Source organism: Chelon labrosus (assembly GCF_963514085.1).
Source record: "Chelon labrosus genome assembly, chromosome: 5".
NCBI classification, from domain to species: Eukaryota; Metazoa; Chordata; class Actinopteri; order Mugiliformes; family Mugilidae; genus Chelon; species Chelon labrosus.
This window is the reverse complement of record NC_140341.1, coordinates 14,153,331-14,297,509: the sequence shown is the minus strand read 5'-3', so window position 1 is coordinate 14,297,509 and position 144,179 is coordinate 14,153,331. Positions and strand designations below refer to the sequence as shown.

The 144,179-nt window shown below is 42.0% G+C and overlaps 4 protein-coding genes across 4 annotated transcripts in view; 2 read left to right on the top strand and 2 right to left on the bottom strand.

Annotated features, from left to right (window-relative positions):
* The window catches only part of LOC311487969 (Golgi pH regulator), a 5,867-nt gene extending 5,331 nt beyond the window's left edge, over window positions 1-536 (top strand). Inside the window, exon 14 of the mRNA XM_084544458.1 lies at window positions 1-536. This exon is cut by the window's left edge and continues 508 nt beyond it. The gene's annotated coding sequence lies outside the window, so the exon portion shown is untranslated.
* Window positions 537-614: 78 nt separating this feature from the next.
* On the bottom strand, window positions 615-4,911 carry pdzk1 (PDZ domain containing 1). The gene is made up of 7 exons (XM_084544459.1): window positions 4,666-4,911; window positions 4,353-4,566; window positions 2,710-3,042; window positions 2,413-2,609; window positions 2,091-2,333; window positions 1,701-2,012; window positions 615-676 (listed from the first exon to the last, which is right to left on the bottom strand). The coding sequence occupies exons 1-7, from the start codon at window positions 4,870-4,872 to the stop codon at window positions 623-625; spliced, it is 1,560 nt and encodes a 519-aa protein (XP_084400585.1). The 5' UTR covers window positions 4,873-4,911; the 3' UTR covers window positions 615-622.
* A 7,923-nt stretch (window positions 4,912-12,834) lies between these two features.
* cckbrb (cholecystokinin B receptor b) lies at window positions 12,835-32,791 on the top strand (the record flags this gene model as incomplete). Its single annotated transcript, XM_084544116.1, has 5 exons — window positions 12,835-13,014; window positions 22,791-23,045; window positions 25,614-25,875; window positions 27,948-28,075; window positions 32,250-32,791. The coding sequence occupies exons 1-5, from the start codon at window positions 12,852-12,854 to the stop codon at window positions 32,789-32,791; spliced, it is 1,350 nt and encodes a 449-aa protein (XP_084400242.1). The 5' UTR covers window positions 12,835-12,851.
* Window positions 32,792-70,851: 38,060 nt separating this feature from the next.
* On the bottom strand, window positions 70,852-143,313 carry nalf1b (NALCN channel auxiliary factor 1b; the record flags this gene model as incomplete). Its single annotated transcript, XM_084544802.1, has 3 exons — window positions 70,852-72,036; window positions 75,445-75,616; window positions 142,582-143,313. The coding sequence occupies 3 exons, from the start codon at window positions 143,311-143,313 to the stop codon at window positions 71,735-71,737; spliced, it is 1,206 nt and encodes a 401-aa protein (XP_084400928.1). The 3' UTR covers window positions 70,852-71,734.
* Between the last annotated feature and the right edge of the window lie 866 nt (window positions 143,314-144,179).

Genomic DNA, 144,179 nt, shown 5'->3' with positions numbered 1-144,179 from the left:
AAATTTTCATTGTTTTTGCCGATACGTTAATTTCAAGCGTCTGTCTGAACACACTGGAACTGTTTATTCCTGCTTCACTTCCCCTGAGGTGCAAAAAAAATGAAGGAAAGATCAATAGGAGCAGTTGTAATTTTCAACAAAAATATGTCATTAAATGGTAAACAAAAAAGTCCATATCCGTTCATTTGAGTTCATGGAATTCATCATTCATTAACTTTTATTTTAGAAATGGGAACGGGAAAGTTTAATTCCACAGAACATTAAATAAAGAAGGAAAATAAAGGCCACAGTAATGAATGATAGTGTTTTGATCTTGGCATGATCTGGAATCTGTACAGGCTCTCATCAACGGGTAGATCAAAGTATCTACGAGCACATGAATACTCTTCACGGTAATGATTATGGTTTTTGTTCTATCTCTCACAAAGTCGATGCTATGAATCGGATTTTTGACAGAGCATTTCAAGAGTCTTTACTGTCCTTTTTTTCTTTCATCTTTCTTTCTCTTGCGATATTAGCTGGGTGTGTTAAGAGTCCATGGAGCTGATTGTTGGAGAAAAAAAAAAAAAAGGAAAACAAATCAACATCAGATCAGGACAGCTCAATCAAATCTGGTGGCTTCTCAGAACCTCATGTCGAGGCTTCCCTCAGATGACGATGATGACACTGATGGGGTCTTCAGGAGAGACAGGAAAAAAGAAAAAGAATATTAAATGCACAGCACTTAGGACGCGTTTAATTTAAGACTTGAATGAATATGCAGCAAATACATGATTACATGTTAACAAGGCCAAAAGTCTACAGCTTAGCAAGCAGATCTTTGAGGTTATCAGTTTGTTCAGATGTGCTTTATGATAAATGCTAATGTTAGCATGATAACATGTTGCTGTTTTGACAGATACTTAACTTATCGTGTTCACAGTCTTAGTTTAGTATGTTAGCATGCGAAGACTAGCTACAGTATAGCTCAGGCTGATGGGAATGTCTTTAGTACTGACAGAATATTGGACTTTAAATTTAAAATTTGATCTGAAAGTTAATGACAAATTATTACAATTTTATATATATATATATATATATATATATATATATATTATTACAATATTACAGTTCATGGGTGAGGCAAACATGAATGCTGCAATTTTTCTAAGTTAATTATTCTCGTTAAATCTATCTCATTATCTTGACAAAACCAAATCTGTCAAGATAGCGAGATATTTCATCACAAGGAAATGACTTGTTTTACCCATGATCACTTGATCACTAATTATGGTGAACATCAAAATGACTGCCAGGTTCCTTTCCCTCCTGATTTCAGCCTTCAGGATCTCATTCTCAAGACTATTGGGAAGGATCCATAAAATGCGAGGCAGATCGACCCAGATCTCTTAAAACAACGTTTTGTTCTCACCTGATAACAAACTGACTCATTATCGCAATTAAATGGTAATAAAAAGTAATGGCTTTACATCATGGCCATTCTTGGCTTCCATACAAAAGATATCAAGACGTTTTCTAAAAACCAAGTGCGACTCACTGTGGCACTAGAAGAGAGGCCAGGAGATCACCAAAGTGATTAGGGTTCATTCTCTTGAGTGGTGGATTTTCCCCAAAAAACTAAGTAAACCATTGTCACCCTCTAATCAAGCTTTGAGCACAGTGGAAAATTATTCCTTACAACCTCTGAAAACACAACTCACCCTCTGTCTTTCTGGTTGAGCCGGGGATTCAGGTCTGGCCTCCTTCTGTATCTCTCTCCTGCTGGTGTATGGAGTGCGCACTTGAACATAGGATGCTTCGTCAAGGAGCTGGCGTGTGATGGCCACGTCCTTGGCTTTGAGCTTTTCATACACGCTCTTTTTGGCCACCAGCATCTCCAGAGAGCTGCCACTTCTGCGGATTAATCCCACCACATCTTCATGGTCGCTCTGCTCCACGTTCACGCCGTTCACCTCCACCACAATGTCGCCGTCCTCCAGGCCGGCCCTGTCGGCTGCTCCACCCTTCACCACCTGAAACGAGGTATGTCTTACAGCATGGATTTGGCCTGTTAATGATGGAGTAACAGCGCACATGCCCTTAAGCCTTACCTCTTGGATGTACTGACCACACACTCCCTCGATGCCGTTTAGGTGAAAGCCGAAACCAGCTGGGGGCTTCTCCATCCTGCACAGCTTAGGCTTGAGCTCCTCTTCCTTCTGTTGGACAGGTGTGCGTGGTCGAACAGATGTCTGTGGTTTGACAGGAGTGCTTGACGTGACAGCTTCTATGTAACTGGGAGGTAAGCTGGACTCCTTCATCTCCTCCCAGAAAAGCATGGGAGACACTTTGCCCTGTGAGGAACACAACATGAGATCATCTGGACCATTTGGAAGACACGCTGAAGACCGAGAGTAGCGCACTCTGGCTCACCTTCTTATACATTTGGTCAGTTATCTCGTCCACCACTAGGAGGCAGCAATCCCTGCCACTCTTCCTGAACCTGTCTACCACCTGCTCATGACTGCAGCTCTCCACTTCCTTGCCGTCCAAAGCCACCAGTATGTCCATGTCCCGCAGACCTGCTCTATCTGCCGGGCTGCCTCTGTCTATATCCCTGAGGAAGTGTCCTGCACGGAGTCAAGGAACAGATTATCCAAACACTGTCTTCTCTCCACAGTATAAGGTGTATATATATATATATATATATATAAATGATTGTGGCCTTGCCTGATTTTTTTGGATCCTCTTTCAGCAGGAAGCCGTATCCGTCAGATCCCTTGGTCATCTCAATGATGCGTGGGGTGTGGGGGAGGTACTTGGTCGTCGCTAGCCATGATCCTATCTTTGCATGCTTTTTCTGATAGAACTTGTCGGTTTCCGGATCAGCCAGTAGGAACATGACGCTGTTGCCCCCCGATTTGATCTTGTCCACCGCTTGGTCGTGTGTGTAGTCCTCTACGTTCTCCCCGTTGATCTCGATCAGGCGGTCGTCGGCTTTCACTCCTGCTCTGTATGCCACGCTCCCAGGGAACACCTCTATCATGTACATACCTTTCTCGCCTAGAGTGGATATTCATAAAGATGAAATAATCAGATTTTAAGACCAGTATTTAAAACACACAGACAGTTAATAAGGCCTTTAGGAAGCTGTCATTGACAAAAATCCTTAACATTAATAAGTCATTTATAGATCTTGTAAACTGTAAAGAATGAGGTTTTTGATTGCCAGGCTGTTAAAAATATCTTTGGCTGCTGTAAAAGCAACTAAACTAAAACATATTTATTAATATCTACAGACTTGAGGGGCTGTTCTTGCAGTTCTCTGTATGCCGTCATAAAATGTTAATATGTCATTGATGAAAAGTTTTTTATCGATCTGGGCCCGTATTCTTAAAAATTCTTAGCGCAAAGAGTTGCTCCTAGTGGCCAAATTCTCAAGAAAACTCTTAGAATCATGATGTTTTCTAAGAATTTCCTCTCAAAGTTAAGAGTAGATCCTAGTAAAGATAAAAGGTATTCCTAAAGAATCTTAGCTCTTAAGAGAGCTCCTAAGGTGAGAACTGTTAAGAGCAGGGAGGAGGACTTTTAGGAGCCTTAGGAATTTCTTAAGCAGAGGAGAAAATGGCTGAAAGAAGAGGCAGGAGAGATATTCTCCAAACACTGAATGACAATCAAGCTTGTTACAATCGCAATATCACCGGAAATGAAAGTCATCACAACACTGAGGTATTTAGCAACAGGAAAAATGCAAAAATGCAACAATGCAGCAGTGATGACTTGGAGCCAAATCTACGTCTCAAAACACTTTTATTCTCATTGACCAGTTGAGCCAGAAGCAAACACTGTTCCTCTGTCCAGTTGGGTTTCCTACTTCTTTTCTTCTCCACTGCTGTTCGGTTTGTGGAAGATTTGAACCAACCAACACTGCTTCTTCTAGGCCGGTCAGCAATCACAGAAATTGATGAAAGCTGAGCCATTTTGCCTTCGTTAATACCAAATGGATGAAGTCAAAAATGACCAGCATGGTAAATGAATGGAAGCAGTCAGGTTTTTTGTTGCTTCTGGTTTTCTGCAGATTTTTTTTTTTCCATGAGGAGAGTGGTCAAATATGATGCCAAAGGCCTCTTCCTTATAAATTAAGAAGATCAATAAGAAGATTTCATTCTGAGGTGTTATCTAAATACTCAAGAAATTTTCTTATTTCTTATTTATGACTTTTAACTATTAGTCAGTTAATTCCAATGTATAAACTTTCACATTAGGCTATGCAAGTATGTACACAATTTCCAGTCCTAATTTTTCTCTTATTGTCGTATTTGTGTTCCTATGGGTTATTTTAGCAGTTCCTTAGCCCTGCATCTTCAACTCACCATTGACTGAGCGCAGAGAAAACCCATAGCCAGAGCTGGACTTAACCAAATAGCAGAGTTTGGGTTTGGGAGTCTGCTGGGACACTCCGTTGGTGACGGATCTGTTGGTGAGGTTGGTGAGGTGCACACCATGAGCTTTGGCCTGCTTGTAGGATGCTGCATCGAGAGTGTAGAACGTGACGGATGGTCCGCTGTTTTTCACGAGCTCCACCACCTGCACCAGGGAAGTAAAAGATGCTCGTCACAAGATCACCCCGTCAGCCTCGGTTATCGTTTTGATCGACGCACTGCATTCATTCTACATCCTGCTCACCTCTGAATGGGGGAGTGCGTCAACGAATGTTCCGTTGACCCGGATGATGCGGTCTCCGTCTTTCATGCCCGCGAGCTGAGCTGGACCTCCCGTTTCCAGTGAGCGGATCAGGTGACCCTCCTCTCCATTCTCCACCCTCAGGTAGAAGCCAAATGTTTGACCAGGCCTCTTGGTCAGAGAAATCACCTTTGGCTTGTACCCGGCCATGTCCTAACACGGAGGAGAAGGTGAACAGCACAGACAAACGACAGTCACAAACGGTAATGTCTGTCATAGGATCTGTTAAATCCCAAGTGCTTTATTTAGTGAAGATTTTCTTGCGCATCGTCAGACAATGTTAAAAAAAGTCTTGTTTATTAAAAATATATGATGTTCATTCCTGGTGTTTTGAGATTGGGATATAAAGGAAGAACAAAGCGACAAACCTACATGACATGTTTCGCTGTGTCTCCCTTTCCTTTAAAGGTAGAAGGGAACAGATAATCCTGGGCTTTAAATATCCATAGAAATGCTGATGGATTGAGATGAAAGTTAATCTTCAGCGTCCCCTCTCTAGTGGCAGTTAATGGTTAATGGTGAGCACAGCTGACAGTGGTGATGACACTCCATAAAAACAACAACAAAAAAAAAAAAAAATGGACTTTGAATGGGCAGGAAGGAAAGACATTGTAAATCTCTTGATGGACTCTTATTTCCATACAAGAAGGTCATAAAAGATGTGTGCGTTGCTACATGGACATTTGCTGATGGTTACTCAGTGACGTACAAGAGCGCTGATGACTTATCCATTAAAAATGTCTAACTCCAAGTAACTTCAATAAGAGAATAAATGCACGTGATGTGTTTTTAACAACATGACTACACTCATTTTCTTTTACAGGAGGACAGCTGGTGCAAAACTTTCAAATCCTGAAATCTTAAAATCTTTAAATTGAAATCCCCTTTTGACTGAAGCCAGTTTGAGTTTAGAGAAGGACTGTTAGCAAATGCCAGGTACGAAACGCAGCCAATTCTGCATTAGATTCACTTTGACTGTAAGGTTTATATTATTTGTCATTTGTGTCTAACTTTTGGGTTTGGGCTACTCCTTAAAACAGCAGAAATTACGTAATTTTCACTTGCAACTCCCTGCTACCCATTTGTAATCCATTCATCTAAAAATTTTAAATTTGTGTCTTCAAATTGTTCTTGTTATCTACAAAATGAAGCTAATATAAAAACCGTTCTACTCATCACGAGATTAATCTCAGAATTTCCCAAAGGAACATTTTTTTCCAGTCTAAAATTGGTATTTAAATAGTTTTTTAAATAATTAAATGTCACATTTTCACATATATATATATATATATATATATATATATAAATACACACAGTCTGGAAGAGCATTTTCAAAGTAAACTCACCAGCTCGTCTCTGCTCAGTGTCCTAGTCCAAAGAGGGAGTTCACCTGCCACTGCTTAGCTGTTGTCCGTTGTGTCTTCAACCTGTCTCCCTCCTTCTTCCCTCCCCCTTCTCCTTCCCTCTGCAGGGACTTTGACAGGCCAAAGGTGCACCTAAAGGTTGAGTTATTCAACAGCGTCTTGTGTCACGGCCTCCTGAGGCGAAGGCCCTGTGGGATCTGTTCCAAGATGGTAAGCAGACATCTCCCTGGCCAAAGGTACATGATGCAAGTGGCAATTATCAATGTAATGTGTCTTTAGAGTCATCACAGCTAATAAAAAATTTTTCTCATCTTGCGCAATCATTAAACACAGGCCGTATGTACCGTAGAAGGATTATTTTTTTGCCAGGAAGCCTGCTGATGCTTGACCTGATGCAATTAAAAAAAAATACATCATTTTGCATCTAAATTTACATCTTTATTTTTTTATTATGGATTTATGGAGAACACATGTGATCTTGATGTGCACACGAAATACATATGAACAGACACGACAATGTACCGTAAGTTAAAAAACAATACGTCCCCATAAAGTCATCTGTTTAGATTTTTACTTGTTTACACCCAGGTGAGAGGTCCATGTGTTTTGTAATTTAACAGGTGTACACTCTAGTCCACTTTAAATCACCCACCCTGCAATAAATTCTTCCTAGACTAGGGTTCTAGGTGGAGTTTTATTAGTCACTGAAATGGTTTTACTGAGGCGATAATTCATTTTTATGATAACAATACCTTCCTTTACTGTTGCTTTGTTTTGTTGTATCGTATGTTTCAGTTAACACAATTTCATCATTGCTCTCCCACCGTACTGGGGTATTTAAATTCAAGTGAGCAATATGGTTGAGATTTTTAATTTGCTCTGCATGTATGGACATTTGACACTGGTTATCCAGAATTTATTCAACATATTTCCTGCTTTCAACTTGCTGATTTAAAAAAGCCATCGCGGGAATTCTTTTATCAAGAATTACAGAGTCACTGGAGTCTTGTTCAAAAGTTTTACTTGCGCTATAAGAAGAACAGAATCGACTGACAATAGTAAGGTTACATTCACTCATATACAGTAGGTCCTGCCTTAGATATACGATAACAGAGAGACGGTTTTGTGTGAAATCAATTAATATAACAAAGGAGCCGTAGACTGGGTGCAGCTGTGCCTGCGCCTTATCTGTGGGAGGTTTCCTTCCTCACACATCTGTGATTTCGAAGTGTGAGGCGTCTAATATTTAATTAAAAAGTAGAGAAAGCATCCTGTGAAGCAGTTCAACCCTCTGTTTTTCCGACAACAGCGTTCAGTGAGATTGTTCAATTAGTATCTGGCTTTAGTTTCCAAGAAGCAGCTCCGCAGTTTGCACCTTAATGCCACCACGGGTTAAAGTTTTACCTCTCCGCATTCTTGCATCTCTTGCAAAATGCATGTTTAGCGGTAAGAATAAACGTGTGCTTACATAACTTTTGGCGACAGCGGACCAAATGAGCGTTTATATTTGGATCCGCAGCGGTTCTCAAAGTTCAGGGTAAGCTTGGGTGTAGCTTAGTCTTTCAGGTTTATGGTTACTGTGGTCCGTAACCCCTGCGGGAGTCCTTCAGCTATAAAAGGCCCATTATGAAACTGCTGTCCTCGGGACGGGACAAAGGTGACAAAAAGTTAAGCAAAACCAAGCAAAACAGCCAACGTTAATTGATTACTGTGCTGATGTCTACAGCAAGATGCTATTATTAAAATGCCTCGGTTTAATATTAACGCACTGAATTCTGCGTCATACTGGAGTTAGCAGCTTTGAGAAAGATGTGAACAAGAATGACAAGACATCACACTCCTACAAGAAGGCAGTGTGTTGGAGCAAGGAGGTTTAAACTTCCTCAAGCTCTTTCTGCTCTGTGTGAAAATATCTTACTTCATCGAGACATCTTTTTTTTTTTTTTATATCCTTAAATTGTCATATTTTACTCCAATACCCAGCACTGATAAATAAATGTACTGTATAGTAATATATATATAGATTTTTTTTTTTCTGAAATGTGAAATCAAGTAAAAGCTTTTCCAAAACAGAGGTAAAACAATAAAACCAGTATGAAAGCACATGTATATTCAAACACTGCATATGTGCAGTTTTAAAGTAGTAAAAAACTTTATTTCCATATTTTCCACTTTGTATTCACACTACACCCACACATACTTTTTGAGACGCTCTTCCTGTCTGCAACGGGCCTAATCTGCAAGACCTTATTTAAAACCAGATATTTTACACATCCTTAAACGCAGTTAGTTAAATATTAATTTTCTTAATGGGAATGTTTTTAATTTTAAATGCATGCTTCTTGAGTTGCAGCACTTTATTGATTTTCTCTTGCTGTGTTCACTGTTATGTCTCATTTAAGGTACTGCGGGACAGGGGCGCCGTAACCTACGCACGTAACCTACGCACCTAGCCTAAGCTGGTGGGAGCCATTTATACTGCTGGGCTCGTCAGTCTGGCTCACTCTGTAAAAACGCCACCCTGCGCTGTGTCTTTTTCACCGTTTGGGTTCATTTTTGTTTCTACTTCCTGCTTCACTTTCAACAATGGCGACTTGAAACCTTCGCCGAAGATGAGTCGCGCAAATCTTTATCTCCAAACCTCCTCAGTTCACCTTTCCTCGATGTGTTCCATCTTTATTTGAAAATTGTGGCGATGGAGAAGCAGCAGGACATAATAAAGCGGAAACACGCTGACCAATCACAGCTCTTCTGCGGTCTGCGCATCCAGGGTCTCGTATGCTCTGCGCAGTCGCTGCAGCTTGTGCGTCAAGTCTAAACCTCCTCCTATCACTGTTGCCCCGGGCACAAAACTCCTTGTATGTGTCTCATACTTGGCAGTTAAGTCAGTTCTAATTTGATCATTTATGTATTTGCTATTGTCTAGCTACTTCATAGATACATATTTCTTTTAAAAACAAGGTCTTAAGTTAATGAAAAGCCAGCTGTTGATGATGTTGACGAAAATACCTCATAAAAAGTTAGACATGGCGCCATCTGGACCAGCTGCAAATGATGTTTGCATGTGAATACATTAATATTTTCAAACTCACTTTTCTCTTACTTAGTAGATATGTGAATCCCTTTTTTCAGTCTAGTGTTGCTACTTCTAGAGCCAAACACATCTCCAGGTACCTCTTGTCCTCAAAATTCTCCTTAAAGGCACCTGTCGGGCTCATTTCACACATTCACTAAAACACATCCTGCGAGACCGAAAGAACATTTCCACTTGTAAATGCTTTTAGTCGATGCCTTGAACCTGCATTAGTTGCCCTCCTTTTTTGGGGGCACACTGTCTTTACAGCACATTAGCACTGCCAGCAGTAATGTATATCGACAGATCTGCATAACTGTCGGTGGAAAGATCTACGGAAGTCCATTAGCATCCTTCAGCGGGAGTCTGCAGAAATGTGCACCGCTTCACCCCAGGCTCTCGCTGTATGCACGGTATTGAATAGGTGACACGAAACAAAACCACCTCATTAATTATTACTGCGGCACTTACCTTTAAGGGAAGAGTTCACAGCGTTACCTGTCAGCTCCTGTGCAGTGCATTGTAAGATTTTCATTTGTAAAGTAACTGTCACATGCCTATGATTTTCCCAACTTTCCCAAACATTAGGTACACATTCCTGCACTAAGTTTACCTCTCACTACCGTAATGATTTAAATTTTCTGTTGAAATGGTGTAAGAAAGGTGGTGACTCAGCTGTATGAACATTTTGGAGGATTGTAGTTTGTGGCGATGTTTAACAAAAGTATTCCTGTTTAAAATAGGGAAACAACACAATACAACTCAACAGCACTACAAACCGCAGCCTCCAAAGTGAAAACACAGTTGGCGAATGTTGAATACCCTAACCTTCATGAAGTGCAGGACTGTTACATTAGAATGCATTTGTTTTCACTAGCGTACCCAATGAACTAGGAAGTGAGTGTATACTCAGCTAAAAAAATCACAAGGATGCCGGTTTGTTTACCACAAAACTAAATAAAAAGCAGGAAATGGCAGAGACTGTGCAGGCCTGACCAGATACAGGTGTACCTTTAGACCAGGCGCTGGTGATGGGTCAGCCCTCTGAGCCTCCGCTTTAAAACCAACACACACACACGTGCGCGCGACGCAAACCCTGCAGCCACACGCCCGTAGCCATGTTTGAACAATCGATCCCCGGGGGTTAAGGAGCCGCTACCAGAGGGGAGATGAGTGGAAGGAGACTGAAATCCTCTTCAGCTCGGCTTAGCACTGATGCATTCACTATCCATTACCTTCGGTCATCACTGTGTGTTTGCCAAAAAAAAGAGGAAAAAAGACTTATGGGAAGACATTAGTCTTTCCATGATGCTGACTGTGAATCCTCCGCAGCTACAGCTGTTTATTTGATCTGGAACATAATCTCAGTGGTGTTTACATATATAGCAGGGAAGTGTGCCTATACTGTAGCACCAGAAGACACAGGCGTGAGCTGTAAAGAGCCGCCCGCAGTAGTGATTATCTCCAACCTGCCTTCATCAGCAGTGATCAACACGTCATGCCAGTTTGCGATTACGACACTCAACGGGGCGCACTAGTGTCTCTCTTCACCTTGATTGGCATCCTCGCATGGCTTGTTTATCTGGGTTAAGTGGCTCTGCACACGGCCTGCCCACGCCAGCTAATTAGACCAAGAGAAAGATTAGTGATGGGCTCCTTGAAATAATGGCCTCAGTTTTCTTTTCTTTTTTTTTTTCTCTGGGAGTCATTTGAGGGTCCGGGAGGCCGAGCAGACGCTCCCCGCTCTCCACAGCAATAACATGCCTCAGAAAGCAGTGACATTTTAACCTCCCAAATGTACAGCTGGCACCGAGGAGACAGCCTCTCTGTCGCTTTCCAGGAAAAACAACCATGCAACCTGCCCAAGCCCAAAGCACACACTAGTTTGTCGCCAGTTTGATAGAGCACGGGTCTGGCTAACAAATACCACCCTGATATGTGCACCCTTTTACAGTCAGAACAATATTAAAAATAATTTGAAACATTTAAATGTGTGCAGCCACAGATAACACAGAGCATAGATCAGCTAACTTTGCTTTCGCTAAACAGTTATAGTTTACAACAATATGTTACAACTGACATGTCCTTAGATGATACAAGAGTCTAATCTTTGATTTATAACACTATGATGAAGGATTTCATCCTCAGTTATTAGCCGCTCTACCAGTGCAGAGCGTAGCCTGCTAAACGTCTTGACGGCTGCAGTGGAACCAGAAGTACCAGTCTCATAAAAGAGTACTTAACCCCAAGAGTCCTCTAAATGTCAAAAGAGGTCGTTGCCGTCTAAAATGAACTGCGTGAGTGTTTTCTGATCCTGAAATCAGGGCGGCATTTTGATTAGCTTGCAAGTGAATGTTTACAGGTGTTTTCCTAACATGCCCCTCTACTGTGAGGTTAGATTTAGAATATGAAAATCACTTGGCTTCTTGGGGAATTACTAAGGTTATTGTGGTTACAACGAGTCAGATTTTGCCGCTGCTCGGAAATAGATGCTCTGTCTCGCACAGAGGGGGCTGTTTCATTCATAGACAATTGCTGTGTGAGCGACTAAGTGAGTAATCAAATGACTGCAGATGATGATTTTTACCATCACAGCCAGAAGGCAGGCAGCATGGCGGATCTAATGAGTTTCTTCTAAGAGGGTGAAAGAGGGGATGGAAATTATGTTGATAATGACAAGCGAGGCCAAACGAGGAGGATCGCAATGAGTCGCACTGTATGTTTGCTCTTTGAAATGCATTTCTATATTCTGCAGATCTTTTTTTTCTTTTTCTTTTTTTTTCATCAGGTGTGCGACGACACGAAGGGAGTTGGGCTCACGGACCACACGGGGGCGGTGGTGCGCATGTAGAGGCCAACGCAGCAGGTCTGTACCGGTACTTCAGGGGCAGTAGATTATCAGAGCTTAAATAAGGAGGCAAAGTCCCTGATCTTAATTAAATTTGAAAAAAATAAATAAAATAACAGGTTGTTTGGATCAGACGTAATGAAATAATTAAAACCAAGTAACTGACTTCTTATTTCAGGCTAGTCTAAAGAATATGCAGTTTATTATGATGAAAAAATACTAAAATGACTTCTTTGTTTAATGGGTTATCAAGATTTTTTTCAAATCTAGAAAAGCATTATCTTGTTAGACTCCGTGATTGCACAGGCAATGTTACAATCCGTGCGTTTTGATAGCTGTGGTGAGCAGTGTATTGTTTTTTTTCCTCTTCTTTTTCGTTATTAATGATTTAAACCCTAGCACATACAGGTCAGTGGTCGTTTTTTTTTTTTATGTCCTCCCCTCACACACATCGAGACACTCGCATAACACCCACCCTAGGACATCAGTCCTCCACTCTTCTCCGCGCTCACTCGCTCTCTCCACGCTGTTCATTTGGCAAAGGCGCAGCAGCGCGTCGCGCTCCTTCTCTCCTCTGGTGCGCACCAATCCTTGATTAACGCGTATTGCCAACTAGGACATATCTACAGTAACCTAAAGTCGGGGAAATAAATGAAATAAAGTGCTTTTTCTTCGTTTTGTAACCCAGGAAGCGATAACATGTTCACCAACTGTGATGGACTATGGATGCAGAGCGCAGTTATTTTTCCACTTTAGAGAAGAAAATTGACAGGAGATTGACTTGAACTTTTTTTTTTTTTTTTTTCCCCTCCAACATTACACGATATTACCTTACAGGAAAAGCATGGATGCCTATTTGCAAAATGAGACAGCTATGAACCCCGAGTGCGTCGAAGCGCACGCTGATGCGCTTCAGAATGGAACCGGTAACTGGAGCTTGGAGACATCAAACGTCAACTGTGGAAACGCGTCCACATTCCTCATACCTCAGCGCATGAGGCGGAGAGGTGAGCCGACACAGAGATAACTCAACACATCCTTGTCATTAAAGCTGCAACCGTGGCGTGGTTTCAGCTGGTGTATTTTGTAAATAATTGTTTGAGAAAGCAATCATTGACGGTGATCCCGTGCTTTTTATGGTGAAGCACTGCAAATGAGCTGTATAGTGTGTCTCACCTCCTTTAAAATGCCCAGATTTGATTTCAAATTGTGGATTTATTGAGATATTTGGATGAGATGACTGCAAAATTAGGAGAGAATCAAAAGCTGAGCTGAAAGCCAACATTTTAGCTATTAATCTAATGGCTTGGCATCAGGGAAAGAGACTGACTAAACATTAAATCTACAATCTATTCAGTTTCTGTGACAGTGGCTTTAGTAAACTAGGACTATGTTATGATATGCTGAGGTACCAGACAAAGCTGAGTTTGTTTGGCCCTATTTCTTGATTTATTTCAAGAGAAAACCAATGAAGCTGCAGTGAAATACAGACACATCAGAGCAAATGTGTATAATCCTGGCCAGACAGGGGATTTATTCATAAAAAAAAAAAAAAAAAAAAGGTTGTATCTGGGCTGGTCCCCACGGCCACGCTGCTCCATTCTGCTGTCTGTGCATTTTCAAAGCATTTCCAAGCACTTTAACCAGATTGGCGCTCTGAGGACGGACCCTGCTGCAAGTGCAGATTTGGAAAGGCCAAATTCATGATTTCCGGTGATATTTATAGAACTGACTTGACTCAACTTGAACTCATGAAAGAGGGAGAACTTCACGTGCGTCATCGCCCGCGCTCCCCTTTTAATTCCCTCCATCTCCACCTGCTACGTTATCAATCAACACTTGCTGTTTTCTCCCACCTTCATCTCTTAGCAGCCGTTAATCAGTTTCTCCACGTGTTGATGAGATGTGTGCTCTGCATGTGCCTCAGCGTTCGTAAAAAAAAAAAGACCCGGCACGAGGCCCTTATTTTGCTATTACCTGTTGACTTGTAAATATTATAAATGAGGGATATGAGCCTTTGTAATGCTTACACTTTGTTCTAAGTGACTTCACTCCTCCTTAGTCATTCCCCGTCATTACCTTGTACACCTGCCGCTGATAAGTAATTTCAAGCACTCAAGCATGAGTACGATGATTACACTGAGTTAAGTCAGTACGCTGCAATTAACAAAGGAGCCATCTGACATGTGCGGATCGCAAACAAGGTGCCTCACGTCTGGTGATGAGAGCTGCAGCAGCAGTTGACTTGAGCGCTCCATCCATTTTTAATGCAGCAAGAAAAGTAACACACTTCCCAGTCAGGCCTTTTCTTTTTTTATTATTATCATTTCTCTCATCCTCCAACTGGACTCCATCTAAGATTGTCATCTAAAATGAAATAATTAGGATGTCTGACCTTGTACAGCTGCTGTCACCATCATTATTCACTCCCATCACTTCCGAAATTGATTACTTCTTCTCCCACCACCTTCGCTCTCTCCCCCCCCTGTCTCCTCCCTCTGTCCATCATCACACCGTTTCTGTGTTCATGGTGCGGCTTGAGCTGTGTCGCAGTCCGCATATTGGAATTTAACAAACTGTATGAGACGTCACTCCATCCTTTAACATACAAGAATTCTGCCTTTGTGTGAGAGCAGTGGAGAATGCGAGATAAAGCATTGGCAGATAAAGAATATAGAACAATAAGTTGAAAAACTGTACACTAAACTATACTGCATGATTTTATGGAAGCGCCAGACAGTGTCACCGCAGTACCTTGTTAATGGTTCAAAACGCACAGTGTGTTTCTGATACCTCTGTGAAACATCTCAGTAATTTCACCATGGATACTGGCATCCACCCCTGACACAGCTACCAAGTGGGAGCGGACACATCCCAATGCAGATGAGGAGGCAGAGCCGTGCTCCCAGCTCCGGAAAGGGAACGTATCGCTCAACCACAAACACCTCTCCAAATGTCTTCACGCTGGATGCAGCTCAGGTGTTTGGTGCCTCACGTTTGGAGCGCAGCCCTGCACGGTCTCTAAGGGCTTCGTGGCACGTGGTTTGACACTATACTGTAGATAGACTTCAGTTATGGTTGGCTTTAAAGGAAGAAAGCTTGTTGAGTTCTCTAATAAAATCTCATCCAGGACACCGGCTGAATGTGATGTCGTTTGTCATAGGTGGTTATTACTTTCGGAGAGGATGATGACGAGCAACGGAAGAAGGTTATCTGTCACTGCCAGGATCTGTTTTCACAACACATTTTGCTCACGGCAAAACGCATCTATTAGACCCTCCACGTCTTGCAATTGTGCATTATTTCACCATCTCCACCCCTTCCGTTCTTCTCGCCCCACCTTTTTGAGAGGCGAGGCGTTTGTGCCTGCGCCGCGGACCAAACAACAAACATGTTTTGTATTCCGGCCGCCGTGACCGAGGCCCCTGCGGATCGCGCGTTGTAGTCTGTCAGTCAACAGAAAGTGGTTTCGCTCATTGCCTCCATCAGTCGTTCCGGGGTGCAGTTGGCTCAGCGAGAAGGCTTAGATGACATTTACCGTGCGGGATTAGCAACTAGGTGTGACATTTACCAATACCTAGGTTTTAGGGGAGCAGAGCCGGCTTTCCTCTGATGGGTGCAGTGAAACGACGGCGAAACGGGATGGAAAGCGAAACACTGCATATGTATTAGAGTGTGGAGAGAGTGGTGGCTGGGTGGGGTGGGGGGTGGGGGGGTTAATTCATAGTCAATATAATGTCTTGGAATATCTACTGAAACAGATGAAATCTTAAATATTCATGGATGGAATAGGAACGTCATTACTAATTCATTATTCAGAATTTAACTGCATAGCCTTCACCACTGCAGGTCGCGTTTCACTTGTCATGCCATTGTTTGTTTGGGTTCCGTTCAATCCGCCTTTCACCAACACTTAAAGGACGCAAGTTCATCCCAAAAACAATGCATAGGCTCATACAAAAGCAATCTTTACTCCAAGTGCGTGGAAGTGTGTTCATCTGCAGAGACTCTGCCTGTTGCTTTTATTATTCTTGTGATTGTTCTTATTAATATTATCATTCATATCATATTTTTTTGCTGCGTTCTCAATGTTTCTAGGCTGTAATCTTTGGGCTGTGGGTGTGCAGCGTGCAGGCTGTAAGGGCGGGACTCCATTGAAGTGCAGTGTGCAGGATACATCGTTGTCTCTCTGCCTATGTAGTGGATGTACAAAGACCTCTGGGTTATTATGGGGGGAAAAAGTCCCGCATGTGTATATGTACATGCTCTTTGTGTGTGTGTGTGCATACAACTGCTCACTCAGCAACTTTGCACATGCATGAGCCCTCTGTTAACAGCCATAATAACAACTAATATATAATTCACCGCTTTGGTGCCTTGCATTTGTTCTAAATTGTAACATTTGTCATAATTACGCACACAAGGGTGTCTAACTCGTCAGGCACTGGATGTAATTTAACCAAACTGAGACACATTACCGAGACATGACTCTAATAAATGGACTCATATAAAGTAAAGCAGCTCACTCCAGCCTATTTTAGATACGTGCAAGCAGAAAACAAAACCAGAAGTTGCAGCAGAGCGGAGTTTTTCCCTCAGACATAGAGCATGTGTATGTGACTCTTTAAACTGAAAACAGTACTTCAGATAACTGGTGTATTACTCTAATACCTCTTCAGAGACTTAGAAAATATCCAGTAAGGATCAGCGACTTCAGGATGAGTTAATAATTTGAATATTTAAAACGAATAGTCCCACAGAAGCTTATAAAAGGCTTATGTTTCTTCCATCATCATCTAGTTAAATTACTCTTCCATGTCATGTGGTGAAATAGTTCCTGATTTAGCTTCACAACACTGAGTTTTAAACCTTCTTATCTTGTGTGAAATATCGCTTGGTGTGCCTGCAACTCTTGTCTCGTAGCTCTCTAGACAAGAGATTAGTCTGGCACATGTGGCGATGCATTAGTAAAAGCAAGTGATCAATAATACATTTCACAGACATTTATGGACAGTTCATTACCTAATGATTCGTAAATATAATATATCTCTGTCTGGTTGTCAGGTGAAGATTCTCACAGTTTTTGAGTACCAAATTGTGAAGTGTTTACGTCTGTCTGTATAATATTTGGTGCGTTCAGAGGTAGCGTGTGGGGGATTCATCACAGCTGAATCTATAACTTGCTTCCTGATGCGTCCAGGATAGATAGAGCTGTGAGAATTAATCAAGACAGTGCGCGGTAAGACACTGAAGTGCCTCTTTGAGAGCCGATGCTTAGAGAAACTGCAGAGTATAGTGATAATTATCTGTGTTCATTACTACAAGTGACCGCTTTCACATTGCATCTAATTATTATGTTTTTTTTCCCATTAGTAATCTAAAATACTTAATAACAGCAGCCCTTAACTTTGTCTGAATATGACATTTGTAAATTTTATTCATTATCTTTCCCTTTGCTTTAATGTGTATTTCATTCAGACATTTTTTTTTTCTTTTTCTAGTTTTCCAATTAGTTTGTGCCATTTCTTTTTTTCTGAAGCCGCCGCTGATTATTATTCAGTGGCTATTAAAATTTCGTGGCGTTTGGAAATGGGTTTGTTGCAGCAATGAAACATACGCTTTGACTCTGCAGCTCCTTTCCATTCAACGGCTTCATTTACAGTATATTTTTGAATTCATTATGATCAGAGATTCTAAGCTAAGTGTTTGCATGGACGCTATAACAATAAAATCAGATATGCATTCACATACCGTATTTGACATGTGCAAAGTGGTGCTTCAGCACTGAATCTGACAGAAATATAATAGAAGAAGATTTTTTTCCCTGATTTACTGTCAGCTTATAATTGAAACACTCACTGTTTTGCTGCTGCCGTGTTTCTGTACCTCACAGAGACTCATCACATCGCCTGATGGTTATCACACATGGCACAAACATGCCTCAGAAAGAAATTATATATTTCAAGCAGAAAGAAACGAGTGGTTTGCGCGGTTATTTGGTGCTAATATTTTCCTACTGAACAGGTTATGAAATGATTTCACCACCCATTTCAGTTCAGTTGAAAATTGCTTCTGATTGGGCGTATCAGTTCAGCCTGAAGTGGTTAGGTTAAACGCTTTTATTCTGATTACTAGTGCAATACTTGTGTCCGTGTGAACTGTTTGCAGTTTGACTCTTTTTTTTCTTCATAGCTTGCCTGCAGGAAAGTGATAAGTGGAAAAGTTCAACAGCGACTAGCAGATAAGCTGGTGAACATGGAGCATTTAGTGGCTAGATATTTCTCAAGTAGAGTAAAAAACGAATGAGGCCATGAATGAAAATCCTGATCCATGATAACGATGCTCTATAATTGTTTTTGAAATCTAGATCGCTCTGTAAATCCATGAAAGTGTAACTGCAGACCTGCCACGACTCTGTCCAGATGAAAAGGTTCGGGTGAACCCTGGGCAATAAGCCAATAATATTTATTCCAGGACTTAAACTGTCCTTCCGAACACCGTACTTTCATCCGAGGCTGTGAAACTGACGGCCACAGCGCTAGAGAGCTCTCGCTCTATATAGCCGAGTTATTAGTCCCACCTGCACATTGGTCAATGAGTGCAGCATTGGTGAGCAAGGTGAACAATACGAATGCCTCCACTCTACACTGATGAGAAGCCGCTATTGGAAATGCTGGCCTGAAGGAACTGGCCAATGTGCTGAGGGAGTTATCAGCAAGCACACAGGCAAGCTAATTGGCTTCGATTGGGCAGAAGCCAGTGTAACATATTTCATTAGGCGAGAGAGAGGGAGAGACGGTAATGAAGGAGTGTTGCTTCCTCTCTCTGTCGCTCTCTCGCCTTGGTGCCAATCATTACGCCCGTAAACGGGCACGTGTGCTCACAAAACCCCAACTGAAATATAGCGGAGAAACCTGATGTTCTGTCAGCAGCTCACCCACCATGCTGAAGCTTGCTGCCTTTATTTGCATAGATGTTTGTGAGACAGATGGTGAAGCCACATGTCGTCAGATGTGTGTGCATGTGTGATGTTGAGAGAGACAGACAGCAAAAGACTTACTGACTTGTACTGACCCAGCCGAGCCTGAATCCATCGCTGAGACCACAAGCGATACAAACACCTTTCAGAGGGAAGGTGACTGCATGCAGGCAAGCACACTGAATCAATTTGGTGACATATCCTCTTACTTTTATTTCCAAGCTACACAAATGCACTCTGAGAAACCGAACAAGTTGTTTAATGCGCCTCTTTAACTACTAACACTTGTGCTGCAGTGTTCAGATTGCAGGGCTTGATCTGAGCATTAATGCTGCCTTCTGATAAGCAGGCACATAAGTGGAGCTCGGATTATGTAGCCCAGCCAGCTGTGCACAATACACTGTACAGTAAATCGATATGTGTTAGGTTGAGGATTACTTTAAGAAGATGTGGCGCCTGAACCAAGGGGAGGAATTTTTAATTCCATTTGTGATGTCGGTTTTTAATGATCCTTGAGGATTGATAAGCTAGAAAACATAAATCAGTGACGGCGTATTCATCCTGATTCAAGCAACAAATATAACCTTTCAACAGCCTGTGCTTTTTTGTCCATGCATTTTTTTTTTCCCCCATTGAGAAACTCATTTTTTTCTTTTATTGAGATTGGAAAGAAGGGAATTGGACGGAGAAGAAAAGAAAAGAGGGCAATCTGCAAAGAGATTCTTGAAATGGAAAAAGGATAAAGATCATGAGATTTCTGCATGCTGAAAATAGCCCCACTGAAAAGGGACTGCAGTGATCGAAAAGAAAAGAGACGAAATAAGTTCGAGATAACAATGAATGCAGTTGCTAGTTTCTCAACACGTATTTGCGGATTTTAATTAATGTAGTTTAGAGCCATTGAGGAACTGTTGGTTTAATCGTATATTTCCAGGGATTATGGCTTGACCGTGTTGAGTCGCACACGCCTGGGGCTTATGTGTGTGATGTGGTTTGTGTCCTGCAGATGTGGCACACATGGGCACCTTTAATCCTTACGGCACAGACACAGCAGGTAACCTGTTAAATGAGTGTTGTGTCTAAGCAGGTGGGTGAGCCGAAGATAAGAGAAAGAGCAGATAGCGTGGTCTTTACAGGATATGATCCAGTGGAGCTGCTAATGGCTGAGAGCACGGCAAGGCTTTGGGTTGCAGTATTTTGCAGTATCTTTGTATTAAGGCCTACATTTTGGAAAATATTGACATCTTAATTTGTGGAACTGAAAAGGGCTTGCATGAATGAATGTATTTAACTGCCCTTTTCTCCTGCTTTGAAAGCATTTATTTTGAGTCTGTGCATCCTGTCCAGATGTTCTCCAGATAAAGAGGAAGAGATTTGTTGCCATTTGTTGTGCAGCTGCCACAGTCGATAGTGAATTAGCGAAGGCTTTTAAACAGTTCCACATTAGGAATGCTAAAACCCTGGTGGTGATGGTGTAATGTATGTAGTTGAGGAAATCCTAATGGCAACATCTGTAGCTGTGGTTCCATCAGGTGGTCATGACAACCAACATGAAAACCCCTTCCTTTGTATTTTATTTTGGCGACGGGACAAAGATAACCAGTTAAGACGATCTAAAATCATAAAATCATTTTTATTTGTCCAAAATTTATACTTAAAGAATGAATTTCAAGCAAACTGACAAATGGACTAATTCTTGCGTTAATGCATGTGTGAAGTTCATCTAGATACTTCCTGTTGAAGTACTGTTAATAAGAACCATTTAGCGTTCAGTTATGAACATTATGTGTCTGTCAGTAATGTTATCTAATGTTTTGTAAGAGGAAGATTCATGGGCTGAATGAAACAATAATCCACTGGGAATTAGACGAGAAGAGACAGCAGTACTTTATGTCTATCTTTATGAGGACCTGTTTGAGCTTTGGAGTGAGGACGTTCAGACTGGCCGTCATTACCGGACACAAAATATTGGCTTCCGGATCAAGGTTATTTAAGTACTTAGTTGCGATGGTTAATGGCAAGGGGAGGGATTATGTGGACGGATATTATGTTATTTAGATTGTGGGCACATGGGTATGCTTGAACTGTCCCATTGTAGGGATACTCTTCTATTATGGGGACAAACAGCTACTCTCAATAATGTACTCTCAATCAGAAAATTCTATGTTGACAACAGGATAAGGGTTAGTTAGTACTGATTATGGTTGGTGTAAGGATAACTCTACCAGATATGAATGCAAGTCAATGTTATGTCACCTGGAATAAAGGAAGCCTGACTGCGTGTGTGTATCGGGAACAATTTTTCATGGAAAACTTATGTTGTTGGGTCATTTTGACATTGTGGGGTCCTCTTTGAGGGTTAAAACTTGTTAAGACTTGGTTTAAGGGTAAAGATTACAACTCATGGTTAGAGTTAGGGTTGGAGTCACTTAGTTGAGATGGTTGGGGTATGGTAAAGGTCTAGGGTATGCATTGTGTTAGTGGAAGGTTTTCACACTTGTAACTGCAGTTACAAGGGCTAAAATTAAGTTCCTCAGTTGGGCGGTTGGGCTCGGCCTTAGAGATGCAGTGAGGGGCTCGGGTATCCGGAGGGAGCACAGAGTAGAGCTGCTACACCTTTGCCTTGAAAGAGGCCAGTTGAGGTGGTTCGGGCATCTGGTGAGGATACCTCTTGGGCGCCTCCACTTGGAGGTTCATAGGTGGGAGGAGACCCAGAATTCGCAGGAGAGTTATATATCCTGTCTGGCCTGGGAATACCTCAGGAAGAGCTGGAATGTGTGGTCAGGGAGAAGGACGTCTGGAGTTCCTTGCTTAGACTGTTGCCACCTCAAACCGACCACGGATGGACGAATGGATGAATGGATGGAATATTTGTTTTAAGGCTTAGTATTCCTTTTATGGTATTACCATTGATCTGGATGGAAATTGCGGGGCGGCACAGTGGCGAGGTGGTTAGCACTGATGCCTCACAGCGAGAAGGTCACCAGTTTGAATCCATGGGCCAGCTGGGCCTTTCTGTTTGCATGTTCTCCCTGTGTCTGCGTGGGTTCTCTCCAGGTACTCGGGCTTCCTCCCACCGTCCAAAGACATGCTCATTAGGTTAATTGGTGATTCTAAATTGGCCATAGGTGTGAGTGTGAGTGTGAATGGTTGTCTGTCTCTGTGTTAGCCCTGCGATGGACTGGCGACCTGTCCAGGGTGTACCCCCGCCTCTCGCCCGATGACAGCTGGGATAGGCTCCAGCAGACCCCCGCGACTCTTAACAGGACTAAGCGGGTACAGAAGATGAATGAATGAATGAATGGAAATTGCCACCTCTCAAGCTCTGTCCACATTTAAGGAACCAAAGTCAAGGACGGTGTTTCCTTGTGGTAAATGTGTAGGGAACTCATATGTCAGTCAACTGCATTAATTGGTTGTTGCCTTTAGCTAAGATTGGATCAATTTGCTTCCCGCCCACTTGTTGTTACCACAGCCATTTTCACTCATCGCTACAACAATTTCACTAACATGCCACAGTATCTTTTTGCCAAATCAGTGCTAGTTTCATCGTGTGTATGCCCCTAGGACACTGTCACTTTTGGAGAACATCACAGTTGATGGTGACCATATTTAATCAAGGTGCAACAGTGCAATCACAAGCCTTGACCAGGTTTAGACCGATCACCAGTTCAAGGGCATATACTGTACAGCTTGTTCACACACTAACATACTATGAGGCTGCTATGATGGCTGCAGATAATAAAGTTCGATAAAATAGCAGGGTCATTCTGATCGAATAACTGCTGTCTCTTTCTGCTCCAGAAGATGGCCACACACTGCTGCTGATCCTGCTCTATTCGCTCATCTTCTTCTTGAGTGTGTTCGGCAACCTGCTGATCATTGTGGTGCTCACGGTCAACAAGCGCATGCGCACCGTGACCAACAGCTTCCTGCTGTCGCTCGCCTTCAGTGACCTGATGATGGCCATCTTCTGCATGCCCTTCAACCTCATCCCCAGCATCCTCAAGGACTTCATCTTTGGAGCTGCCATGTGCAAGATAGTGTCCTACCTCATGGGTGAGAGAAGGCCGGATGAGGGAAAGGGGGGTATTAATGCTTTCTTTACATATGAACCATCAAACCTGTGTCCAAAATCACTTACTTGTTAACCTTTCACTGAAGTTTCACTCAAAAGTTTGCACAGTTGCAAGCACCAAAGTGACATTTTGAATACATATGCATTAATGTTTTCACTTTCCATTCAATTTCAACAGGAGATTACTCTCTTATAGATATGACTGATATTCATCTACAGCCTTGAAGTGTCGTTGGGTCAAACCAAACTGATTTCTGAGGTTGATCTCCTAAATATTGTTGGTCAGCTAAGCTCACTGAGGAGAACAAATGCAACAGTTTCCAAATAACCTCGTAATATTAAGGTGTATCTGTGGTAAAATCTGATATGAAATGCTTTGATATAGCACAGCCAAATATCTTCTATACAATGTGAGCAATAATCTTTTTCCTGTAACCTTTACTTCATAGCAGGAGGATTTTTAGTATTTCCTACAAAATGCCTTGAATCTGATCTGACTGAATTTTATACAGCCGTGGCTCAAAGCTTTTGTGATGAGCACTTGCAGATGGGAGGTCAGTCGCTTTTTGATGGAGGTTAGAAGCACATGGGCCGAGGGGAATTTCAGTCATGATAATGTGTGGAAAGACATGTTTGGAATAATTTTCAGAGAAAGAGGTTAAAGTTCAAGATTGTGGTGATTATGCAAGAAGAAAAAACCTCACTAAAGCTCCTTCAAACTTTAAAGAATGTGGCCTTTTCATGTCATTTATGTTTTCCATGACTGAGGACAACAGAAGACTATAAATATCCTAGATATCTTATGGCTTGTCATCTCATGGTTGCAAGAATGCGTCATATTTAGTAAAAAGAAAAAAACAAAACATTATCATTAAAATATTTAATCCAGTAATGAGACTATTCTTCTGCTGAGATACTTGCAAGCAGGCAAAATGCCATTTTCTGTGCTAATGAATTTTATCTCTGTTTTTGTGAACGCTTCCGTATAAACCATAGAAACTGCAACACTGAACTTTTCTTCTACATAAATTTGCCAACAGCTGGGAAAGAGAAAGTGTTCCAAAAATGATTGTAACCTTCTCTTTTTGTTATCTTTTCAGTCTGATGTGGCATAAATTGAAACAGTCACATTTCAGGCTGACAATTGGGCTAATCACATATTGCCTTGAGAAATAATTCACTTGCATTCAGTCGAAAACAAATAGAGGACAACTCAATGGGACTTTCTTGCCCTTTATTTTACTACGACAAAAAAAACAAAAAAAAAAAACAGATGCAGCGCCTGTATTGTTTTATTGTATTTCCTTATATCTTTATTTTACTTAACCTCAATATGAACTGTAAGGGCCACTGAAACAAATAGCAATCAGGAAGTTCACAAGTTCTCTGACCTTCCATCCATCATGTTACAAAAGGGATAGATTACAGCTGAACAGCCTAAAATCCAAAGACCATTTTAATTATCTATCCCAATTGTGGGGGGTTTAATGGTGCAGAATGTGTTTGTGCCTCTAGTGTACAAGTGACATGGTGGTAATTTCCGTTCAAGCAGTTCACATCAAGGTTCATCAGTCTGCGTAATGAGTTTTATTCCTTTCGCATATGGAAGAAATGACTCATCGTCAACCCAGGTAGTTCTGTTCTTTTTGACAAAATGCTCCGATGACCTAAAACTCAAACTGGTCCTCATAAAGATAGTTGTACAAGTACACAGACAGAAGATTAAACTATCCTTTATAGAAGAATAGGATAATTTATTAAAAATAAACTCAGATCCTTGGAAACAAAAAGTCACTTAAGTTAGCAATCCTGAAATAAATCAAAAAGATAAACATTACATATATAAAATGGAAAATAAAATAAACCAGAACACGAAGACTGCCCTCACTGTGAAAGGAAAGCCATCCGAGAATTGAGGAGAAAAGGTGGATTAAGTAAAGCACAGCACAGAGCCTTTGAATAGAGGAAAGCCATCATCAGGATGCACTGAGGAAAAGTGGACAAACCCCAGGGAGAGACCTCTGGCTGATTATTCTTTGCTTCATTGGGGCCTGTGCTAAACCTTCCTTCAGAGGTATAGACAACATAGCGCACCCCTGGGTAATGACACACACTCGCTCTCTCTCTGACCACATACACACACATACACACACATACACACTGTTTGTATTCTCACTGACAACATGGGTAAGAGAGGTAAAGAGTAATTTCCCGTCTTGCCCTGTCAGTAGGGAGGTGGCAGATCACATCAGTAGCTCAGGCCAACATGATTTCCTCTACCACAAGATTTAGATAACCATCCCCACCTCCTCATCTCGCGCTATATTCATTTGCAAGCACGTCTCCACAGAGAACCGGGCTTTGTTATGACTGCAGATATTACTTGCACAACATCAAACTTGTTTTTGTTATATTTTTTTATTACGGGTCCAGACTCTATTCTGAGCACAGAGTGGTAATAACTTTCCATTCATGAAAGAGAGAGAATAGAAAGTAGCATGTGTTTTTTTACTCACTTTTCAAACAAACTGTTTTGTTTTTTTCTGCAGGCATATCAGTGAGCATCTCCACATTTAGCCTGGTTGCCATAGCAATTGAGCGCTACAGCGCCATCTGTAACCCCCTGAAGTCTCGGGTGTGGCAGACCCGTTCCCACGCTTATCGGGTGATTGCTGCCACATGGGTGCTGGCCTTCACCATCATGATCCCCTATCCGATCGTCAGTCACCTGGAGTCTTTTCAGCGTCATGACAACACCACAGCACACATGTGTCGCCACAAGTGGCCCCTGGAAACTGCAGAACAGACCTGGTAAGTTCTTTCTGCAACTGTGGTAAAAAAAAAAATAGAATAGCGGCCCCTCTGGCCACAAATTGTCATCACAGCATGATGGTCTATGAGTGCAAGTATGCAAGAACTGTCAGTTACATAGGATATGTCTAATGCTTGATAAAATTTGCGAGCTTGATTGATCATAACCTACAGGCCATACCCAGAGGCTTTGTAAAATAAATGAACTCAGCCCCTGTGATGACACACTGGTTTGTGGACTTGTGTTTTAAAGCACTGACTGAAACCATTTTGGTTTTTCGGGTGCCAGCAGTGACCATATTTGTGTGAGAGGGTGAATCTGGAGAACTAGAGGAACTGTTCTGAAACATAAGCAGTTTTGGGATTTTGTCTGTTAAAATTGCTCTTACGGCATTTGCAAGCACGTCTCCACAAAGAGCGTGGCGTTTTATGACATGCCACAATTTAGGTGGGATTTTAGTAACTTTCATTGAATAATGTACTAACATTGTAACACAAGTTGCCACGTTGTTACAGAAAGACACTTAGACATAAAGTGGCTGACTGAGATTCTACCATTTTTGAGTATGCATTAAGAGCAAATATATCTGAGGTCTGCGCTGTAGTCTGACATGTAAGAAGTGATTGATTTACTACAAGGGAAGGCTAATGGTGCATTAACCTACACCATTAGTGGGTATTGTATACAGTGAATGTTATTTTAATACATAAATGGCTGGACTGTGGATCTGTGAAAATTGTATGTTTAACTCAGTTCTAAACAACCATGACATCCCACTTAAAGTCAAGGACAAAATCCAGTCACTGTAAATATTTCAGTTACATGTTAAATTCATTCCACGTCCAGTAAATGATTACTAATTTTAAAGGTCCTGTGTGTGTAGAGTTTAGTGCCATCTAGTGGTTAGATTTCAGACTGCAGACAACTGAATACCCCTTGATTCAAGCTCCCTTTCCAAGCTTGAAGGAGAACGTATGCTGTCTCTAGAGCTAGTGTTTGTCCATTCTGGGCTGCGGAAGAAACATGATGACATAACATGACTGACATGGAAACACAGTGGGAGTTTATCAACATGTGTTATTGTCTGTTCTTATAGATGTCCTAATTCGCTGCCCAAGTACTATTCCAATTCTCCCTCCAAAATCCAAGCAAAGCATTTGCTGCTTGACACATCATTAAAAGATTAAAAAAGCCCAAATCAATAATTGAACAAATAGAGATTAGTGAACACAACCAAACTAGAGCCTATTTGTAGAACGACTTATCCACTTACCTTCTCATGAAGCAGGTGTTTCCTGCTGTGACAGATAATTCAGTTCGGTTTAAGCATGCTTTCTCAAAAGTAGGGGGTTCTTAATGGGAAACATGATAAAACAGTTTTGCAGCATTGCAACTTTACACAGAATTAGATATTGGTATCATTTGTAACATTTCCAGAGTAATGGAGCCCACAACAACTAATGAAAAGGAACTTTTTGCCCTTTTTTTGCCATTAGGCAATGCATCATTTTGACTTTCCCGGCACTTGCCGTCTGGACAATGTGCTGTTCCATTTCACATAAACTTTAGATGAACCGTGTCTAAGGTGTCCCACTGTGTGTGTGTGTGTGTGTGTGTGTGTGTGTATGTGTGTATGTGTGTGAGTACTTTTCACAAGACAAGCCACACTGAAACATCTCATTCACTTCCATGTTTGGACCTGGAGCCTGTTTTCAGCAGTCCTCATTCTATGTGTCTACGCGTGAGTGTTTTTGTGGAAACATTAGGACAGATGAAGAGAACAGACGGGCTTTCTGTATGTTTTTTGTTTTGGACATGGAACAGGCCTCGGGGTAATTTCAGTCTGCCCCACGTGTGTGTGTGTGTGTGTGTGTTTGTGCAGAGATGATTATTTTGTATGTTATGTGTGAGTATTTTAGCAGTTGTGCTCAAAATGCTCTGCTTTGTTCTGTGACTCAAAAGTGACTCTGATATGTTACACATGAAATATAGAGTATAAGTGCCTGGATACAGTCATCCTTTATTCACTAACAGTAGGATTGTCACACCTTTTTTTTTTTTTTTTTTATAGGTATGTTCTGCTTCTGCTCGTACTGTTCGTGATTCCAGGGGTGGTGATGATCGTGGCCTATGGACTGATCTCCAGAGAGCTTTATCGAGGCATCCAGTTTGAGATGGGTCATAAAAAAGACTCTGCTGGTGAGCCCATTTATACTACATTTGGAAAACACAAAGAAAATGATAGGATAAAGATTTAACCAATGTCCTAGTAGGCAATGTGGTCAATGAAAATACGCTTAGTGAAAAAATTAATGCTAGTAACTACAGGAAAAACTATTGCTATCATTGTGATCTTTGACAGATGTTCTGGCTTGATCTTTTATTACCCGTCATTTTGATTTTTAGTGATGAGGCATAGTATATAACATGGTATGTATAAAAAATTTAATCAGCTCTGTCACGATTATACTTCATATACAAAACAAGCTCACGGATACAACTTCAGTTTCTGCACAGTCGTAGCCTGGCGTAGCCACTGAATTCTTCTCAGGATATGAGTCTTGTAGCACGTTGTTTGAATTTCATTATGGGGCATTTTGCAACTGGTACAGAGAGGAAAAATGCCCAATTGATTTAATTAGTGTGGAAAATCTTTGCTGGGACACAATCAGTTCCCAACAGAGTGATTCCAGACCAACTTTCCACCGCATAACATTTGTGAGCAGCTTCCAGGCTGTCATTGTTGTGGATATTCGGACAAACGGACTCGCGTTCACTTTTCTACAGATTTTGCAGAACTTCTACGAACTCCTGCTCTCAATCCATCTGGTGCCCCTGCCTCTAGCTGATACATTTTTAACCTTGTTTGTCAGTGCCCTCACAGTCGTTGGGCTTCTTGAAGAAAACACAGTGCTGCAGAGACATTATGCCACAGCTGAAGTGATACAGCATATGGCACGAAAAAAATTAAAAAAGGCAAATGCTAGAAAACAAGAATAGACAAGAGCCTATAAAGACTAAGCCACCGACTATACAGGAGCGCGTTTATAGGTAATCATTGAGGATAGTGATTGTATATCATGTAGTAAACTACTAGGACAGTTCGATTCAAACACACTTTTAAAAATTTATGTCCAGCATGGTTTAATTGGTCTCTCTACACAGGTTTAGACTTGCATGACATATGAGTCTGATAACGCACCATTTGGGTTTCATTATGGGACGTGTTTCAACCAAAACAGAGAAGAAAACAACAACTCTGCATGCAATTAGATAGTCCCACAACCAGAGCAACATGCTATGTGACGTATGCTTCTCGACATACGCCTTTATCACTGTTAACTGTTCATCCACTGTCAATATCTTTTACAATAGATGCTATAGTAGAATCTAAACATCTGGCTTCTATGACCTTGGCTTCCAGGCTACTTTTATACACTGAACAATAGAGGATCTTCTGTGATATATGGTTTTAACTCTACAAGAAATCAAGCCACTGGCAGTAAAACTCAAAATGTGCCTGATAACACCTTTAATTTCAGCAGGAAAAACAACAACACAGCGCCAGTATTGACATTCCCCGACTCCTTCACTACGGTAGTATATTGACGTGTTATGACTGTAAGTAAATCTGTCAGATCAAGCAGTTCCCTCTAGTTGACTTTAATCGTGTTTTGATTGCGTTCTCATTTCAGTGTTAGGAATCCGTGTCTTTCAGTAAATGCCACCACGCTCCAGTGTTGGCATTTTAGTGTTTTTCACATTGTCCCTAGCCTGGAAGAACAGCATTTTAATCGCAACTATTTCATTAGCGCAACAATCACAGTAATGTGGGCAGGTTAAGTGAAATGTAACCTTTTGCGGGCGTAAAAGAGTGTGTCTGGGTAGATCGCAGAGTCGAGTGTGCTCGGCTGGTGCTCCATTAGAGGACGGTATTAGCTGGCATCTGTGGGCCTGGGTACAACCATCTGTTTGGTTTTAGAATGAAAGGACTTGTCAATTAATGAATAAATAAATAAATAAATAATAGTTTGAGAGCCGGAGAACATGAGATAGCAAAGCAAACAGGAAATTAGGTGGAAGTAAGGGTGAAAGAAACTGTAATAAACTTACTGTTTAATTTAATAACGCAGAGGTTTAGTTTCTCTTCTACAGTACAAAATACTCTTGGGGTATGTCCTGTAGGAGGGAGAGAGATTATTAAACAATATCAAAAATTTGTAACATTCCCTGATGGACGATTACTGTGGGCCGCAAGTACTGCCACTGTCACTTTTCTGACCATCACGAAGAGCAGCTACTCTTTAAACGACTGCAATTCAATCAAAATAAACATTGAAGATGGGTTCATGTGTCATCTCAGAGACGTATAAGATTCTCAGAAATCAATCAACCAGCTGCAGGATAAAATACGATTCTCCAGGTCAATTTATTTTCAATTCAGTGATGGAGAAGTACTCCACTAGACGTGAATTTTTTTTTTTACCATGATTCAGTATGACTGATACTAGCCACAATGCAGATTCCTTAGTCTAGTTTTCCCAATTTTAGGTGCAATATAATCAGTAGTTTAAGAAGAGGTTTTCTGAATGAATGAATGAACAAATGAATGATCTTAATGAACTCTTTGCAGGAGGAGGTTGGGGTGGATGGTGGCCACATAAAACATGACTGTCACGCCAGTCTAGACACGCGAGTCTAGACTTAAAAGGAAATTACTGTTTTTTACAACCTGAACCTTATTTCTGGCATAAAATACTATCGTTTACTCATCCATATAACTTCGGTGTCATTTGGAGTTGTTCGGACAATATTTAGATCCAGCGGAGCGCCGTGTATATCCATATAGTGGGAGTGACTGGAGCACCGAAATGTAGCCTCTAAATAACGCATTATCTGCCGCAAAACTCGTTCATTTCACCAATATTTTGTTATGATACGCTACTGCTATTCCCCGTTGAGTCCTGAGTTACCTGTTATCTATTCGCAGACGTGCAGCGGTTTGTTGTTCTTTGGCCAGCTGTTCCTCTCTCTGCCTCCGCATCCTCCTTTCAACGAGCTCCTCATCCGTATACTCTGGCTCAAAACAGTAATGACGTCCATCATAAACAAATTAGGTTAAAGTCGAATCAGAAAAATATTCAGCCATGTTGCAAAAAAGTAGCAGTAGCAAATTACAGGTAAACAAGCCAGGCGTCACGGGAGCGCACGGTGCTCAGCGATGACATCATCCAGGTCAGAGATTGGTAGGTCAAACTACAGACCCCGGATGATGATAACAGGTAACTCTGGACTCAACGGGGAATAGCACTAGCGTATTATAACAAAATATTGGTGAAATGAAAGAGTTTTGCGGCAGATAATGCGTTATTTAGAGACTGAGTTTCGGTGCCCCAGTCACTCCCACTATATGGATATACGCAGCGCTTCACTGGATCTAAATATCGTCTGAACTGACTCCAAATGACACCAAAGTTTTATGGGTGAGTAAACAATGGTATTTTATGCCAGAAATAAGGTCCAGGTTGTTAAAAACGGTAATTCCCCCTTAAGATAGATACGTTTCCGCGTCAGATCCTCCACCCAGAAATGTAACTACAGGTCGCAATGCATCCTACACACCACCTACTCAGATGTCTTCTCTCTTTTTTTCTCTTTCTGTGATTTCAGTGAAAGTAACTTGTTGAACATTTATTAACTCCAACTTCAACATGAGTCACATCAGTGACACATCAGCACACATGCTCACAATGGCGTAGACCACTCGCATAGGCTCTGCTTAGTCCCACTGTGGCAGTATAAACTTTAGACACTGATCCGCACACTCCTTCAGTATCTTTCACTGTCTGTGTCTTCGTGTTCAATTCGATTCAAATCACTTCATTTGTCCCCAAGGGGCAATTTAAAAGGGCATAAGTAAATATAGTTTTTTTTTTTTTTTTTTTTTTCCAGTTTTAAAGTGGGTCTATAAGTGGATCAGTGTTTATTGTGCATTTAGGAGCTGGATCGCCCTGGGGATGAAGGTCATCTTCCTTCTCTGTGTCTTGCAGCCTGGACAGCGAAGCCACTCAAAGTCACGAAACAGAATATGGGAGGGGTCCTGTAGAATCCCGTGTGCCGATTTCACTGTCTGCTGTTCACATAAGGCAATAAGAGATCCAATGGGTTGCTCAGTGATTTTTGAACAGACTTTAACTGTGTTCAGCAGCAGGCGGTTTCTGTTCTGCAGCGAAATTAAGTGAGACCAGCAGTTTGGAACATCTGGCACTGTGAGATGAAGTCAGAACATCAGGAGTCTTTATTTTATTTCAGTATTTCTTACGTTTAATTCATGCATGCATATTCTCTCTTTCACCATGCTCTCCTAATGCAGATGTGAAGAACGGCCTGACCTCCACTGTGTCTAGCGGCAGCGATGACGGCGACGGTTGTTACGTCAATGTAGTCCAGCGGCCGCACTCGATGGAGATGTCCACCATGGCCGCGTCGGGCAGGGCGATGAAGGCGGAAAGACCACGCAGCAACACTTCGGAGGCCAAGCTCGAGGCCAAGAAGCGAGTCATCCGCATGCTGGTGGTCATTGTTGTGATGTTCTTTCTCTGCTGGATGCCACTATACTGTGCCAACACCTGGCGGGCTTTCGATAACATCTCTGCCAATTACACCCTCTCAGGCGTACCCATCGCTTTCATCCATTTGCTGTGCTATACCTCTGCTTGCGTCAACCCGATTATCTACTGCTTCATGAACACACGTTTCCGCAAAGCTCTGTCGGTCACTTTCTCGTGCTGCGCCGCGCCTTGCCACCGCCGCCGACGCCGCGGGCTCAGGGACAACGAGGAGGATGTTATGGCAACCGGGGCGTCCATGTCCAAGTTCAGTTACACTACAGTCAGCACCATGGGAGCCTGCTGAGGGAGAGGGATTGCAGACACAATCCGGGAAAGACAGTTACTACGGCAACACAGCACCCCACATCGTTTGTTTTTAGGCCGACGCTGTGATCATAGGAACAGTAATGGGGAGTGGAAGTACAGGCCATGTAATGTAGCAGTAGCAAAGCCTCACCCATGTTCTGTAGAGTTTATCTGAAACCCAGTTTTACAGTGTAAATACCTCCACAGCTTTACTTAAAAAGCACAAAAAAAACAGTTATCTCTTGTCATAGTTGACCAAGACACACTGTTTGCTTAGATGTATATGGCAAGATGTGTGTGTGTTTGTGTGGGGGTGCAGAGGATGTTTGTTCCGATGGGCTGCATGATACGTGAGTGAGGCACTCATGAAAACTTATTAGTCGTTATGTAGCTATTAAAGCAGGAAGACCATTTGCTATGTGATTTTTAAAACAGCTGTTTCATATTTTGCCGTCCGTCGTCGATGCTTATCTCGCGTTAATGACGGTAATGCAGTTGCCTTGTGCAAGTGCCTGCTTCTAAATGCGTTATATTTGCCTAACATGGATCCGCCGCGTTCATTTTCTGCGTAATGATCACAGGAAAAACTCAACTGAGGCAGAGTTTAAAGTGTCGTATTGGTGAAAGAGTTGGCTGTCAGATGGATAAGGCTCCACACAAAAAAAAAAGGAAAAAAAATGCCTACTGTAAACAGTGCCAGCTTGTGTGTTTAGAGTGTATTTCATCGGAAAACGGTAGCAGTGCATGTAAGAAGGATGACGTCACAAACTGGCTAGTTTTCACTTGTGTGGACAACTTATTAATTTTAAAAAGTCCTGCATTATCATATGTCTGATATCATATTATAAAAACAACTAAACTGAAAGTAGTATATTGCTATATATGTAAATACTAAAAAAAAATAGTGTAAAGTTTAATGAAAGTTTTTAAAGTAGCATCTTAACTATGTTATATATCAGATGAAAGACTATAAAAAAATGTGACAGTCATTTTGTATACATGTTATCTACATGCAACATACCAATATTAAAGCAACCAGCGGCATGAAATGACAAAATCACCTACCAATGTAATGCTGTAGTGTTTTATGACACCCACAACTCACTACAGTCCAGTAGCGCCAGTTATCCGATTTGCTGAGCCAAAACTTCTGGACCAGTCTTTTGTGCGGATGATGAAGTGTACCGAATAGTCACAGCCGCTTTGCCTGCGGCCCTCATGTATTAGTCCGTGACTCAGTCCCCGTTGAGATCGCCTGCAGGCTAGAGAGGTTTCAGAGGTCCCTCTTTGTCAGGTCTGTCTTGCGTCTCTGACTCAGACCCCCCCACACTAATTGTGTTAGAGCCTCGGCCCTGGCAGGGGGAACTGGTGAACATATTTCATGGAGTGCACCAAAGCACAGTGCTGTCAGCTTTGCAGCTAATAGATGAATGACCCGCTTTTATAAGTGTTTGTTTTTTGGAAGATCCTAGAAAGGCCTGTCATTTCTTCTATGAACTAGTTTTAAAATATAATTCATGATGTTGCCTTACCGTGGGAGAGTAAACACTACGAAGGCAGAGGAACTTGGCTCTGAAATGTCAGTCTACGTTACAAAAAAGTATAGCGAATGACAATCGACATACCCTGACTAGCACAGTTGAAATGTTGCTACTCAATTAGCATTTTACACCCGAATTACACAAATATCACCCTGAGACAACCCTGTCTTCGCTCAAAAAAATGACAGCCGGAGCATTATCGACCTTCTCCTCGTGACTCCCGCCCCATCATCTTTGAAACGCAAGAGTCAGCCATTCATCTACCTGTTTACATTGTTTGGGCTTGACTGCCCTGTGCTGATCACCGCGAGCGTGTCAGCGTCACGAAACGAGAGTGAGTTAATGGAAAATAGATTATGTTTTTGAAACAGCAATGTTCATGTGATTGCACGGTCTCGCCGAACCTTGGAAAAGCTCCTCTCTGCGAATGAGGTTCTCCTGCCGCGGACGGGAGGAATTCATGCATCAGCTAGGAGCATTTCCAGCATCGGAGGACGACTGTGATGCAGCCGTCAGTGCCGCTGTTTATGACTGACACTTGGATAAGGTTTTTGTCTAGAGCACTCTAAGAGACTGATTTCCCTGCAGTGTCAGAGAGGCCGTTATATCTTGCTCCCCACCTCATCTCATCCACTAGATTCAAACATTGAAAGAGTGCTCCAGCTCAAACTGGTTACTATGCCCGTGCACACAACAGATTACTAACAGATGCCAATGATTAGTTCCTCTTGCCATCGCAAAATGAATTGGCACTATTTTAAAATGAAAATTATTAAATAGATTAAAATTTTAGAATATTCTTTTGATTGTTCCCAGAAACGACACTGATTCCAAATTACTCGGGTAATTTTTAATGCTTTGGGCGCACCTGGAGTTCCAGTCAGCTCCTTTATATCACAACAATAGTTCATAGTCACTTTATCCAAATTATAAAAACTGCCCTTATACTGTACACCGATCAGCCACAACATTATGATAATACCATTGGCCATCGCGTGACAATGCAATGCCTTGTTGGGGAATGTTTGGACCTGGCATCTGGATGTTGCTTAGACATGTACCACCCATCTAACCCAGACCAGGGACCCCCACCCCATAGCAATGAAACTCCTTGATGGCAGCAGCCATCCCCAGCAGGATGCAGACACACATGCAAAAACGGTTTAGGAACAACTAAAAAAAAAAACATGAAGAACAGCACAAGGTGTTGACCTGGCCTCCAAATTCAATAGATCTAAATATCTGTGGGATGCGCTGGAACAAGCCTGATCCACAGACGCCCCTCCCCTCAACCCATAGGACTCAAAGACCCCCACTAGCAACATTCTGATACCAGACACCACAGGACACCCTCAGAAGGTCCATGTCCATTCTCTGATGAGACACAACTGTCTCATCAAGGGAGACCTACACAATATTAGGAAGGTGGTCATAATGTTATGACTGATCGGTGTACACTATGCTTGTCAATCTTGCAGAGGCTTTACTGAAAAAAAAAAATACACTTTAGGTTCGGGTAGGGGCAGAAATACGTTGATATAAATCTCTATTGTTCATAATAATGCTACAGTGAGGTAAAGGTGTCTGCAACAATCTGTACATGCCGTAGACCGATCACTATCACAGCCTCGCATCCACCAGAGTAATCAATCATCTTCAGTCAAGACAATGAGGTGGCCTTTATGAAGTGATGCACCCTCGGTCATTCTTTGATTATTATGCCCCTGCTGATGTCTGAACAACCCCTTTCCTCTTCATAGACACAAAGCTGTGAGGGGTTGATTGATTCCTCCTTTTACCACTCTCAGCTCCCCCAGTACCAGCTTCTTCTTACTGTGCTTGACAGTGGCAGCTCTAACCCTAACCATTATACGGGTCCCTCTCTAAGTGATGTGCCGATTTGATTCTCTTCACGGGCGAGCCTTTCCCTCTAAAGTAAAAGTGTCGGCATTTGCTACGGTTAATTATTTGCCACCAGATTAAAGCCCCGAGCTGTGCAGCCATGCTCATGCGGACCGCTGCCGGTGAGCGATAAGGACGGCGCCCGCAGGTGTGCAGCTCGGGGGAACCTCCGGGGCACAGGAAGTTGACAGTTATGAGCCGGGTCATAATTGTTTAATGCAAGCAAAGCTGATATTTGAGGAGCAGATGTGCCAGCAAAGTCAGGCACATTCACGATAAACCCGCTGTGCAGGAGTAACATTATTTAAGAGAAGAAAAACAAAAGGCTTGGATATCTGAATGGCAAATAAAACTGCTTGTCTAAATGTCATGGCAATGTGTGAGAGTGCAGATTCAGCTTGCCATTAAGACCAGGTACGCCCCTTTCACATGGTGGAATAAAGCTATTACTGTATGTACTTTCAGGGTAAAAACAGGCATTGCTTACAATCTACAAATCACATGTTAAAGCGAATAAAAGTAGCCGCATGCTGGAATAAATACTCCATTAATGCTTGATTGCGGAGATTTGATTTGACCCAAGTGAGTCAGCTTTCTCCTGGAAATTGCTTTACTGTACATAGTTCAAAATTTGTTTTATATAGAGTTTTGTAAGTAAAAAAATGACTGCTTAACCATAAAGAAGCTTAGTTCGGCTGCAGTCATTACAAGCAGACGCTGTGTTGCCGAATTGAACATTTCGGTGGAAAACAAAACATTTTACTGTTATGGTCTTGTCCACGCGGGGTTTTAAAAGATGGTGAACCTTCTAAAAGAGAGACAACTGAGTCCTCTCCTATTTCCAGTAAAACAACTTGCTTGTGTGTATTTTTTTGTTTTATCGGTGCGTCACATTAGATGTCACAAATTGCACCGGTAAAATAGGGTTAGTAATCAGCAGGAAGCAGCACGGAGGCCTTGGTAGCATCATGGTGCATAAAAAGGGGGCTAAAATTGGCTTGTACATAAAGGCATCACGATTCACCGCTGAGCAGCCGATGAGCACCTCGGATTTCTGCAGAATCATTTGCCCCAGGAATTCATGAAGACAGAAGTCTGGGCTTTTTTTTTTTTATCCCAGTGTGAAAACGATTTTTAATTCAAAATGACCACTGTAACGTTCCAGGTACAATAATAGACAGGATTTCTTTTTTTGTTAACATATTCGCCGTGCTGAATTAGTTACGTGTGGCCCAAAATGTCTAGAGCAAAGCCTACACCAAATAAAAGTGGATGTGGATAGAGAGCCATTAAATATTTGATATTTAGTCAACTGCAAAACTAATTTGTATTTAATTAAATTACTAAAGCCACACAGTAAATTCAGGTTTTTTTTTTTTTTTTTTTTTTTTTGGTGCCCCAGAAGGTCTGGCGCTTTGGGATAATTGCCATTTTCGCCAGACTGGTAATCCAGCTCTGCCCCTGTAAATACTTGCACATATTTGCTTCTAAAACGTGGAGCTCATTGCTGCCACAGCGAAGATTTCGTTGTCCCTTGAAAGAAGAAGGAAAAAAACACAGTGCTGCCTTTTTAAGGCTGTCACAAACATCACTGCTGAGGAACAGAACCGACAGTTCTCATGCACTCGCGCGGAAAGCTGCAGTGGGAGTTATGTTTTGATAAAGTCTTCATAGTCATAGTGTATCAGTTAATTTTGAGCCACCATATCAATATGATCCTTGTGAAGCGTAGGAATGTTATTGTGGAACATAAGGATTAAAGACTGTGTCGTCTGGAGAGTTAAGTGCGTGGATATTGTTTCATCACCGTCGATGTTTGTCGTGTCTAAGCAGAGTTTGGATTAGTGCAACCGTCTTGCTATGAGTGTCAGCAACGATATGTGAACGCACAAAAAAAAAAAAGCAAATATAAACTGTTTCACATCTCTGGCTAGGCCACCTGTAACATAGTTTATAGATATTATTCTTAATCGTGCTGAAATCAGGTGTTAATCAGATTCAAATGGAATATTCTCTTGTACGTTTAGTGATGTTTTGTAATGGAAAGTGGAAATGGAAATGTTGTATTTCTGTGATATATAGTTGTGTGCCATGTTTCTACGCAGCTTGACTTTGGGACAAACAAACATGAAGTGTTAGGGAAGCGAACGACGGCGCATTTAGATTTACTCAAATAGTCACAGTTGCCAGGCCACCATTGCCTTAAGTGTGTTTTGATTGTACAGTAGCTGTATATGTGTGTGTGTGTGTGTGTGTGTGTGTGTGTGTGTATGAGGCCTCCACGCGTTTCCCGTACGAGTCGCCATTGTTTGAAGCGTAAAGAGAACTGGAGATGAAAGCGTCCGGTAGTGTTTGTCTCTTCATCCGTAGGGTAGTGGTTAATTCAGGGTTGATATTTTTCAGCTGTCTGTGGGTACGTTGTAACGAAGCATAGCTTGCCGTGACTGCTGTCTTTTCTGAATCGGTGACAACGTTGAGAAAACAACCCGTGGAAATGTGTTTAATGTGTTTTTCTTGGCTGCTGTCCACGATGCTATCTGTGCTGCTAAGACATTGTAAGGCCTTAGGTGTTTGATGTGCGTTGTTTTCCGTTCTGGTTTATGCACTCGATGGAGGAGGTTGAACAGGTCTACCTCCCTTACGACGCCATAGATTTATTGCTATTATGATTGTCATTATAGACACTATTAATTGTTTTTGACATGACGGACGTGTTTTCTCTCGGGATGAAGATATTCCAGTTAGCTTTTGTATATTCTAAGCATGGAAAGTTCTTATGCTGGCTGCTGTGGCTTACTAAACTGGTGATCCTCATGTCTGACAGATTAACACTTTGTGTTTTCCTCTCTGTCGCTCTGTCTTTGTCTTTCTCAGATGCACAGTGTTCAGTGTTCAGCTGTGTGGTTATCCAGATGGTAGTTTCTTTTGTGCAATGTAATTTAAGTCTAATAAAGTCTCTTTGTCAAATTAAACCATTCTCCTCATGTGATTCTTCAATGAATTTGATATTGTCCTCCTTGCACACAGAAGTGATTTTTCTGCTTTTTTTCTGATGAACTTTTACCAAACAGAAGAGCAGTCACGGCTCGCATGAGTCATTCTTGTCTCTATACAATTTTCCCTGTAAGTTTTAAGTACAAAGCCACACTGAAACTTGAGACGCTAAAGTGCACAGGCATTGCATCTGACTCACTCTCTTGCCTGCTTGGTAGTTCCGCTTTGAGGGATCCTAATGGACTCCAAAGAAAATGTATTAGTTATACAGCCTCTCAAAACACGAACAGCACACGAGATATAAATAAAGTTATAGCACGAGAACCCCTAAGCAATAATGGATAATAAAACACACAACGGGCGCGGCAAGAGCGTTGTATCACATTCTGGGATGACTTCATGCCAAGAGCCGAGCAGAGATGTGCACCTTTACCTTGAAATCCAAAATGCACTTCCAGGTATGGTCTGGCGTCCCTTGACAGCATTGTAATTGTAAGAGATACCTGAGGATGAGAAGAGGCACTCACTGCAAAAATTAATATAATTTAGACTGCACGGTGGAGTGTAATGGACGCCTATTGATCAAGGGAGTAGTTGTTATCAATATTGTGGCTCTGACGGGGATTAACACAGCATGACTAATTCACGAAAGGGCAAGCATTCAGTCCAGAAATCAATTAGAAGGATTTCCTCTTTCCTGCTGCGTTCTCATCTGCTGCTGCTGCTGCTGCTGCTGCTGCTGGCCTTGATACACGAGTTTCTCTGACGCGCAGACACAACGTAAGGAGGACTTGGAAAGATGTGGCGTGTTTTCACTCAACCCGCAGCCACTTTCCTCATCTTATCAGAAAAAACAAAACAAAAACCGGATATTAAGTACTTGTATTACCAAACTGATTAACGCTCATTTAGTGACTCAAGGCCAGTGAATTCCAAGGAGCAATATTCAGCAATAGCAATTACCTCCTGCTGTGCCCCCAAACCCTCTAGTATGCCAGGTAGTGTCTGGTCCTCTTGGAGATTCCACATGCCTTCCTGGACCTGGTGCTGGCCAGCAAGATCATATATATCTAGAGCCTATAGACTAATGACGAAAATAAAATCTATATCCCTCCAAATAGGTTCAGAGTCTGTCATGTTAAAACAGAAGCAAAACCACGAGAAGGAAAAAAAATAAAGAAACAGAACCACATCTTTCCTCCTAACCCTGAAATCATTAATATGCGTTTCTCTATTCTGGATGCCCGGCCGTCATCAAAATTAATTCATTCTCTGTTTCCTTCACTTAAATATAAAGGTGTGTCTCACACTTCACTGTCCGTTCATCCCGGTTCTCAGCCTTCACCAGATTCCCCATCCCTCTCCTTTCCTTCGCTTCCTCTTCCCTCTTTCATTTCAGGAACAAGGAGGATAAGGAGTCGAAGATTCCTGAGACGTGGCCCCACCCTGAGTCTTGCCCTCTGGGTTCCTCTGTGTCTGAAGACCATTACCCTTCTCCACATTCCATCCCCCGTCATCCTTCCCTTAAGTCCTGTCTACTCATAAACTTCCTTGTATCAATTAGGACGTGGTCTTTGTTTGTGGACTACTTAGACAGTAAGTAGGGGCTAATGTGGCCCTCTTTTTTTATTTTATTTTTTTCTTTCCACATCCAGCTGAATATAAACTCTAATAGTTTCTCTTATGACGTAGTACTGTCGTGTATTCTGGGCATGTACACTTCACCTTCAGACCCAATCATGTGCATGCACACACCGTCTTGCAAATCAGCATTTTTCACACCTGTATATGACTTGATAAGCCCTTCCAAGAATTATCTATAATCCAAGAACATTACCATCAAAAATATCACTTTGAGGTTATTACGTTTGCAGATTGCCTGGGCCAGAGAAGCATTTATCACTGCTGAATCACTTTGTTACACGACCAGATAATGGATATCTTATTCATGGCCTGTTGTAACAACAATATACGCAAATGAAATGTCAAAACAAAGGAATGGTCTAGCTTTGTCTGGAACAGGAGTGTTTCGAGTTTCATGCATAAATGATCTCCCAGGAGTGTAAGTCTTAACTAAAGGTAGGGAAAACACGCACATAATGTAGGTCTGTGATGTAGTGGTTCACTTTGCAATTGAGGGCTCAGTCCTAAGACCTGAGAACAGCCAAATAACCTGGTGTGACCTGGTGAATACTGGTGTTGTTACGTTGCACGTGAAAAGATGCGATCATGCAAACAGTGTGTTTTCTCACACTGAACCAAATGTCATAATGGTGGCACATTTGTTTTGTTTTTTATTGGCAAACACAATTCAAGTCCAACTATTTGGATTCCCCCTGCCATCTAGTCACAAGAGGAATGATGCTGCAATATACAATGATGTCGTTTTATACGATAATGTGCTTTCAACTATGTTCCAACTGTCGAAAGCTGGTTTCCTTTTTCAATTTGACGTCGCCCCATGTACTGCACATTTAAGCAGGGATCAGTCATATATCAGCACAAGGGCACAGAGCTGGTGAATAAGGAATTTTTTTTTTTTTACGTCGTAAAAGATATTATAGCGGAACGACAGTTGAAGCCTGATCTGCAGCACGTCACAACATCCAGACACACAGGCTAGCATGATATCGTTTTTAACATCTGACTTTTTTAAAGCGAGAATTAGATGTACTTCCATCACCTATATGGAATGAATGAACCATACCGTGCAGGGTCATCCAAAGTTGACAGTACAAGGTAAGTTAGATGTGGTTGTAACAAACAGAGGAGAAGAATCTTATCTTGATTCTACATGTACGCTTTAGTCAGACGTATGTATCTATGACAGATGTATGTTTATCTCGTTCTTCCTGCTGTTCTCTTCTCTCTCTTTTTCTGTCTCTACCCAGCCGGCCTTTGGCAGATGGGTCCCTCCATATGAGCTGGGTTCTGCTCAAGGTTTCTTCCTGCCTAAAGTTTTTCCTTGCCACCTTTGCCTTCACGCTTGCTCCGAGGGTTTCAGAAAGGGCTTTCTAAAGTGTTTTGAGACAGTTTATATTGTTTTTGACGCCATATAAATAGAAATGATTTGAAGAAGTGCAGCTCACAAGTGAAAACATAACAGATTATCTGCCAGCCGCTAAAGAAAAACAAGTTCAACGGTCCACATATTGCACTTCCTTTCTTTTTTACAGCCATCGACATCATTCACACTGCTACTTTCTTGCATCCGTGTTTCCAGTAGTCGAATCCTTCCTGTTGACATCCTGCAGTCATGTCTTTTGGCGGCAAGAATTAAAGACTTTCTAATCACATATTCTGAAACTTAGCAATAAACACATCCGGTAACGATAAAACCTACCTTAATATTTTAAATTCTTCTTCAATATATTTATTATGGTCTTGGTCTGTGAATCGGATTATCCGTGAGTCCATGTTGTAGTTTGTTTTGTGTATATTCGTATTTTAGTCTGTTAAAAAAAAAAAAAAAACACTTCTCTGATGGGTATTTGGCAATTTCATTGTGTGTAAAGATTCTGGAAAAGGAAAGCAAGGTAGTTCATCTGGAAGGTTATTTGCCGTACCACCGTACAGAAAAGAGCTTGCAGCATTTTGGAGCATTGTGTTTATTTGACTGTTAAATATAGAGGAACTGAACTGCCCATTCTTCTGTGTGAGAGGTAGGAAAATCTGTGCAGTGAAATTGGGCATTGTTCGTTTTTTGGTGTCCTGGAGATGGGACCCAGCAAGTTTACACCAGACAGGAGAACTTGCCAAGTGTACTGGAGAGCTGCTATTACATAAAGCAATTAAGCCGGCATGGAAGTACCTAAATCTGAAACTAAGTCAATCCCCAAAGAGCTCCATGTGAACATCCACAGCCTGGTACCCATTTGGAACTCATCCATTTAAATTATAACGCTCAAAGTTAATCATAATTAAGGGGACGTGATCACTTTGAATGACAGGTGGATTCCCTTATGTAGCTAAACAGTGGCTCCACTCCACTCATGCTCCACCCCTTTGCCCAATTTTGAATTAGCCTTTAGTTTGTCGGAGTTGGGCACTACCGAGATGCCACACTGAGCTTTGAAACTGCTCTTCAGAAAACCCAAAGGGTGCGTCCATCTTTATATACAGTCAGTGCTACAGCATCATTGTCAGCGCAAACGACACTGCGTCTTACAACGTTGAGCTGTCTTGCTCCCAATACCTGAGCAAAAAGACACCACCAGGGAGAAGCCATTCTGATAAAATATAGGCTGGGTTTAGTAAAATAAAATGGATTTAAAAAAAATGTGGGGCTTTGTAGAAAACATTCAGGGATTAAGTTCCATAACCCCAACCCTGCCTATGGCTGTATGTAGGTGGTAGGTGCATTAAACCTGCACAAGATCAGGGCTAAGTCTGACTGCTTAACATTATATTAGCTTCAGCTGAATTTAAAACTGACTTCTGCAGAAAATTAGAACCCTATCTTACACAGCGATACAGCCAAGTGACATTTCTCTGCCAGTATGAATGGGAACAGTCAGAGGGTGCTTGACGCATGGCTCCACCGTTTTAAACACCGAATGGATTTCCATCGCAGTTTGAACAGATATATTTCCAAGAAAATGAATCCTAATGACTCTGGTGTACCTCTGACTTTTCATTTGCTGGCAATTTAAATACAGCGAATACTGGCATTGCCCCTTGAACTAACTCTGAAAGCCACAAAAGAAATCTTCAGATTGAGGTTAAGCATTCTTAGAAAAATATCAGCGTTCAGAAAATGCTATGGATTCAGATGTTTAACTTTTTATGAAAAGAAATGTAAGGTAGTTATTGTATATGTACAAGTTTCAGCCCTTCTGCTTCTTAATGTAGATGTAGCAGACGGGATACCTCCCTCCCTTTCTATCCAGGTCTGTTGCTGTGTGCTTTTGATTGGTCTGTTGCCAACCAATTAGCTGCAGAGTCACTATGAAAACAGGAAGTTGTTTGCTGAGTTGTTCCCTGACTCTGAGCGCATGCATCCCCTGTTCCAGGTGGCAGGTATGGGACATTTCTCCTCTGCTGACTTCTGCGTCCTATGTTTTTTAGATGCCATAGTTGTGCTTGTAGATTTTCTAGTCCAGTTGTGTGGAACTTCGTTGTTCACAGACCACTACTGGTGACCGTGCTACTTCCACCACGCTTCCCCTCTCCTGAGTCCGAATATGGCCTATCGGCATCTAATGTCATTTCTGTAATATGATCCTTTGTCAGTTGCTTCTCTGTAATAGGATTTTTAATACGTACCACAGGAGTTGTTGGGGCCTTGCTGGAAGCTACTCTGCGTGGCTGTTGGCACATTTCCTCACGCTGCTTTGCCTTATTGGATTGCTCCGTTTTGGTTTTTGCTTTCACTTTTTACTTTAGCTTTGCCTTCTCCATTATTTATACCTGCTTTGTTGTTTTACCTGATCCGCTTCCGAGACCTGTGCCTCTGTAATCCATTTTCATGTGGGTCTCTGAGCCTTTTAACTGTTTTTCCTCTTGGATGTGCTTCGCTTTAGGAGTGTATATATTCAGAGTTTTGGGCATAGTTGTCTGTTTCAGGGACGCAGTCCAACTTATTATGCACAGCTAACCAGCTAACTGTTAGCTGTGCTGCTTGACCTCCAGATGACCATCAGAGTGGTAGAATTGCATTTAGTTCTTTTATATTGTTGAAAAGCTAATTTTGTACTGGCTTTGTGTACTTTTGCTGGTTTCTTTTGTAAGAAGATGACTTATGGTGAAAGTGTGGACTCATACCGACTGTTTTATCTTGTATTTCAGAAGCTGAGAGCCTAAAGCGGTGGCGGCATCTCCCTCACTGTGTTTCCCCCCTGTTTGCTTGGTCACATGTGGTTGGCTTTGTGTTTGGGGTGACCCTTCCTCAAGCCCCATCACCCTTCCTCCTCTTGCTAGCCCTCCTCTCTGTCGGTAAGCCTCAGCTCTGAAGTAACTCTTTATGGTTGACAGTTGCCTCTTTTTAATATTGTGTATAAATATAAACTGTTCTTACAGATATAACCTTGTCTCTGGTGCCTTATAAGAATTGGTTGATGAATAATTCCTGGGTGTAATTCCCAGGGTGGTGTTGTCAGATTGTTCTATTTCAGCTGGGGCAGAAAACATTGGCGCCACCACCAGTAGCCCATCCACCCCTCTCACCACATAAGGTTTAGGCTGTAACTGACTAGTCAAGAAAGGCTAAATGAAATAATGTAACGCTAGTGTAAGTTTTATTCAACCCCCCCCCCCCCAATTGTTGGGCCTAGACTAGCAGCATTCGGTTAGCTATTTAGTATTATCTTCACTTACCGCTGAAGATTAACTTCATTTTGACGTGGACGCTGTAGCCAAACTTGCAACTGTAGAGTTGTGTCAAGTGGGGCCACCTAAGCAACGTTTCCTTTTGTAGCTGAAAACAGAAAGTCACTGCTTTCATCATACCTCATGTTGCCTGTTGACAAGCTGCATCCTCTGCGTCTAAAAAAAATTCAGGAAAAATGTTTGGCTGCTGTTTGAGAGACAAGCAAATGGCCACAGCAACTGGCAAAGTGACCAGTGCACAAAAATGCAGGCAGGTGTCCTCACACTGGTGGACAAAGCAGGGCACTCTAACAGGCTAGAAACACCTACAAACCAACAGTAGTTACATCGCTTTGACAAAGTGGACTGTAGTTTGTAGACCTATGCATGGTAAGAACACCCAGAGAAGAGGGTTAAGGGAAACACAAAGGGTTTGTCTTTCAATAGACTTGGTTTTCAGAGGAACGTTTTCATTAGTTGCTTCAGTAACTTGGCAACTGTCGTGAAAAAGGGACATCTTTTGTTTGTCACTGGGGTGTGATGGACGCGTCTCACTGTGGAAAAGGATGTGGCAGCTTGGATCAATAATAGCGCATCTGTCATTCACCTCAATGTGACTTTACACGGTACATTGTGAATTATATTGATTGACAAAGTGAATGAATTCTGCTTACATTTCTTTATAGACTGTGTTATAGAAATATGAAATGTATATTTTCATTGAGTGTGTGGATTCTCCACCCTCTGTGGTTTATGTGATTTAGCCTGTATATTCCACGTGCAATTTATGTTACTAAATTTAGAAATATTATGGACAGATATAAATTAAATTAATTAAGTCCAGTAATTTGAAATGGCAGCCTCTAATTGGCGCAGTCTAATAAGTGTGACAAGTACAAACTGGCTCTATCTCACCAGAATTCAATGTTAACTTACTAGCTTTGAACATTTGACACCAAGTCGTGAAAATATTTCCAATGCCAAGTCACAAACCATGAATCAAGAAGCTGATGGAATGAAAATCCAGACAAATTAAATGCAATCGTAGCATCCACACTCGACCACCACGGAACCAGACTGGATTATTTTCAAGGGGATACAGTTTAACAGACAGTGTTTCCACATGTTTGGTATTGTATCTACCTGTTTCGTGCACCTTATTTCAGTAGCTTGTGCACGTATATTAGACCTTGTTGAAATGTATTGTTTCCTAACTAGCTCCATTTGGATGCTGCCTAAAGGACAGCTCATCCACAGCTCATGAAATCCCAATTACAACTCATAGAAATAAGATGTTGCAGGCCTTGGGCAGAAAATCACAGGGTTCTGTAAGGAACGGTGAGATTCTCATGCTGTGCTCATGGAGTAAGTGAACCATGGTACAGCTTAAACTGGATGTGACTCCCATGTGCATTATTGTCATTTTCTGGACGATTTGTGTTGATACATACAGTAAAGGAACAGAAAAAACGAATTAACCCATGGGGGTGAATGGTCGGTGACTCTCCCATCTCTTCTTACCTAAATATCACATTGATAGACAGGGTGGAACCAATAGGCAGAGTGCTGAGAGCCATGAAGACAGACAGAAGAGTGAGTTTTAATGTGGAGTGCAGCAATTCAGCAGAGCCGATGGACCTCGGTGTAGATACCTATTACCACACGGCTAAAAGCGTGTTGCAGAGGAGTCGGAGCTCTTATTTTCCGAACCTCTACTTTAAAATCCATTATTGAGCCCTAGCATTTCCTGTCAATGGTATAGGTGTGCTCAAATGACTGTAGTTCATTGGCAGGATTTGACGGAGAAATTTCACAACTTCTACGCGCTTTTAAAATTAATATTGCTGGAACAAATGCAAAGTGACTCTGTAAAGCAATGACAAATCAAATGAATCATGGAAATCAAATCTTGGGTTTTTAAAAACTATCTACCTGCATAATCAAGAACCTTTTTATAATTTGTACGTTGAACACTGACTGATGTTTTCTAGGCTCATCAGAGCTGCGAAGCTGGTAAGCTGAATTTACAAACTTAGTACACTAAGTGTTGAAGACGCTGGAGGTGGTGGAGAAGTAGAAGAATTTGACAGGTGACTGAATGAGACCTTTGTTGGTTGAATTTAGGCATCGAGCAAGGATTAAAATGAGGACGTTCACTGTTATGGTTACAATAATAAACACATGATCAAGGATGTGGAACACTGATTGTGAAAAGCATTTGTAGAAGGTTTATTAATCTTTAATAAAGCTATTAAAAAAACGGATTATACCGTAAGCCCCTCCTAAATCTTGCAATATTAGTATTGGGTAGGTTAATCTAAATGTATGGAAAATCGGATAAAGGGAGAACGGAATACCTTCCACGACAATACACAGAAATCTAGGATCATCATTTAAAAAAAAAAAGAAATAGGATAAGATAAGACTTTATTCATCCCCGTGGGGAAATTAGGGTGTTACAGCGGCAGGAAACAACAGTGCGAGATGCAGAAGATACAAAAAAATAGAATAGAATACGGCCAACAAATCAGAATACTGGTGAGTCCAGGTGATTTGAGTGTACAGTTTGACATATCCTTCATTACTGGACTTCTCGGAAAGTCATTCAGGGGATGTGAATACAAAAGGTTATAAAACCTTTGACGCAAACCGCCTCAACAAAATGAATTCACTTAGCTAGATCAATACATCTGACTAGGGCGGACGGCAGCGTGATTGGGTTACAGAATTCCGCCACTTAGCAGGAACTCTTCAAAATGGCAAATTATAGCTGACACAAAACAAATTGTAGCAGCCTGGTTAGCTATTCACTAATCTGCACATCTTTCCACTTCAGTCCTTCTCTGAAGATACTTAAAGGGAAACTACTGTTTTTTACAACCTGGACCTTATTCTTGGCATAAAATACGATCGTTTACTCACCCATATAACTTTGGTGTCATTTTTTGTTGTTCGTCAGATATTTACATCTGCGTATATCCATATAGTGGGAGAGACTGGGGCACAGCAACGGACTCAACGGGGAATAGCACTAGTGTATCATTACAAAATATTGGTGAAATGAATGAGTTTCGAGGCAGATAATGCGTTTTTTAGAGACTGCATTTCGGTGCCCCAGTCACTCCCACTATATGGATATACGCGGATGTAAATATCTTACAAATGACAAAAAATTACACCAAAGTTATATGGGTGAGTAAATGATCATATTTTATGCCAGAAATAAGGTTCAGGTTGTAAAAAACAGTATACACATTGATTGTACCAGAGGTCCTTAGTCTAGACATCTCAGCCACATGTTAATTTGTAGTTGTGTTAAAAAGCTCCGGTGTGCTTCAGTTTTCACCTGCAAGCTGTCATTCTGTATACCAGGCAAGCTTCAAGCAATTATTCTCCCAAATCTGCGAAGAAGGTGATAGATGCATTGTTTTTACCTGTGTTGAGGTGGAACGAGTGGGATCATATAGTATTGAATATAAAAAAATATGTGGTAAGGAAGAGGTGCTGCGACTCGCGTTGTAGATCTTATTATAGTTGTTAAGTCCAATTGCAGCGATCTACAAACGTATCAAAGTACTTCAAAGTATTTTATTCTGGGAGGTATTTATATTGCCCGAGGCAAAAATCTCACGCCGTAACATTTGCCATTTGCTCTCGCTGCCTTATTTTAGCATTAGCATCCGTCTTATTGGGGGTGAATTGTAAGGAGGAAGGCTTTACGCGAGTCTGACAGCGAAGACGGAGAGGTGACCTTTAGGTTGTGTCACCAAGCCAACAGGCTATCTCCACAGGGAGAAGGGTGAAGTGATTAGGGTCGCGGCTGCAACAATTAAAGATGTCAAGGAAAAGCTGGCAATTTGGGTAATAATGTTAATAGCCACTTCCAAGTCACCATATCCATGGATGGTGGCGCCGGACCTCACGTCAGTCCAGTGTTACTGAGATTTTCACACATTCAAGACACTGTTAAATGAGTTGCGTTCTGTTTTTGTTTTTATCAAACAGAGTAGTCTGGGCTACACCACTTCCCACTGGTAAAATAGATATTCATTTTAGTTTAAGGTGCATGTACTCCATGTAGCATAGTTGGTTGTCCTTTACTGTTATGCCTCCCACGTCTCAGGTAAAACCTTTTTGACTCCTGTGATGTGGCATGTGCAATCTCCTGATCAGGATTTGTGCACACACCAGTTTCACATCCATCCCGCCTACCAGGTTCAAAAGAAACCCTAATTTGATTCTTCGAGTGGCTGTTATGTAAAGTGATCAGCTTACCCCTGTACCTCTGTAATCACTTGCCTTTTTGTTACCTTTACTTTGTTGATTTTCTGTCTCTCGATCGCTAGAGGTTACTCGTTGTCCTTATTTGTTCTGTGGCTTGTAACCAGTGGTTATTGACCCTTAAATCTATGTTCCCCTGTTGGTTAGGAGTAGGGGTGGTGACTTGGAGTACACTGAGCATTTATATTGTAGATCTGAAGAATTCTGGGCTTTGGCAGATTTTGCATTGGTCTCACTGATTTAACATTAAGTCAGTACTGTCCAGTAGATTTTTCTTTTTTTTTCTTTTCAGTGTCTTTTTACCTTAGCAGAGTAGGAAAAAATTCTGTGTACTTCGAACTGGCGTCTTCAATAGTGTGCTCATACTTAGCATTGTTTAATGTAACGCCTGTTTTGACTCCGTACACCATTTGTGTATGGTTTCAGTCGTATTAACGTCCCTCGGCATAACGTGGAAGCTAATGCAGACCATCGTAGGCTCGTTATGAGGACCACAATGTGTCGAAGACTCCTATAAATACATGACTTGTGTTTTGACACTTTCACGTTTTTTCACATTTCAAAGCACTGTGTGCTAACGTACCTCACACATCTACTTTTGTTCCGGTAAGCAAAGTTTCCCCTATCCCGAACAGCATAAAATGAATTGGCTGATTATTCTGCAATATTAGTGTCAGACATACCAGAGTAAAGGTTTTAACTTAATTGGACCATAGTCACTCATATGCTGCTACTTGACCATGCATGATTCAGTTGCCAGGGTACCCATGCTGCACAAACATTTATTTATGGAAGCAATTTAGAAGAGATTTGCTGGGGATAAAATAAAGCATTTATGTGGAATGAGGGATATTAAGTCGAATGCTCAACACCGCAAGCAAAACTCAAGTGAAAGCAACTCCAGTATATTGCTGTTTTATGCCCTCTGACCATGTTAGACCTCTTAAGACGGGGTCCAGTTCCATATTCATGAAGTCAGGAGGTTAAAAGGTGAAAGATGATAAATGGAATGTAAACTATTCCTCGAGCTTATTCAATTATATGAAGCAAAAGCACAGCCTCTTCAGCCGTGTCTAGACGTACATACACACCATAAATGGTTTGTGTAAGATTGCGTGCGCACACACACCCTGAAATCCTAATTTCAGGGTGGAATTTGTCTCATCCAAACCGTTAAAGGTAATTACTGACGTCACCCGTACCTCATTCCTTAATGATGACTGATGTAGTCTGAAGGAGGGAAGAACGGGGAACTGAGGACGGAATGAACAAGTGCTATATTGCTGCATGTGTTCAGCATCTTCCCTGTCTGCCTGTGGGGCGTTAATAGATTGCAGTGATGGAGCTGAATTCCAACATGCTAATCAAAGTGGGACAATGCTTCTACAGTGCATCCGGAAAGTCTTCACAGCGCTTCACTTTTTCCACATGTTGTTATGTTACAGCTTTATCCCAAAATGGATTCAATTCAGTCAACACCCCATAATGGCAATGTGGATTATTTTATTTATTTTTTTGAGATTTTTGCAAATTTTTTAAAAGTAAAAAAAACTCAGAAATCACATGTTTCTACGTGTGCTCGAGCAGCACACAAGTTGGAACATGTGCAGACATATACTGAGGACATTTGTCTGTTACCTGCCTCACCGTAAAACCTTAATAGTTTCAAACATGATGACGTATGTCAGTCCACAGGGCTGTGTTTCAGTGCACACACAAGTGTCTTTATGAACTACCAGAGGCCTGATAAATGAGCTCGGTCTGTATTTACAGCAAAAACGAGACATGAATGTCACTGGCATGATGTCTGAGCCAAGGTGACTCATTTTTATTAAACATTAATGTGCATTCTGCGTCAGGCATGAAAGATCTCATCAACCTTCAATTAACCTTGTGGCTCTTCATCTCCTCTGCCCCCCCCGCTTCCTCCTGCGCTTGGAGATGTGTGTGATAAGCGGAGGGTGTTTTTAGAGTCACACAGCAGGTTGACAACTCAGGTAATGAAATGTATCAGTACAAATTGCCGGCTTCCCCTCCATGCCTCTCACTAGGGACAAGAATAAAGCGGAGCCAGAGCAACAAGGATGATGCCACCAGTTAAAGCACAGGAGTTCTTCCACTTGCACCTTGAAATGTTCAGGGTTTGGGTTAATGTAAAACACTGTGATTGTTCTGGTCTTTATAATGAGCATACAGGTCATTAATACAGGAATTAATAAAAGGAATGCTGGTGGTTAATTGGCATGAAACCCATCCATCCGCCCTGACCTCCTCTTTACGTGGAATTTCGCGGGCACATAAACTCATGCCCCATCCTCCGTTGCTCCATTATAATTATTGTGTCTACTAGAGGGTGATAAAATAGTCTGATTAGTTCTATAATTACATTCAGAGACAGTCGTGTATCTGGTTCATAACCGACTACCTTCTTACAGTACAAATAGACTGACGTGGCCATCAAACGTTGTCCTCCTGACAGCTTCACCTGTTTCAATCTGTCCTGCAGCCTTCACCTTGTAGGCTATGTCCTTCCAGTTCTGTCCTTGTTACTTTGACAGGCAGTGGGCCAGGTTTCACCGCAATGACAGGTCAGGACATGCACTATTTTTAATTTTGGCCAATGTCTTGGACTAAAAGTGACGGTGGTCCTCCACGAGTAGGCAAGACCCAAAAAAAAAAAAAAAAACATTGAAGGGATTTCCAACTTCTCTGCATAGAAAAAAAGTGAATGGAAGTAAATGGAAACGCATTGTTAATTCCATTCATCACACTCAAACTGACTAGTGTCAAATAAATGTGTATTTAAACTCATGCACAAATCATCAGTGGCAAATGCAGATGAAGAAGAATATAATTCCTTTAATTTTTTAAAGCTGTTGTGTCCCCATCTTTTGTGTTCACTTTGCAAAAACTGAGGATGATCATAGTTCAACAATTTGAGACACAGCCTAAGTGTACATTGATTGCTTGAACGCCGAAATGTAATGCAGCACCGGCATGTGTGGTAAAAGGGAAAAAAAAGGTTAAATGTTAGCCGTGTAAACAACACTTATTAACGTCTTAAAAATGGAACAGAACACGGCGATCAGGACCAACCAGGACTATATGCAACATTGTTGGATGCAAAATGTGTCACAGGAAATAAGTGGTGTTGCCAAGTGGTTATCACATCAATACAATGTGTGAATGTATGTTGTTCTCCCACGTGGTAGCCACCTCAGAGAATCCTTGGAATGGTTTGGTTTGAATGTGCCATATAATAAAAGAAAATGGTAAATGGAAGTCGAAGTTTTTTGTTTTTTCCCCCGACATGAGTACTGGGGGTGTCCCAGGAGATTTAGAAACTTTCCATGGAGACTTAGCGTAACACAGTGTCTGCTTACTGTTTGTTTCCCGACACATAACGACAGCCTGGCCTTGGGACATCTCATCGGCCTTTCAGATGGAAAACCCTGATTGTAACACTGTAGACTTTGATGAGGACTGGATAAGCGATAGAGTTTCCACTTCTGGATGGAAAAGTGCGTGTCGCAGACAATGTTCGGCCTAGACGAGTAGGCGTCCACCCACAGCAGCTTAAACCCAGCTGGAATCCCCTGTCGACACACTGATCTGGCAAGGCTTAACTGCAAATAGAAGAAACAGGAACACGTCCAGGAGGTTTTACCCACCGTGCCCTCTGCATATCACTCGCACACGTCCCCCGTGAGTGAGTGTGTGCGCCCATAACCCACGGAAAGTCAATATTCACGAACTGGCAGAAGAGAAATGAGTGAGACAGAAAAACAGAGGATAAACAAAGTGCTCTTACACACACACACACACACACACAAAAAAAACACGTAACAGAGAAAACGGGAGACAATTACGTTATTAAACTAAAAATCCAGAGGTTCTCAGAATACAGAATATTGATTTATCTGTGTGGATGGGGCCAGGTTGACCTGACCGCAGGAATTGGATGGGATTTTATTAAATTCAGCTGTTTTCCAAAAAAGCGGTTGTTATCGGTAAAACAGATGTGCAGCAATAATCGGTCATTCAGATTTTGTAGTTATTTCTTTTAGGTCCTCCAAAAACCACATCCCTGTAGCATCAAATCTTCTACTCCTGCTGTTTTAATGGCAGTTAGCCAGCGTCAAAGCTGCCAAAAAAAGAACCAAAATCACGGGACTAAACGTACATGCTGTACGGAATAACTTAACCAGGAAAATGACTTGATTCACCAGCTACAAAAAAAAAATAAAAAATCACAAAATGGAATACGTTTAGTACACTCAGGCCCAGGCTGCACAGAAAAACAACAACAACAAGCACTGAATGCTGCGTTTTATAGAAGAGAAAAGTTTCCTCCAGACAGCGCCAAGGCCAAAAAAATATTACAGAGATTACGCATTAGCTTTGACAGCACTATTTGAAAATCCTTTATGAAACTCAATATTCATACTCGGTATTAAATGAATTCTGTTTGGACGTCAGGATAAACAGGTTCACATGTGTATTTACCAGAGTCTTTGACTCATGGCTTTCCAAAAGGCACAGCAGAGGATGTACTTCCTGCGGCAGCTGAAGAAATCCAACCTGCCAAAGACAATGATGGTTCACTTCTACACTGCCATCATTGAGTCCATCACCACCTGGTATGCTGCAGCCTCTGCTAAGGACAAGAGCAGACTGCAGCGTGTCATTCGCTCTGCAGAGAAGGTGACTGGCTGCAGTCTGAAGTTTCTCGATGAGCTGTACGCTTCCAGGACTCTGAAGCGTGCAGCTGAGATTGTGGCCGATCCCTCTCACCCTGGACAGGGACTATTTAACAGACTCCCCTCTGGCAGACGGCTGGGATCCATCGAGTGTAGGACCACTCGCATACTGTGTATATATATTTTTGTATTTTTATATATCTCAGAGCAAGTTCTATAGTTTCTATATTTTATTTTATTTTATTTTATGCGTAACAACACCAAAGCAAATTCCTTGTATGTACAAACATGCTTGGCAATAAAGTATTTTCTGATTCTGATTCTGATTCTCTTTTGTAAGTAAGTGGTGTTAAATGTCTGTTACATGACAGATCAGATATATCAGTACATCGAGTTCTGACATCCTTTACTGTAAAAGCTGAGCTGCGCGTTGGTGTAATTCACTTTTTAGTTAGTTAAGAGAAAACATCTGGGTTTCTAAATTTGCTCAAAGTTGTATTTCCTCAACGCCCCTGCTATACTTTATACTGTTTATACTGGGCAGATAGCAAATGCTTAATTTCAGAGCAGCTGCAGCTGTTTAAGGTTGTATATCCTTCCTTTTACATGGGCTGCAGTGAGTTTGGTAATCTATAAAAGCTGAGAGTCTTCAGAGCGGCAGCGTGTATTAACTCAAAATTTAAAAGATTGGCCTGTTAAGTTTTCGCTTGCACTGTGTTTTTAATTGCACATTAATTTTGTGAAGTAGAAAACGATGGTCAATTTGAAGCAGTTAGGCTTAACTATTGTAAAATAACCCGCAAATTAAAACTGGTCAAAGCATAGGCCATTTCTTATCATTAGCTAATTGAGTAAGTGAGTGTTGCCCATGCACTTACATGTCTGAAAGCTAAAGCGCTCACTGAATGCAGTGGTGCCCTGCATGAATTGCCTCTTCATGCGCTGCACATTCTTGTCTTGCTGACTCTGTTGGAATCAGCACCTGTCTGCAGAGCTGTACGGCAGGGACGTGCACAGGGGGGTTGCTCAGGTTGCTCGGGCAACTGCCCATATGTCCTTCTCGACTCACGTTGCCCTTCTGAGGGGAAAAAAAATAAAAATTGTACAATGGATGCAGAATTTCACGTAGGCCTAGATAAAAAAAATTATCGCAAAGCCTCATTCACTTCCATTCGGGCACCGAAAGTGAAAGTCAGTAGGGGCAAACTCTGTTTACGTGGCTGCAGCGCTACACGCGACCAGCAGCGGGCCTAGTAGGAGCACGTCGAGGTTGTCGCATAGACAGTAAAAGATAGGGTTGTCGGGTGAGACGACTCAACGTTGTCGGAGAAGGTGAGTTTGCAAACGAACGATCATCATCATCAAGTTTTATTAAATGAATTTAAATCTTCATAAATCCAGGCAGTGACTTGATAGGATATTGATAGGGATATTGATGTAGGGATTTTCATGACTCAAGTCATGTTTTTCTGTGTTATTATTATTAGTAGTTAAGGTGATTGAGTGCTGTATTTCAGTGTTTTACTTCTTTGTGTATATATATTTTAATAAAGACCCTGTTATTCTCAGTCCTTCATATAGCCCGTGAGTTTTTTTTTTGTTTGTTTTTTTTGGGGGGGGGGGGGGGGGGCTTTTTTCAGGTCAGAGCAACTGCCCCTCAAAATTCCTGTGCACGTCCCTGCTGTACGGTAAACCAAGCAGCAACACTCGATGTAATCCATAAGACATCCTGCCTCCCCATACGTGGACGCACTGCTTGACGTATTTTGAAACCTTTTACACTAAGCACATCCGAGGCAAACCGTTATCTAAGCCCACAATTTTCAAATATATATTTTTAAAAAAAAGTATACTGGCAGACTGACTTAGCGGAATCATATTATTTCACTTTCCGGATGGCCAGTGCAGTGGCCATGAGGTAATGTCATGTAATGCATTAAGATATGAAAGCAGATTAGAAAAATACGAGCCAGTCCTGTCTGCCAATGTGATGTATGAGAAGGAAAAAAAAAATAAAAATCAATCAGAGTGATTGAGCCTAGCTTTATTTATCTCCCTGAATTCAGGTGATCTTCTGCTTTTTCCTCTATTAGATTTTGTTTGCATTAAGGAAACACTAAAGCTACCATTGCACTTGACTTCGGGGACACAAGTGAAGCAGAATAACCAGGTTTATGGTATCCATCTCTCTGTGTGATGTCATTTTAGTCTTTTGTCCTCGCATTATTCTGCCGACGGCGGCTGGTATTGGGTAAGCATTGACACACACAGCATAATGTACCAAAGTCATTTTTCTTTTCTTTTTTTTTAAGAAATATTGCTAAAAAAGTTTAGTTTTTGTTTTTTTTACGTTTTTCCATTTAATTATTATTTTTATAAAGTTGTGATTCAGTAATAAAAAAAAAAAGTACCTCTGCTTTGTTTTAAATCTTCCGTCTTTATCATACTAACGCGACAAAGTAGGAAATGGTGATGACAAAGCCCTAAACTCTTGTAAATAACACATTTTTATGTTCAGTCATGTCATCTGGGTGGATTACACAATGTTCCTGAGCAGACGTCATCTGCAGATACATGGAAGCAGCCGGAGAAGGTACAAGGGGGGCATTTCCCTCTACACATCTGTCATATGCCCTATCATGCTCCCTCTTTAACGCATACGGCTTCCCGACTCTGTTTAAGGCGAAGGTTCAACCTCTGCTAACGAGTCAATCGGGATCAGTCATGTCGTGACTGTGATTAGGTTAATATCATGATCTGCGCAGTCTGCGAGTCCGTTGCTGCGTGAGGCCTTAGTCAGAGGAAGGTGTTCGTTGAAAGCAAGAGCTGTCACAGGTGAAAGACAAACATGATCACAAATGTTCATGGCAGCGCAATCATTACGTCCATGACCGATTGTTTCATTTCCTATTATGATGGTTACTCACATTCCCTGCGTTGTATGTAATTTACAGTATGAGATTCCTCGTTATAACCGGTTCCTCTTGAGGCCACAGATGCTGATTATTTCTGAGGCAGCCCCGTCCCTCGGGTGTCCTCTCAGGCTGGAAGGCAGACACGTCGTATTGTCTGCGCAGCATGAGAGCTGCAGCTTTCCTAATAAACATCAGGCATGCGATCGAGCTCTCGGTTATTAGCGAATCACATGTACAGAGCAATGCAATCATCACGTTTTTTTATTATTTTTTTCCTCAGGTAATCATTTAAATGTAAAGCCCCGACAGGAAGCACATGTCACTGTCTAAGACGCTCGGTGTGAGAGACTCTGGAAAAGTAACTCTGAACATGGAGTGAGTCACAGTTCTGCTAATGCAGGGGGAAACTAGTTGAGAACAGCTGCTGTGTGCATCAGAGCGGAGGCTTATTTATTAGTTGACGTACAAACCGGCACAGATCCACCTCAAAGAAAAGATTTGTTCAGACTTTTTTTTTTTTATAGCCCTACAGTTATTTACAGCAACAGTTAACCGTCAAGCTCTGACAGCGTTCACAGTAAGAAGTTAAAGCAACAAGAAAGTATTAGATAGAAGAAGCTATTAGCATCCAACCCAAAGTTGATCTTAATGGATTTTTATGAACAAGGAAATGATTGTGTATCAATCAAAGGAGTGTTGTTCCTGCTCTGAGAAAGCCTGTCACCTACTTCTTTTCATCTCACAGCTCACTGTGGCTGCTCCTTCTTGCTCATTCTCCCTAATTATATTTCATCCACGATCAAAAATGACAATTGCAGCCCGTGCTAAGCCGATAGCGAAACACATTGCATATCCTACGACTGTTTCATAATAAAAGTCAGCTCATGATTGGCTGTGATTTTAATACGAAGCAGATATGCCGTTTAGGTTAATTTGTGATTCTCAATTGGCCGTAGATGTGAGTGTGAATGGTTGCCTGTCTCTCTGTGTTAGCCATGTGATAGACTGGCGACCTGTCCAGGGTGTACCCCGCCCCCAGAGAACAGGCAGATGAATGAATGAATGAATGTATATCGCTACAGGTGTTGTGATGTGTGCAGTCCAATCCAAATGTTGATCTCCTCATAAGTTCTCCGCCCCAAGTCTATGTCAGATTCTAACAAATAGGAAAACCCCACACTTGCAAATCCTTTTTAATGTTCCAGTAAGCCATGACAGTGAGTCAGTTTCTACCTGAAGCTGAAGCTAGAAGAAGCTAAACAAATTAATGTGATCATTTTCTGCATTAATATTATAAACATTATTATTTTACACCAACAGGTCTGTGAAAAAGGCTGTTGGTGCTTTAACACCCACTCCTGTGTTGGTGTCGTCTTCATCGCCTTTAGGAACCAGTGAAAAGTTTGTCAGGCTCTATTGTGCACACAGTTTTGCATTTTAATTTAACAAAAACAAAGCAAGTAAGCTTTTTTTTTGTTGTTTGTTTGTTTTTGCTGCGCAGATAGAATATTACATGACGTCTCGCCTGTGAATGCTGCCGGTCTGTTTATTGCAGACACAGCCAGTCCATCACCAGCCAGTGGCTGATGTCTGCGGCAGATGGCATTAGAAACAGATGCTATCAGTCAGGGTTCAGCTCCATTTGGGTCTAATCACTGATGCTCTGTGTGGCCTGTGTGTGCGTGTGCATGTTTTAATATGTGCATATAGCATGTGTGTGTGTGTGTGTGCGAATGAGAGAGGTATCTGAGTACATAATGGTTGCGACCACTTGTTGCGTCGGCATAGCCATGTGTGTTTGTTAATATACTAATGCGCATTCATGCATGTGTGTGTGTGTGTGTGTGTGTGTGTGTGTGTGGGATTACGCAGGTCTGAAAGTACCGACAGCTAGACAGATGACAGTATTTTACCCCATTACCCACTAACTTTTAAATCTTCCGTCCATCCCGTCTGCGCGGTCTGTGACCTGTTCAGTGACTGATGCAGCGTTCACGGTCAGTCATGGATCTGCTTGGCTGCAGCAGTAATCACAGAATTAACCGGAGTCGAACTTTGACATTATCTTGTTAACCGGAGTGCCTGGGGAGACAAATGGTTCCAGCACACGCCACATGACCACAGTGTGCACGCTTAGATCCTGCCTGGTGACCTTTGTTGATTGTCCTGCCATTCACTCGCCTCTTGGTCCTCGTCCAATAAATGCGAGAAATTCAGAAGGAAAAAATGTATAAAAGCAAACACTGGCAAAGTTTGGCTCAGTGGTTTTCACTCGTTTTCACATTTCTGACTGAAAATAAGAGAATGGGAGACTGGAATTGGCGGACTAGCGTATCGCAGTAACCAGGCAAAAGCTTGTTAAGATTTCAGTTCCCAGTAGCCACACCGTCTAATTGGGGAGAAGAATTTGCAATCTTTTTGATTTTATTATTCGTGAAGGTCAGGTACTGACTTCCAGGTGGTTGGGCCTTTAATTAGTTTTTAGAGTAATGGTTGAAACTCAGAGCCCAGTGTCTTTCATCTCCTGCTTCTTCACTTCCCCACCAGCTCTGAGACTTACAGACATCCTTCTAGCGTGCACTTGGTCCGGCCCAGAGCTTTTTCAAACCTTGTTTTCGGGCATGCGATCAGAAAGCAGTGAGTCAAAAACAAGAACGATTTCATCTCTGAAATGGCCCAAATATGTGTGTCCTCACAGTATGGAAGTCTTTGTGCGACACACCTCGAAGGTGAGTCTCTCAGAGGCTCTTATTGCACATTAGCCTCAGACCAGCTCTTTGAAGTGCTGCCATGGTGATAAGATGAGTGAGGAATGGCTTGCAGTTTGTGCCACGCGTCCGCGAGAGCGCGCCTGCGTGCCGGTGTGTTCGGTTGGTTACAGAAACGTTCAGACTAGAGCACGCTGGGGACGGGAACTCATTATGTCTGTGTGTGTGTGAGTTAACAGGACTGGGATTTGAAAGTAATTTTGTTGGTTGGTTAATGTTTTTGAGGAAAAGAAATTGGAAATTTGTCTCACGGAAATGAAAGATGACAAAATGCATCTCTGATCAAAGGGATGCAAAAATCAATCAAGTGCTTTGAATGCTCTCCTCGGTTGATTCCTTATCCGACGAGCTCCTGACTCTACATGCATGAAGTGTGATGTGTGATGTAGCATTTCATTTCTAGGTTTCTAAAATTACTTGTTGGTTTATTAATAATGCCACTGAGTCTTATTGGGTTTCTGTCTTTCCCTGATAATCCCATCAGAACAACTGAACAATACGTAACTAAGACCAGCTGATCCCTGATAATAAATGGAAGAGAATGGCATTAGCTGACATTTACGGTGGAGTGCTTCTGCTGCGTTTCCAGCTGTTGCAGATGTGATGCCTGCTTTTCCAATAAAAAGCACACCGGGATGGTCTCCGCAACCCTATGAAAATGGTAAATTTATTTCCATTTCGCACATACGGGCGAAAAGAGAAGATAGAATGGAAGACGACATTGAGTCAGCAGGGTTAAGTGTTTCTTCCTGCTCCTGGGCCTTTGCTTTTAGTGGACATTCTGAATGAACGGAAATAAAAGTGACCGGCAGCTGAGCAAGACACGAAATAATAATTCCCCGATATGATGTAGTAATTTCATTGCGCCTAGCTCACAGCCACAGTTGTCAGGGGAAACCAGAGCTGTGAATGGAAAATCGTGCCATTCATCTGCGTAACTGCCTCTAAATATCAGCGCGCTTTTAGCACAGAACAAGTCATGCGCACTTAATAATAAACGAACAGTAGGCAGTGGACGGGGTGTGTGTGTGTTTTGTTCCTTCCCATACACCCAAAGCTGTCCACTTTCGTCATCCTTTATGCAATTAGTAAGTATTTTAACATTATAAGTCAGATGTTTTTGCAGCACATGTCTCTCTTGCTTTACTTTATGTACATACGTCTACCTCCTCTTTTTCGATGGAAGTGGAAAGAAGGTCAACCATCAATCTCGTATGACTCAGAGTTGACTGTATGGGCATTGCAGAAAGGCTGGGATAAAAGGACAATACACCCACTGGATAAACTTTGCAGTACTTGCCGTAAATATTTTTCTCCAGCTTCCTTGTCAAGAGCTTAAAAACATAAATAAAAGATGTTGGAGAAAAAAAGATAAGATGTTCTTCATGACTTCTCACGGGCGTAGGAGCTTCTAGCGTCTGAGCAGCAGCATCAAGGTCAGGGTAGTTTACACTGCGGTGTTATTATTTTTTTTGTGTGTCTTCATGTGCAACACTGAATTAAAGGGGAACTACTGTTTTTTACAACCTGGCATATTTCTGGCATAAAATACGATCGTTTACTCACCCATATAACTTTTGTGTAATTTGTAGTCCTTCGGGAGATATTATAGATCTGTATTATAGATCTGCGTATATCCATATAGTGGGAGTGACTGGGGCACCGAAACGCAGCCTCTAAATAACGCATTATCTGCGAAACGCGTTCATTTCACCAATATTTTGTTAAGATACGCTAGTGCGTAGAGTCCAGAGTTACCTGTTATCTTCATCCGAGGTCTGTAAATTGACCTATAGACCACGGATGATGTCTTCATTTCGGTGCCCCAGTCACTCCCACTGCATTGATATAGGCAGATCTAAATATCTCCCGAATGAATACAAATTACACAAAAGTTATACGGATGAGTAAACATTCATATTTTATGCCAGAAATAACGTCCAGATTGTAAAAAACAGTTGTTCCCCTTTAAATGATCTGAAAAGACGACAAGGCGTATTCAATGGTGTCACGCACATAAGCCACGTTGATGTTATCATTTTTTCAATCGCCTGTTTGAACAACTTGCAGTTTTCCTACCACCATGTTTCCGTGTGTCCTGGATACCAATCACGTGACTTGAGGTTCGCCTCAAGCGGGACAAACACCTGCAGAATTTTTCGTTCCAACCAGAAAGTATCCATGCAGTCATAGCCAGGACTGCATTTATGTGCGTGGCTTCACACAATTGTGAACGAAATAACTACTGTCTGGTAGGTGTGGTGTGACTGCAGCTTCTAGAAAGATTTGACGGTCTATCAGAGGCCTGTGAGACAGAATTTGACAGCTCTGGAAAGTTGTCATGGCAACAGCATTTCACCTCTGGTGGAATTACTCAGTCACATTACAGCTGTAAGCGGGTGTGCGTGCATGCTTGGTCAAAGCAACATGTTGCCGGGCTCCAACGCATGGAGATGCAGCTGTAGTTGCAACACTTTAACTTTTCCCTGAGTGTCCTGCATGTGTCATCCCAAATGGTTTACTTACAGTAAATGTGGTTGCAGATTTTGGATTATATGCTTATGTTTTTATTTTTTAAAACCAGGTTTTTCTCTGACCTTCTTCTTGATTACAGTATTCAACACACACACACTCTGGGGTATAACTCTGGAAACTTTTTGTTCCAAGCCTGCTTATTGGGGTTGCCGTCAAATTCTGGTATGGACCAAACAACTGCATGAAGAAGAAGAAGAAGAAGAAGAAGTCTGAAAAGCGAGTGTTCACTTTCAAGCCAATGCGGAGAAGATGCTTAAAAGTCGTCAGGCCGGCACTGTTAGATTCTGGTAGATTCTCCGTCTCAGTTCTGTCCTGCCGTCGGTCCAGTGAGTAGAGGGCCGTGACACGCACAAGTACACACAGACAGGAAACACACACATCAAAACCACCCATGCAAACATCCTCTTTGATGTCGAAGTAATCTTGTGACAAATGCACTCTTGGAGACAGCTTTATATCTGAGACCAGAGGATGGCTAAATACGATGGCTGCTCTATCCAGTTTGATGTAGCCAGCCTTTCATTTTCCTCCCAAACAGGCAGTTTATTGACTTCATTTTAAGGTTGCACAACCAACTGTTTACCTAATGATGGCAGATTTGACAATTAGTTTGTTCCTGTATTGGTCCATATAGAGACGGGTGATTAGAACATAGAGAGAGAGAGAGAGAGAGAGAGAGAGAGAAGATGAAGTGGGAATGAACAGAGAGAAAGAGACAGAAATGCATCATCTCGTTATTTCTTCCCATACACGCCAAAGGCTGTAAGTTGAGCGTGGGCGTGAATACATCACGCACGTGTGAGGTATGAGGTATCCATGCTCAACCGATGGAGAGGGATGCATGCTGGAGAGAGTGCGTTTGCCTGGCAACCGTATGTGATTCATGCCCTGCAATCTGCCAACTGACAACGCAATAAAAGCAGGGCAAGACGGGAGCATACTTCACTATTCTTGAAACTTTTTGCACTGTACGTTGAAACAATTATCATACTTTAGTAAAATCTGGGAAACCTACAGACTGGGCGCACCTCATCAATAACCGAGGGATGACTGCGGCGTGCACTCTGTCGTATTTTTAAACCAGCGCCCAAGTCTGCTTACCTAATCAGCTCTGATTAAACATCTGTTTAATTACGCCACATCCATTAAGCCCTTTGACCAGCAGCTACCAAATCTGATGTTCGTGGATCAGTAAAATAAAATCGTTTTATTTATTTATTTGTTTGTTTTTTGTTTTGTTTTTTTGCTTTTTTTTGGTTTGGCTTCATGTCTGCAGGGATGTGAATGACACCGCTGCGTCCGGCGTGCAGGAACTTCCTCTCGGGCGGATCATCTCCCTTAAACCCCTGCAGTCCTAAATGGTGCCTTCCTCCCTTCCCTCGTGTTATGAAACCTGAACGCACTCAGTACACACACTGCGTGAGAGAAAAAGAAAAAAAAAGCAGGAGGATGCGCCAGGACTTGGCTTATCAACTGTTACGAGGGCCCATTACATAAGGACTTCAGAAGCTTTGTGAAATATTAAACCAGGCTGACGCTTCTCAATTTTAACTCTCGAAGTGACGTTACCTCAAACTTAAGCAAGCTGTTTTTGTAACTACACCTTACCAGATGAGTGAAACATAGCTGTAATCCTTGTCTCTGTTAGGAAACTCTTCTATGGGCGGTACTCAAAAGGAGAGACAACCTATATGATTATTCAAGTTTGAGCGCTTGTATATTTCCCTCCAACATCAGCATAGTACTGACCTCTGTTGGTTGGTACATGCCAGCACAGAGGCACACATCGTCATTAAAGTAAAAACAAATAAATGTGAATCATCTACTACAGGCTGGATTTGTTGCTGCCCATTGAGGATTTAACAATCAGCATCAGTGACCCAGTAATCTTTACGCTCATCACTTCTACGCCCGGCAATCAACTTCCTTTCAGAAAACACATGGCATTTTAATACCACGCATCCACAAGCAGTCTGAATGACAGGTGGAATATTGGATGCCGACTATTGGCGGGCTAGTTGAGGATTAGTCCGCTGAGCACTTCATCCCCCCCAACAAGCTGAAATAGAAATGAGGCCTTTAATCCCAAATGGCCGGGCCACTGGTGCAGAGTGGAAGGCAAACAAGAATACGCAATTTGTCATTGTTCTTCAGTTTTGTAATCCACCCATTACAATAGCACTCAGTTTTGAGCCTGCCTGTTGGCAATTTAGCTTCACGAGAAAACACAAAAGCTCAAGCAGAACGTCTGAATAGATTTGCTCTCACGGCTGGCTGGCCACGGGAAGTATGAATGGAAACGGCTCTGACTTCACTTTCAGAGTTCAGCGCGTTATTATGCAAAACCGTCGGAGTCATAATGTCACTCAGTAAACACCTGAATAAATGTATGCGCTGATACATTAAATATTCAAAGGTGGAGGGTGTATGCAATTGACCCAGCTGGCCTCGGCGGGTCTTGGTCAGCAGTTTCATAATGCATGTTTGGAAAACATATCCAATCCTCTGGCTTAACTGTCTGCTCAGAATGAATGTTTACACAGTAATTAAGGAATGTGGTGCAAATAATAAATATGTATAAGCTCACGTCTCTGCTGATCTGAAGATACGCCGAGTTTAACTCAGAATTGAGTGCATGTAGCATTCATTCATAAGCCCTATGCTTATGCAGTCTGCTGATTATTATTATTTTTTTCTTTTTTCATGATCTATTTTTATGCTCTTGGAGTTGTGCCAGTCCGCACTCTATTTAATGTGATTTCACTGCCATCTCAAGGTTTTTAGTAGAACTGCACGCTCCCTGTCGAGGCTGTTAAAGCATTTCTATGGCACTGTACACGGGAAGGATACTATAAACACAGACAACGGGGAGTGCACGGGCATGTTAGCTGCCTTGCTGCTGTCAGTAACAACTGTTGAAACCTGCACCATGTCTCCTGAGGAGATATCTTAATGAGTTTGTGAAAACAACTTGAGCAGCGTGATTTGTATTAATCCAACTTTCCTCTGTGGACGACAAACATTAAATTTAAGTTTTGCTTTCAAGAATAGTGATGCAAAAATGGCATTAAATGTAAACTGAACTTTTATTAGTGTGAAGTAATTGCTCAACTACAGTGCATCTATTTATCCACTGATCAGCCATAACATTATGACTAATATGACTCCCTAATATTGTGTAGGTCTCCCTTGTGCCTCCAAAACAGTTGTGACTCATCAGAGAATGGACATGGGCCTTCTGAGGGTGTCCTGTGGTGTCTGGTAACAGGATATTGTTAGTGGGGGCCTTTGAGTCCTATGGGTTGAGGGGAGGGGCCTCTGTGGATCATGCCACAGATACAGTTTAAGATCTAGTGAATTTGGGTTTTTTGAGTTGTTCCTAAACTGTTTTTGTGTGTCAGACTGCATCCTGCTGGGGATGGCTGTTGATGTCTAAGTAACATCTACATGAATGCCAGGTCCAAAAGTTTCCCAGCAGAACATTAAATAGTCACAAGATGGTCAATGTTATTTACTTCTCTTGTCAGTGGTTTTAATGTTGTGGCTGATCGGGGTTTGTCAGTTATGTTTCCTGTCTTTTTTTACCTTTTTTGTTTGAGCTCTGAAGACTGGAAACATACAGCGCATGCCGTTTGCTGGACCCAACGTCATCCAGAGTGCTTCATTCAACTTCAGAAGCGGCTGTCGTCAACACATCTGAACAAAGTGGGTCAAGCGTTGCACCTTGTTCCATCATCTGGTTTTAGAGATCAGATGGTTGCCACTTTCCTGTTCTTTTGCACCGCAGTTCAACCTGCTTTGAGATGTAGAGGATGTTTAACTGAACCTCTCTTACCTCCGTGATGAAAGTCTGTTCTCTTTCCTGGCCGTCGGTTTTGTGGGGTCATTTTTATTTTTTTTTAACCTGTAAAGACGTCGTTTATTTTTTTGCATCTTATCAGAAGTACATCATGCAAAACCACCACAGAGGGGAACAGATTATATGTCTGTATTTATTTTCATCAGAACACAATTTTAATCATTGTAGCAGTAGTTTTCATACTTCTCGAAAAGATCATGACTCGTGAGACTGTTTTATAAATCATTTCATCAAAGTTGTTTGTAAAAAAATTAAAGAAGTTACTCGAACTAAAGCATCTATAATATTACAATATACTGGTAGTATAATAGTAATCATAATAATCATAATCGTAATGATACTTCTATATGCCTTTGAACCTTTTTCATTCCTATAATCGTAAGTCCGTCGCTTTCACACACACAGAACCACAACCTCTCACAGTGAGGCTGTGAAGCTGAGGACAAGTCTATTGGTTAAACCTCACCACATTCTCTTTTAACATCAATGATTTCAGACGCTCAAATAAAAAAAAAGAGGATCAGAAGAAGAAGAAGGAGGAGAAGAAGAGGAAAGTAACAGCATGACATCAACTCAAAATACACAAGGAGAGACGTACATTGTTCAGCATACTAGGGAACGTATTTACAACCAAAAAAAGGAATGGGCTTCTGCATAGATCCACAGGATAGAGAACGGGACTATCGTGAAAATGGAGAGAGGCTTAGAAATAGTGAAAGAGGGCGATTTTTGTGTACAAGTGATGGGTGCACAGAGGGGTACGGAGAGGCATACATAGTCTACATGTGCAGGGGCAAAACACAAAATAACTTTTTGTAGGTTGGTGTTTAATGGGATGTGACCTACCATACCCTAAGACTGCTACAGACCACTGTCAGGGATCTAGACTGAATCTATAGGACCCTAAACAATTTCTTCTCCATATAATGCATTTTAAAAAAAGAAAATGACAAAACATACAAAAATAAAATAATCACAGAGTAACCGCTGCGTGCATGCCTGCATTACGAAACAAACAAGAGATCGGCTGAATCTAATTCTATTATTGTCTGGAAGAAACTTTGCACACAGAAATTCTTGGCGCAAACGCGTGTGGAGGGGTGGGATCGACAATAACATGTGCACGGCATTCGAACCCATGCAGCCGCAGTGAGGACGCGTCACTGAGCGCAAAGCGAAACGAGCTCTCTGCATGACTTCTGGATGCAGGCTGGCTGCGTGGATGCATGCCCAGCGCCTGGCGGCTGTTGCGTCGCAGCAGGGCCGCTGGCATGGCGGGCAGAGCGAAATCACATATATGAGATCTCGCGCGTGTGCTTGTGGCGGGGTGGCTTGTGCGATCCATATATTGCTAACGTGGCACATTTCTACAACACTGGCAGACCCTGTATTCCTCCGTTTGCCTATTGTGGCTGTTTAATGAAAAGATCAGATTTGAATTTGGTCTGTTGTACTCGGTACGCTCACCATGGCCTTCCTCTCCACTGCCTGTGACATCTTCTACCTCTGAAATGTTAAGACTAGTGCAAAGAAAATATAAACCATCTCTAGTCAGTTTTGGGTCTTGGATGTTATTACACACAGTTCAAGACAATGTTTTTTTATATATATACATATATATATGTATATATATACTAAATCCATGCAGAGGCAGCTAATGAAGCAGGTCCCCCGTGCAATCTGAAGACAACGGTGGTTCGCCACATCTGTCCTGCAGCCCCAGCATTGTGGGCAAAGTCAATGAGCTCTACAGAGAACACAATCAGCGACAGACATGAACACAAATCTATGCATATGCACGTAAGCAGATGTACACACATGCAACAGCTTACCCACTGAGCAGTGGATAGCCACTAACTAATTCCTGTTTGTCTGACAGTCCTTGTGTGGTGGGCCTTCAGCAGCAGCAGCAGCAGCAATGTAAAAGAATAAATATATTTCCATCTACTGGTGGGCATTGGTATAGCAGCATTTTTTTTTTTCTTCCTATCTCTGAATGCAGACATCCAAGATGGGTATGGGTGTGCTGTGACGAAAGAGCAGTAAATGTGTATCATGCAAGCAGGAATGGTAAAGTGTAGGGTCAGGGTCTAAACAGCAAGTGTCAAAACAAGCCAATACGCTTTTCTTTATATATAAACATGACGTGAATAATGATGAAATTTAAATCCTCATATATCATAGGTTGTATCATAAAATTCTTGACATCAGATATTGGATTGGACATCTCGTATAAGTAGCAAACATACTTTGTGAGTGGAAAATAAAAATGAAAAAAAAAGATAAAACAATGCATCCAGTGACATCTGTTCGTCTCATCCCGCAGCCGTCAAAGAGAAAACCAGAAACTAAAGAAGTCAGCCCTTAAGGTCACACCGTTCCTTCCTGTTCACACACTGGTCAACGCGTATAAAATAAACCCAAGTGTCAGCTGACGATGATCAGGAGATGCTTTAAGTGCGTGCCCAAACAATGACGTGCTCCTCTCTCTGGATTCCGTTCCCGCTCTCCGCTAACAGCCAGCGGGATGCTTTTGTACTGGAGTTGCATGAGTCAGGTCTTAACCCTTCGTCTGCCCACAATTTGGATGTTTTTGAATGCGTCGATGATAATGTTTGTACTGTATATTTTAATAAGCCCTTTACTTAATGAGACATTAGTTTGATGTTTTGAGGAGAAAGGTACAAGACGGTGGGCATGCTACAGGAGCTGATTTGGGATCAGGTGCTTACAGGGAGAGGGGCTGAGGACAAGAGGCAGCCATAACCTTGCAGAGCCTCCACATGCAGCTCGTGTACTACGCTTTTTGGTTCAACAGAAACAAACTTTCAACCGAATCGTCTCTGTGTTGGTGAGATGAAGAATGCCGTTCGATTTATATGAGACCAGCTCAATGCAATGGGCCAAGGAGCAGGGTTATAAACCTGCAGGTAGCAAGCTACCTTTCCCAGTGAGATGCTGATATTCTATCCTCTTTACAGCTGCATGACAATTACAGTGTTTTGCGAACAGTCATTAAAGGTAACATCCAGTCGTGATGTTTCCTCTGAATAAAAAGGCCTGAGGTTAAAATCCCACCAGTGATATTGTTTCAGGTCAGTAGCTAAGTTGAGTTTTAGTTTGAAGTGTTGATCATTGGTCACATTACACCATTAACCCACGCCAAGGTGAAGGAGAAAAGCCGACGTCTGAGGCGGAGGAGGCGGAGGAACCTTCTGTAACCATCGTTTGACACTGTTTGACTGGATAGTACCTTTAAAATATAAACTCAAAGCTTTTGTGCCTGGAGCAACAGCGATAAATATATTGACCCATTGGATTTGCTGAGCCATGTGGCTGAAAAGTGACCAGAATCTGAACTGAGTTTTAGCCAAATTCCCGAAATAAAATCCTGGAATAAGACAAATTTAAGACAGTTTTGTTTGGTGAGATAAGATTTTCCTATCTGTGCTTTTGTTTTATATATATATATATACTTTTATGTGCACTGAAGAACATATCTGACAGCTAGCCTATTCCTGGTGTAATGTTTTACCAAGTTAACAAGTCCTAATATTTTGGTTAGTATCTTCAAACCGTGTTGTATAAACACATTTGTTTTAATGATTAATGGTCAGCTAGTCACTGTTGAGGTGAAATGATTTTGTTCATAAGGCTCAGTCCTATTAATTATTTTATGTCAGCATGAAGGCTCAGTGACCGCTCTGACTTATTACAACTTGGGTTTTGTTTTTGCAGTTTTAAACGTCTACAGCAGCCAGGGGTAAAGTGAAGCATATGGTGGTAAAAACTAGGAGGTGTCACTGCTGATAAAAACTAAACCTTCTGTTTAAAAGAAGGTTTAGAAATTGATCGATGGCAAGGACAAATACAGATCATCATTTGTTTTCCTTTGCGCACTGAGGGAGTACATACTATAAGCATGGGTCGTGTCATATGTCAGCGAACATAGTTGCTGACATCTTCATTAGCATCTGCTGAGGAAGACATTCTCTGCATTTTCTACAATTGTTTTTATAATTGTATCTTCTAAAATAGTTTGGATGTTCTTGGTTTTGTGTAAACTGATTGCTTGTGTTTCCTGTATCGGTGTTGTCGCATGGTTATATGGCTTATAAATAAGAATTACAGTTAAATGGTCAAAATTAATAAAAGGCCCAAGTTGTAATAATAATAATAAGTGCATGTTTGTTTCCTGTCTTTTTTCACAGTTGAGCCACGTGATAAGCTTTTTACTTGCCCCTCATTACACACATGTTTTGATCCTTGCAATACAGCGTAAATAGGTGAATATTATCTCACTAAACAAAGTGAAGGGAAACCATAAACCTCTGTCAAACGCAGAGTTTGTTACGGACATCAGGAGCGTATTTGGAGCCCGGCGAAGTTCCAGCGGGACAGCGGCCAGCAGACCGGCACGGCGGGGCTAAGTCAGATCCGAGGGGGCCTCCGTAAAATCAACAGCTGCACCAGCCTGTTAGGTAGACTTTTAGGATACCTCTCTGAGACACACTCATTCCCTCCCACACACACACACACACACACAAAGACATGCACACACACGCGCAAGGTCACCCATTCCTTCACACACGCTGTGAATCTAGAAAACAAACCGTCACGCGCACACACGCACACACATACAAACTTGCAGCTAATTAATTTTTTACACATTATCTGTCTTATTTAGAGCACACATTTTCTTCCTGTATGAGAGACCCAGAAACAAACACAAAGGATGAACATTAGAAAGAGAATATGATTGTGTTATTCCATAGTCAGCCAGTGCAACAGAAACCAATAATTGGAACACAGTGTAAAAAAGCGTAGTGAGAGAAACTCAGCCATAAGGAAGCTGACCTTCCCTCTCAACAAAGGCTGTGGTATTGTCCCCTTCTCCTACCTAAGGGACTGAATCCCTTAGCATGTCTGTTTGTTTAGTTATTTATTTGTTTTGATTGATTTGTGTGTCTTTCATCTCAAAGCCTCCCACATTTCCCAGTTTGCCAGAAAGTGTTGCAGAATGTCCACAGGCGCACAGCTCCAGCCGTTCGCTCAACTGTGGCTGTATTTTTCCATATCGGTTGCCATGGCGAGGGAATCCCCCACCCCAACAACCTCGCCCCCTCCTGGCAGCTCTCTATCACTCCTCGTTGGCAGGGCTCTCCTCCAGAGGCGTGATGGCGGGGAGGCCCAGTCCCGTTGCATTGTGGGATGCAGTGAGGCTGGCAACAGTGTGTAGGAGGACAAGGACCAGCAGGCAGAGTTTGAGCCGGCTGTTACACAGTCTGCAGGCTGCCGAGGAGCTGAGGGAGGTACGGTGCTGGCATGGCGGGTGAGTTCTTTTCAGGGTCCCCCGGGAACGGTTGTCCACTTTCAAGTCCCACCGCACGTCACAGCACTCTGCATCTGGGTCCACACCTGACGGATAGTCCTCCAGCAGCCCTAGAGGTTGTTTTGAGGAGACAGGGTGTATGAAGATACAAAGAGTAACAGATGCACATTGAATATGCTGCATATATATATGCAACCTGCTGGTCCGTATATAAACAGCTTGTTTCACGTTTGTTTGTGCATCTTCATGTTTTGGACTACTGTTTAGCCAATACATACAAACCTTGTCTTTGCATCTAAACCTTTGCATTTGCTGTATCAAAACTGTGCAAAGGATATTTAAAATGTATACCATTTTGTGCATTAAAACAATTCAAAGTGTAAATTAATAATACAACACTTTTAATATAGTAAGAAAAACATAGTTGATCAGAATTTAGTGCATCAACACAAGGACTAAAATTAAAACAGTAGATCCAAAAGTCACAGCTTGCTCCTGCTAATGTGAGGAGAGAACTCTGAGTTGAAAATACGACTGCCATTAGCTTAACCATGTCAAGAGGACCCATGAAAGTACTGCAATACGTCGGTGGTTGTGCTGTGTCAAATTCCAAAAGATATTTTGTGGAGGTGCGGAGAGATTTCCTACATACAAACGTCACCTGAACGCATCACATCACAAATTAGCCCCCAGGTGTGCTGATTAAGTACAAGCTTTGGCGGGCTGTGAGTTTGCGTGCTGGTGGAAAACGTGATGGTTCGTTCACAACTACTTCCAGTATTTTTATTTATTTATTTATTTTTTCGTACGCCATTTTTAATGCGGTCGTTTGGAGACACTTACTAGGGGAGGACCAACACTTAAAGCTGGGCGGTCAGTTCTGTGAGGCAGACTACGACGCCATTGGTGAGTGCTACTTTTAGTTTGTTATGCCCTCCTCAAATTTACAGCCCTCTCGACACCTTTGTGGCAAAAATGTACATGCACAAAGAAACTGCCATAAAATCCTTATGCATCAATTTTTTTTCTACTTTTTTTCGTAAATCTCTTAGCAATTTCAATAGTTTTCAAGATTTCACCCTTTAAATGCTAGTCTAATGATTTCATTACAAAAAAATAAAGTAAATAGTAGTGGGGTGAGGCTTTGGTGGTAATTGGAGTCTTGGATATGTCAAAGATTAGGAATAAAATTGATTTTTTTATGTAGTGTCAGATTTAAAAATAAACACACACTGGCTCCATAATTATGGCAAATTTACAAGAATTTCATGCAGTAGGAAAATGGTTCTGATCAAATACAGTAAAAATGTCAAAAAAAAAAAAGACTGTATGGGTTTATACTGTAATGACAGTTAGACTAAAAATTGTGGTTATAATGGAAGTCTATGGGGCATTTTTGGCCACCAGGGGAGTATCTTTCACTACATAAAAAATACTAATACAATCAAATCAATTTCATAGCTAATCTTTGACATATCTAGCTCTCTCATCAAAACCAAAGCCCCATCCACTTACTGTTTGTTTTATCGAAAATATTTGGGTTTTTTTTGTAAAACAACATTTGATACTTCATATTTTCAGACTGGCATTTAAGGGGTTAAAATCCTGAAAACAATTGAAAGTCTGAAGTTTAAGTGATTTATGGAAAAAAAAAAAAAAAAAAGCATCACAGGAGTATAAATGATGAAAATTTGACTGAAAAGAAGAGTTCCTGCAGAAATTCATGCCACAAGCTGTAACACAGCCAAAATGATCACCAAATGAGAAAAAAATAATTAAAAAAATGTACAAACAAGGGTTAAGAAGGATGCAGTTACTGCAGTGATGTGGTTTAGCTGTGCAATGTTGTTAATACTTAATGGTATTAAGCACTTTAACTGAGAAAACATCAAATGTAGGCGTAATTAAAATGCTTAATTATTTTGTTGAACTGAACACGGCGCACTAATATTGGATTATTTGAAGTTGCACGAGCAACTTGTTTGTTGACTTTGAGCCTTGTTGTGTGCTGGTTTGTGTGCGTTGGCACTATTGGCACCCACATGATAAATGTGTGTTTGTGTCCAATACTTGCGAATATTCCGTAGCTCATCCCCAACACATGTATTGCCAAATCCTACTCTAACAATAAGCTGTTTTAGAAAAGTATTGTTTAATTATATTGTAGAATTATTAATTTTATTTACTATATGCACTGCCGATATCGAAGACAAACTGACACGTTGATGTAAAATATTAAAAGCTCTAATAACTGGTCAAAGAGGAAGTATAAAGCAGCCACATCCTTTGACATGCTATGTTAAAAAATAATTAATGCAAAAACGGACACAAACTGGCAACTCTCACATTTTTCTGTAAATGTAATGTGTCAAAGCTGTGCATAAATATAAACTGATGTTCATCATGGCCACCAGAGGGCAGCATCGACACATGGTTGAAGTCACAAGTCATATTGATGAAGCAAACCTCCCAACCACAAACTGATTCACACAAGGTTAAGTTTGAGTTAGGACTCAGAATAGTGTCTGTTTGCCTTTGTGCGTGTTTTGGGGTGGACGTGTCATTGTGTTCACCAATACTGGTCAACACAGTTTGTTTCCACAAGGATTTCAGGATCTCACTCCTCCCTTATCTCTGCCCGAGGAAGCAGGATACTATACATTTATTGTGAATAGAACTAAACCCTGCTCAAGAGGTAATACTTTTTCAGCTTCCGGTCCTGAATGTCACTAATTAGTCAAGTAGACCAGCATTTTATTTTCATTCTTAAAACACAACTGGAAACATATATGCTTACAGTTTACGGTTTGTAGCCGACTGTAGTCGGGATGGAACCATGACCATGTCTACGCTGTGTGGTCCATTTTTTAGGGTTAACATTTAGAGATAATATGGGGTCAGGTCATGTTCAATGTATGCTAATGAGGATGGCGGCCTACTTTGTTTAAATCTTTCAGGTTGTGCAAAAGCATACTACAAATGCACTGCTTTACTTTAGTCCTGGAACCGCACATTAGTGCCAGAGAGATTAAAATACCTTGAACTAAAGCACCTAAAGTCAGTACATACAGGCTTATTGTCACAGTGCCCCATGGTGCAGTAGACTCTATGTGCTGTGAGTAACTGGCAGTAATTTGTTATGGTGTATCACTCTGTTGGTCTGATGATTAGACAGAATGTCCTGTAACTGTAAAGTCACACGTATTTGCTGTGTCCATCAGTGGTTGTGTATCCCTTTTGAGCATTACTGAGTAAGGCATTAAGTTCTGAGTCCATGTGCTCAGTCACTGTACTGTAAGTTAGACCATGAACTGTGAGAAATGAAGTGTGTGTGCAAGCAGCAGAGGTTAGAATAGTTTATTTCTCATAGCTTTTAATACCAGGTTTTGGGGAAGTAGCGCTCTTTTATTTTAGTTCTGGTTTCACATCTGCATGCACTGCACTCATGTCAAAAAAGAAACACTTGAGATCAAATTACAAAGCAACAATACATGAAATTTATGATGATTATTTTGTACCTGTGCATATAAAACTGGGGCTGCCTCCGTGAATGAGATCATCGTTGTCGGGCAGGACAAAGGGGCACCGCTGTTGCACCTCCAGGCAGTACTGACCACAGGGGATTCGCTTGCTGCAGTGCATCTGGGTGGTCTGGAAGTACTGAGAACACAGCCAGGGCTTATAAACCATCTGGGTGGAAGACAGAGAGGTGAGAGGATATCGATGAGTTGGTGAGGCCTGCGCAGGTTGAAACACATGCACACTCTCACTTGTGCGTGCATCATCTTGACCTCTACATCTATTGATTCAGACAGGACTGAGCAGATATCCCGGTGATCCTAATATCCACTGTTTAATGAACGTGGTTGTTGCTGGGCAGTCATCACTTTGTCAATACACTGTAGAGTATTACCCAACCTCCTATTGCTGTGCACTGTAGCCTCGTTGCACAGTTAGAGTATTGTCTGTTTTTATATACAAAGCTAAAACAAAAGGCAGCTGAACTTGTTTGAGTTTCCTTGAAGATGATTTGCCACTCATCCGAGTGACTTTGTCAGTTCTAAGTGACAGGTGGGGAGTAAAGGTTTTTATCTGGAATGTCTGTCAGTCATTACCAACTGAAACTCACTTGACTAGGGTCTGTTAACATCCCAGGACTAGCCTGCAATAAGAGGATGTTGCTTATCCTTGCAGGAGAGTACTGGGTCCAATTGCCTTTGTTTTTGCTTTGTTTTTAGACATGCCATGACCCGGAAAACCAAGAATCGTAAAAGACGTTCAGTTTTTAAGGGACATCTTTAAGTTGAGAAACAAAATCACAAAATTTTAATGGTATCAGAGCTCCAGCAACCAGTTTCTTGAAAAGCACAATTCTCATGTTACATCCAAGCTGCAACCTCTGGGCCTGAAAAAGGTTTACGCAGATGTACTAAATGGGCATTTCTGTGAATGTTCTTTCTTTATTACTTTTTTTATGGTGCAAATAAATAAATAAATAAATAAAATGCCCAAATTTATAACAGAAATAAAGATGTTTACAGCTTGCTACTGAAAACTGTTTTACTCTCTGTAGGTTGTCATTTGTGACAAATGTACAGGGGTAAATTTTGCATAACTAAATTGTTTAAATTGTATCCAGGCTTAAAGTTATCCATAATTCATGGCGTGGTTGCTGTGAGTGACATGTGGGTGCTATCACTAGCTGTTTGCCTCAGCATCACCTGCATGTCTCCGCTCCGCTAAACTCATTTTGTTTTCCCCTTCTTGAATTAGCTGGGAGGAGTCGTGCACCGCAATTATGACGACATCTTAACATAAAGACGAGGATTAACCCCAATATTTCATGAACAAATTAGTACCACCGTCACCAACAACAATAAAAAGATTAGGACTATTATCGCTCATAAGTTAATACAGAGACTCCCATTAGACGACAGTAAATTCAAATGTTTTGAGGGTATTTTGCATTTGTGTTGAAAAGAACAACACAGATACAAGAATGTATCTGTGTAAGAAATACTGCAGAAAAACATCTTGTTCCCCTTTATAGCACACCTAAACAAAGCATAGCCTGGGAGGATTCATGTTCTTGTAATAAAGCAGGATATAGCTGACAGACGACAGTGTTCCACCGTAATGCAAAATGCTTACAATCATGTGTGTGTGTCTATGTGATTGTGTCTGGGCATGCAATTTAAAGCTTGTGTGGGGAAACTAGGTCTCTGCTGTAAACTATAAAAACAGGCAGTTACCTTTTGGAAATACGCTGACTACAAGTGTAATGAGGCAGACCATAAGTCCTGTTTAAGTTACACTGTTTACACTGTATGTTGAGATGTAGTCACATGTCTGTAAATTAACCGCGTGTATTATGTTTTATCTTTAGTCTCATCTTAACTTTCTAGTATCTGTGTTTTGTCCTCAAATATTTAGATATATCCAAACATTTAAAGTCTAATACATCAATCTAATAAATGCTGGAAAAGTCAATTACACTGAATAAAGTGTAAAAGTGTCGACTCTTTCCTTCAAATCAGGCTTGGCTGTTGCCCTGTTGTATTTATTTGTTTTTTTTAAAGGATAAATATGCACTGTTGCACGTTAATATTTCTACCTGAATTAAAATAGGATAGTGGAGCTCCAGTGATTATGGCTTTTTTTTTTTTTTTCTCCTTCATTTTATTTATTTATTTATTTTTATTATTTATCTTCGCCGTGCTTGCTCTTGACTCAGAGTGAACCTAATTAGAGTTGACTGAACTCTGATCAGCTGAAATGGAACCAAAACCAGCGTTTCCCATTTCACTGTTCAAAACATCAAAGTTATGGTTTGTTTACATCAGTAAAGATGAAAGATGGAAATCGGTTCACAAATACATATTCATACGTGAAAATGCATAACTTTTTTTATGATGCATGTAAGATTAGCTAAAAAATATTTAGGACCTATAGTATCATGATAGCCTGCGGTAATCCCCCTCCCCCCACCTCCCATTTTCTCAAGTCTACAACTGCACAAGTGGAGACAAATGATTTACTTAGCACGTTATTTTTCATTTCTCATGTTATAAGGTGGTCGCCTCATTGTGTGGTATTATCACCTGCAGCAATTAGCTGGTATTTCCTGTGAGGCTCTCCAGGGACTGTGTGGCAAGCTAGCACCTGCTGCGAGCTAATCATCGCGCTTAAAAACGGGTGTACCAAAACTACCGATCATATCACTCTTCTGAGTAAACAGAATACACGCTGCCTGTGTGTGAGAGGGAACATCCTGCTCAATCAGCAAAGAAAAATGAAAAATGTACTGTTGCTTCAATGTACGGATTAAAAAATGTAAGAAGACGGGGAATTAAAAACAATATTTTCAGTGTTTCCAGACATTCTCTAATACTTTAAACTTAAATTCCAAAAAGTTGAATAACCTACAAATTTATTTTTATTTCTTAAACAAAAGCGTGTCTTTTTTTTATAATGCAAAGTTCTATTCTGTTTTGTCTTTTTTTTTTTGTTTACTTCACTGGTTGCAAAAAATAACAAATGTCTTGTATAATTATTTCTAATCTAACTGTTCTGAAATAACCTTTCTTTCTCATGTAAGCAAATGATTCTGAATTAGGTTAAAATGCCATCTTTATTGTTCCAAGTCCCTGTTGTTCGTGGCTCACAGCCTCTAATGATCCCTCTGGGATGTCTTACTGTACAATCGGAAATGCAATATAAAAATAATAAGAGTAACTGGTGGGTTGTATCATTTGTCATGCATATTATAGGCCTGTAATGTATACATGGCAGAACACGTGACTGAACACGTGCCCACATCCTGAACAAATTCACTGATAGAGTACAGTAAATTGCAGCAAGCTAATGATTAGATTTCCAGCTGAAGATAAGGCTTGTTCATGATAACGCCACACACACACACATACGCACATACACTTCCCTCTTTCCAATCTGTATAAATGGCACAGTAGCAAAATGTGGTTGCATTACATTATATCAGATCTTGAACAAATTCTAGTGGATAAAATTATCATCATGGTATGGTGTACATTAACATATATTTACAGTACTGTGCAAAAGGTTTTGGCACTTTAGATGTTTTGATTCTTATCCATCACATGATTATTAGGGAGGCCTCTGACTGGCCCACATTTATTATGCAGCTTGACAATATACAGCAAGAGAATAAAGAATATCTTTGGCTAGAAGAAGAACAGGGTGTCTTGCTGCTGATGTGTGACCCACTGTGAGACCTGATCATCTAGTTAGTTTGGTATTCAACAAAGAGACAAAAGCGAAAGAGAAAACTTATACCAGGAGAGTGTGATAAATTCTCTAAGATGCTGGAACAACCTTCCTGCATGGTACCTTAAAAAATGGAGCTATGCCTTGGGGATCTGGTGCTGTTTCTAAGGCAAAATATGGCCACCCTCACTTCACTTTCTGTGATCTAAACCCTCGCACAAGACTTCATATTTCTAATCTAACGTGTGTGTGGGGGAACAAGATTGTCAGAGTATGTGCGAAGCGACACTGTTTTGCATTATGCATGTGCAACACGTTTCCATGTCCTGCTGTTATTTGTGTTTGGATGGCCACTCATCCTGTGGCTGATAAAGACAAACTGAGTGGAAAGCTGGTTTTCCTTTAATGCAGCAATGCGTCGCATTACATTGACGATGTCATCAGTGATGAGTGTCGTGTAGTGTGTGTTTAGTTATTTGTCTGACATATTCCCTGCTCAGCAGAAACTCAGAACAAAGTTAAAGTCAAGGTCTCTCTGGCCATTTGCACGGAGAAACAAAATCAAAAGCTGAATAATCAATACCTTCACTTCTAGAGCAATTATCTTCAAACGGCACATAAAGCAGGTTCTCATAAGTGGCAGCTATTTTTCTATTTTCTTAACTCACAGTTCAAGTCTTGGTGACGCAGGCAAAGAACTGCAATATGTTAGATCTAGGTGACGACTACATTGAATCCACAAGACAGAAAAACAAAAAATGGGTCTCTGAGCACGCAGGTCGGCAGAATGTGTGTCTGAAATCGGGAGATGTGAAAGATGTAGTGTAAAAAGCACAACTTTTTTTTTTTTTTTGGCCCTTTGCCACACAGTCATGTCCTTTTACACTCGGCCCCAGTTATTGAAGCCCACTCCTGCATATGAGATCTACTCTCCCTCAAACATCAGTCTGCTGTAGACCCATGACTGGTAATTTCTCATCCTTCTGCCAAGTCTCAGTGAGGAAGAAAGAGCGGTAGGGAGAAGAGTGGCTTGATAGTAGGATGGACTCCTCTTGTCCTTTTTATATACTGTAACTTTTGTATTCACTCTGCCTCACTTGGGGAGAGAATAAAATGCAGCCTGCTTCTCCTCAATCACACACAGGCAGACAGCATTTTCTGTTGCCTTTCACTTCCTTTTAAATCTCTCTCTTACCTTTGCTTTCTGAACGCTTGTCACCTTCTTCCACTGAGGATACAGCTGTGATACAGTATCACAATAAAAGCCCCATGGGAGAAATTTTCAAATAATGGCTGAGTAATAATAATAATCAAGCCTCAAACTCGGTTAAATTTTTTTCACTACAGTGGTTCATATAAAAAAACAAAAAACTAAATTATCAATTACAAAGGATATTGCACAGTAAGAAAGACCAGTGCGATGTAAATGTGCCAGATATGCAAGAAGATACATTTTCATCTGTAGTTCCTATTTGCAGGTTGATGGACTACGTGGAAAGTGGGTGAAGATGAGGTTTGAGTTTCAAAGCATTAAAAGCATCAACTGCAAATGCTGGTAAGAATGCAAAGAACCATCTTAATAAGAAATGATAAAATACTTTGTGGAAAAACATTGGTTTCTGAGGGAAGACTGTTTTATGTAAACACCCAGCTCTGTCTTCCAAATGCTATGTGGTACGTTCTCAAAATATAGAGAACCTCTTGAGAATACAGAAAATATTTGACTAAAATAATTTGTCAGGCTTGTTCCAGTGCATTGATCAGTTTGGGTTCTAGGGAATTTGGAGGCCAGGTCAACACCTTGTGATGGTTTTCGAGTTGTTCCTAAACCATTTTTGTTTGTGTGCACCTGTGTCAGGCTGCATCCTGCTGGGGATGGCTGCTGCCATCAAGGAGTGTCATTGCTATGGCGTTGGTTGTGTCTGGTCTGGTCTAGGTAGGTGGTACATGTCAAAGTAACATCCACACGAATGCCGGGTCCACTGAATTGTCCCAAGATGGTCAATATTATTTGCTCCTCCTGTGGTTTTAATGTCGTGGCTGATCAGTGTATATCAGTAAAACATTCCATATTGTTTTCCTCATAGACATAGCATGTTTCAGTTTGTGGGTACAAAAGGAATCAGAATTGAGAGAATTTTGTCCGGTAATAGACGATGAATGTTATCGTGCCTTCCATTCATCTGTTATCCTTTCATGCTTGTATAGTTGTAAAGACTTCTGTTAAAACTTGTGCCACTGGACCCCACTTAGACCTGCATCCTAGGTATATAAGGCCTGTGTGACAATGAATTCTGCTCCAAAAATCTGACATGATTGAGCCCATAGCTCAATGTAGAATTTTTTAAATATATATGTATGTGCTTTACTGTGTAAGAGCTTCTATTCAGACAAATGCTGCTTTGGATAAAAGCATCTTTCACGTGATCATTTACAATCCAAAGATATTTAGAGGTGTCATGATGAACTCTGAGCAGTCAGAGTGTGAGACCATCCACATGAACACACGAACAATAACTCTGCACTGTTGTATATACTCACTGTACAAAACCCTGGTTTGGTGTATATATTATCCTATATTCTATGTGTACAGATTGAGATTTATTTTATTTTTATTTTATTTCACTTATTTAAGTTGTTTCTGTACTAGAGAGAAAAAGTTGCCGGAGTCAAATTCCTTGTATGTGTACATACTTGGCCATTAAAGCTGATTCTGATTCTGATTCTGATACAAACAAATCGAATTCAAAGATGAATATGCTGAAGTTGAAAATGATTCAGTGGTTATTCTGCATTGTTTTTCTGACTCCTTGAATATGTAGATAGATGTAGATCACGAGCTATACAAACTCAAAGCTATCCGTGGAATGGAGATGGTCTTAAATTAAAAGAATAAAAGGTGTTGGTTGTTGTCACAGAAAAAGCCTGAGACATTGTTTGTCGCGGTGGAAAAGGCACACACTTCCCCCAGTATTCAACTCTAACTGAAGCCTTGGCAGATTTGCTTGAAACTGGAAAATGGTCAGTTCATAAGATTTGTTGTTCCCCTCATACCTACTCTCCACTGATTTGAGTGTCTGTTGGCGATCTGCAGAGTTGAGACACAGCTGTCCTCTAAATTGGATTATTTCGTTACGATTAGGCTAATAAGGTTGTAATTGATGGAAGGCCTTATATCCTGCCCTGTGGTATCGGTTTTAAGTGGCCCCGGATGGCCTTGCCTTGTCAGTGCCTAGTCTTTAATGTTTTATCTGGACTTGGGGTTGCTGCTAAATTGCTGGCAGAGGCTGAGGGAGCTGGTAACAAAATTAATGTAACTTGTATCTCTTCACACAGCACGGTATAGCAGCATTACACACACAAACCTGTACAAACTCTCGTGGGCCACCATTACAGTTGCTAGTAACACAGCGTGTCAGTGCTTCACTTGCAGTTAGCCTGTCCTCTTTTCTTTTATCCTCTTTTCTGCTCTATTTATTTAAATGACCTTAAATAATGGACCAGGACAAGTGTGCAACACAATAGCCTGGTACTAGATTGCTTTCAGGTTTTGTCAGACTCGGGCATGGGAGTACAGTATATGAACAAAGGGTAATGATGGAGACTGAGTGAATTCAAGCTAAGGCCAGTTGTATTATTCACAGTATTGCTACAGATTTTATTTTCATGCAGCAAAAAAATTGTTTCCTATTCTGTGCTTTACTGTCAGTAAAAGAACAAGATATGGTTAGAGAAGGACTTTTGCTTTTTTCCCACCTTAAGTCAATATTTTAATACTGAAATGAACTGATGGGCCCTATAAACTCTACAGTGTTATGTCTACTTAAGGGGAAAATCATATGTCCCATCCACAGAAGTGCAGATTTTCCTTCTACATGCTCTCCCCAGTGTTGGATGAAATGAGCTGTCCAATCAAGTGGTGACACTAAGACGGTCAGAGGTCAAATAGAGGTTGTTTCTTTAGCACAAACCAGCAGGAAAACTAGCCCGTTAGCTCCTGCAGCAGCACTAGCGATGCCTCATGGGAGTCCTATAACAATATGTAGCTGAAGAGTCAAATAGCAAAGGTGACACCAAGTGATCAAGCGTGAACTCAAACACAAAGGGAAAAACAACTGATCTCTGCAAAGAAAGCGCATAAATAATCAGTCCAGTTCCACTGCTTTGCTATTTTGCTAACTTGAACAGATAACATTTAATTGGCTGTAATATATATGTGCATTTCCTTGTGTGTACAGTGAATCAGTGCATGTGTGTATACTGACTAGCCTGGGGCGCCAGTACCTGGCAAGCACACAAACCGTGTCAACAGCAGTTCCATAGAGGAAATGTAACGTAACTAATGATCTGTACAACAAGACAGACATGAAATGAAACAGGAGGGTTTAGCCAAGATGGTTGGAGGAGCCAGCGAGAATGTATTGGTAAAACAAAGGCAAGGCTGGCAGCACACTGAAACCTCACCACAATACACTGATTGAAGTGAAGTAGAAAGCACTCGTGCAACTCACCGAGAGGCGCCTATTCAATTAGATTCATGTTACATTTGAATAGCTGTGTGGACACGCAAGGCCTCAATAATGGCCCACCTGTGCGAAACACGTACAGCAAACACACACAGGCAAGCACAAATTCGATCAACAATGGCTAAACACCTCGTATCTTTTAATATGGGCTGCTCATTTGGTAAACAAAAGCCATGCTAATGTAATTACCACAGGCCAAGGACATACAGTATTATAGGGTGGGGTTATTAAAAGGAGAATATACCAAACAAACAGGGGGAGGGGGGGAGCGAGAAAGAGAAAGTAAAATCAGAATAACCTCAGACTGCAGACAGCACAAAGTTCACCAGACTGTTATCCTGAGACGTTTGACAGGCCATGTTTCAGTGTCGTAGTGTGGTTCTCAGAAATAAGGAAAAAATACAAGCATTGCGAGCACTGAATCGCAAAATAGCAGCACTACAGGGTTACATGAAAAATGAATGAATGAATGAAAGATGTGGTCATGGCAGTGTGTGAATTAATAATAAAAGAATGACTTTCCTGCATGCAGGAGGTGTTCACTGCCTCCACGAGTGTGCCAGGTGGTGCTCGGCGCTGCCCTCTCAGCATCTTGGATGGTTTCCTTTTAGGTGCTTTTTTTTTTTTTTTTTGTCAGGGTGTCATTGTGTCTGCACCCTTGGATAAACTTAACTCCAATGGTGCAATTTCTAAAATAGGTGATTTTCACGAGTATTAGGTTCCTTAATCTCCCTTCCCTTCTGCTGTGTGCTTGGTGTTGCCCAATAGGCAGTGCAGACAAAAACAGTGATTTGGGACAATTCTTCACTTCTTTCCAGTTCTCTTTATTCAGTGTGTACTTGTTTGTCTATTGCTCTGGGCTTTGCTTTCCTTGCATATGCTGGATTTAACCATTCGAATTTAAAGCAGGACCAAATTCTCCCTAACATCTGATCAAAGAATCCACAGCCTTGTCTGCTGGAGGCTCGTCGAGGCTGTAATCAGGAGGGTGCTTTCACACTTAGGTTGCCGCTCTGAAACCAGCGGCTTTCAGGTCGGTTGGTTGGCGGTGGTCGCAGCGCTGCAGCTGAGTTCCTCTCTGAGCCCAGTTAGAGAAGGTGATTGCATTCGCTCCCCGGTGCGATTCGTCCGCAGTGTGAACACACGTTACCAAGAGACCGCTACGACGACTGCCTTGTACTTTTATAACTAAGTAGCTGAACTGATACATTTTTGCAAGAGTGCACACCCGACCGGTGTCTGGCAGGAGTGAAAGCACCCTCAGCTAAAAGCCCACATTGCTACACTACCTGTTGTTAGCACTTTAGCGTGCTAGCAGGCTAACATGACTACAAACTCAAACAACATCCCTTTCTGATGGAAAATGTAATTTGTGTTTTGTCATTAACCATACTGCTGGACAGATTTTGATGTTGTCATCATTACGGGGCTAAAATGAAAGAATCAAGATTCAAAATCATCATGTGTGTCAAAACTAGCGGCAGTAAAAATGTGCTGTAGTTTAGACTATACTATGAAATTCTTACTTTGGAAGTCCTTCTTACTAATAATAGTAAAACAATACATAAAAAAAAAAAATAAAATTTTAAGGGATTAAAACGAAGACCACAAATTGTATGCTGATGGAAAGTTTATCAAGCCAATAGCTTTGTGGGTATTTCAGTCTGGACAAAAGTTCATATTCACATCTCAGCTGTTTGTGTGTTGACTGTACTGCAGACAGACAGCTCTGTTTTTGTACTCAAGATAAGTGGGAAAACAACTATGAGAATAAAGTGGGGAGAGGTATGAGGAATTATGGAGGACATGATGTGATAAAATTTAGGTAGATGAATGGATGATTTTAACTGGAAGGCCGTCCATATGCACAAAACATTGGCCCCAAAACTCATTTTTTTGATTAATCAAGGTTATCTGGATGTAATTCATTTCGGCACTGTCATGCTGACACTTAGACTAATAATTAATTTGACAAAGATAATTATCAACAAGATGGGCCTGCTGAGAGTGAGAGTGATGAATCAACACCCGCTGCAGCCGTACAGCCGTCTGCTTGCTCCACCACACCACACTTATGTGTGCGTACTGTATGTGTGCGTACCTGCAGATCAGGTATCAACTCTCTCTGCCTCTGTGGGGTCCCATTACTGCATCCCCAGCCATGCAAACCTGTTAAATAATGTGAGCGTTCCCATCAACTGTTCACCATAACTTCATATGATATGATAACAAATCCCTTTCTTTACTCAGCATTGCAATCTCTCCTGCTGATATCCACACCACCTCCTACGTCCCCTCACCCCCTTTCTACCTCCCTTGTCTCCCTCTGCAGTGTCTACTGCAGCAGCTGGATGAAAAATGGCCTGGAAGAGGGAGGCTGTTGCAAGGTTGCCAGCAGAGGCATAACAGATATACACACTCACCTTCAGACAAACACTTTCCTAGCTCTCTTTTTAGCTTTGCTGTTGTCTTGCTCTCAGCTGACCCACGGTCATGTGAAAAAGAATGAATGAGAGAACAAAAATTGAGATAGACGAGGATGAATGGCAGTGTCAGTAGGTCTTAACAGTGTTAATAACCTACAGTTGTCAATAGCTTGTTATCAGAGGGCTCTCCTCCCATGGGTGCTACTGACCTACCAGGCCAGCCATGTGGAGCCTCTTAAAGAGGGACTGCTAGAAATTTAGCCCATGTCCTAAATCGGCCTCCTACCTTTTGAACAGAATACATGTTTAGCTGTCGCATAAATCAGGCACATTTTCTTTGTGTATCTGTAGCATTTTTAGGTTGGAGTTATAATCTGTGCTCCAACTTAATGATTCTACCTGACACTATTCCCAAACAAGCATATGTGTGCATGCACTTACACAAAACATCTGCTTTAGTAACGCTAATTTATGTTTTACTTTTCACGTCTGCATAAAAGTGAATTCTATCCATCCATCTGCCACAGGCATTATAGATAAAGTCGGAGAGAAGTGGGGATTGGGGCTCTACTAACGGTGTAACAGAAGTTTATCTCTGCGTTTCATTGGGAGAGGGAAATCGAGGCTTTCTTCAAAGCAACAGAAGCTGCATCCTTTTAATTAAAAATGAATATAAATTTAGAATCCACAGAAATGATGTAAAGGAACAAGTACCAGAGAGAGCTGCACAACATCCACGTAACTTACAGGGAATACTGCTGTTCCTTTGCAGCACTGTTAAGACGCCACGTGACACAGCAAGTCTGAACTGAGAGTTTGAGGAAATAAAACCCTCACGTTATCTAAAAATGAAAATATCCTGCGCCTGCTGTTAAATATGCCCATTACCCCACACAGCTCCCGTAAGACCAACAAACCTGTGCAAAAATAAGGACGTTGAGAGGAAGGCAATACAGGCCGCCTGCTCTAAACACCTGTGAGTGCAGGGGAAAAAAAAAAAATGTGCTCACCTGTTTACAATGTCTTGCAGTATGCTAAAAGTTTAAAGGTGATATATTTCTAAACATCAATGAAAAGACATCAAAGTCTCATAAAGAGTTTCATCCTTAGTTACAGAATTATTGGACTTTAAGTAATTCAGAGAGTGAGATCTGTCAACAAAACAACCAACGGCAGTTTAGGCAATGGAAGTGTTTTTGAGGGTTGGCAGCAGCATTTGAAAGTCCAAAATGTAATTAAACTCTTTCAAAACAATTACGAAAAGGAGAGCATCCAGAGGAGTGTGTTATGGACAGCTCAGATGTATAAGGGGGAGTAAAAGACACAGTATTGGTATTAATTCAACTGTAATGTTACTTTAATCTATTCAATAAACCATTTCAAAGAGGTTACTTGCATATAAAATGAAATGGTAGTAGTATCACTTTTGGCAGGTCACAGTATATTATTTGAGTACATTTACTGAAACACTTTTCCCCAAGTGCAGTTTACCCTTTTTGTTGGTTTTCTGGTACATTAAAGGGACCCCTACTCTAAATCCTAATTACTAGGATAGAGAAAAAAAGCAATGTGGGGGTTTATTCCCACAGAAAATCTTCAGAAATATGAAAAACCTACAGCTGACAAGTGTATGTGTGGTACAACAGAGGAAGTAACCATGCATAAAAAATGAAAACTAGTGACAAGAATAGTAATTTTGTAATGTTGGCATGGTTTTTAACGTTAGCTGTTTCACCTCCACATGACCTGTAGACTATTATCACAGGGTTTCAACATTTTTCTAAGGGCATGGACATGGCTATTAACAACCATACATAGCGACCGTAACATAGGAAGTTTGGGACTTGACAAAGGTAGGAGCCCTTTGGTTGGTGGTCAGTTATAAGTTGTTACAATGCACTTTTAACATTTCACCCCAGTAGATAGATATGATGTTGAAAACTACGACAAAGGGTTTGAATGCTTTTGTAAATTAGCAATTATTTTTAGGACTTTAAACAGATTTGCACACCTAAAAACAATGTCTTGTCATTTGATTGTGTGTAGACTAATGGGCAAAAAGAAAGTGTGCTGTCAACATTAACCCTTCATAAATAATTTGATGACAGTTTACCTCTAAGGGCTCAAGCGTGATACAAATACTGACATCTGAACATACTTCTCCGACGGAAGTACATACAACACAAAGACAAGCACACACATGAACATATGTAGTCTCTTGGTACACCGCAGACAATCGGAACTATCCACTGTTTAATTATCAGATGGACAGCTACCAGAGCTGAGGAGCCATTGATAATGAAGGTCTTGTCTGGGCTGGTCCAGCTGTGAACCCAAGACTAGTTGTCAGAGTACATCAAACACACACACACACACACACACACACACTGTGCAGAGGCCAGGTCCTCCCACAAGAGGTTTGCCTTTGAAGCTTATTAATGCCAAACTTCAGAGAACCAAGCCTGCTGACATAAAATGACCAGTTTGTAAGTTAATTCCACAGAATAAAAAATAGTTCCTATCTTTTAGCATTCATTGCTAAAATATTAGAAGATATTTAACATGTTTAGAGGTTTACATTTATTACATTTACAGTGTGGAAAAATACATATCTTTAGCCATTTAAAATCTAACGCAAGTGTGTGGTACTCATGCAGATTTACATGTGTCCTTGGAAAAGAATGAGGAGAAGCAATGGCATCAATAAAGAGTCTTACTGAAAACTTAAGCATCTTTAGCTACATGATGAACCCTATAGACAAACCAGAGAAATCTTTTTCACTCTATATCAGTCTATATGGAATTTAGCAGAAACTATACTTGAATATGATATAAATGATGGTGAGTTGAAATAATCTGACCTTCAGAATGGCCTCTAATGAATGTAGTGAAGGCCAAAAGGAAATTAATCATATCACGTGAAGCTGTCAATTCTCATATCAGATTATGGTGGATGGGATGTACATGTGCAGTGGATGTACCCGGTCCCGTTAAACCAGGTTAATTAGGTGTGTATCCATATTGAGTAATGGGTAATTGTAGGAGCAGGCGCCCAGCTCTGGCACAAGTGACTGTGATTTATAAAATGAAACATAAACACAGCATGGCTTCGTGAATGTGGGTCACTGTACGTACTCGTTTCTAATTTTGCACACCTCACTATGTTCTATTTAGTCTTGAACCTGCACAGAGGATATATCTGGGCAACCAGTCGTTTATTAATAACGCTTTGTAATTAAAATGTTAGTCAGCTGGTGTTGCTTTCTATACCGAAGCTAAGAAAAGGTGTGTATGACAGTTTAGCAAGAAAAAAAAAAAAAAACAGGTGAAGTGAAGAACTGCTGTGACACTGCTTGCGTATGTGAAGCTCCTCTCCAAATAAAGGTTTCACTGTTTTCCTGATGTCTCCATAAACGTATTATTAGCTAAAAACAAGGAGCCAACTCGAGGGCAATGCTATGCATGTGTGTTGTTGAACACACGTACACATATATACGTGTAGCGGTTATGTCCTCACCATCAGTGCAGTGGGTTTTTGCTCCTTGTTCTGTAGCTGTTGCAGTTTGAAGAGTAGGATTTCATCAATCTCGTGGGATTCATCCCCAGTGGTGCAGGATCTCCATGGAGCAGAGAGGTCAGCAGTGTCTGTTTTGACCCCAATAACTCATTAACCTGATCCGCAACCCCCACAATCCTTCCAGCTTAGTACTGGTTTCTCTGGCTACAGTGAGGCCTATTCATCCTCATTCACAGCTTACGTGTATTGACTTGCGTAGAAGTGGCTCTCTAGCATTTTTACCCATCTTCCTCTGTAACGCAGCTTTCCGTCTTTTCATGTTCTGGCTGATGTTGGCTCTGTTATATCACATGTATGGACAGGAAACTGGGCCAGGACAGGCCACTGTTTGAAACACAGGACAAAATTAGAAAGGAATGTCAGAATCTTGTGGGGTCACGTCGTCTGGGCCAAGACTGAGACGTAGCCGCTTTGCTGCTCCCAATTAGGCTAAAAAAACTACAGGCAGAAAGTCTGAGTCTGATATATTCAACCAGGCCACATTCCGCCCCTGTGCTTCTATCTGTCAGATAGAGAAAGGAAGCGGGAGAGCGAGAGAGAAATGGGGAGATGCAAACATTAGAAGAGGAGGAAGGAGAGACTGAAGATAAATTGGTCAGCCCTCCCCCCACATCTCTCTCCCTCCCTCCACCTCTCTCTCAGGACTTCTGTGTGCGAGACTGCAGATAGATTCTGATGTTCTCATTTATGTCTTAATGATTGGGTTAGTATGCAGCTTGTGCTCTGCAATGCTGCGCTTAGACAGAAAGCAAGATCACAGGCGCGCAAGCATACATGGCCACTCATACACCCATACACTGCTGAAGATGAAAGGCTTAAAATCTAATGCATGCAATGGTAAATACACTGATGTATGTTTATGTGGAAACAGATGCCACAAAAGATTGCAAAAAAACACCTGAATGTATGCACTTACGTGCACTGAACTGTAACCCAAGCGAAAGTACATGCACAGACAGCGTTGGAGCAGGTGGAGGGCGCAGACAGAGGGAGACATAGAGAGAGGAGGGATGCTACTTGTAATGACATGTCACATCATCATGGGTGGTTAATGCTTGAAATTCCAGGATGAGCATCCTTTTAGTAAACAGCCGTATCATTTGAATATTTCATTGAGGCCAATTACTAGCTTGTTTACTTATTAATCTGATTGCCGCTGCCAGAGTAAGCTCCAGCCCTGTATGAAGGAGAGAAAGAGAGTTCGTGCGAGTGGAGGAGAGCAGAACAGAGCAGCCCCCGCACCGCTTTTAGGCCTACTGCAGGCGAACGCGTCGAGTTTACACCGAATTATAATGATTGCTTGGAGAACACCATCGCGAACGAGTTAAACATTCAAGGTCCAAGGAAATATGTGCCCAGACGTGTATCCATGACCATCATAAACTCGGAAAGGGAACAGTACATTGGTAAGAAAACACTAAAAGCTATGGAGGAAAATTTAACACTTCAGAATTACCCAAAATATCTGACAGTGTGCTAAAAGCCTCAAACGGAGATTGTTCAGTTGCAGCCTAGCAAGCGTGACTAGACATAGCAGGCCTGTCAAGGTGCGGATTTCTAAGCACGTCAAAAAAAGGGGCGTAAATGCCTGAGCATATACTTGAGGTGCTGGAAAAGCCACTCATAAATGATACCCACTGCTTGTGAACCACTGTAGCGTCACACCCAGATGTTTCTATATCCGCACAGAAGCAGCAGCTGTGTCCTGATGAGTCAGGTATGTTCTCAAAAAATTGAGTGAGAGGAGAAAGGCATCTGAAAATACTAAAGGTACAGCTTGACTCTAAGATTTCAGGGAACATACAGTATGTCTGTGATATTTGAAGAGAATGCCGTATGTTTTCTCACCCCTCTGACTAGCCGCTCGGTCTCGCAAGTTTTGTGCTGAAACACAAGAGCATCACTTTCTCTTTTACACCGCTCTTTAACCATTAACGCTGCTAACAAGCGGTCGCTAATGGTTAATGTGTGGCACCGGGGCGCTACCCCCCCTCTCTCATGTATCCAGAGGAGGAAGGCTATTCAAACATGTTGAACTCGTGCTGCCTTCAACCGGAGCTCACGGGTAGCTGTGTACACAAAACGCTCGACGTTCAAGTGGTGACATTAGCGGTAAGCCGAGAGAGCACAGTGTCAACATTTTCTTCTAGATAAATGAAAAAGAAAAAAAAAAGTAAAGTCTGCTTGACTGAATCGCAATATATTAACTTACCGCACACCTCTGCAATTTATGAAAACCTCGACAAACACTTTGCAACTCAGATAACATCAATAGTTTCCTCTTATAAGGTCTTGAATAATGCAGGAGGAGCGTCCATGTGGACTTTTGTAGTGAACATAGTAAATGCAACCTGATTCAAGGGCAGCGACACAATAAATCTGGTGTTAATTAATCTAGTTTAATTCATTGAGAAATACAACTGGTGCGGTTGCACTGTGCACCTGGTAGTTATCAACTAAACTGTTATGTTCATGTTTTTAGCACTGATGCTACCAAAATAAAAGAAATGTCATTTTAATAGTGAGAATAAAGGTAAGAAAAAGACATATCTAATACCAGCATGTTTTCTCTCTATATATTTTAGTTTCTCAGGTGAATGTGGATATGTTCAGATCAAGCCATGACAGCTCCATTATTTAAGCTGTACTCTACTGTGTATCCTTTTACAACCGGCTGCGTGGGAACATAGTTGCATCCCATTCCCTGCTGGCTTAGTTTAACTCGAGGGCCCGCTCAAAACACCTCGCCTGTCATCTTGTATCATCAAACTACGCCATCGTATCACATTCAACACGCACGCACACGTGTCCCATACTGCATTTAGGACATACAAAGGCAAAAAAACGGAGATAATGGGGATGAAGAGTAAACGAGAAAGGCATATTAAGCGGTGTTCTCTCGAGGCTTCCTCATTCGCATCTAATATTTATCCGAACAGGAACACGGCTGTAATTCCACTAGGCTGCGATGACAAAATGGATCATCTAATGGCATCACTGGCTAGAAGAGAGCTCGCCTCAGGGCCAAGCTCACCACTGCTTAGGGGAGTTGATATATGAGAGGATGAGAGGAGAGCATAAGGGAGGAAAGCACCTAAGGGGCAGCAGCACTTTCCCATAATAGTAACACTGCAGTACCTGCAATACCCATGATCACTTTGTTGTGTGCACAGCCCAGGTGCACAGGCGCAGCGGAGTTTTACATAAATGGGGTGGGTGGAGCACGTTTGTAGCGGCGTGTGCATGTCCCTGGGTCAGGCTCTTCATAATCCAGAGATTTTCCACTCTGTCGCCTCCATTGTGGGGACGAGAGAACACAGGAACTCTTCGTGCACTCTGCTCCACTTCCGAACACATACTCCATGTAACAAAAGCTAATACTACACTTCAGCCTCATCAAGTATATGCGTCCCCTTCAGCACTAATCACTGTCACCCACTCACGGAGGGCCTGCTTAATGAAGAACGTTCTCACCAACTGTCTGCTCTGATAAAAGTACAACACTCTTTTCTGTGCACAGCAATAATAGATAACCCATATCTCACTTCAATAATTGATAGCCTATATGTCACCGCAGTTCAGGGCCTGCACAGCTAAGACATTAGAGCTCACGGCCCTTTCACATAAATCTTCTAAGAAGATGGGTTAGTGCAGAGCCGTAGTGGGATTACAGTTCCAGGCATATGACCAAATTCAATTCAGGTTCCTCTTTGTTTTAAAAGACTGGTGATATTCCAGTATTGCCAGCAAATGCAATGACAAGACCGAAACCAATGATATACGAGTCTGTCTCTCCGTTCTTTGAGGTACAGTGGCTGTGTCTCTCAGCTCTAAGCCCATTCATCTCTGCTTGGGTCATAAATATTTGAATGTGTCTGAATACCGTAGGCTTTCATTTTTAAGGGCGCTGTCGTTTTTTTAGCAAATGTTACTCAAACGGAAAGTCGAGCATTTGTTTGACACTATTTCCTGCTGTGGTTTTGATGGGCAAACATGTATTAAAGTTGGTGGAACGGTGAACGCTGAAAAGACTTAAAACAAACTGCACGCTCATGGTATTGACGGAACACACTGATGACTGTTTTTGGACAGGTCTAGCACAGTGCAGCGAGACATTTTTACAAGACCTGCTGGTGACTTCATCAAGTTTTATGCTTCTGTGTTGGAGTTGTATTAGGCTATGCTATAGATCTGCAAGCACCTCCCCAGAAACAAAACTGCGCGTAATGTCGAATCAGACCACAACAGCGGTGATTGGTCCAAAATGCGTTTTTTCGTGCATGCGTCTCAGTGGTAGCCTGGATACCAGACTCTCTGACTTCGCAGAGAGTCTGGCCTAGATCCATTGGCAAACGTTTATTTCCTGGTGGGAGGGCACAGTTTGAGGCTTAAAATCATCGGAGTTCCTTTAACCAATCACTAACGTTTGGTAATGACGTATGTTATGCGCCGGAGCCTTCAGGCTCTGCTGCCTCGTACTTCCGCTTTCAAGAACGCAACAAGTAAACAAATCGCTACTCTACCATCCCCCATTGCAATTAAGGACGCGAAATTGGAATAAAAGTGCTGTAATGCCAGGAAGCATATCCACAACGGAGCGAATGGCTTCGAGTATATCCGTCTCCGTTCGTGTAAACATTTCAAACTCGGCGCGCAACTGAAACGTAATCGCTCTCAGACCCGCCCTATGTTCGCTGATTGGTTCGCCAACCAGTTGGCCGGAGTAAACGTTAGCGGATCAAGCTATTCCAGATGGAGTACTGTAGGGAATGCAAATGAGCGGAAGTACGTAGGCAGGCGGAGCCAGGCTATCTCAGTGGCAGCACAAGCACAGAAAGTTTACTGTTTTAGCTTCCTTAGAAGTGAACCATCTGTGGGTGATACACTGTACATTTGGGATCTTGCAATTATACAGTATATCTGTCTTACTCTATTGATCTGAGAGAGTTGCACTTAACCACATTTGTGTCTTGTTTTTTTTTTTTTCTTTTTTTTTTTTCTGACCTTGGCTGTTACTCTCCCTCTCTCCCTCTCCTCCCAGTTTCAGCTCCACCTCTCTCCCCATTTGTCGTCTCCTTCATGTTCTCCCGTGTTTACTTTGCCCGTTCACTCCCATAATCTGCTACTCCATTCAATTCCACAAATAAAAGCGGGCGTAAGTATGATAGATTCTGTCTGGCTGAAAAGTATCCGTGCATGGAGATATGGCTTGCTCAACCACAACATGTTTTTATAAAATTGAAAATTTGGAGCATATTTCTGCATAGTCACAATCCCCAATGAGTCTGTTCTGTTCCATTATGTAAATGAGCCTGTAAGAGTTCCTCCTGGGAATTTATGAAAGAGGGGCAGACATTTATAAAGTCTGCGCTCATGCTGGGTCCTCCTCTGCCTGCAAAGCCCAGACTTGGAGCTAATAACAGAGTTACGATGATATTATGAATGGACAGCAACCAGCAGCGCTTGAAAGTGCGATAAAGCTTCGCAAGCTGTTGTTGGCACGACGACAATGCTGACCTTCTTCAGGTCATTTTCTTGGCAGATGCACTGATCCCACCATGTCTTGCCCTTGGAGATCTTTCAAACAACAGGCAGTAGTGATAATAATGTACTCGGGCTTCTAAACACCCTCGTACACACGTACGTAGCCCAATTCCCTCTCTTCTCCCGGTGTCTCTGCACACTTCTAGGAGCTCACATTCCCACAATTTGCATTTAAATTGAAAACAGTGAAAGTAATTCCTTAATTCCCTCAGTATCCACAGTCCCAAATGACCCCCCCCCCCCCCCCCCCCTCCACTCCACAATGTCCTCCCACACACATCTACAAGAACAGAGCAATCTTTTCCTGGATACCACCCCGTGCTTGACACCTCCGCTTCCTCCCCCACGTACTATACACAAAAGGGTGTCCATACACGTGCACACATGCACATACATGAACACAAACAGACTAGATGCACACGTCAGGCCATGTCAGAAGAGGGCCATGTCAATACAATGGCTCCTCCACTGCAGTGAGCTTGCTTTCTTAGCAATGTTTTTACCACGGGGTAGCACCCGAGGACATAATTTATCTATTGCATTTCATCAACCAAAGTAATTATGGCTCTGATGCACAACATTGGGAGACTCTTTCTGACATAACGGTGCCAGGCTATTGCTTTCAATACATCACTTCTGCTAAAGCTCATCTTGACTGCCCTTGGTCTGTCTTGTTTCTCTAGTCCTGTTTACATATTTTAACTCCCTCTTCCTTAGTTACACGAACTGAACTGACTGAATTGGATCACTGGAAGCAATGCTTCTGTGAATGTGTCATTTTAAATATGGCTTTTCATATTTGGTGACTAGTTTGTAGCGATAATAATTGCTGTTATCTTTACTTTTATATTTCTGATCACCACGCATTTTGCATCAACGCACCGACCTTGCCGCTGCAGGACACGTCGGGTTCAGCATGGCAAGATTTGGGAAGCAACAAAGCCAAGTTGCTCCTCTAAACGCAGACAGACGTCAAACCTACAGGCGATTGCTCTGTTTTGTTTGAATTTTTATCATTTCAGCAGTGTTGCTGAAGCGTCATATAGGCAAGAGCGCATATCAAAGTCCCACGCCTTAAATCAGCAGCACAGCGGTGCTTTCATGTGACATGGCTCTTTCACCGCTCGCTGGGACGCCAAAAACATTCAGGGAGTTTGCGGACACGTGCATCCGCTGCCTCAGGTTCAGTGTGGCCTTAAATGTTCCGCAGTTACGTAACGCAGAAATGCCTGGGTGTGTATTGCTGCGTACCCGCCGGTCTTCGTCGGTGCCAGCTTAGTTGCATCATGGCGGCTTGTGTCATCTGTATGTGACTGGCTCCTCCAACCGGCACCACCACCATCACCACCACTGTCTGCCTACCTGGCAGCTCTGGCCTGCAGGGCTTCTAAACAGCACACATAAACACCTGCAGACTTTGCTCTGCTTATCATTTAACTGCGCAATCACACAGCTTCTAATCCTCTAAATCACTGTGATTTTCACCATGGCAGTATATAGTTGCGCAACATAACAACTCCTATATCAGGGCTAAAGCACATTATTAAAGATGTCTGCAATCCCTCCAAACTCTAATCTATTTTCAGCTCCACCTGTCTGACAAAACACATACGGCAGTGATGTAACCCTTTAACAAGTAGAGTGAGAAAGCCATCTGTTATCTCTAAAAAGAAACATAAACCAGTCACTTGTTTTACACTGCCTCTCTAAAACAATGCATTGATGACAAATATGTATGATAATAAAGCAAACAACCGTAACCCTAACCCTCTTGGGGATTCACTCCATTTCTCAACATTATTCGGTTTGATATTATGACTTTGGTCTGCCAGCTTACAGCCATGTCTTAATGTCTCCATCATCTAAATAAGGTCCCCTGACTCCCTGCGCAGCTAAATGTCATCAGCATGCGAATGCAGTAACCACAAACCTCCCATAAGTGGCTTCTGCCTCTAAGCCTTGAAGGAAAAGGTTCCTGCCTTAATAAGCTAAGTAAAGATGAGCGCCCTAGTGCTTTCTTAGGCTGTATCACTTATTAATAAAAGAGCTAAGAGGTCCACTCTCTGGGGTAGTGATCAATGCTGAATTGCTTAATGCAGTCCGGTGGGCTTGTGGGTGTGTGTTGCGTTCAAGCAACCTGGTTCAAATATTAATGTTTATTTTATTCACATCGATTACTTCTTATGTTAATTTAACAAATGATAAAAGTTTAAGACAAGTAAATGGAAACAAGGCTTTTTCTGAAGAAACTGATGTCGTCATCTCCGTATTGTGGGGATTAAAAATATCCGTTTCTGCTTGGTGGTGCTCCATTTGCCTTTTATTAATATTTTACTTTAAGCTTCATATGAAAGGCTATATTCATATTTCATATTCTCACTCAACGATCCCTCCAACCTGAATAATCATAAAGACCCTCAGGAGGCAATCTATATCTATAGGAGTGTGATATTTGTCGTTGTGCGATTAAATTTAGGCACAAAAAGTCCAATGCTTTGCCAATCCATACATCCATCCCACACTGGCACTGGAGTTGCAGTTTTCCTTTGCTGTTATTACTGTAGCCGCTAGATGGCCTCGTCATGATATTGGCATCGGTGGTAATAAGCTGCTCACTCGGCAAACTGTGGGGTTGTTTTTTCTTTTTTTTTACTGGCAGACATTCTCTGTGTACTGTGTGGGTATGGGTTTATGTGCTTCCACTTACTCATCTGACTTTTTCTCTAATCATTTCTCCAGCTGACAGCTTAATGCGTTTTTGACATGAAACTGACTATCCTGTCCCTGGTTTTTCGCACCATTTACTCCCCGAGTTATGCCTTCTATCTTGTCTTTTCTACCGTCCATATACCATAGTGTATAGCGTCCTCCTTCTAATAATAAGTTTATTCTTTGTTTTTGTTCTTCCGCAACATTTCAAACATTCACTTCGATGGTGTTCGATAGTCATCTAGAGATATGACTTATGAGTCTTACGCGTCCTCCAGTAACAGTATCTGCTTTTCCTTTTCACTGATGAAAGTGCTTGAAGTAAATTCTTTTCGCTTCCAAGGGAAATTGATTGATGCAACTTTTCAGTGCTAGTAAAGCATTACATTATTTATATATTTTTTTAAATGTCCTTGATCGAGGCTGTTTTGGTATCGAACACAAAAATCAAACGGTAGCTGCTGAACTCTCGCAGTCCCAGACCCCAAACTCCACAGCACCAGCTAAACAATTACGTTGGAAAAAAGTGTGAAAGAGCATCCTGAAGTGTTACCATTTGCAAAGATCATTTGCCAGCTCAGCACAACTAGCAACCTTTGGTAAGTGGTGAGAGGCATGCAGCATGATCAACAAGCAAACACATGAGTGGTTGTTTTTTTTGTTGTTTTTTTTTAAGCTGACAAAGAGACCAGCCGTTTCAAAGACTTCTTTCCACTGCGCAACCTTACTCAGGTGAAATTTGCCCAATCATTTTCTCAGTGTGAGCTGCTGCTGGAGCTGTTTAGAAATGTTAGCAACAGTAGCAGGTTATCACTCCCACGGCACAACATCACAGGCCGGCAAGGTACGAGTAAACTACATTGCTTCCAGCTCATGAAGGTGTACAAGTGTGTGTGTCCCTGCAAACTATCTGTTTATGTGTGTAATGCTTATGAATCCTACTTTGTATTTCAGTCCATTTCAACTCATTATCATCCTTATATTTTATATTCATATATAATTATATATTTTTTCCGGTTCTATTTCTCCTCATTACCTTTTTTTTAATTATTTTATGCAGAGAACAAAATACTCGACTAAGTAGTTTAAATGATCAGTCCCTGTGTTGTAAAATATTCATAACTTTTTATGCATGTTTTTCCTTAAGGCCTTAGATACGACATGCAGCAGTGGCTCATCTGCTACTTGTTTGTCTCAGAGCTAAGATAAAAAACGATATACAGAGATTAGAGTTCCTGGACTAATCATGTCTGTACAGTTCTTTCCCTCTCCCAATACCCTTGTGTCATTCAGGACAGTTTCTGTGCGTATGACTGTGCTACAGCATCCCTTTAGCTTGTCTGCATCTTCTCAGTACTAAGATTCTGAGATGTAATTCAGCTCTTAATGTCCAACATTAATCAAACTGATTCAACAAATTTGAGTTTCTCCTCAAATAAATAAATGCTCACCATGCCCACTTTAGTAATTTTGCAATGTTTGTTGGAGCCTTCTCGGCATCAAATTCCTCAAAACAAAACCTTGCTGTAAAATAGCAGCTGTTCTGTTATATATTCAGAAAAAATTAAAGACAAAATGAAATCCTGCAAAGCTACAACAGATTGTTATGAAGATGTATTACAAGTGCAAAATAAAATTACTTTTTTTTTCTTTTCAGCGCCTTTCTGGTACTTGCAAGGACACACATAAAAAAGCCTTACTGCTGTTTAAGATCTCCGAATGGAATCAAGAAACAGTATCTCTAACTGAACTAAATTGGATTTTAGTACTTTCAGTACTTGACATTTTTTGCCAAGCTAGCAACATAGCACTCTGCCAATATCTGTGCAATGCAAATAAAGAACACTGATCCGTTTTCCTACGGCTTGTTCATCTTTTAACCAACAGCTGTTGCTGTTAAGCGTTCCCACCATTATATCCACCCAGGCCGTTACACTGTAACTGTAGTTTAAAAATGGTTTATAAAATCCACTCGAACAATTCCCCCAATGCTTAGCAGGGGTCAAGTCAGGCCCGATGCGTCATCTGGCTTGCAATACGCTGGCAGAAACCCTAGTACTCACTTTGTCTTTGCATGCGTGACTGTGGCTGTTTAATGCTTTGCCTTACTGCGTTCCAGAAGCAGAGTGTGAGTGAGGATAATAAGTGTGATGCTCTGAAGAGTGAGGGAGAGACATACAGAGAGTGAGGGGGAGGGAGAGAGAGAGAGAGGGATGGAGGGTTAGCTCTCACAGAATGCACAATGGAGCAAGCAATGAGACAGGAATGTCAATATACCCTGTGAGCATTGCCTGGAATACCTAAACGTGCTGCCAAGTAGAGACACAGTAGGACAGTCACAGCCTTGAGGTGGTGTGTTTGTGTGTGTGTTTTCTTGGTGTGTATGTCAACATTAACCAGCACCGGCAGCGTTTTCCCAGACTTTCAGAAACCACCTGCACGCACACTCGCACACAAGACCGGGTAATATCCAGTATCTCACAAGGTCAAATTACAATTCCCTTGTCATCAAAAACATAATCGATTCAAACTGTAGGACAAACTGTACTAAATAACTCCTGAACGCTGTCAGAGTTTGCGTTGATACACACACACACACACGCGCGCATACCAAAACACGCATGTGCAGTGCTTGTGTAATGACTGAGTGAAGGAGACAGATGGTGACTCATACCCCACTTTAGATTGCCAGCACTACATTTCCCATGAGGCCACTCGTAACGCCTGCTGTCAGAGGCAATGTTCTTCCTGTTTTTCTGTGATTGGAATGCAGCCTCGTGGGAAAAGGTCAGATGTCAGAGCAAGAGAGGGTGACCAGAAACAATACGTCACAGAGAATGATTACAAATAGCATCAATTAGTTGTGTTCACTGGAGCCCAGAAGATATTTTCAAAATCAGTAGTCTAATCTATTTTTTTTTATATGTCACTTGTGTTTGTGCTGCTGTATTTTCTGGAATGACTTTCATTAACCGCTAAAGAAAAGGCTTGTTCCACTTCTGTGTGTGACCGAGAAATTAAATTATTGATGATTGATTTCAGATACTTTGCCTGACTGTACATTTTCTGTAGAGTAATCAAACATCCATACCTATTTGTGAGTTTTATTTGTTTACAAGGTATTCATAATCAAGAGCTATCTGATGTTATATATTAGGCTTTATGTGTTAGTGAGTAAATAATAGTAGTGCAGAAGCTCCAAAGGATGGTCACGGCTCCTATATTGATGTGTCCTTTGAGGCCGCTGACAGTGGAAATATCACTTCCTATTTTATATATTTTTTTTTTTTTTGTCTGTAAATTGTACGTCACACAAATATTCGGTTTACAGTTACACAAAACAAAGAAAAGCCGCAAATCAGAGCTTCATCAGATGTTTGGCATTCGCGTCAGAAATGCTAAATGCAGTAATATAAACTTCAGTGACGGTCATTAAAATGAGTTAGTATTCTATGCAGCCTGACACAGGCACGCACACAAAAACAGTTTACACACTCAAAAAACACAAACAACACAAGGTGTTGACCTGGCCTCCAAATTCACTAGATGCCAAACTGATCAAGTGGCTCCTCCCCTCAACCCACTGGACCCAAAGGCCCCCACTAACAACATCCTGTTGCCAGACACCACAGGACACCCTCAGAAAACCCATGTCCATTCTCTGATGAGTCACAACTGTTTTGGAGGCACAAGGGAGACCTACACAATATTTGGAAAGCGGTCATAATGTTATGCCTGATCCATGTATACAACATTCATATGATTTGCTGCAGTCCTGAAAATTAGAAAGAAATGAAAACAACATGAGTCCCCACTTTCTTCAATTATTTTTTATTACTTCACCAGCCTACTTTTGGTTATTATGTCAACACTGGTATCAAAAAAATATTTGAAAAAAAAGTCTACAGTTTGCAGGTTTTGCATAAGGATACAGCGACCAACAATGTCACCTATGGTATTAAGATAAATGATGGCTTCTAGGTTAAGTATGTCCATATATTTGAACGCATGGAGTCATACTGGTATGCTGGCTATGGAGGGGCCAAAGGCAGGCTCTTCTAACCGCTTTGTAAACCTCTAAGAGGTCGCCCTGAGGCTGTCGTTTAGAGCTTGGACAGACCGATCTTCACCTCCAGACCTAAGAGCTGACAGTTGCTGGTCAGATACCGTGAGCAGCTTCATGTCTACCTCCATAAAAGAAAGCGAGACAGCTGAGTAAGAGCTACACCGCTACATCTCACTCATATTGACATGCCCTCCAGATCAGCAGGAAGAAAAGCCAAACAAGTGTGAACACATTCCCGTTTCTTGCCGTTTTAAAGTTATAGTCCAAGCTGCTGAATTAGCTTCATATTTTCATATTTGGCCTGTTTCCAGGCGATTAGGCTGAAATGTCCAGAGGGAGAGCAAACAGGAAGCAGTCATACATCACCCGGCATGAATAGAGCGGTTTCCATGACAACCACAGACCTAGTTCCACCAACAGCACTTGTTAGGAAGTATGGGTGTAACCATGCTTTCCCTGGTTACACTTGTCTGTAACAAGCTACATTTTTATTCTATCGGAGTGTGTTAGAGCATCTATGAAGGCTAAACATAGGCACGAGTGTGTTGCAATAGGTCGTTTAAGTTCCCTTATAATGGTTTGAAAACTTCACAATCCACTGAGCTGCATTTACTTAAGCTTCAGGCTATAATGCTGATTTATTGTATAATACACAACGAGGCTGTTCACGTATAAATTGCATAACGGTGCAAACAGGTCTACTAGTTCAAGTGCTGTGGAGTAATCACTTTAGATTGTAAGTATTAAGTACTTGATATGGGTATTTCAGAATGCATTAAGGCATTTTGTAAAGTGGTTTTAAGCTACCTGTACGCCGCTTGCTCAGCGGCCGCTAAACGGCAAACGGATACATTTAGCATATGAGCGGTGAACACTGTCAAGGCTTTAGCAGCTAAACAACCAGCTATGTATTACATAGAGACCAAAAATGGGGCTAAATATAAGTGAATATTATCTTAAATTCATCAAATGGGCACAAACACCATGATTGATAATGTCCTTTCACAACTGCTGGATGAGCAGCAATCTGTGAAGACGTTTGTTTATGAGTTCACAGTATGCTACCACCAGGGTTTCCCATAAAATGTTAATACTATGGCGGCCCAATGTTTGTGCTCTTGACTTTTACACAATGAAGATTTACAATTATTTAAAGAGAGAAGGTCAAAACCAGAAGGAAACGACTCCAGACGAAATGTGAACTAGCTTAACTTTTATAAGCGCCAGCTAGCAAAGTTAGCTTGAAAGTCAACTGTTTACTATAAATTAGATTATTCGCTGATACTTTATTTAAACTTACACATTTGCCCAAAGAATACCACGTCTCAAAAGCATTTTGTTTAGTATTCATGTAGATGAACTGCACAGACTGAGGCTATGTCTTGCTAAATCCAACATCCGTGTTATTACAGTAATTTACAGCCACAATGATCACTTTCGTAATGCACTTTTCAAATGTAAAGCCCACTAAACTTTCTCCTTATTTTTATTTTTTTCCACTGTTGATCAAGCTCAACATTTGCTGGGTAAATGACAGACTCTGCACATCCTTACTAGCATATTTACTCCTTTTCATGGATGGGATATACGCTTATCTCACATATTGTAAACCAAATGTGGCAATTACATGTGCCAAGAAAAATACAGAACCTCACCAAAAAGTAAATACATGTGCAAATACGCAATGGCAGCCGTACAACTTGATCTTCTTGCAAGCTGAGTGAAGTCTGGAAAAGATCAGGAAAAGAGAGGTTTCATTTGGCCAAGACCTAAAAACAAACGACTGACTTATGATAGGAGGTTTTCTGACTGATTCACAGAATACATTTCTCCTTTGTGGGCTCTCTGTGGCGCATGTCTGGCTACGTCTGATTTCGGTAAAACAAAAATCTTCTCCCCCCTTAAAACTATCAAAGGGTTGGAATTAAATGTGTATGACTCTAGCTCTGGTTGGCCTCCCTTACTTTGGATTCATTAAAAAGTGGCAACACTTGACTTTTGAAAGAAAATGCAATTAATTCACCATTAAAGCACAAAAAGTCCAAATCACAGGGTGTAAATGAGTTCGAATATACACCGATCAGGCATAACATTGTGACCACCTTCCTAATATTGTGCAGGTCTAATTTGTCCCTCCAAAATGGTTGTGACTCATCAGAGAATGGACATGGGCCTTCTGAGGGTGTCCTGTGGTGTCTGGCAACAGAATGTTGTTAGTGGAGGCCTTTGGGTCCTATGTGTTGAGGAGAGGGGCCTCTGTGTCAGGGTGCATCCTGCTGGGGATGGCTGCTGCCATCAAGGAGTGTCATTGCTATGGGATGGGGGTGCCTGGTCTGGTCTAGGTGGGTGGTACATGTCCAAGTAACATCCACATGAATGCCAGGTCCAAAAATTTCCCAGCAGAACACTGTATTGTAACAAGATGGTCGATGTTATTTACTTCTCCTGTCAGTGGTCATAATGTTATACCTGCTCGGTGCATATGTTGTGGAGCAACATATTCCACAGAACACAATTTATTTGTATGTCTTGTTTCAAGATACAAATTCGTGCTGCTGCAGGAAAGAAACATAAAATAGGAAGAAGACAAAGAGTTGAACCATCTCAAAGGAAGTATGATAGGTGGAAATATCTTATCAGCTGCTGAGTTGATGTCCACATCAATTCACTGAAGTAATTAAGCAACCATTTGACATGGAGAGCTATCTGATGTCCTTCATGTGCCTTTACACTATTCTGTAATCAAGAGGCCACAAAACAAAGGAGAAGAAGACTGCCAGCCACATAAACAAGTATGTTTCAGTTCAGTGTTGGTTTGTGAGAATTTGCTGGAGATGTCTGAGAGTCCAAATGTGTTTGGCACTGCTGGCCTTAAAATGCAGACAAATCTATAACTGTCTACACATGTACCAGAACAAGCCTTAAAATCCCCACCAGAACGCACATTAAAAAAAAAGATGAAAGACATTTATTTTTTGTAATATTCATTTTAGAAAATATAGACACTACTTCATTTTATATGTCCATGAGGAGAAAAAAAAAAAAAAAAACATGGCAACCACCAGGAAAACTTCTTCAAAGTTAGTAACAGAACTCAGCGTCTTCAAGCAGGATCAGTATTTTTCTCATCTTTTTTTTCAAAGAATGGAGTATTACAGCAGGTGATGCTGTGTGAGAAGTAAGTGAAAAGTAAATGAGGCCCATTTTCCATTAAAATAATAACAATAAAAAAAACCATGACGCTGTAGTGGTTTCCTTAAAATACTCCCGGGCCTATGTTAATTTTACACTGATAAATAAACAACTGTATGTCTCTATTTAACAATTCAAAAGGGACAAATGTAATCTAAGGCAACAACGTTTGTTTTCTATAGTACGTCATCACTAAAAAAAGATCTATATCTTTTTAAAAAATCTGTGCCTTTAAAACTCTTCTGCTCACAGAATGTGCTGTTTACATGAGCGGAGAACACGAGGTTCAACTGAACATCATATTTAATGATTTCACACCTTTCAGAGATACCAGTCAGTACGGCTTGTTTTTCTTTTTCATGGATGTTACTCATTGGACACAATTTTCTTCAAATGGGAAAATGACCCAGCTGCTTTTGTTACAGGCGCACACATGTGCCCTGTTCTCACTGCTCATCGAGCAGAAGGATATTTATCCTGATATCATCAATCAGCTTATTAGATAACATGGTTCGTCTGAAACCGATACAGACGCATTATGCCGGACTTGGAGGTTCCAGCAGTCTCCTCTCAGATCAGTCTGCATGTTTGCAGCCCCCTTAATATCTGTTCACCAGCTGAACACAAACAAATGCGCTATAGCGTCCTCTCCTCCCCCCCTTTTGTGTGTTTGTGTGTGTCTGCAGAAGAGCTAATGAAGAGACAGACAGCTAGAGAGGAAACAAGACGCCTGCTTATGTAGCTTGACAGATGATAACTAATATGGCAAATTGAATGATGTCCTCACATGCCTTTATTGAATATGTATACAGTGGCTATGTAAACGCTCAGTCTCTGCAAAGCCAGACGTTCAGCCTTTAATTTGTCACGGAAATCTATAAATGCACAGATTTGACCCCATTTCACATGGCAACCCTGAATAAACGTACAGTTATGTCAGCTCATTGACGTGGCAGGCCTTAGGGAAAGCATCATTATTTTGGATGGGACCTTAGGGGAAAGAAAAAACTCTAAAAATCCAATGTACACTCTCTGAAACCAGAACTAACCAGAAGACAGACACAGTTAGCAGCCTGGAGATGTGTTTAACGTGTTAGTAGTTATATATATTTCTCACGGGACAGTGGAAACCAAAGAGAGGGAATATGAGTGAGAACATATGCGATAATGTGTAAATGGCTCTGCCGATCAGACACAACATTATGACCACTGACAGGAGAAGTAATAGCGACCATCTTGTGACAATTCAAGGTTCTGCTGGGAAACTTTTGGACCTGGCATTCATGTGGATGTTACTTAGACATGTACCACCCACCTAGACCAGACCAAGCACCCCCACCCCATAGCAATGACACTGCTTGATGGCAGCAGCCATCCCCAGCAGGATGCAGCCTGACACAGGCACACACACAAACAGTTTAACTCAAAAAACATGAAGAACAGGCCTCCAAATTCACTAGATCCCAAACTGATCAAGTATCTATTCCCTGATGAGTCACAACTGTTTTGGAGGCACAAGGCCTACACAATATTAGGAAGGTGGTCATAATGTCATGCCTGATTGGTGTATGTTTGATATGTTAACTTTAAAGGCTGATAATTGTGCCTTTAGTAAACATCTACCACATTAGCATCAGATTCTTATCTTACGCACACAAGTCCATTTTGCTCACTAGGTTTTTGACTCTTTTGAAATTCATTTGCTTCCTTGATGGCTAAAAGCTGCACATTTTCAGGCTGACGTACCGACTCTGGCACTGGCAGCATGAGAGTTTGAGCAGCGCTGTCAAATTAAATGGAGCTGTTTGATTCCATGTTTATATAAACCAAATTCCAAATTTGACTTCAAATTAAGAGACAATTTAGTTTTTCTACCGGAGGGATGAAATGATTCCACTCGTGTCTGCCGGAAGTGAGCAATTAAAAACGAGGTGGATCACAATGACACATGAAATGAAAAATTCATCATCTCCCACCAAAGGCAGATTTCTTAACACTCCGACTGCTTTATTCAATTACTTCAGAAATGCAAAGTTTGTTTAGCACGGAGATACACAGACACACACAGATAAGCTGCACACAGGCAAACACAAATTCACCCAAGTGCACACAGGTGCTCTAACCGGTAACTGATTGAATTTACGGCAGCCTAAGCCTGGTGAGCGAAGCTCAGAGAGCATCCATGGCGTGTGTTTAGAGGTCCCTCAGGACTATTAAATCAGCCCAGAGTGGATCAGGAAGTCATTGCCATAGTGACGGGGAAAAGAATGGGCCTTATTTATGGCGGCCCCACCGAATGCTGTAAACACATGATGGCCGGTCACACACATCTGGGTCTCTCTGCCTTTCCTGCCACTTAGACATTTAATCTTGGGGTTAAAGGCATAAAGCCGGGCTCTGTTCTCTTCAGAACTCTTGAACAGCAGCCCGTGGCCCGTCATGGTTCAGTGGCTGAGCAGTCTGCCCAGCCCGGCTGCAGCTCCAGAAGCAGACCTTCTGTTACAGAGTAGACTGAAGAAAATTGTATATTTCATGGCTTCATTGGAGCTGTGAGCAAGGGGCGGAGGCTTGGCCGTGTCGGTAATTTCAGGAGTTTAACAGAGGGCGGTGCACCTAGTGATCTTTTTTTACAATGACCCAGAAGTTGGTGTATATCCACTGCAACAGACTGTGCTTTTGTTTCTGCTCCGAGCCATGGGTATCAGGGGAGAATAGAAAAGCATTGCAACATAACAAGTACTATTAATTATGCTTTATTAAGGAAAGCACTGTGAGGAAGTAAGTTTTAATATTTACTGCTTCCCTGTCTTTTATTTGTCCATGTAAGCTATTTACTAGTTGGGAATGAGATATACTGCATAATAACTCGCAGCAGTGTTGCATGGCAGTGCATAAAGGTGGCATGTAGAAGCCAACCTGCCATAAAGAAAGCATCTGGGAGTGGAGTGGTTGTCAGTGACGTGAGAGTGAAGTACAGATTTTGTGCATACTTTGGGAAATGGCCAAAGTCATGTCTCTGTGCAGTAGTTTCCCAAACCGTCATTCCCACATTGAATACTATTTGACGTTTTATCTGTCAGCTTTAATGGTTGCTGTTCACTCCCACCGTGACATATCATAGGTGTATAAAATTGCTGCTAATGCAAACTAAACACTGCTGCCAGTTCACGTTAAAACACAAGGTGACTCTTTTCATAAAGCGGGGGTTGCACTGTTTTTGCCTCTGCTGTGATCATGATCTTTTATTATTTCGCATACTGGAAGGAACAGCCAAAGTAAGTTAGTTGGATGTAGAGTTGTTGGGGGGCAGGCTGCACCCTTCCACCCCTGATTGACTTGCTTTGTTGCATGCTGTAGTATTAAACATCACTTTTCTCCTGACCGAAGATGTCTGTATTTCAGAATCGCTGCGAGCAGGAGGATTATCAGCACAGATGTCAGTCCACACCTGAGCACACGTGAATCAGCCCTGCAGCGTTCACACACACACACACACACAGACGGAGAGAGAGAGAGAGGGACAGCGAGAGGGAGGTGGGAGGACTCCAAGGCACTGAATCTATAGGACAGCATGAGATGTTAAGTTGGAGGTGAGAAATAACTGGTGCAATGCAGGTGAGCGAAGAAGCGGTTTTAGCACGGGGGGGTGAGCGGAGCAAAAGTCAGGCCTCTGCAGTGCTTTGCTGTAGGAGAACATCAATCCAGAGCCCACTTAGCTGCCATCGCTGCCTTTACACTCCGGTGGGACCCCGTATTCATAGAACAGGAAGGACAAGATCTGGCCCTGCAGCACTGTATATCACTAACCGCACTATGCAGCGACCCAGTTGACTCTTATTATTGACCCCGTGTGTGCGTTGCAGTAAATACAATTATCTTGTGTTCAGTGTCTTAATCACCCTTCAGGTTTATGCAAGCGCTAATAAATCCTCTGTGCTGTGGCAAGGGTAAGGGGGAAAAAAAAGTGATAAAGCTCAGCATTTCTGTCAATATGTCACCATGGAGTTTTTCAATCATCCTTCTAATTGGCCTTGTTCTTGAGGACGTTTTGTTGATTCTTTGTTTTTAATGCTTTCTGCTGTAATGACCCTCTAAATCCTCCCCCCGTCACCCTCCCTCCCGCCCACCCCTCCCTTTCTACTGTGCCCAAGCATCAAATCACATTAGAACAGGCCCAGCCTCTTTAGACTGCAGTACTGATGCTGAAATTTCTACTCCAGCTATCCAGTCCGGAGCGTTCATAATGGGATCTATTATCAGCACAACTCACAGTGGTCCGACATGTAAAACACCGGCCAAGTATCCATTTATCTCTGTGCAGTTTGTGTATATTCTTGTCCCGTTCCCTCTGCGTTGTTTGGTTTGCCTCCCATTAGAGTGTTGACAGACAGTGGATGCTCCATGCTGTGGAGATGCAGAGAGCGTGGGAGTTGATGGCCAGGATTATGCCACACAGCGCAGTAGATGCCTGCTTTCTCACATTTAACCGTTATCGGGAATCCATCTCATAGAATCCGTATGAAGCAAAATGTAGTTCCTTCAAACAGTTTTATAATTTAAATTTATCACCATTTACATTTAAACAATATACTGTAATTTAAAGTGAACGCTTTTGTATATATTGTGTTCTCACAGTCCTGTTTTCACAACTTACTTTTCCGTATAATATAATGCAAAAATGTTTAAGCCAAAAAAACATCTGCGTACTAATGCCTCACTCAGTTTTGCTTCATACACCTACAGTGCATCTCTCCATTTTTTTCATTTATCACCCACGCGGCAGATTAACAGAAGCTGTTTTCTTAACCTATCCATCCTCTCTGTCTTGCCTCCTTTGTGTTTCTCTGTTCCTCTTTCTCTTACTCTCTTCTCGCTCACTCTCTAAACAGTTTTTATGCGATTGTCCTAAAAAAAAATACTTGAATAGAAAAAAAAGCCAGACTTCATATTATGACCACTGAGAGGTGAAGTAAATAACATTGACTATCTTGTGACAATACAGTGTTCAGCTGGGAAACGTTTGGACCTGACATTCATGTGGATGTTACTTAGACATACCACCCACCTAGACCAGACCAGACACCCCCATCCCATAGCAATGACACTCCTTGATGGCAGCAGCCACCCCCAGTAGGATGCAGCCTGACACAAACATGCACACAAAAACTTAGGAACAACTCAAAAAAACAACATGAAGAACAGCACAAGGTGTTGACCTGGTGTCCAAATTCACTAGATCCCAAACTGATCAAGCCTGATCCACAGAGGCCCCTCACCTCAACACATAGGACCCAAAAACCACCACTAACAACATTCTGTTGCCAGACACCACAGGACACCCTCAGAAGGCCCATGTCCATTCTCTGATGAGTCACAACTGTTTTGGAGGCACAAGGGAGACCTACACAATATTAGGAAGGTGGTCATAATGTTACGCCTGCTCGGTGTACATTCAGCTGTTGACAAATCATATATTCCAAGGGCCACTTAACCACAAATAGACAGATGTCAGTGATGCAGCCTCTCTTGGTCTTGCGCAAAGATTTTATCCCTTTCAAGACATGTAAGATGCAACGTTGCTTGCTTGTTTTGTCTGTTCTCTGTTTTTTCTTAAATTCTTAAGTCACATTTGTGTAATTTGAACTATTTAATACTGGCAGAACAATAACAGCTGGAATTCACATGCACTAAATGGCAGGAGTAGGAAAGTAGTGATATCAAGGGTAAGGTAAGGAGAGTGTTCATCTGTTTACATAAATGTACCTTGTGCCTGCTCTTTGGTTCATAGTATTCTATAGACAAACAGTTGGTGGTGGTGCTGGTGATATACCATGAAACGTAACACGCTGACAAAAGCATCAAACAAAGAAACATGCAATCCAGTAAACATGGATGTAAAAATGGTAGAATTGTACAATTAAAGATTTTAAAGATGTGTTTTACAGATGTTTGGGGTTGAAGAAAATGCATGCAATCACGTTTAAGTCCTCAAGGATGCACATAATGCATTTAGGTGGTAAATGGTCTGTTTTTATGTAACTTCACAAATGCTTCTTATCCACTTATTCCCACACAACCTTGGAAGGACCTTAAATGCCACCAGAAACAACTTGGGGTTCATTCACTGCCTTGCTTTATGAGACTTTGGCATGTGGAGGAGATGGGGAATGAACCGACAACCTCGCAACTGCTGGCTGAACTGCTTGAGAACATGCTCTAGCGCAGCAGCATGGACGTCAAAGAAGCAAACTTAACTTTTATTTGCTGACAAGAAAACACATGGTGGCCAAATATATGATCCTATAATCTCACAGGACCCGAGCAGAACTGAAAAATATAAAAATTTATGACTCATTTACAGCAATTCCTACATGCTAAATATTGCATACTTCCAGACTCGCCAGACTACTGTAGAACATTCACATGAAAGAAAGTTAAAAGTTAGGCTGACTGATGATTACTGCGCTTTGCTCCACAAAGAGAGAAAACGAACGAAAGTCTATTTTTAGACTCCTCCAACATAAGAATTCCCTCTAGAAATTTAAACTGGCTCATTCACACTATTCTGTGGAATACTTCTTTGTTTTTATTATTATTTTTTTTATATTTGTACCGTGCTCTTAAAAGGGACACAAAGAAACACCCATTTAATCTCACTGACTCGGACAAAGTATCCTAGTTTTCATGCATCGGGATTCCTGTCACAACTTTTATAGAGAAGTTAGTGTGTGACAAACATGCAAAATTGTCAAAAAGAAAATGTCCGTATTGTTTCTCTGAAAAGGACTTTTAAACATAAAATACGTTATTTTCCTTCTTACTACCTAAGCAGTGCTGTAAGAAGTTCTTATTGCTTTGCCAGAACACAGGCACTTTTCCTTCTTCTAACTGGATTATCAGTAATCAATAGTGATTATGGGTAGGAACTGCCTTGGCCTATAGTTGGCCCGCGTGTGCCAGGAGTCAGGAGTCAGTAATCACAACAGCGGAAGGCTGGAGAGGGAGGAGAGTCTTTTCTCAGCCAAATAACACGGCTGCCAGGTCATCACGGTCTTGTCCAAGGGAAGAAAACTTTCCAGTTACAGCAGTATTCACGCACACACCTTTATGTAATGTATTAGGGCACACTTCATTTGTTGGCCTAATGTACAATTAACGACGTAATTGTTATTTTTGCACTGATGCATGTCAGTGTACGTGTTAGGTTGCCAGGTGTAAAGTCCCAGACAACTTTGTCAAGATCCAAATTGTTACGGCCACATCTGGGTCAGAGCATCACTAAAACTAGCCAGCAGTGGTCTAAGATGGTGCAAAAAAAATAAAAATAAAAAATGAGCAAGGTGTTGGCTACGTGCTGGAAAAAGTCTGGTCCAGCTCCTACAGGACTTGAAGAGTCTGTTGCTTACATCGTGGTGCCACACTTACCAGGACACCCTCATAGTCTCGTGTACAGTTCAGACAGGTCAGAACGGTTGACAGCACACTAAGTTTCAACAACATATTACGCAGCAGTACTCACAGAGAAATATGTTTCCAAAAGCTTTTTCACTCGTGCTCTGAATTCACCGACACGTCAAGTATCCACACATACTGTAGATCATATGATATACCTGGAAGCAAAGGACTGATCTAAAATAAGTATGAACGTGAGTTATCACTCAAGGTTATTTTCTGATACCCCTGAGGGTTCCTTCATGCCATGAAGACAATTAGTAGTCCTGAGTCATAGCTGGCTAGAACCAGGAGTGTAGGAGTGAAAACTGCTAAAAACAGCAGCAACAACACCCTGATGTGAGAGTGAAAGCTACTGTAGAATGTTAATATCTCAATGTGAAACAATTACTGCTCAGTGAAACACTGCATGTAGAAACTGACACCTTGCCAGTCTAGATCTGAGTGGAGATTAATTTGGCAAGTGCAGAGGGGGGCCAAAGCCTATAAAGTTTCAGCCGTTTAAAATGTTGAAGGTATAATGCATATCAAAAAGTGTTGCCTCGGCTACAGTATGATTGGTTGCATAATACCCTAAAAGTTTTCGCAGTAACTGTGGCATGCATTTTCTTTGAGTGCTCACATTAGGCCAGTGGGAGCTGAGTCCCTGTATAGAAGTGCCTGAGCGCCATGAAAACTAATGGAGCTACTAATACACTGCCGACAGAAAACACAAAGGTGACTGAGCCTATGGTCCACTGGTTATAGTGGTGCAATAAATAATATATGTTTGGATTATTAATAATATGTTTTATGCATTATTGTCACTGCTAATGTAATGTGTAGAAACAGATATCTGGATATTAATGCAGAATGCAAACTCATCATCAGACAATAGCAGTTGGGTTCAGAGACAAAACAGGAGCTGACTTTTATTATAAAACAGCCAAAGAGAATGCAATAGACCTTTGCACGTACCACTATCATTCATCGAAAATACACTATATTGCCAAAAGTATTCACTCACCCATCCAAATAATTGAATTCAGGTGTTCCAATCACTCCCATGACCACAGGTGTATAAAATCTAGGCACCTAGGCATGCAGACTGCTTCTACAAACATTTGTGAAAGAATGGGTCGCTCTCAGGAGCTCAGTGAATTCCAGCGTGGTACTGTGATAGGATGCCACCTGTGCAACAAGTCCAGTCATGAAATTTCCCTCCTACTAAATATTCCACAGTCAACTGTCAGTGGTATTATAACGAAGTGGAAGCGACTTGGAATGACAGCAACTCAGCCATGTAAAATGACAGAGTGGGGTTCAGTGAATGCTGAGGCGCATAGTGCGCAGACTTTCTGCGCACTATCAGCATTCACTACACACCTCCAAACTTCATGTGGCCTTCAGATTAGCTCAAGAACAGTGTGTAGAGAGCTTCATGGAATGGGTTTCCATGGCCGAGCACCTGCATCCCAGCCATACATCACCAAGTGCAATGCAAAGCGTCGGATGCTTTGGTGTAAAGCACGCTGCCACAGGACTCTAGAGCAATGGAGACGCGTTCTCTGGAGTGACGAATCACGCCTCTCCCTCTGGAAATCTGATGGAGGAGTCTGGGTTTGGCGGTTGCCAGGAGAACGGTACTTGTCTGACTGTATTGTGCCAAGTATGAAGTTTGGTGGAGGAGTGATTATGGTGTGGGGTTGTTTGGAGCTGAGCTTGGCCCCGTTAGTCCCAGTGAAAGGAACTCTGAATGCTTCAGCATAGCAAGAGATTTTGGACAATTCCATGCTCCCAACTTTGTGGGAATGGTTTGGGGATGGCCCCTTCCTGTTCCAACATGACTATTGACCAGTGCACAAAGCAAGGTCCATAAAGACATAGATGAGCGAGTTTCGGGTGGAAGAACTTGACTGGCCTGCACATAGTCCTGACCTCAGCCTGACAGAACACATTTGGGATGAATTAGAACGAAGACTGTGAGACAGGCCTTCTTGTCCAACATCAGTGTCTGACCTCACAAATGCGCTTCTGGAGGAATGGTCAAAAATTCCCATAAACACACTCCTAAACCTTGTGGAAAGCCTTCCCAGAAGAGTTGAAGCTGTTATAGCTGCAGAGGGTGGGCCTACGTCATATTAAACCCTATGGATTAAGAATGGGATGTCACTTAAGGTCATATGCCTGTAAAGGTAGAGTACTTTTGGCATTATAGTATATTTCTAGCTGCATAGCAAGGAAACCAACTCCTCTCACTGTGCCCTGCTGTTCAAAGACTCATGTCATGTGCAGCATAAAATCAATCCACAGTTGTTCACAGAATGATGGAAAAGGCTCTATTATCGCTTGACGTCTTTATTAAAACAACAGTGGTTTGTTTTGCTGCACCCAGATTTCTGTGGCCTGTAGTATTCAAACCTTGAATTGCATTGCTAATTTCTGAGGATGGAATCTTTCTGCTCTGGTCTTACACATACAGTATAGTTATGTATAAACATGCAGACCTTTAGGCCCTGCTCTCTGTTTTCTTATGGATTTGGTTTCAGATCTCGTCTTGGTTGACAGCCCATGTTCAATCACAGCTCGTGTTCACCAGTCTCTCTCTGCTCTGCTCTCCGTGGGAAAACTTGGAAGACTGGCAAGATGTTACTGCACAAGGCAAAAGCTTTTCATGTGCTTTGCCATATTGGCGTACATGTGATTAAGTGTGCGGGATAACTAGTTTCCACAAGCTTTTGCTACCATATCTGCAGACTGATAAACTTCTCTGATCAGGATATCCTTCGTATTGCCAATTGTTCCGACACCGCACACGTGCGTTCTATTGTGTTACCCATGACTCATAATTAAGACATCTGTATCCCCTTTGGAGCTCGAGTGACATTCTCACATCACAGCAAGTTTTCTAGAAATAGAAGACACATTATCACCTCTGTCTTAACATCTGTGCCTAAAATAGCAAACCGAATTAAGAACTGGCAAACATATTGGTGACTCCGCTACTTGTTTTTTCTTAGCAGTCACGTGTCAAAAGCCAAATCTCTTTCTCCAGACGTTCCTCTCTCTCTGTCGCTCTTACACACAAACGATGCACATTTTTCTCTCTTTTAGTGCTCTTCCCGAGAAGCCCGAGGTAGCTTGTGGCATTTCTATGGTTTCTCTCAAAGGAAGCCAACGCCTCCCACTGCTTTCCTCAGCGCTGCCCTTCTGTCCTTGATTATCCACACCACGCGTCCTCACTTTCTCCCTCTGTGGGTCTCTGGGCCGTGTTTTTGCACATAAGAAATATCAAAACTTTGACAGGCAAAGTTGTATTCCTTTAATTTATTTTTATTCTGAAGGCTCTGTAGTTATGGCGATCCATAAGGTTTTAGTAGTATGTATTGTCCACCAACTACATACTTAAATCAGGTAAACCGTTATCTGCACGGCGCATTAAAAGTGTTTGATACCTAACTATGTCACATAAAAACAAATGAATACAATTTCTATGCATCTCTCTAAACTCACCCAGTCCCCTCTCACCTCTATATAAATACATGACATGTATTTCGTTTCACTCTGAATGTAAATCAGTAAACACACTCATATGTACAGCAGTAAATCCAATAATGCCAAAAGTGTAGAGTGAAGGTTACGGAAAATGGCTGATTAAATTGTATGTGTGAATTGGAGTTGTTCTGATGGCATGGGATTGTCCAGCAGCAGTACAGGCAGGGGGCTCATCATTTTTTGTTTCATTTGAGCTGCTGCAGTGAAAAACAAAGGTTAAGAAAAAATGAAACTCCGTATGCACGGCTATATTAAGACTTTATGCGTGCGTTTGAGTTCCACAGTGTATTCTGGTGACACCTCAACCAGGGCCGTGGATGAATCTGTAACATGGACGCTTTAATTTATTTTGACCGCATGTTGCACAAATTTTCTCTATGAATCACTGTTAAAATCACACATCATTAAGCTTTTTAAACTCTCGATTCACCTAGTGATCCAGTCACCACCAGTTCAACACAGGGTATCTGCCATTTATTGAGTTCCGGTTACTCATTAGTATCATTTTTATGTAAGGCAACATGAATCCAAGTTGGGTAGATTGTAGGCAGCTCAGCATAGCTGAATCCGGAAGATCCAGTTGGTGCATCGCTACGTAAAAAGTGACACAAAGAACTGAACCTTGTTTCCCCTCTCTCCAGCCACTTCCCCTTAGTTTGCCTGACTGTGAAAAGACCTACTCTATTCCCGGTACTGTATTTGTTGTGAAGTAGAGGCCATCGGAAATGGTCTGGTACAGTAAGTGATGACTGTGCCAGCCACAATGACACCCAGGAGCCTAGAGCTACAGCACGCTCGCTCAGAACGAAGCACAGTCTCTAATTAACTAATGAAATATTAACCACCTCTTCATTTTCCTTCTATTCTGTCTACCTCCTTCTACACTTTTCTCTCCATGTTTCTTATTACCCATCCTCTTCACCCTCATTTTTCACAAATGCCTCATGCACGTATATGCTGTCTAGATGAAGTTAAACTTCAGTAGAACGGGTTTACATGTGTATTCCACACACTCGTTTTCCATTATATTGATTTAACATCCCGGTGTTATTATTTGGATGGAAAGTGGCAAATCTAATGACACACACTCTTGTTCATTGAAAACGCCCATCCCATGTTAGGCTCACATTGCACATATGAATCAATGTGTATGCAGGCGTGGATGTTGTGATGTTCAAAAGCATTTTTCTTACATGCCCACGAGGGACTTTTTAGCAAAGATGGAAAACAAGAAACTAAAAAAAACAAAAAAAGTGCCACAATACGGACTCACAGCATACACAAAAGAACTCCCAACAGGAAACGCACACTAAACGACAGCCTCTAGGTCCATATGCTGCTGTGATATTGGCAGCTCAGCTCGGTGCCTATCAATAAAACTCTGGAACAGGCCAGAGGGCCAAGACCCCATGCTGTTCTCCCAGGTGCCTGATCTATATTAAGGTGGGTTTCCAGACCAGCTGAGCCAGCGGGGTAGATAAGGCGGCTCGAACAGTAGTCGCCTGCCTCCTGCCACGAATCTCTCAAAGGAAAGCACTTATTAGCCACACAGACACAAAAGAGCAAGTAGGTTAACACATACAGTCTAAAGATTTCACTTCTTGTGACAGCGGCTTGTCAAAGGGAAGCAGGAAGTTAGGAGTAAAGTTTGCACCCCAAGTCTGTCTCGTTTTTTTTCTTTTAGGCCGTCATCCAGTAACAATCATTACGCACAGGAACATTGAACACCAAGTCAGGCATGTTTTATTATTCTGTTCATTGAAAGATTTCGCGATACGAGATAATCATCAAGCAGTGAGGGTCCTTTTGTGGTCCTCTCACTTACATGTGGGAAAAAAAGAAAACGTTGTGTTCCTGAAACCCTAAAAGGACACCAAAAGTAAGAAGGGTTTCACTTTCTGGTGAAGATGACATTGATCTGTTTGATACACCACTAAAAATACTAGTCAAGAAGACCAACCAACTAATCCTGAAGCCATTTTGGATGGCAGTGTTTGCACGTATGGCGCGTCTGGGTTGTCAAAAAGGCTTTTGATGGATGTGAAGAAACACAGGGCATACACTTGTTCTGACAACTGATGGAGGAAAATTTCAGTGTTGGTGAATGTAAACATCACTGACACAGTTGTATTCCATTTATATTTAAAAAATACTACAATTTTGGATGAATTTAAACCCTTTCTTTCTGAGGCATGATGCCGATCTCTGAAGGAGCCCTGTTGTGTGGTGGTAAAGAGTACCAACACCTTAGCAGCAAATCCTTTGACACCTATCAGTTCAAAGTGATCTGAAGGATTCAACTTGTTCCAGCACATTTGTCCCACATCCAGAATGCTAACTATTTGTTCTCCCAATGTCTCCTTGTGGCCCTTGCTGTACTCCCTAATTGCAATAATCTTTCTTTGGCCAGGTATTAACATTTGTACTGCAGAATCTGATCACAGGTGACCAGCTTAAAGCCAGTACAGGTGTAAAGGATGCACTGAGATTGCATTTGTTCATTATTAATGGGAGCCAGAGCTAAATAATAAATAAATAAATCTAAACAAGAATTAACAAATGAGGGGACTGAATATGAGCACAGTGTGTGCAGTTTTATTATTAAATAATGCACAGCATGTGGTTAATTATTGATGTGATCATGTTGATGTACAGGGAGCCGCTTGTGTTGAGTGTCTTTATTTATTACTTGAGATGTTGGAGTTATAATCGAAGTTTTGTGCAAGTTGAGAAAATAACTAACATCAGGGCAGAGATCAATAAATACTAACTTAACGTGTGGGCCCTTAGTCATGACGCTCACACATAAAACGGCGCTGTTATTGCTTCTGAAACGGTGGCAGTGATCCATTAGAGATGGCCCCAGATGATGTCGGTGTTTATTTGCACAGAGCGTGAAACTGCGATCAGATCTGAAGAGCTGGCTGGAGATGTATTTGTTAACGCCAGGTCTGAAAACAAGCACTAAAAGCTGGCCACTTGTGGTCGGATTGCCCAGGTCGGGTGTTAATGCAGGGTCTGAACAGGCCCTTTTTGGATGAAGCATTTCAATGATGGATGAGGGGCGGACCACTGTCAACAAGCGATCAATCTTTTATAGGGTTGATACAAGCTCTGTTTTAATGTCCTCCGCATCAGCCAATGTGATAAAGATCACTGATTTGTTCCTGCAGATAATTTGATTACAGCCAGCTCCTGCGAAACCCTGCACAAACAGATTTTTACATTTCTCTCTTTCTTCTGTCCTCAGAAAACCCGCGTGCTTGTGTGCTCCCTCCTCATCGATGTGATTGTACTTTACCAGGGAACACAATACACATGCCCCCTGCTATTTTCCAGGACATGAGTTTATATTTGGCGGTGGAGCTTGTGGTGCACTGTCCTCAAATACACTCGCCTCAAATGGACATTATGTCTAAAGTTACCTCCGGCTCAGGACGGAGAAAGGCCTTCATACGGTTACGTTTAAGGAGTGTTTATTTGTGTTGATTGCACTTTTTGTTTGGCGTCTATCCAACTCAACACTTCCAGGTCAGCCGTTTGATTTAAATTCCTGCAGCTTTCCAACCCAAAGATGCAGTAATCTGCCAAAACCTTGAGCTACATTATAAACCAATCAGACCAGACAGTAAAAGAAACAGAATGGTCTATTTTATGACCTTTATCTCTGATTCAGTTAAGTGATGGGTAATGAAAAGCAAGAAAAACCTTAGAAGGTCTTGTAGCAAGCAATTACTGAATGAAACTACCAAAAATACATATTTCTGTAATGAACATGAAGAGCATCTAAACATTTAAGTCAGTAGATGAAGTATATCAAGGGCATCTACAAAGGCTCAAGAAAACAACAGGGGTGCTTAATTTCACACCCAAAACGTCTGTCAGCTTCCAGGTAAGATTAATTAGCAGCGGTCATATTTTTTTGTCTTTGGCTGAATCACTTGGAACAGCGATTCAGAAGTGAAAGCTCCAACTCACGGTGATTCCTCTCCTTGTCCTCAAACGATTCCCCCTCTTCACATCTTCCCCTCCCTGTTTCTCCTTAGAAAACCTGCATGTTTGTTTGTCTCCTTACCATCCTTGTGCGATGATGAAAGCAGGCCAGAGAACAACAGAATACGCAGGCACCTTTCAGGACACGGAGTTTATATTAGGTGACAAAGCCCCTGCTGAATTTTTCAGTGATACCGCCTTGCTACTGGGAGGGAATAATACTTGAAATGAGAAAGCTGTAAGGCAGAAAAGCACCATATGCCGGTGTTTAGCGCCAGAACACATTGTTTGTGAATAAACAGAACAGGTTATTTGGGAGGAGAATAGGGGATATACTAGTGTTTATCTTTTTATTTCACATTAAAGAGAGTTTTGGAAGGAGGATATTGTATGCAATGCTTGTTCTGATAGCAGCTTCACCGAGTAGGGGAGAGTGCAACATCTAAATCAAGATTTGTCCACTCTGAAGGGAATAATAGCTGGAAAATCAGTTTAGCACAAAGTCCTAAAAAAATTCAAAATATTTTTCAAAAACAACCGCATTCATCAGCTTTTTAAAACCCATAGTTACATCATATTGTTAAATTAATGGTCTAGTGGTCATATATCAGATAGCAACAGTAATTTGCCCCAAAACGACATATGTCTATGTTTGCTGTAATTAATGTTGCCTGCAAATAGGATTGTTTTCCACGTTATTGACATATGAATGACTCCCTAAATTTTGCATAAGCTCAGACTTCACAAGTTGTGATGTTTTCAGAAATTAATTGTAAGTACTGTATATATACCCATCAGCCACAACATTAAAACCACTGACAGGAGAAGTAAATAACATTGACCATATTTTGACAATTCAATGTTCTGTTGGGAAACTTCTGGACCTGTCATTCATGTGGATGTTACTTAGACATGTAGCACCCACCTAGACCAGACCAGGCACCCCCACCCCATAGAAATGACGCTCCTTGATGGTAGCAGACATACCCAGCAGGATGCAGCCTGACAGAGACCCCCACTAACAACACTCTGTAGCCCAGAGAGACCTACACAATATTAGGAAGGTGGTCTTGTGTTATGTCTGAGGTTTCTTTGTAGTCTTTTAATATGTATGAGTAAAATACTGACATTCCCAATGGCCTCATGTATTTGTTATGCCTTTACATTTCCTACATTGAGGTACACATTGAGGTAAACGGTCGTTAGCTTGCTGATTGTTAGCCTCGGGGGCTTCTAGATTCCAACAGAAGGCTAGCTACCTCAGCCGATGTTACCATTTGAATGCCAAGCGTTTTGTACATATGACTTCCCGCAGTCCACAAGTTTCGTGTGAAGGTAGCATATGACAAGAACAAACAAGAAAGTCACTTGTTGTAATCAGTCGGTGGTTGTCTCGGAGCCACAGAGTTAGGGTCGATGGAAGGGACAACCACTGTTTATTGCCAGTAAAACTTGTCAGCGCTGTTTTGACAAATCATGATCCTTCCAGTAATTGTAACCACATGTTTACTATTGTAACGGTGACAACAAATGTCCTCTCATCTTAACACGGTACTTGCTGTCATTCCCTAAAATGGTGCCAAGTTGTTTTTGTAGACTTCAGCACCCAGGCAAGCGAGTGCTCATGTTCCACCACATAAGCTGTAATTAGCCAGTGACCAAAAAATTTCAAAAGAAATTCCGTACAACCAATTACCACGACTTTACTCAATCTTTAGCCACAAGGTGCTTCATTATCGCAGTGACTGTTCAAGGCACTAATCCTGTGAGAGATTATACAAAAGACTTAAAATGAATCCAAAGGGATTTAAGATTTGATTCAGACTCATGCCTAAACTTCAAGTCAAATTTGCATGAAATAGCTTAATAACAGCCCAACCACCAAATTTCAGCAAGGCCCGTGGGGAACCTGTGAAACGTCTCTCGATGTCTTTTTCTAGCAGGCGCACCTGGATAGCGCAGGATCTACCTTTCATCACCAGAGGTTGATAACATCAGGCTTCAGAGAGGCCACGCTGACACAGGACATAACATACACAGGTGCACAGCCGACTCTCTCCCCGCGTGTGTGTAAGTGTGCAAAGTAACAAACACAGGAACACACTGCATTAAACACACACGCACACACGGGCACTTACAGGGGCAAACCTCTGACAGCTCAGGGAACCCTTACAGAAGCAGGTGTGATATGCAGCCACAGCTGTTCTAATATGAACTTTAGCAGAAATTTGCATACACCAAGGAACCATACACCTTTAATCTAATAATAATGATTTTAGTGTTGTGTAGTGGCTCCGAAAGTATTCGTACAATGAGGCCTAATTAGTGCTATTGTTGAACAGAAAATCGTTGAATTTCAGTTGAACTGCTCAGTCCTGGTCGGCCAACATTTACATTGCCTTGTTTGTTTCTCATTTGTCACCAGTGGTCAGACCCCGTTGGTTGGCTTTTGTATATATGCCAAACAAATAAAGGCCCTTACAATTTTTTAAAATTATTTAAAAGCCCCCGACAGCAAGATCTGATTACAGAGGTTTCCTTCAGCACTGTGAAAAGTAAACCAAAACCATGCTAGGACCTGACAAATCTCTACACAAAATAATGTGTGGGTTTGAGGTAATGCCTTCCAGGGGAAAAATTTATTTTTCTCAGCTGTATGTCACAAGATACAGATACCAAGAGCAGAGGATGTCAAGGAAAATAATGGAAACAGCTGCTTACAGTTTACATTTTACTTCCCTTGCCGCAGTGGTATCGCGAATGTTTGAAGGCGCGTTACACACGTCTACACGACTTCTTGACAAATATCTCTCAACAGAAGCTATTGTTTAGCTGATTGATGGTTGCACTACTAGCTGCTTGGCCGCTCATTGTCCAATCCATCTAATAATGTAAATAGAGGTTCATCTGTTAAAGTGGATTTGCAAACATTCAGCATATCTGTTCTGTAGCTCTTCAAGAGGAATGGAAGTGTGAAAGAGACATTCTGTTAAGCTACAGTTGCCTCTACAAATTAAACTACTTCCTAGTTGTATTCATTTTAGCTTTTATTCCCCACAGCAAATAGCAGATCAGCAAACTCGACATTGGCACACACAAACTCTAATCCTAATTTTATCCAGAACAGGGCTGCAAGTTACATTTACTGTATAAGAAAAACAATTTGTCATCGCTTTACTCTTTGAGAACGTTTAAAAACCCGGACTTTGAATCTCAATTATTGTACCTCTTGATGTTTTAAAGATCAGGTTGTTACAGAGTAGAAATAAAGCTCGAATAATGAAGTCATGAAGTCAACCCAGAAGAGGCTGCCTGCAATCAGAGGAGGGCAGTGATCAATATCAGAATGGTGCCACTCTGCTCTCGGCTGATATTCAAGATGCAGTCGAGGAGTTTATGTTCACTGGACCAAGCATAGCAGTTCGTTAACAGTACAAAAAAAAAGCACAACAATTCAATAAAATTGAGCGCCATGCCAAAATGCTCACGCCCGGAGCACTCCTTCAACTCAGTGAGCGGAGCCGAACCAGTAGTGCGACGCTGTCTTGTAGAAATAACGTCGACACAGCACACCTGATACTGAGAGGACACTGCAGACCGACCACTGGGGGCTGACTCTCACCGCCATACAAGAGATCGGCCACTATTGCAACCTGCAGTTTATTGCACGAATGTAAAATGACTTTACAAATGCACACGTCACCATTTGAATTTTTTTTATTTTTAACTTCCAACTACAGATTTGATAAAACTTCCTGGATCAAGTTGCATTTATAAATGTAAATACTGAATATTACATGTTTACATAAGCTACCTCTGGGTGGTGAACGGATATTTTAAGAGAATGCCATGGTGTGCGGGACATGAACACTCAGGTCTCTGATGTGGGAGTGATGCAGTGGGCTTTGCAGGCCCACCATCTACCCCAACAACCTCCATGTGACCTTGTGACTTAATTAATTCAGAAATACCTGTAAAAAGTAAAGCTAAACAAAAAACAGGAAGTATTTATATTGTCCCAACAACGTAAATGAGAAATACTTGAGTTGGGTAGTGTGCTAAAATAGTTTGACATTAATTAGCGTGATAATAAAGGATATGCAAGGCGTTTGTAGTATTCTATATATATATGCTGCATATATACTGCATATTTTACCATTATCTTTGACCTTTTAAAAATAATTTTGGAGGGTGGTTGACCTCATCGATGGAATCAATTTACCACTTTTGATAGGGTCAAGCGTAGCTTTTAGAAATCTCCCCTGGGGAAGCACAGATGGACCGTGGACACCGGTGACAGAGGCGAAAGAAAGCACCATTCACTGCAGTTACAGAGAAAAGGCATTACCAGCCCTGTACTCTGTAGAGTACCCCTCAGCTAGGATGATCATTGGTTGGTTCCTAGTGCGTTTGCCGGACAGTTAATGAGAAGCTGAGACCTGGTGTGAGGAGGAAATTAGAATGACGATCATTATCCTTCCCGAACTCACGCTAAAAGCTACATTTAGTAAATGTATTATTACCCAGATAATTGCTTAAGGTGGTCCTAGTAATCAATGGTTGGGCCCACACGGCTCTCAATGCTTAGACACTTAGACAACATTGCTCCAAGCATGAATTACAAATATTCTTAATGAAACCTCTCCTAAAGCTGTTCTGTTTCTAACATTGGGCAACAATGTGATTCCTTGTTAGTTTACAGTGTTACTAAGCCCATGTCAACCACGCAACTGATGAAGTACTACTGAATCAGATCATGTCCGTGTTCGCACTTTTCGCCCGCTGTTTGAAAAATTCTGAATCTAGTGACTCATCAGGGGTCACATGCTCTCGACATGCACTCCTGTATTATTAAAGCAGCGGGGAAAGAAGTTTAGAAAGCTTTATTATTTGGAAGAGCAGATAAATGGAAAGACCCATTTCATTTTTTTTTTTTTCAGTTTTTTTCCTTCATTTTTTACATTAAATATTGAGGACGGTGATATCAAACACACTGAAAGCGAATGTTCAACCAAATGCCCTTGTATTGCAGGATTAAGTGTTCCGTCTCAAAGGCATTAACCATTTATTAATTAAGCAAAAAGTTTTCGCTGGTCCATTTATAGCCCCAGTCTGAGTGGATATGCTTAAAAAATGTCTGGTTAAAATTTTAAAAAGACGTAGACGAAGTGCACATTTAATGAACTCTGTGTACTTTATGTAGAACATCTTCATTTGAGTGTTAATAACACACTTCCTCCGCAAGAAATACTCCCGTGAATATTATATGAACTTGCAAGCACTATTGAGTATGTGATATAGGTCCCATAGGTTCTGTATTTGCAGCTTAAGTGTTCCTTTGTGCAGTAAAAGTGGTGGGACCCTGTGGCTGTGACCCTGCATGACTAAGTGAACTTGTTCGCTCCCTCATTTACCTGTGCAACAGGAAGACAGCGTTATTTCATACTATTCTGCTCGGGGTTTAGGCTCATAGATTAGATTAGACTTGTTCATTAATTAGCCAAAAATACCACCACACCATCAAAAACAAAAACTGTCTCGGCACAGGGAAAGGAATATATAAGAAATCTATTTGTTATATGACATACAGAAAATATATATCTGTTAACTTTGTACTTTGCAGCAGACCTGGCACTGCAGCTGGGATGCTGCATAATGCAAATCAGAGACCCCATTTCTCCCAGAAAATAAAGAACAACTCCAGCAGCCGAGTCCCACTGCAGGTGCCGAATGTTCACTCCCTGAGCTTCGGTGTTTGTCTCAGCCCGTGACCCTCTGAATGTGCTCTCTTTCTCTCTGCCTCCTGCTCTGTGTTGTTCCTGCTGCAGAAAAAAAAAAGAAACTGCAGATCTGCGTCACCAAGGACACAAGAGACACGTCTGATGGATCTGCTATCACTCTCTCCACTCCTTTTCTCGCTTCCACTTTTTGCCGTCTTTTGCATCCGACCGGCAAGAAGAAAAAAAAAAAAATCATGCAAGAAAAACTATCCCGACCCATAAAATCTGCTCTGTTTCAAACTAAGGCTGCAGGTGACAACGTAAAGAAGCCCGGCTGCGCATTAGTATCGCAACACCGCATCCAAGAAAACCAGATGTGAATCGGTTTGTGAATCCGTAGCATGCTAGCTTACTTTAAATGACCCCAATATTCTCCACTGGATGTCATTTCTTTCCGCAAAACAAAGATGATTACTTCTGTTACCGACATCCTCTCTCTCACAAGGACAGCTAGCAGTGTGCTGTGCCTGTGTTAGCATGCGAGTGAGGATGCTAAGTGTTAGGAGCTGATTAGCCGGGATGTGTGAAATCAGACAGAACCGGCCTGAGTGCAGGCGCATATCCTACCCTGACCCACTTCTCTCACTCGCTCTGGTTCTTTTTTAATACGCCTGCCGCAACAAACAACTCAGACTAACTTGGTGCAGAGCTCTCGAAGCCAGACTCGTTCACATGGCGTTCAGAGGTGGGTCAAGTGATGGATCTAGAAATAGGATGCCGAATATGGGCGACAAGAGAAAGGGCCATTTACACAGCGGTTCGTGTTGTCTGGAGACTAGAACAGGAGTGGTCAAACTTGCAGCGCGCACTCATTTATTGTGGTTTCCACTCAGTAAAACGCTCCACACCACATCTTTCACTCAATTCCAACCCATTTCCTGTTACCATAGCAACCTGTCTCTTCCTTCTTCCCAACTATTCCTTCTTTCCACCTCTTCTGTATCATTCATCCAGCCTCGCCTCGGCACAGGCCACATCCAATGTGCCTCTAAAGCGAGAACTGCTATTAAATGAGAATGTGGTATGTTTCAGCAAAGTGTGTTTCATCTCATCAGCGAGACCAGACATTGTTTTTTTTATTTCCATTTCACAGTGCAGTTCTGTTGAACGGCATACTCGAATGTTTCTCTCGAATTTTGTCTGCACAAGTAATGAAATCAACGACTAAGAAAAGAAAAATAGGAGAATGGGTGCGAGACATCATTCAAACTATCAACTTAAGCTTATACACTCGCACACACAGCGCACACACACACACACACACACACAGCGGGTAGACTTTGCTGCAGTGGATGTATCGTTGGTGTCTTCACAGTGACATTGGTGCTGAGTTACAGTGCTAATGAGAACTTTAATGTCACCCACACACAGAATCCTAGCACACAGATTAGAGCTGTGATTACACTGAGCCCCAAGAACAAACAGGAACACTATTATACACACACACATACACACACGCAGTAAACACGCCACACACATGCCCTAATCACGGTCACACGTGTCAACAAACAAACATAAACGGGGTTGAAATTTCACAAGCAAAGGCTGGTACTGTAACAGCATCTTGTGATCTCCTTCTCTCTACTGTTGCTCCGTGATTGTGACGCAGCTTCAAGCGTGAGCGTAGCGTGCAGAGAAACGGAGAGAGAAATCCAGACAGGGAGTGGAAAAGAGTAGAGGTGCAACTATCCAAACTTTCAGATCAGCTGCTCTGAAGCGGCCTGGGCGTCACAGATCCACATTAAATATAGTTTTCTCTTGCTGGCCGCGCTGCAGACTTTCTACCACCGCTTCTCCTAAAACGCACTTTAATTTGAAGCCTAAAGCAGGCCTTTGCTGTACAACAAATAGTGTTGAAAATTACTTTAGTGCGGATAACACTTGGGGAGATACAGTATGCTCCATGCAGGTTTTATAATAAGGTTAATGAATGAGAATAGGACTTGAGGACTGATGTTGTATCTCATTAACAATAAAGTGTTGCTAATAAGATACTTGCAGAAAAAAAAATGTGTTAGTGGAAGTGGGAATCACTGCATAAGGGATCTATAATATGATATTAGCACGGTAAAGTCACAATAAGGTATTATTGTAATCTTAACCCTTTTGGGATGTTTTGCATCCATATCTGTTTTTTTACCAACTTCCTCCTGTGCACTGACATTGCTATAAAACACTACCATCTATAGGACTGAATGCACCTATCAGGCATAACATTATGACCACTGACAGGAGAAGTAAATAACACTGACCATCTTGTGACAATACAGTGTTTTGCTGGGAAATGTTTGGACCTGGCATTCATGTGGGTGTTACTTAGGCATGTAGCACCCACCTAGACCAGATCAGGCGCCCCCACCCCATAACAATGACACTCCTAAATGGCAGCAGCCATCCCCAGCAGGATGCAGCCTGACACAGGCACACACACAAAAACGGTTTAGGAACAACTCAAAAAAACATGAAGAACAGCACAAGGTGTTGACCTGGCCTCCAGATTCACTAGATCCCAAACTCATCATGTGTCTGTGGGATGATCCACAGAGGCCCCTCCCCTCAACCCATAAGACGCAAAGGCCCCCACTAATAACATCCTGTTGCCAGACTCCACAGGACACCCTCAGAAGGCCCACGTCCATTCTCTGATGACAATACAACTGTTTTGGAGACACGAGGGAGACCTACACAATATTAGGAAGGTGGTCATAATCCTATTCCTGATAGGTGTATATACAATTGAATTTATTATATTAGTACCAAAATGTTAAATTCCTGTTTTTATATATATAAAATAGATTGCCAACAATAGTTGGGCATCCATGTATTAAAACCATATTGCACTGCAGAATATCACGATTCTGTTTTTCTTCCCCCACCTCTCGTGTTAGCTTGTCAGTTTTAGTCAGAGCCACACACACACACACACACACAGGTGAATTGGTAAAAGGATGTAGAAACATGTAATTATGCAGAGGGAAGCCCTGCTGCTGACAAACAGCCGCTCAGTGCTGTTTGTCAGGTCTGTCACAACAGCAGTTATTATACAGCACTATCTCTGTGTGCTGGACAAACAAGAGCCTGATGATGTCTCTGTCTGTTCAGGGTGAAGTGCAAAATGTCACAATTTTACATCAAGAATTTAAAAAAATATATATTTTTTTTTAGGTCAGAAAAGGCAGATCTGCATTTCTAGAAAAAAAAAAAGAAAAGAAAAGAAACAATACAGGAAGAGAGAGAGAGGAATAGATGAAAGGGAAAGAAAGAAAGAGGCAAATTGACTCTGTCAGTAATAGTCGTGCTGTCCTCTGTACAGGATATGAACTCTCATCTTCCCCTTTTAATCAGTCACCGTCACTTTCTGTGCCAGAGTTGTGTTACCAGCATCTGTGTGCCTGGACTGAAAGCATTAATCGCAGACAGAGGAGAGTTGGGGGGGTGAAAGGTCAAGCCCCCATACTTCCGACTACCAGCCCTCCCCCTGTCCGTCCACTCTCCTTCAGCATGTGTGTCCACCACACTGCGTTTCAAATCATTATCTCGACTATTCTATTCATTCTATTGACAATCTCAGACCCACCCCCCGCCACCCGCGCTCTCTTTTTTTGTGTGCATGTCTTTCCACCTTGTGTCTTTCTTTTACTTGACGGCCTCCACCTCCCAATCTCTCCCATCCAAAACCTCCCCCCTGCCTTCAAATGGGAAATCAATAAGTCGGTTTTTGAACGTCGCCCTCATTCTCTCCCTCCTCACTCACGCAGTCACCACGTACATACATATATTATGGCCTCCCTGGTATCCCACCAACACTGCTGTTAAGAAATTAAGAAAATCTGTCTTGACTAGTCCCGTCCCAGTCTCATCTTTTTTCATTTCAAATGCTAAGGCGCACATTAAAAAATACTGTTTGAAAACACCAGTATATAATACGAAATCTAAATATATTCTTTGTCTGGCTTATCCAGCCTGTATTTAACCGCACAGCCTGGGTTATAATCAAAATGTCTCCTTTTTTAAAACGCCCTTCCTTCCCCGTCATATTTGTAATGTCTGCTTAACCCATTAACACAGCCCGTTCCAGTTATATTTTGATTAATTTGTGCTTTTGAGACACCTTCGCACAATTTTTAATTTTTTTTTTTTTTCCCCCACTGTGCAAGTGAATTGTATGATCTCCAAAGAGCATGACCTTGCACCACTGGAAGCTACCATGAGAGTGCTAAAAGGGGGATGTGAAGGGATACTGCTGTAAATCCTGCCATAAAGAGAAAGGATGGGAGACAGATTTATCCAGCTAAGAGCCTGCACAGGAGGATTAGGGCTACGGGGAGAATGAGAAGGAGGAGGTGACGAACAGGGGGGGCAGCGTTTTTTTTTTTTTGTGACGGGCAACCACCTTGATAAAAATGGAAACAGGAATGGAATAAATGCAGAGAGGAAATGGGCGGCGAGGGAAAGGGAGGTGGCGGTGTGGAGAAAACGTCAACGCAGAGGTCAGACTGCACAGGATTACAGATGGAAAGGGGATATCTACACAAAAAACACATTGATGGCCTCCAGGTTACAGCAAACAAACACACTCACAGTGCTTTTCTAGACCCCACAAATAGCTTAAATTTGAGTGAGCCTCATCCCTACTGTCTAAATACTCAACGCCCATTGTCTCCACTGTGCTCTATTGGATTCGGAGCGTGTTGTACTGCAGCTCTGATGAGAATTCAGTCTTTAGGGCCTTTTTGATCAAATGGCCAGGAAAAGGCCAGGAACTAACATTGTGTTTTAGTATATGCCTGTTTCATTGTTCTTGATATTCCAAAACCTGAGTTAAAAAGCATCAAACTAGCTTGTAATGTATGCTTCTTTTATTTACAGCTGTGTGCCTGTGATGTTTGTTGCTGGAAAGAGGATACGCGGAGGTAAGAAGGAAGATAATGATGGCTTTTTCCATAGTAGAGATGAGCTCCCAAGTGATTTTTTGTTGTGGCTTGTTCTTAGCTTTTCGTAGTTTCGTCATTCTGGGAACTGTTTGGTTTTCTTTAACTGTCTACCATTCCTCTTTACATTCAAATTCTGCTCCAAAATTTTATAATAAAGCCACGTAAACCAGGAACTTTGCAGTTCAAATAAATGCTCTTTTGTAGTCGCGATAATTCAGTCGCACACATACAAAGCTGTGCCTGAAAGGATTTCTGGTTTACTGGCAAAGTTCCTCCCATTAAAATGAGGCCGCCTTTGTGTGTGTTTCAGTTCAGGTGTTGTTTAGCCATGCCTCGACCCGCATGTGCGAATACAGCGTGAAGTGAGGGACAGGGAAGTGTCAAAAGGCGGCGGGAGCAAAGGAGAGGAGTGTTCCAGTTGTTCCTCTGTGCTTTTGAAAAGTCAATGATAGATAAATAATTTAGAGGGGAATCAGTGAAGCGCTGTCAGTGGCGCTGTAAAGAAACGCCGCAACAAAGGAGACAAACCGGGACAGGACTGGAGCTCCATCCGTGTCGCACGCAAGAGTTGGCAGGCAGGGGGAAAGATAGGAGACATGTAATAAAAAAAGCATAAAAGTGGGAACGATGGAGTAAAAAGGTGAAGAAAGATGGACACGGTCTCAGTTGACAAATGGCAGATGGGGGTTGAGGACAAATGCACAAAAGGGTTTTAGACAAGGGAACTACAGCAGGTGAAAAGCCCTACTAACCCCTCCACTATCCGTCCAATTCACACACACACACACACACACACACACACACACACAGCAGGTGAAAAACCATTACGAAGAGGCTCTGATAAGACCCTCATCATCAGGTCAAGCTCTCCTCCATTCCTCTCCTGTCTTGCTTTGTTCCTTTTCCATGTTCTATCCGTACCCATCAATAACCCCTCTTCCTCCCTGCACATCCCCGCTCCATCCGCAATCAAATTACTCGGTCGGGGGGAGGTGTGGCGGTAAGGGAACGGCTTCGCTCGGCGATCGGGCCGCCAAACTTTGCTCTGACATACTTGCATACTAGATGTGTCATGCAGCAGAAAAGCTTCCTCAGTGGCGAGGTGGTTGCTAGGTGCCACTGGAGCAATGATGTGAATAATCAGCCTCTTTGGCTTCGTAATGAGGGCTGCGAGGAGGACAACACAAACTCATTTGCATCTGGGTTTCAATGGAGACGTTTAGTGTAATGTGGTCTGAATGCTATTTTAGACGTTTGTCACCCCGCCTGGCAAAACCCTCATACGACCAAAAATGAATAAATAAATAAAACAAGGATTAAATGTTCACCGCTCTGTCATTCAATGCTAAGTACCAGACAGGGATAAAAATATCCACGACGACTGACAAAAAATAAATCTAAATCAAAGCTTTGAAATATTTTTCACCCTTGTTGTACTTCAGAAACAAGAACAGCCGCTTCAGTATCAGTATCACGCCCTCAACTCTACGTTCTTGCAAACAGATTTGTAATTAGTCATAATCTTGTGGTAAAAACTTGCATTTCAGCGCATCAACCTACAGTAGGTGTGCTGGGCACAGTGCTGTGGTGGTTCTGGGTTCGAATCTATCGGCCGACTTGGGCCTTTTCTGTGTGGTGTTTGCATGTACTCCCTGTGTCCGCGTGGGTTCCCTCCGGGTACTCCGGCTTCCTCCAACCGTCCAAATACATGCTCGGCAGGTTAATTGGTGATTCTAAATTGGCTGTGAGTGTGAATGGTTGTCTGTCTCTCTGTGTTAGCCCTGCGGTGGGCTGGCGACCTGTCCAGGGTGTACCCCGCCTCTCGCGCAATGACAGCTGGGATAGGCTCCAGCCCTCCCACGACCTTCCAGAGGACAAGCGGTTACAGAAAATGAATGAATGAATCAACCTAGGTGTGAAAGCGCAGTATTTAGAATTGGATTTATTTAATTTCTTGAATAATTCAATCATGCAGATATGCCGTAGGGATTTATAATGGGGATTTGTCATCATATTTATTCTGACATGAACGAAATGAATGTAATTAATAAAAGTAATTTATTAATTAATCAGCTGATTAATACACAATTAGAATCAAAAAGTCTCCATTGCAGACAAATATGCTTTTTTGTTCAGATGAAAGGATGAACGCTACTATCACATCTATAAATGTGAAGCTATAGCAAAACTGGCCCCCCCTAGAATTACATCTAAAGCTCACTAATTAAAACATCATACTCCAAAAGAGTAGACATGTAGCAAATCTAGCAAGACTCTGCAAAACCAGAAGTGGCTTCCAATGCTCCCAGCCCTGGCACAAAAACCAGCTAGTGGCCATCAAACTGCTGCTTACGCTGTTCCTTTAAATCTCATTTCCCTGTGGCAAATACAGCACAGCATTCTACTGTGCAGCCGTGCAATCACCGCACATGGACACGTGCAGCCTCATTTAACATATGCACACACTCATTGAGAGAAACACTAGCCTGATTAAAATGGAAAGGATTATGTAGGACCAGGTGCTCAAATCAATTGTTTGTACAAAATACTGTACGCCAGAGGATGGGAGGGTTGTCTGACACAAGCCCATCAGGCTGCACGCATATTTCCTCTAATCTAACCGTTCGTTTGTCGCTCTCTCTCCCTCTCTTTCTGTGCTCGTGTCACCTGATGGCGTGCATTTTGTTGTTTGTACTACAGTGCGTCTGCTCATGCTGTGTATTGAGAGTACAGTATGAGTTTATAGACAGGAGACTGCATGTACCGCATCTTCTCTCCCTGTTCTGCTATGCTCTCTCTGAATCAGGACATGCTGTGAGCGACTGATGATGATGATGAGTCAGTAATGTGAGAATGTCACCCGAGTCTGGGAACTGTGACTGGTTTCTGTCTCTGCTCAGGCTCTAGCTCCTCAGCACACTTCTCTATATCTCCTGTACGCTTTTGTTCGTCTCCTCTCATCTGTCAGACCACGTTTCAGGCGTCTCGTATGCTAACAAAGTACAGATGTGATTTTACACATCTCACACTTTATAATTAGTTTACACTTGAATTTATTGCCATTTAACCGAATCCCACGTCTGCCTGTAAGTTTTCCCAAGCTTTCTGCAGAGTTGGTGATGCACATGAACCTGTTTAGCAAAATAAACAGAGGAAAAATGACTTGTGCTCGTTAGTAGATTGCTCGCAACTTTAGCAGCTTAGCTAGGTAGGTAACAACCACTGGTGCATTTCGTTTGAGCTGCAATCTCGGAGTTATCAGGAAATTTTGACTCAGGTGGCTTCCCAAGGCTGAAAGTCTAAAAGAACCTCCTAAATCTTAAAATATAGGACGTCTGCTTCGACAGCTCTTGTAATCTACAGTTTTTTAGCTCTGCTGCCTGTTCTTGTCTCAAGAAGTGCTAAAAGTTGCGAAAAATGCAGAAAATTAGGTGTGATGTTATTCTTAGTTCGGTGTACTGACTTCAGAGATGAATGGAACGCGCCATATGCATAAGGCGGCACACAAACACATGGCTGACCCAAACGGATAATCTAGCAGGACAAACGTGGACTCTCGCTCATTGCATTACTCCCTTACACAAAAGGGATCAATGCTTTCAAGTCAGTGCAATGAAGTTCAAGTGTTACGTTTCTACAGTTATGGAAAGAAAACACGTCGGTCAGTCACCATCCAGATGTCAGATCTACACAAAGCCTTCTGTGCCACGGCATTGAGTTTCTTGTCACACGTCAAACGATGGCACCTGGAACTGAGTGGATCGTGTTAGAGTTGGAGCTAACAAATGCTGAGTTACTTTTACTGAAATCACTGCAACGCAGAAAAGAGAGATGTGGTCAGAGTAGATGGTGTGTAGGGGAACTGAGCTGATTGTCCGGCCACTGAAAGACGTGAATGAGGAAATGCTTTTCGGACCAGTCAGTTGTTTTGGTCTGAGACGTGTACTCACATTTCTGGGGAAAGGAACAGCACGTTAAGCTTAAGACGTGGCTCCATACCCTACAGCATAGATCTGTTGCAGAAATCTAGTTTCTAGGCAAGGCGAAAAGTGCACTAGGTGAACTTAAGATTTTGAGTGTGTGGCTGTTACCAGGAGGCAGTACAAACCAGTGTGGATCCTCTATCAGTCAGACTCGAGAACACCAGTAGAAAAGATTTGTCGGCCTATTTTCAACCAGTGCTATCTCTCACCCACCCCGGGTTCAGCTTCAAGATGGTTAAAGATACGGTTATGGTGGCTTAGGTTTAGGTCCCAGGATTAGTTACTCGCAGCTTGTGAGGAAATGTCGCCTCAGAAGTTAAGTGCACGGGAACTGAGTACCCTGCTATTTGTGCATGCAAGCAGGAAGTGGTTTGATTTGATAAAAACTGTAAGCTTGCTTAAGATGATTCCATTCTCGCCTGGAGAGGGGGCAAGAGCTGGTGCCTGCAGCCGGGGGAGGTGTCAAGAAGCTGCAGTCGGCTTGGACAGTTTCCAGCAGTATATACAGGGCGCCGTATACACATTCATCAGAATCGTATCGGAAGAAAACGACATTTATCTGCATATTCTGCTAAAACTTTTGTTAATTCTTTAACCCTCATTCATTAAATAATTACACACAGAATGAATTTCCTGTCCTCCTCGAATTCATTCATAATTCAGACGCATTCACATATAAATAAAATGTAATGTGCGGCTCCGCTACATCCAGTTCACATCCATCGCATGTACAACACCGGCAAAGCTTACTGTTATTACTTAAAAATAATAATAATAAGCGCATAGATTCACTCCCCGCTTTATGAATTGCTCCCACGGTGCTGCTTCAATGAAGGTCTGATTATTAAGTGGAATCCATTTTTATCAATGACACTTTCCATTGAGGAGAAAATGTCTCTTCCTTTCAGATAAACACTGAACATTGTCAGCCTCGTGCAGAAGAAGTGAAGCAACATGCGCGTCTCGGCACAAAGCAGAACATTCCTGGCCTGTCATGGCAGCATTTGCATATCTCACATGCTTTAGTTCATTCGGTTGTCATCTTACTCTTATTTTCACCATTAGCCAAGACTGCAAACAACTGAGCTAGTAGATGTCAGCAAACTACTGGACATAAGTACAAAATGTGGACGGAAACACGATGGCCGCTTTTATTTCTGCGATGCTGAAATGTATTTAAATGTGGACACCTCAAAATAATAATGAATGCCTGATGTTTGCAGATTTGATTCCTCCTTTTATATGGTTTTATAAAGCCATTTCCGCTCCCCCTCTCACCCCTTCTCTCTCCAGTTTGTCACAGAAAATCAAAATTAACACATCACCCACGCATCAACTCATTCAACTAAGCTTAAGAGTGAAAAGGAGAGAGAGAGAGAGAGAGGGGGGAGAGGAGAGGCATATAACAAAGTGTGCATTTGTAAAAGTCCTAATTTGTTTATGTCAAGGATTTGATTGAATTGGACACATTAAAAGGGCTCCCTGAAACCTGCCTTTCACTGAGAGTGGGGCCGGGCTATGGTTTGGAGTGATTGGTTGAATACATGCAGGTTGTTCTTGTGCACAGACAAAAAGCGTGGTCACATGCATGGACGAGAGCATGGGTGTGCGCTTCTATTTTGACTTCTTTAGTACACCCAAGCGGTGCTCACACACTGGGGAAACGGGACCTGCATCGACATGATAACTGTGCCAGGATAAGAAGACTTTCAGAGCAAGGCCTGCATCAGAGACGGGTGGAAATGCACGGAGAGAAAGAAGTGGATGTGCTCATTGGAGCCGAGACTCACGGCAGTGAGGGAGGGAAGTGTACGATCTCATTGTGCTGTGTAGACAGGGAATAGAGAATGACGAGGAGGCGTTTCCATGGGAGTGCTGCTGTGTTCTTCTCGTACAGACGCATTCCCTTATCTCCTGCCTGGGGAGAAACAAACACTGGCTGCTCATATGAAGGGGAGTTTCCCTGGATCTGTTTGAGTTGTGTGGAAAAGCAACAGAGCCCTAATTGAATTTGAGGAAGAGAGACAAAAGTGCAGGACATCCACCAGGCCCAGGCCGCCTGTGTTGATAGCAGAACCATCTGTACATTATGTGCTCAGACAAAGACTTTGTTCATTTAATTTATATGAGAAGCTGTTCATTTAAACAGATGCGCAGGTTAGTACAACATGATTTTCTATTCAAATAAAAGAAACATGCCGCATTACTACATACGTGGTTCCAAGCATTCTACGATTATGAATGCTATTTATATTTTGCGTACATTCCAAAGGAGAAGCAATTTAATTAAACATTTTTATGTGTTCGCTGTAATGACAGAAAGCTAGGGAGGCCCCCTCCCTTCCCAAAAAGTGCAGTTGAAGCTGACCAATCTGATCAGTTGGTCTGGAGTCGCTTCATTGGGAGCTGATTATGCTCTGGCAAAGATCTGCCCGGCCAATCAAATCATTTGGACAGGCTTTATACTGTGATGGACAGAAGCGTCAATGGCGCATTTAAGGTACTGCAGGACATAGACGCCATAGCCTACGCACATAGCCAGCACCAGTGCAAGCCATTTATACTTGTGCACTTTCCAGTCTGGCTCGCTCTGTAAAAACACCACCCAAACACTAGTCGGCGCCGAGTCTTTTTTGCTAGTCACGTTAATTTTTGTACTTCCTACTTCACTTTCAACAATTGCGACTGAAACTTTTGCCAACATTTCGCTGAAGACGAGTCATACAAATGTTTGTATCTCCGATCATCCACAATTGCGGAAGGCGGAGAAGCAGCCAGAAATGCTAAAGCGGAAACACGTCACAACCAATCGGACCGCGACATTTACATTTCTGGGGAGGTGCACGTCAGGCTACGGCGTTAGGGTCTGCATATGGTCTGGGCTGTCACTGTAGCTACGCAGAAGTCTAAACCGCCTATAACAGTGACTCTGATTGGTTGTTGGACTATCCAGTTGCGTGTAGAGGTATATTTTCTCTTTATAAGTTGAAACATACTGGTGAAATACAAATGGTGTGTTACCAGTCTCATATACTGATGAGAGTGTGGCTATGCGACGCAAAAGAACACCTACAAAACATTTCATGGAGATCTGAAGGATCCATACTGATATTATATAACGCACTTCATATAAGTAGCTCTGATTTTGATTTGTTATTTGTATACATCGTTTTCCATGTTAGTGGCAGGGCTCAGTTGGATTGATGTTTGCTTAATTTGGCATATTCTGAAGGTCGCTGTGAAATGTCTCATAGGTGTTCTCGGTACTCCATTGATCCACCCACTAAGCGCTTAGTGACACCAGGCTGACACTTCTGTACTAGTGGAATATCTCAACCATTGCTGGACGGACTGACAAAAAAAAAAAAAAACATTCTCACCACAATGTTCATAGATGTTATGACTCATTTATTCGTATCACGCAATCTTTCTCCAGTGATGAAACCTTTTACCAAAGAACTAGGAATGAGAATTTTAACATCCACCATTCCATCACAGTCTCCATCTATTGAGCAAGATCAGGTACTTTAATCAAAAACTCAAGATACTAATGGACCTTGTCGTGATATTGCCATTTCTAAGAGTGAACTTCCAGTCTCAAATGTTGGGCAGATTGCTTTGAAATTTGGTACAAAGGTTTTCCTCCTCCATTCAGACTACATTGTGAAAAGTCAAATAAGTCACCATAAAAGTGATTACACAGTGCCATCGTCAGGTCAGAATTTCTGTTTACCCACATGACCTAATGTCTGCAAAACTAATTACTCCCATCCCCAACAGCTTTAGCCAGAATTGGAGTTGACACATAGACCCAAAGAACTAAATTCAGTGCGGGCTCCAGTGAATAGTCTCATAGAAATAGAGAGTGATAGCGGAGAAAATGTGATTGAATAACGACCAGAGAGGCAGGGAAGACGAGAATACAGTGGTATCTGTGTGGACAGGCCTGTAATTGAAGGGAAGGAAAGGACCTTAACCTAGATTAGTATCTATCACTCCAGCTGGAAAAGAGAGCTCAACACCCACATACTTCCAGAAAGGGAGAGGGAAAGAGAAACCAAGTCCCCTGATGGGAAGAAAGAACGTAGGTGAGGTGGGGTGGGGGGTGGGGGTGATGTGGACGCAGATACTGGACATGTGTACGTGTGATGTCGGTTCCTCAGAGCTCTGACACAGATGGGAGACAGACAAAGAGGAAGAGGATGTGACAGTAAGAGAGAGGCAGTGACAGATAGAAGAAGAAGAAGAAGAAAAAGAAGAAGAAGAAGAAAGGAGATCAACATGTTGAGACAGAGCCCTGGAGACACGGCCACCAGAGAAGCAGAGAATTATGGGAGTGCAAATTAAATTACACCGGAAGGGACAGTCAGGTCTGGACCTGCAGGAAACACTGCGCATGGGGCTCCTTGTGTGTGTGTGTGTGTGTGTGTGTTGCCGTGTGCGCGTCTGTGTGTGTGCCGACTTGTCCGTGTAAAACGTATACGTCTAATTATGAATGTTTCATGGTCTCTAAGAAAAACAAAGCTCAATCTCAGTGAGACAACCCGATTAAATAACATTTATGGGTGTGTGTGTGTGTAGATGCAAGTGTGCGTGTATGAAATAAACACGGTAGGCTATGTGCAATAGAGAAAACACAAGTGGAGGGTACAACATACACACGTGAAAACATACACATATATGCACAAGTGAGTGCAGTGATGCATATGCTGTGTGTTTAAGATATATTTCATGTTTTGTTGTGATCGGTTTTGCCTGCAGCTGATGGTCCGTAGCTGATAAACAACCCTGCATCTGATGAGCTGTATTTTAGCCAACCCCCAACCAAACACAAAGTTCAGTGAAGCCATAGTGTAACTGGAAGGAATTGTCACACTGCTGGAGAGAGGAAGGTAACCAGTTGAAGGGGAAACACGATGGCTCCAACCACTGTCTACGAAGGGTTCAACTGACCAACGCGCCGGTCTGCACGGAGCTTGCTGACCCGGAGCGGAGGAGAAAGAGGGTCGATGACTGTGCGGACGAGCCACCCAACCGGAGGATATGCAACCATGATCCGTGACACATGCGACGGGCAGAGTGTAGCGTTTTCGCTCAAATGTGTGAGTGGCTCCGGGCTGTCACAGTAATCTGATGTGTTGAAGTGTGCGCTGGCCGCAGACTTTAGAAGTCATCACCAGTGGTTCAGTCTTGTCCCCCGGGTGCCTACGGACGCTCGCTCTCTTTTATCGGACGTGTGATACAAGAGGAAACTAATGGCCAAGGGAGGACCAACTCCACTGATAGCCGAGGACAACTAATAAAGGTAAATGACACTGAAGAAGACACTTAAGCCACAAATGTGCATGTAGGACTTTTTTAGCAGGTTGAGACTTGCTTTTATTTGTCTTCTTTGATTTCATTGTGCCATTCTTCCATCTCAGTTGAACAGTTTCTGAAAATCTGATCTTGGAAATCTTGCTAGGCTAATATTGTCCTTAAATTAGTTTATAATGGAGCAATACCAGGCCACAAGCTAGGCCTCCTTTACAGCAAACATTATGACCTCCCACAGTATGAACATAATAAGCAAAGACTCAAATCTAACAGAAACCAGAAGGGACACTCAGTTCTTATTTGGTTTTGCTGCTGCCGCCGCCACGCATCTTCAAGAGACTAGCAGCATGTCCTGAGTCAATTCACTCCGATATGAGAAGTGAATGAGAGCAATCAGACCAAGTATTTTGCCCCATAATCTCACACTTTTTGAACATTGACACAGAAAAAAGCCTGAGATGAGAGAAATAAGGGAGGTAAGGGTGAATAGCAATAATTATTGTTTCAAGCTGCCTAATGTCTTCTTATTGTCCAGCAGAGTGGTTCTTAAAGGAGCGGTGGCTTGCGAAGCAGGCCCGGGGTGCTCTGCTTTCACAAAGGTCACATGAACACTGAAGCAGATTAGCAATTCAGATTGGACTAAAGGGGCTAAAAGGCTGCTGTAGCCCTGCCCGAGTCTTATTGCATTAGCAAAGAGTAGGAGTGCAAAAGCACACTAGTGATTAGATGGCGTAATAGGGAAGCAGCTATAAGTCATAGAAAATAGATTCATGCACATACATACAGCGCATGCATATGCATACACACACTCTCTGACAAACAAGCATAAAATTGAGGTATGACTCACTAAACTACATACTACAGTACATGATCCCATTGTGAAGGTCCTTGCTCGGTTCATCCTCCCACTAACTATCATTCCTCACACACACATGGATTAGCAGCACTGACATCCCAGCTCCCTGACCACCTAGCTTTAGTTCAGGTTGCGGGATCAATACAGCTGGACTTTTGAAAGAAGGTTTCCTGATTCCCAAGGTTCATTCCTGTTGTTGTGATTATGCAACTCGCCTTCCGTCGGATACCATTTTTTTTTTTTTCAAAACCGTAATCTTCAAGATGAGAAAATCGGTCAAGCTATGGCGCATCAAAAAGAAAAAAACATTTCACAGCACGCGTGACAAGTGAAAATAAATCTGTAGATGTAGTGCACGCAGCCTAATGATGCACGTACTCCAGCCCCACTAGTACACGCCAAGCTCACATCATAAATCTCTGCTGTCCTTGTCAGGGTTTACTCCCACATCCCCAGTGTCTGTAAGCACATTCCATACTGTCCATACCACTGAATCTCAATTCCTGGAAGACCCCCCACACTGCATATTTTACATCTCTGTTGGGTTTTAAGCCAAACAAGGAAACACACCTAAATCTGATGTGAGAGATGGAGAATATGCTTAACTGCTAAACGTAGTGCAAGAAATTATGTTGACCGTTGTGTCAGTAAGGTTACTACATTTACTGCCATACTAATTCTCATGACAAATGACTAAATATGTTAAATATAAAAAAAGTATATACTGTATAACTGCATCCTACTAAAAGGCCATTTGCTGAGCCTCCTTTCAGCACCATGGACAGTGAACACAAGACCCTCCTCTGTGCCTCTGCCACAGTCCAGTGCACAACAAATTGTGCATTGTGTAAAAAGTGTATTTTAACTACCTTATTTCATTTCACGGCTTTTGTTCATCACCGCGCAGTGGGACTGGATGCTAAAGGTTACACAACACCAAACTGTGTTTTTCTGTGTGTATAGGTGATTTAAAGCTACAACGCTGTTAACTTGCACGCCATGTAAGCCACAGATATGTGCTCCGAGGCTGCTGTGCCACTGGGACTAACAAGTAAACTGGGGACAGTTGCAAAGCTTGGATTAGGTACAGAAATCACTGGAGTGCTATTAATGATATTGAAACGTGCACCACTCAACGGCGCTCTCTCTCTCTCCCCTCTTCTGAGGAAGCCTGGATCTTGTTCCAAGTGGCAAACGTCACTTCCTCGGCTAAAGTTCACAAAGCAGTCCGTGTTAGAAAGATTGCTAGGGGAACAAAAGAAGAGTGAGTGCACGGTGGAGTGCAGGAGTCGCTTTGTTCCTCTGTGTGGCTGTGTGTTTGTGCAAACCCTGACAGGCCAAATGATGCTGTGGCAGCACTGGAAGCCTGCTGGTGGTCTGAATACTAAAAAAAAAAAAAAAATACCAGCATACTGACAGATATGCCCAACGGTTGCCATGACAACCAGGAACCCACCCCCTTAAATGCACGTGCGTGTGTGTGTGTATGGGCGCGTGCCAGAACCGGCCTCGTTAGTCCTACCTTGCACTCCTCCATGCACGTCCTAACCGAGTATGCATCCGTCTCGTATTTCTGAACCAGCAGTTCAAACTCGTGGTAGTTCTCCTCCGCCTGCTGGTCGAGAAGCTGATAAGCCCGAACACACTCGCTGCATCCCAGCAGGTCCACCCCCATGGCCATATCCAGGGTGCAATTCATATCGTCCGGACTAGTAAACCCGTAAAACAAATCCAAAAGTGAGTAGGAATTACAAAAAGAAAGGTACAAATCGCTCAGATTCACGTACGCCAACCGTGTCCCCTTTTCCCCTCCACCAGAGAGGCCCAGGCACACGGTCTCCGCGTCCGTGAAAGTAAAGCAGTCTTTGGACAGGCTGTCTGGGTGACAGGTGTCCATTCGCCACAGAGGTTTTGTAGAATTCCCTAGAAAAATAACATCTTGCTCTCTGGCGAGATGGTGGGGGTCAGGTGATGTTGGGATATGGTGTTGGTGGAGGGAGTTTGGGTACTCGCCCATGTCCGTAATTGCAAGCCCCTCGTCCGACCGCTTGTCTCGGGTTCGCGTCAGTTTCGCCTCGGCGCAGAACCACAAGTGATCAGAGAGTAGGACGGTGATGAAGAGCAGAGAGGCCAGCGACAGTCGCCATCTCTGGGCCCGCTCCGACTCGGTAAATGGCTTCTCGTTCTCTCGGGGTGCAAACCAGTATTTTAAGCCTTCGTCATGCTGCCGACGCATCCAAGCACCCCTGGTCATATTTTAGGAAAGTGCTGCCCTGGCCGACTCCACCGCGGGGGCTGCTCTGCCACAATACTCATTGACTTTTTGGGAGATGGACTCCGGTTGGTTCTCCTCTGTAACGCTGGGGTGCCGTGCCTCCGCCGGTCCAGGGCGCTCCACTATCGCGCCCGCAGCAGTCGGTGCTATTCCGATCCAATTAGCGTGCCCGCACAGATTAAGGTTCGCGCTGCCGCATCCCGGTTCTCCATGGCTCTCCGGGGGGAAACGGCGTCCTCTTTGACCGCATGCCCCCCTCTCCTTACCGTCCCTCTCCGGGTTTGTCTCGTCAGGGGCGCAGGGAGACCAGCTGTTGCGAGCCTCTCGGTACTGATGCTGCGCGTCTGCTGCCGTTCGGTTTGCAGATTCACTTAAAGGAGAGCAACGAGCCCTTCCGATGCAGGCAGGCTGGTTTCTCTGTCCCGTACCTGGGCGTAAAGCATCGAATCCTGTCTCCTGTTGGCCATTGTCATCTTGGACCGCGGTTAAGTTGCCGCCATGTTCGTCTTGAAACACTTTTTCGGAGAGCTGGGTCTGTTTGCGTCATCTCCATCGTTGCGATAGCTCCATCGTTGCGCAGTGGCGGAGCAGCTTATTACCTATATGCACACCACACGAGCGCGCGCGCACACGTATGCAGAGGGTGAGGGAGAGGGAGAGACCACAGACGCAGAAAGGTGCTTGTTGGTGTTTTTCGGATCGCTCCTCGCGAGTCCGCCGTTGCCAGATATTGTCATCGCAGCCAACAAACGCACACTTGTGGCGACATCTTGCTTTTGGTGCAGGGTAAACGCTGGCCCATTCATAAGAACAACAGCACTGTTAAAAGGTCACACACTGTTCCC

Bases quoted from the DNA above. Each gene is read 5' to 3' on its own strand.
- pdzk1 (XM_084544459.1), bottom strand. From the start codon at position 4,872: ATGGCCGGGTACAAGCCAAAGGTGATTTCTCTGACCAAGAGGCCTGGT. The intron at 3,043-4,352 runs GTGAGTTGAAGA...TATCCACTCTAG, and splicing joins TTCTCTGCGCTCAGTCAATG to GCGAGAAAGGTATGTACATG. The intron at 677-1,700 runs GTGAGTTGTGTT...TCTCTCCTGAAG, and splicing joins CTCAACCAGAAAGACAGAGG to ACCCCATCAGTGTCATCATC.